The following is a 107,500-nucleotide window of genomic DNA, read 5'->3' as shown; positions in this document are numbered from 1 at the left end:
TGGAGACACCGTGGAGAACGTTCTGCTGCCTACAACATCCTCCAGCATGACCGGTTTGGCGGTGGGTCAGTCATGGTGTGGGGTGGCATTTCTTTGGGGGGCCGCACAGCCCTCCATGTGCTCGCCAGATGTAGCCTGACTGCCATTAGGTACCGAGATGAGATCCTCAGACCCCTTGTGAGACCATATGCTGGTGCGGTTGGCCCTGGGTTCCTCCTAATGCAAGACAATGCTAGACCTCATGTGGCTGGAGTGTGTCAGCAGTTCCTGCAAGAGGAAGGCATTGATGCTATGGACTGGCCCGCCCGTTCCCCAGACCTGAATCCAATTGAGCACATCTGGGACATCATGTCTCGCTCCATCCACCAACGCCACGTTGCACCACAGACTGTCCAGGAGTTGGCGGATGCTTTAGTCCAGGTCTGGGAGGAGATCCCTCAGGAGACCATCCGCCACCTCATCAGGAGCATGCCCAGGTGTTGTAGGGAGGTCATACAGGCACGTGGAGGCCACACACACTACTGAGCCTCATTTTGACTTGTTTTAAGGGCATTACATCAAAGTTGGATCAGCCTGTAGTGTGGTTTTCCACTTTAATTTTGAGTGTGACTCCAAATTCAGACCTCCATGGGTTGATAAATTGGATTTCCATTGATTCTTTTTGCGTGATTTTGTTGTCAGCACATTCAACTATGTAAAGAAAAAAGTATTTAATAAGATTATTTCTTTCATTCAGATCTAGGATGTGTTGTTTAAGTGTTCCCTTTATTTTTTTGAGCAGTATATATATATAATTAATAATAAAAAAAAAATTGGGGGGGGGGGGGGGTTATATATATATATATATACACACACATATACATACACACACATATATATACATATTGTCACGGCTCCTCCTCTGCAGTGCAGGGGCGGTTCCTCCTGCAGGCAGAGGAGGGTCGTTAGTGATTGGAGCTGGTGTGATTGGAGCCACCTGGGCTCAGGGTATTTAACCAACTGCTCCACTAACCTCTCTCTCTCCCTGCTCCTCCAGGTATGATCCTGTTTTGTTTGTTCCTTTGTTGGTTTATTTAGTTTCCACTCAGTCATGTTTACACACACATATTCACGCACCCTACATTAACATTTCCACACCTCATTCCTTTTTCTTTGTTTAGAATGAATAGTTTTGTTTTATAATAAAGAACTTTCTGAATTGGCCTATACCGGTTGTTGATGTCCTCTCATTTTTGCCACAGGCTATGAGCCGGCCTGTGACAATATATACATTATATATACACTGCTCAAAAAAATTAAGGGAACACTAAAATAACATATCCTAGATCTGAATGAAAGAAATAATCTTAAATACTTTTTTCTTTACATAGTTGAATGTAAAGAAATTAAAAAATTAAAGTGGAAAACCACACTACAGGCTGATCCAACTTTGATGTAATGTCCTTAAAACAAATCAAAATGAGGCTCAGTAGTGTGTGTGTGGCCTCCACGTGCCTGTATGACCTCCCTACAACGCCTGGGCATGCTCCTGATGAGGTGGTGGATGGTCTGAGGGATCTCCTCCCAGACCTGGACTAAAGCATCCGCCAACTCCTGGACAGTCTGTGGCGCAACGTGGCGTTGGTGGATGGAGCGAGACCTGATGTCCCAGATTGGATTCAGGTCTGGGGAACGGGCGGGCCAGTCCATAGCATCAATGCCTTCCTCTTGCAGGAACTGCTGACACACTCCAGCCACATGAGGTCTAGCATTGTCTTGCATCAGGAGGAACCCAGGGCCAACCGCACCAGCATATGGTCTCACAAGGGGTCTGAGGATCTCATCTCGGTACCTAATGGCAGTCAGGCTACCTCTGGCGAGCACATGGAGGGCTGTGCGGCCCCCCAAAGAAATGCCACCCCACACCATGACTGACCCACCGCCAAACCGGTCACGCTGGAGGATGTTGCAGGCAGCAGAACGTTCCCCACGGCGTCTCCAGACTCTGTCACGTCTGTCACATGTGCTCAGTGTGAACCTGCTTTCATCTGTGAAGAGCACAGGGCGCCAGTGGCAAATTTGCCAATCTTGGTGTTCTCTGGTAAATGCCAAACGTCCTGCACGGTGTTGGGGGTTGCGCTTACAGCCCACCTGTGGACGTCGGGCCCTCATACCACCCTCATGGAGTCTGTTTGAGCAGACATGCACATTTGTGGCCTGCTGGAGGTCATTTTGCAGGGCTCTGGCAGTGCTTCTCCTGCTCCTCCTTGCACAAAGGCGGAGGTAGCGGTCCTGCTGCTGGGTTGTTGCCCTCCTACGGCCTCCTCCACGTCTCCTGGTAGCGCCTCCATGCTCTGGACACTACGCTGACAGACACAGCAAACCTTCTTGCCACAGCTCGCATTGATGTGCCATCCTGGATGAGCTGCACTACCTGAGCCACTTGTGTGGGTTGTAGACTCCGTCTCATGCTACCACTAGAGTGAAAGCACCGCCAGCATTCAAAAGTGACCAAAACATCAGCCAGGAAGCATAGGAACTGAGAAGTGGTCTGTGGTCCTCACCTGCAGAACCACTCCTTTATTGGGGGTGTCTTGGTAATTGCCTATAATTTCCACCTGTTGTCTATTCCATTTGCACAATAGCATGTGACATTGTCAATCAGTGTTGCTTCCTAAGTGGACAGTTTGATTTCACAGAAGTGTGATTGACTTGGAGTTACATTGTGTTGTTTAAGTGTTCCCTTTATTTTTTTGAGCAGTGTATATACACACACACACATACATATACATACATACAGTGGGATCCAAAATTACTGGCACCCGACAAACAATACAATTATAGAGAAACTCAAAATACCAACATGTGAAAAATACTGTACTTTATTAATGTTTCAATGGAACTCACCAAAATAATTTATTGATTTAATTAAAAATCAATGTCCTCCAAATTAATGTTTCACAATTATTGGCACCCTTAAATGTTATTGTAAATAACATCTACCAAAATTAAACTCCACTTATTTAAGTTTATCTAAGTGTTAAGGAATTATACTGAGCCATTACATCACTTCCTTTTTCACTAGGGTATAAAAAAAAGAGGTAACACGCATGCAATATCCTTTTGTCATCCAACACCATGAAGAAAAGAAAAGAACTGGCAGTTCAAAAGGGACAGATGGTTGTAGGCCCTTAATGACCCCAAGACACAGACGCAAGCACTTGGAGTTTGCCAAACGTCATTTAAATTATGATTGGAAGAAGGTGCTCTGGTCAGATGAGACCAAATACAGCATCGGCATGTTTGGCGTTGAAACAGAGACGCATACAAGGAGAGGCACCTCATACCCACGGTGAAATATGGTGGTGGGTCAGTGATGTTTTGGGGCTGTTTTAATTCCAGAGGTCCAGAGGCACTGGTTAAGATTGATGGCATAATGAATTCCGACAATCTGGTTGCCTCTGCCAGAAGGCTGGGACTTGGCTGTATGTGGACTTTCCAACAAGACAATGACCCCAAAACATACCTCAAGATCCACACAGAAATGGTTCTGTGACAACAAAATCAAATGTTCTGCCATGGCCATCTCAGTCTCCGGACCTCAATCCAATCGAAAACCTGTGGGCTGAGTTGAAGAGTGCAGTTGATAAGCGCAAACCCAAGAATGTTAAGGATCTTGAAAGGATCTGCATAGAGGAATGGTCCAAAATCCCTCCAAATGTGTTCCTTAACCTTGTCAAACATTACAAGAAAATACCATGCTGTTGTCCCTGCCAGAGATGGTGGCACTAAGTACTAAATCAGTGCCAATATTTATGAAACCTTGATTTTGGTGAAATGTATTTTGTATTAAATAATTGTATGATTTTGGTGGGTTCCATTGAAACATTAATAAAGTACAGTGTTGGAATTTTGAGTTCATCTCCATAATGAAATTGTTTATATATTTTAAAGTATTGTTTGTGCATTGCCAGTCAGGGGTGCCAGTAATTTTGGAGCCCACTGTATACACACACACACACATATATATATATAAATGCACACATATATATACACATACATACAGTTGAAGTCAAGTTTACATACACCTTAGCCAAATACATTTAAAACTCAGTTTTTCACAATTTCTGACATTTAATCCTAGTAAAAAGTCCATTTTAGGTCAGTTAGGATCAGCACTTTATTTTAAGAATGTGAAATGTCAGAATAATAGTAGAGAGAACAATTTAATTTCAGCTTTTATTTCTTTCAATACATTCCCAGTGGGTCAGAAGTTTACATACACTCAATTAGTACTTGGTAGCATGGCCTTTAAATTGTTTAACTTGGATCAAACGTTTTGGGTAGCCTTTCACAAACTTCCCACAATAACTTGGGTGAATTTTAGCCCATTCCTCCTGAGCTGGGGTAACTGACTCAGGTTTGTAGGCCTCCTTGCTCGGACACGCTTTTTCAGTTCTGCCCACAAGTTTTCTATAGGATTGAGGTCAGGGCTTTGTGATGGACACTCCAATACCTTGACTTTGTTGTCCTTAAGCCATTTTGCCACAACTTTGGAAGTATGCTTGGGGTCATTGTCCATTTGGAAGACCCATTTGCGACCAAGCTTACACTTCCTGAGTGATGTCTTGAGATGTTGCTTAAATATATCTAGATAATGTTCCTGCCTCATGATGCCATCTATTTTGTGAAGTGCACCAGTCCCTCCTGCAGCAATGCACCCCCGCAACATGATGCTGCCACCCCCGTGCTTGACGTTGGGATGGTGTTCTTCGGCGTGCAAGCCTCCCCCTTTTTCCTCCAAACACAACGATAGTCATTATGGCCAAACAGTTGTATTTTTGTTTCATCAGACCAGAGGACATTTCTCCAAAAGTACGATCTTCGTCCCCATGTGCAGTTGAAAACCGTAGTCTGGCTTATTTATGGCGGTTTTGGAGCAGTGGCTTCTTCCTTGCTGAGCGGCCTTTCAGGTTATGTCAATTTAGGACTCGTTTTACTTTGGATATAGATACTTTTGTACCCGTTTCCTCCAGCATCTTCACAAGGTCCTTTGCTGTTGTTCTGGGATTTATTTGCACTTTTCGCAACAAAGTACGTTCATCTCTAGGAGATCGAACGCGTCTCCTTCCTGAGTGGTATGACGGCTGCGTGGTCCCATGGTGTTTATACTTGCGTACTAATGTTTTTACAGATGAACGTGGTACCTTCATGCATTTGGAAATTGCTCCCAAGGATGAACCAGACTTGTGGAGGTCTACAATGTTTTTTCTGAGGTCTTGGCTGACTTCTTTTGATTTTCCCATGATGTCAATCAAAGAGGCACTGAGTTTCAAGGTAGGCTTTGAAATACATCCACAGGTACACCTCCAATTGACTCCAATTATGTCAATTAGCCTTTCAGAAGCTTCTAAAGCCATGACATCATTTTCTGGAATGTTCCAAGCTGTTCAAAGGCACAGTCAACTTCGTGTATGTAAACTTCTGACCCACTGGAATTGTGATACAGTGACTTAAGTGAAATAATCTCTGTAAACGATTGTTGGAAAAATGACTTGTGTCATGCACAAAGTAGATGTCCTAACCGACTTGCCAAAACTATAGTATGTTAACAAGAAATTTGTGGAGTGATTGAAAAACGGGTTTTAATGACTCCAACCTAAGTGTATGTAAACTTCAGACTTCAACCGTATGTACATACACTTAGGTTGGAGTCATTAAAACTCATTTTTCAACCACTCCACAAATTTCTTGTTAACAAACTATAGTGTTGGCAAGTCGGTTAGGACATCTACTTTGTGCATGACGCAAGTCATTTTTCCAACAATTGTTAACAGAGATTATTTCACTTATCAAATGTATTTGGCTAAGGTGTATGTAAACTTCCGACTTCAACTGTACATACAGTTGAAGTCGGAAGTTTAAATACACTTAGGTTGGAGTCATTGAAACTCGTTTTTCAACCACTCCACAAAACTTCTGACCACAACTGTACATACACACCTGTTCTGAAAGGCCCCAGAGTCTGCAACAGCACTAAGCAAGGGGCACCACCAAGCAAGCGGCACCATGAAGATCAATGAGCTCTCCAAACAGGTCAGGGACAAAGTTGTGGAGAAGTACATATCAGGGTTGGGATATAAAAAAATATCCTAAACTTTGAACAAACATCCCACGGAGCACCATTAAATCCATTATAAAACAAAATTAAAGAATATGGCGCCACAATAAACCTGCCAAGATAGGGCCGCCCACCAAAACTGACGGACCTGGCAAGGAGGGCATTAATCAGAGAGGCAACAAAGAGACCAAAGATAACCCTGAAGGAGCTGCAAAGCTCCACAGCGGAGATTGGAGTATCTGTCCATATGACCACTTTAAGCCGTACACTCCATAGAGCTGGGCTTTACGGAAGAGTGGCCAGAAAAAAAATAAGCAAACACGTTTGGTGTTCTCCAAAAGGCATGTTGGAGACTCCCCAAACAAATGGAATAAGGTACTCTGGTCAGATGAGACTAAAATTCTGCTTTTTGGCCATCAAAAGGAAAAGGTTATGTATGGTGCAAACCCAACACCTCTCATCACCCTGAGACACCATGTTTTTCCCATCGGCAGGGAAACTGGTCAGAATTGAAGAAATGGATGGCGCTAAATACAGGGAAATTCTTGAGGGAAACCTGTTTTAGTCTTCCAGAGATTTGAGACTGGGACGGAGGTTCACCTTCCAGCAGGACAATGACCCTAAGCATACTGCTAAAGCAACACTTGAGGGATTTAAGGGGAAACATTTAAATGTCTTGGAATGGCCTAGTCAAAGCCCAGACCTCAATCCAATTGAGAATGTGGTATGATTTAAAGATTTCTGTACACCAGCAGAACCCATCCAACTTGAAGGAGCTGGAGCAGTTTTGCCTTAAGAATGGGGTGAATACTTTCGCAAGCCACTGTACTCTATAGCTTCTTGTATGTCGCAGTTATTATAGCCTCCATACATTCAACTCTGTATGCATTTAACCCAAAAGCTATACAATACCTTGAGACCAAAACATTGCGAATAGTACCATACAAACATACTTAATTGATATGAATGGTACAGCTTTTATTTATGAGCTGGTATCAGAAACTTAAGGTTGCCTATTCTGATTATAGGTACACTTTGCTTATTCTGAGAACCTGTCACAGTGCAAAGCCAAGAACTGGCAGAGAGGGGGTCAGCAGCAACACTATGAATAGATTTGATTGAATGTCTCAATGCATATGTGTATTATTTTATGTATCTCCTAGAAGGAACATTAGATCCATACAATAAGTAATGGAAAAGCCAAGGTTTACTGGATAGGTCTCCCTTCAAATAAGACCAACACACTGAGGGAGGTTGTTAAATTCATTTGCACATCTCTTTTCAGTGATATTTAACATGACCCAAGCACTGACTGGAATGAAAATATCCTATTAAGTGTTTGACGAAGACATAAATGTACCATCCATCTTTCAACACCAGAGGGCGCACGTACACCAGTCATGTTCCTGGGACCGATGAGGACTAGTGAGAACTTCCCTATGAGCAAAAATATGACTTTTAGGTTGAAAAGTTAAAAATACCGCTTTCAACGTTGTGCTCAACGTATTCCCTTATTCACATCATACGGCCAAACCAAGTCAAGTTGTACTGGGCTGGTCTGCTTACACATCCCCCATAGTTGCTGAAAAGGACCAGCGCAGTACGATTCTGGATGACCATACTGTGAATTAGACAATGTCAATATGCTTGATGCATTTATGTCCAGAGGAGACGCGAATCACAAAAAACAACCACATTTATTCCATGTCACAGTGTTAGTGAAACAGTAGATACATGGGAGAAGTACAATGTTGGTTTATCGAAGGATATCCACACATGTCAATTTAAAAGGTTACATCTTTTGAAAAGATGAAAATAGTTGAAAGTAATTAAACGTATGATTAACTGCATCAAAGCCAACAGAACAAGTATAACAAAGGCAACCTACGTACAGTATCTTAAGTGTGAAAGGCAAACTTCAAAGCCAGGATAAAGACTACCGGTATGTCATGACTGAAAACTTCTGAAATTTAAGGACTTGTTTCAGTCCCTAAAATGAAGAGGCATAGTATGGGTTCTTAAAACGCATAGTAATGGTAGAGAACAACATGCATTTTAAAAACAAGAGCAACAGATTTTTTTGACAACCTACATTTATCTCAGTAGAAATGTGGACAAAGCAATAGAAGTATCAAATCTTAGAAAATAATTGTGCAACATGCATGGCCTCACCTCAAGGTGAATGGCGTTTAAATGTATGTTTTTTGGCCCTTTGCTGCATAATGCTGAATGAAACCAGATGACACCAATGACTGTACGAGTCCTTGGAGTTTGATTGGTAGATACTGTGTAACCATATGAAAAGCCAGCAACCTAAATCAGTTGAGTCAGAAAACAAATATTCAAGATTTCTTCTCAGCTCAACCAAACGGATGATAAGAGAAGTGGAAACAAGTTGAGTGTTACATTTCCTATAGTCCTGCAATGCCGTCCTTCCAAGTCTCCGAGTTGAGGAAACCTGGAAATAGCAGCTACATTTCTGATCTCCGAACCCATTCAAAAACTCAACAATTCCATAAAGAACTACAGAATTTAATGAACATACTACATCTTGAAAACCAAAACAATAGTACACGTCATACCATAGAGTATTCCAAGGCTCAATCTCCAACATTAACATCCACACCATATGGAAACAATATCGCACCTTTTATTTGACAAATTCTTGGACGCTTCAAACTATTCACTTACTCTACACCATTCAATTTCACCATTGCCAACCACAAGAGACTTTCTTGGCACGATTGTCATACAAAGACATGGTCAGCTCAGTGATCCACGTGTTCAGTTGAAACCTTTATATTCCTTACTGACAGAAAAGAAGGGTCAATAAGATCAACAGAATTTTGGGGGGAATTACAGGCTGAGACGCATTAAGGGTTAGAAGAAAACGAGGCTGCAGGCGAGGTATTCAAACATTTAGGCTAACATTCTCTTTGTTTTTAAAGGAATGGCTACCATGAGGTAAGGTGATAGCTGATGCTAGTTCCATTAACTGCCATAGCCCCTCTGATGCTAGCTCCATTAACTGCCATAGCCCCTCTGATGCTAGTTCCATTAACTGCCATAGCCCCTCTGATGCTAGTTCCATTAACTGCCATAGCCCCTATTTGAATTCTACAAGGAGAGCAACATTAAAAATCAGGGACTTCTCTGAAGAGTTTCTCAGTATTCTGTGTGTGTTCCAAAGTAGGTAAGTGATGGACGGAATGATAATGACTCATCTCTTGAGTTCAGGGTCAATCTTCAGTTCAAGCAATAAAATGAGTGGGAATTATTAGTGTTTACAAATGAGTAAAACAAGCTTATAGTTTGGTTTCTAATGGGGTTATACAGTTGACCTAAGCTCATGAGACCGTTATATTCTTCATGAATCAACGGCTATATATTATGAATTTAAAAGTCCAAAAATGGATGCAGCAGATTGCCCTTTTAAATGTGTTTCAGAGTGAGAAAGTGTGTAGCTACATGCATCCTCACCACAGTCTAATGGAACAACATGAGGACAAATGACGGTGATTAACTAATGTATGGCTTCCCAGATTGGTCAAATCAACCATGTTACATCTGACGCAAGTCAACCACCCTATTGTAAAACATTACCGTATGAAGAGATGGCACAGGGACTGTGGTATAACATACTGGACAGCTTGATATGACCACACTATTAGCAAGACCTAGTAAAATTGGAAACACACAAACTTGCATAGATACAGTGATGTGTAGAGCAGCTTTCGGATGTGTCCAAAACAGTCTAGTGAAGTTCTTGACATTTTGATAGCCCTGCAAAGGTTAGCTGCATGTAGAGAGAGTGAGCTCTCGACTTTCTCCCAATGAAAACATTGACAACCATACCACTAACATATGCAAGTTTTCCACTAGTTCACACAACAAAAATCATTGTATAGGATTATTGTTCATTACAGTAGTTGGATATATACGACCAACATCAATGTGATATGGATGATATGAAGAGACATCTTTGTATCAGAGAGAGACATGAATTCATCTCTTATGTTCTACCTGACAATAAACAGGTTTTAATGACTGATTGTGATGCATTAAACAAATTCATTATTTAAGTGTGCTTTCACAAGGACGGAACTGGACAAAAGCCATGTTTTTGCAAGACTATTTTTTCTTCTTCAGAATACTAAGGTGGCTTTTTGGCTACTTTTGTCATTTATTTAAAACCATTTGTTCTATTTGGCTAAGCAATATGCTTATCTGGGTTCAGAGGAACTCTGAATTAAAACGGCATGACATCTATATTCAGGTATTCCATTTGACAACAGAAGTCGCTTCTGTTGATTCCAAATAGTTTGTTTCCGTCTGTGTGGATGACGACACTAAGGTTCAGGGCCTGTATACACAAAGTGTTTCAGAGTAAGCGTGCTAACCTAGGATTAGTTTAGTCTTGCCTAGATCAGCAGTCCTACTCTGAGACTGTGTGAATACAGGCCCATGATTATCTTATTGGGACGTGAGAGTGAGTTTGGGACACCCTCACAAATACCTGTAGACACATAAGAGTTCAAATCCAGTTTGTAAAATTAATACTTTCTTGCTGATAGTTGGAACAGAGCGAAAGATTACAAAAACACTGACATCAACAAGAGAACGTGCTGTACAGGGGAGTGAGAGAGAAAACGTCCCAACTCCCGCCCCGGTCCTTAAAGTGACAAACGGGAGTCTCATGTGCAAACAGAGTGAACACAAAACGTGGGTCATCATGTAACTCCAGTGCTACTTCCTGTGTGTTGACAGCTACACAGAGAGAGTGGAGGGAGGGGGGAGGGAGCTTTGTGTTCGACAAACTAACAAAACTTGATTAAAGTGAGTTCAAGTGAAAGGTCCTCCGATTCAAGCTGTTCTGGCATGAAAACGTCCCAAGGAGAGGATCTGAACAGGGTTAGGGCTCAACTCAAATTGAAGGCAGTCAATTCATGGAAGTGATTTGAATTTTAAATTCTGAAATGTAAAAACTTTTGAAATAAAACGTTTATACAGTTAAGTTTATTGAGAAGTAATTTAAAATAAATGCAATTTTATCAATTATTGAATTTTTGTTTAATTCCTCAATGACCTGCCTTCAATTAGAATTAAGCCCAACCCTGATCAAGACATCCTAATGGGTTTATCCTTCATCTTGATAAAACACCCTCCTCTTGTCTTGTACTGCCTGAAGCACAGCCGAGGCCTCAGAGTGGCCCTGCTACAGTATACTTACACAAGCCTCCAAATCCACACAGAGAGGGGCATCATTGTCCTCCTCAAAGTCTGACCTGTGACCACTTCTACCAGCCCAGTGGGCATGGGGTCGACTCCTCCTCCTCCACTCCCACCATGACACTGTGGAGTGAGATGGACTGGGATGTGGCTAGGCCCAAGTCCCATTAAATGAAGCAGCACTCCAAGGTTGGAGGGAGGCAATAGGGGGGGAAAAAATTTAGAAAAAAAATGGCCCATGGCGGGGAGGGGGGGGGGGGGGGCGGACTCTTCACCCGCCTGTGTTGGTTGGGTGAGGTTTAGGTGGGAAAGGGGTCATCATCTCCTTTGCTGCACTTGCACTTGCAGCAGAGGATGAATGGTGTGGCCAGGAGGAGGAAGGGAGAGGCCACCAGCAGGAGCAGGCCAAAGCCAGCGAAGATCCCCACCACCTGGAGAGAGTGAGAGCAAGAGAGGAGAGCAAGAGAAAGAAGAGAAGGAGGGAGAGAGAGAGGGGGGGAGAGGGGAGGAGAGAAAGTAAGAGGGTGAGAGACTGCAACAAGACAGAAGCACCAGCAAAAAGACACTGTTTAGATACATAGCAAACATATCAAAAGGACAACACACTATAGAGAAACCACGTTGAAGAGGACTAACATCTGCAGAATCCCTTAACATGATAATTAGACTCCAAGCCATTTTCACTTTTCTTCTCAAACCATTTTCTCGTTTGGCCTTATTGAATATAACCCCCGAGTGCTGCGCATCCCTTTTCTTTTCAATCTTTGTTGTGCAAGTTCCCTATGTCACCACATGGTGGCATCTGATTCCAGCCCAACATCTCCTCAGCAACAAAATGGCATTCAAAACATGCATTTACAGGGAAGAACGCCTTAGAATAACATAATGCAATTCTGCCAGTTTCAGAGCAAGAGTCATTTTGGGGATCACCTCAGGGCAGGTCTGTGAAGGACAAGACAGCAGAGAGTGAGATATAGTAATCTAAAAATAACTGCAAATGGACCATTTTGACAGTCAGCTAGATGGTTTAAGATAATATCCTTTGACAAAGACATTTTAATTAAAGACCACCAAGCATGGATAAATATCATAGTTGAGATCCACTCTTGGGTGTTTCAGTTCTCTTCCTCTTGTGGAGGTATTAATATTTACATGAATTCCCCAGACGAGCACCACATTAACCTTTAGTTGTGCCGGTATACCTGTATTAACATGATATCCTGTTTGCCCATATGAACAAACCCTGACAATGCTATCGTATAGAATATTCCATGTCTGGTCTGAGAACAGTAAGCCTAGAGAGGTGACCTTCATTCCTCTTTTATGGCATCCCTAGTGGACACAATCCCAGAACTGATCTGAAGTCAGACACAAAGGCTGAGCTTTCATCAAGGCAGGATTTGCCCTATCAGATCAGGGCCTTTATTCATAAAAAGTGCTGATCTATGATCAGTGTTGCCTTTTAGATCCCAAGATCAGCACTCCTTTTGTGAATAAGGGCCATGTGTTAGGTATTCATGACGAGTTCGAGAGAGCGACAAGGTCCTTGGAAGCAGTGAGGTTGTACGGGCTGCGAAGGAAGCAGTGAGGTTGTACGGGCTGCGAAGGAAACAGTGAGGTTGTACGGGCTGCGAAGGAAGCAGTGAGGTTGTACGGGCTGCGAAGGAAGCAGTGAGGTTGTACGGGCTGCGAAGGAAACAGTGAGGTTGTACGAGCTGCAAAGGAAACAGTGAGGTTGTACGGGCTGCGAAGGAAACAGTGAGGTTGTACGGGCTGCGAAGGAAGCAGTGAGGTTGTACGGGCTGCGAAGGAAGCAGTGAGGTTGTACGGGCTGCGAAGGAAGCAGTGAGGTTGTACGGGCTGCGAAGGAAGCAGTGAGGTTGTACGGGCTGCGAAGGAAGCAGTGAGGTTGTACGGGCTGCGAAGGAAGCAGTGAGGTTGTACGGGCTGTGAAGGAAGCAGTGAGGTTGTACGGGCTGCGTAGGAAGCAGTGAGGTTGTACGGGCTGCGTAGGAAGCAGTGAGGTTGTACGGGCTGGGTACAGGAGGTGCAGTACACAAGCTGTAACCATGCTCAAATGACTCAGCCTGTCCCACTGGGCAACAGATGTCAGTGTGTAAGCTAGCAGTCACAACACTCTATTAAACACGGGAAACGTGCTCGTCTATGAATAGATATGTGCTCAAAGTTACTGTAGTTATAGCTGAAAAATGACGGTGATGTAAGATTAATTTTTTGTTGTTGCATTAAATTAATATTAAAATAACAATTCTAAATGACTTACGAACTTTCATTTGATTTCCCAATGTATGACAAGTGTTATGTTATTTTTTAACCTTTATTTAACTAGGCAGGTCAGTTAAGAACAAATTCTTATTTACAATGACGGCCTACACCGGTCAAACCCGGACAACCCTAGGCCAATTGTGCACCGCCCTATGGGACTCCCAATCACGGCGGGTTCTGATACAGACCGGATTCGAACCAGGGTGTCTGTAGTGATGCCTCAAGCACTGAGATGCAGTGCCTTAGACGCTGCGCAACTCGGGAGACAGTCGGTTACAACATGGTTATGCATGTTGTAACTTACTATCTTACCAGTAACGCAAGATATTGAGCAACCCGTCATATTTGTGCCAAACTAAAAGCTTTACTATGACCCATTGACTAGTAAATGTATACATACAAAGGAAATTACCTAGAAGATACCAATGTCAGACATGTTCTTACCAACAACAACAATGGGCCAACATCTAGAGCACATGAACCAACCTGTGCTTTCCTACCGACCAGTGTTTTTACAGAGCACCGTCCATGTGTATTCATGTTAAACACGTGAAGTCCAGTGTGTGAAATAGAGCAAGAGAAAGAAAGTTATGAAGGAGAACAGTGAGTGTGCTAACATACTGCAACTCACCTGTGTTCTGTGCCAGATGACAGATGACCTGGAGTGGCCTAGTTTGTTTTGACAGGGTCCTTTGTCAAAGTGGATCAGGAGGAAGTCATCCTGTCACACACACACAAAACACGCAGACAGAGAGAGAGAATAATGATCTATCATTAGTACTCAGAGGCAGCTGCTGGGAGAAAATTGCTTTTAAATGACCAGTGCAGTCTAAATTGCCTGTGGTCTGAAATGAGGATTTACTTAAGACACTGCCAGTAAAGCCTCCTAGCTTCCAACAAGCACAGATAACAAATAAAGAAAAAAAATGGTTGTTTCAGTTCCATTGCCTTGTATCAAACGTCATGGTTTTGGAAAGACATTGGCCTGCAGCCTTATCACACCTCCTGTAGTGCTATTACTCCCATGTAACACATTGAATCACTGTCAACACCAGAGAGTGAATTCTATGCAGATTTCAGACTGCTGTATTGCAGTCAGGTGCAACATTCTCTGTACAGCGAAATTAAAAATCCTCGGCAAAGATACGTGTGTATTATTCTATAGGAACAGCAGCATGTTGTAGCAGCATGCGCGCGGAGGTGTATCAGGCAAACATTGAAACAACGTTCTACTCAAGTCCAGGAACTCTAGAAAGTACCAGCAGAAAGGAGTGAGAGACCGGGTTCTCTACTCACGTGCAGTGACTCCAGGCAGTACCAGCAGAAAGGTGAGTGAGTGAGTGAGTGAGTGAGTGAGTGAGTGAGTGAGTGAGTGAGAGAGAGAGAGAGAGAGAGGGAGAGACCGGGTTCTCTACTCACGTCCAGTGACTCCAGGCAGTACCAGCAGAAAGGTGAGTGAGTGAGTGAGAGAGAGAGAGAGAGAGAGAGAGAGCAGGGTTCTCTACTCACGTCCAGTGACTCCAGGCAGTACCAGCAGAAAGGTGAGTGAGTGAGTGAGTGAGTGAGTGAGTGAGTGAGTGAGTGAGTGAGTGAGTGAGTGAGTGAGAGACCGGGTTCTCTACTCACGTCCAGTGACTCCAGGCAGTACCAGCAGAAAGGTGAGTGAGTGAGTGAGTGAGTGAGTGAGTGAGTGAGTGAGTGAGAGGGAGAGAGGGAGAGACCGGGTTCTCTACTCACGTCCAGTGACTCCAGGCAGTACCAGCAGAAAGGTGAGTGAGTGAGTGAGTGAGTGAGTGAGTGAGTGAGTGAGTGAGTGAGTGAGAGAGTGAGTGAGAGAGTGAGAGAGGGAGAGACCGGGTTCTCTACTCACGTCCAGTGACTCCAGGCAGTACCAGCAGAAGGCATGTTTGCAGTTCTTGCACATCATCTGGGCACAGCCCTCGTCTCTCTCGATGTACACCTTACACTTGGGACAGCGCTTGATGGGACCGTCGTCATCGTCACTCTTGTAGAAGGAGCTGAGGAGACATAGTGAGAGAGCAACGTTCAGTGTGTGTTACATTTCTTAAACAAATGCTGTTTGAAACAAGTGTTTATTCTGAATAATGCTAACAAAGACCACGATACATGAGACCCAGAGATTTCCACCCATACAGTTAATCATGCCACAGAGCTGTTATAGCCTTTGTAAGTGCACAATAGATCCAAGCTTGCAATAAACACTTTCCAATAAAACGTTTAATGAGTGTTTAAAATGAGAAACCCAAAGTGTGCTCATCTTAGCCTTTCTTTTCCCCACTAATTTCAGTCCTTTCTTTCCCCTTATTATCGTAAAGGCAGGTCTTGTGTCTCCATTCTTACTGCTGCTGACTCTTCAAGGCCAGAGAGAGAGAGAGGAGCAGGTGATGCAGTCGGATGTCCTCAAGAGTCTCAGAGAGCTGGACACAGAACAAGCACATTCATTTCTTGAGCCAATTCTCCAGCTATTGATCACATATGGTCAGAGTGAATTAAGGCACACCTCTTACTTCCTCCTTCATTTGATACCCTGACAGCCATTTGGTAACAGAAGAGGACTTTTGATTCTAGCATCTACTTTGGAAGGAAAGAGATGGAGGCCTGAATGTAATGGAATACAGGTTCAAGATCAGAAGGTAAACTACATGGATCGCTGGGAGGTTTGAGGAGAGTGTCTTTCTCCTGAATGCTGTCTGTTTCGTATGAGCAATGGCAACGGAGAGAAACTAAAACAAATATTATCAGTGAAAGACAGCAAGCTCCGTGCAAAATGGGATCGGTCCACCGAGGATAACATTTGCCCTTTGTGATAATTGCTTCATATGCCAGCTGGTTGCAGAACGGGGTAATAGTGTAAGAGGAGGCCATTCGAATAAGGAGACTAATTTCCCCTCCCACACTCTTCAAGGAGAGAAAGAAGGAAGAATGTACTCCAGAGCTCATTGTTGAGACAACTGAAGCATCACAGTAAGAGCCATAATTGAAGTCTTGACAGTGGGGAGAGAGGAGGCTGCAGAGTTTAAAGGGGCAATCTGCAGCTCCTACATCCATTTTGGGATGTATAAATGAATTATATGTACCCCTTGAGTAATAAATTATAAACGCCTCATGAAATTAGTACCCCATGAGAAACCAAAATATGCCTGTTTTACTCTGTTTGTAAACAATGTAAACACTGTAAAGCCTCAAAACATGGTTAAAACTTCCATTTTGATATCATGGATGGTCAGTCCTTGCCTCCATAGCTCTGTCTATGAATTTGAGAGTGGCTACATTTCTCCAGCCCCATTCCTCAGCTTTTTACCCAAACAGCGGCGGGGAGTAGGATTTGGCATTATTCAACAGCTGATTGCCACGTTAAAAGATGAACTGTTCAGAATTTTACAGCTGGACGTTAGTTGGTTCCTCATCCTGAAGTTAGTCTATGGGAAACTGTAATCCATGGTTTTCCTTAAACAGACAATACAAACATTAACTAACTAGCTAGCTAACATAAATGGTTAAAGAAAAGTGTAATAAATAAAACGTATACCAATTTCATTTAAGGACCAAAAAATGTACAGCTGTGCCATATAAATTGCAAAATAGTTGGGAAGAGATTTTCGATGTACCCATTCCATGGCGCATGGTTTATGAATTGACACAAAACACCAGATTAAAAAAAAACGTCATATTTTTCAATTCAAATTACAATCCAAAATTCTTGCAACCAATATATATATATATATATATATATCACTCACACACACACACACACACACACACACACAAACATTCTATTGGTTGCAAGATGCGTTGTTTTGCGTGTCAATTCATGGGTACATCGAAAATCTTCCCAGCTCTGCAGATTTTGCTGTGAGAAGGCAGAGTCATTAGATCACTTATTTTTGTACTGTCCATATGTAGCTTGTTTTTGGTCACAGGTCCAGGAATGGCTGAAGAATTGCAACATTTGCCTGGAACTAACACGGCAGATAGCACTACTGGGTGATTTGAAAAGCCATAGTCAATCAATAATATAATAATTATTTTAGCAAAAATGTTTATCTTTAATTTACAATCTGTAGAAGCTATGAGAATAGAAAGGTTCAGTACTTTTGTGAAACATCATAGCCCATTTGAAAAATATATGGCAAAGAGAAATCCAAAATGGATGGTGTTAAGAGATAGATGGGAGGGGTGGAATGGAGTTGAAGGATGGGACTAATAAGATAAACAATGTAAAACACACGGGGTGTGTAAAATGTACATAGGTTCAGAAACTTTGTGAAATAGCAGTTACAAATAGAAATCAAACTGGATCAGAAATAGAGGAAGGACTAAAAACAAACAAAATATAACTATTGTAAAATAGATTGTGTCTGTAAAATGTGTATAATATGTATAAACTGAAGGTAGAAACCTAAGTGTTATTGTTTATTAGTTTACTCCAATTGGGGGAAGGGTGGTAGGGTTTGCAGGGAGCAATAAAAGGTATATCTATATAGGTATGTGTATGTATATCTATATAGGTATATCTATATATGGTGTGTATCGCATGTATAAATGTATGAATGTTTATGTATGCATATGTATATGTATGCATATGTACGTGTATGTATAGGGATATAAATATTTACCCCAAAAATATATGGTGGATTGGAAATGATGCAGACAATTTCATTGATGGAAGCAACAATCTTTCCGCAATATTAAGCTGATCCACCCCTAAGAATAAAAATAAATAACAACATTAACTAACTTTAGCCACCACTAGCTTACAATCAATGGAAGTGATAGGGCATGTTTCTTATTTTTTTATTGTATGGCCAAACGACCTTTAAGTAGCAACTAAATGTTGAGCTGATGAGAGATGATCTGGCCATGGCGAAAGTTTGTTGTGGCTGTTAAGAGAAAACCAAACCATGGATCACAGTTTCTCCTGGCACATAGACTACTTAAAGTTGTAAAATCCTGAACATTCCCTTTAACACTGGGGCCTTTCATGACATCTGAGGACAACTCAACAACTCTCTCCCCTTCACTCTTCTTTCAGATGGCTTTAACACTGGGCCACCATATCCTATAATTTTAAGTAGACAACTCATCCAAATTGGCTATGAGTTACGATCATAAATTGATCTACTTGCTCCCGGTGACTTTAGTCAACCCCCGACTAGCCTTAACTGACCCCATGGGTCCCAGCACTAACGTCAGGCAATCTGCTCCAGCCAATACACTCGGTCATATTAAATATCCACTAAAATGTACTAGATGACTAGAGACTACTACATGATTCATGCCATAGCGTTACGCATGAGAGCAGCAGGCTTCCTGGAACCATCAACAGCAGTAGCTAGGCTGGTATCCAGAAACAGAGAGCTGGCTGGATTGTAAATACAGGTTCCCACAGGGACCAGAGGTTGTGTCCTCACAGTGTCTTCAGTAGAGAGGACAGAGGCTGTGTCCTAGGTAGAGGACAGATCATCAACATGAGAAGGAAACAATGACGGCTAAAAACAATGCATGTGTGTATGTGGATCATGGCACCAGGGTTTCCAAAATAAGAACATTAAGAACAAACTTATGTTTATGCTCTCAACAAAACAATGCTTACAGTGTAATTTATTGTGGAAAGCCAGTTAAGCAGGTTGCTGCTTTTTGGGATGAAATGTCATTCAGTGGTCACGAGTGTAACCCTACTCAATTAGTTTGAGGTGATGGGAAGGAGAGTGAGTTAAAGTGGCACTACAGTCTCTTTTTCACTTAATTTAAGATCCGATTTACTTAACAAAAAGGCACATCAAAAGGTGGTCCAGGTAAGTCATGACAGAGCACACGTGGGGGAGGGGGGGGGGGGGGGGTAAGCCTTCTCTCTTTTGTTCTCTATTGCTCCTCAAACAAGGGGGAGGCTGATGACATCACGACATGCCATGAGACCAACTTTGGCTTGAATGCCCTATACACCTTGAAGTCTGCAGTAAACTTTTTGCTCAAAACAGATTTTTTGTTTTACCCTTTAGTGTATGTACATGAATGTATTTATACTTGGGATATCGCTTTTCAACAGTAAAAAGTTCAAAGATGGCTGGAGGGCATCTTAAAGATGGTGAAGACAGGAGGAGGAAGAGGACAAAACTCCAGCTTTATACCTGGTCTCTTACGGGTAGGAAGGATGTGTCCGGGAGGATAGGAAGTGATTGAGATGAAGAAAAAGGAAAGAAGACTCTTGGGTGCTATCTAGATGGTCATACCTTTATACAGACTTTGTGCCATACTGGGATATTCAGTAATACCAGCAGTGAACACAAGGTTCAGTGATACTCTGTAATCCAAAAGGTTAGCAATGCTAACAAGTACATGTCAAATTCCATAGAGAATGCTAACGAGCACATTGCAAACACTTTGTGCAGTTTCTAACCTAAACAAGTAACAAAAAAAATTGTACTCAGTTTGCAGCACGCACAAAACAAATATTAGCCTGCAAGACTCTTGATCAAGGAGGTGATTCTCTGCTGTTACCAAGCGAATGCTTAATTTTCGAAGAAGCTAACCACTTAACGTTAGCTAGATAGCTAACTACCTACTAAATTAGCAAATCAAACGCACAACTGCAGAGCATTTATCACATTTTAGACAGTTAACTTAAAAATAGTTATAAGATTTCCAGCGGGCAAACATTTAGTTGTGAATTCCATACCTTAACTAGATCACCTGGCGCATGCCACACAACAGTTAGTGACTCAAAAGGCTCCGGTCTATCGTCGTTGTATGCTTGTAAACAAATGCCAGGTGACTGGGGTCTACCATAAGCTTCATAATAATGTGACAGGTGAAATGAAGAACGCAATGTTCTTTATCTCCGAACATATTGCACAAGTTGAAAGCATGTTTTACTTAAAAAGTAGCAACAAATACCCATTTATTTAAAAAAAACTTCAAAAATAAATTGTTTAAACGGTATTGACAATTGAAAAACCATCCCGTGGCTTCTTCCAAATACCCTGGTATACCGCCAAGGCTAGAGGAGACCGTCTAGTTCCATACCTGGTCTCTCCAGGTAGGAAGGCGGTGATGGGCAGGTTGTTCTCCGGTGGTGGGCAGGCCTGCCCGGGGTGCCAGTTAGCCTTGCAGGCGGAGCAGAACTCCAGGGTGCACACGGCACACTGCACCAGTTGGGGCAGCGCCACCTCAGTCTCCTTCAGCTGGCACACTGCCTGGCACGACGACGACGGGCACCACGTCAGACACGGGTCCAGAAGCACCTCTGCGGTGGCACAAAACCAGGTGTCACCAAAAGACTGTACTGTAACCCCCGCCCGCCTGTGTGGTAGTGGCATGGTGACCTGAGGTCATAAGTGATTGTAGTGCCTATGTCTCTACATGTGGTAACACACATTCAATGCAATGGCGTTTTGCAGAAATTACAGTGATATTAATGATAGCAAAAACAATCCAAATACAATAATTCTATGTATTATTTTACTACTTTATTGATTGTCGTCTTTCATGTCTGTGTGTATAGTGAGATTGTATGTGTACCAAACCAATCGCAATTGTGACTGACGTAAACAAACTCCCAATCATGTGTAATTTGACATACACAAAATCACCTTCAGTTGGTCCATAACAGGGCAGCTAAATGCACTTCTATTTTTCACCATTTAAATTAAATTAGCATCTACCGAACTTAACAAAACTGGCAGATGCTCAATGTTTGGTCTGTCGCTACAAAACAAACCATCCTGTCCCAATCAAAAAAACACACTGCTTGTGTCCAATGCAACAGCCCCTTGCTTGCACACAATTCCACATGCAGTCTTTGGCTCTGCCAAATACGGAACTATTTCAGACACTATTCTGACTCGCTGGCCTGGAACGCTGATGAGATGGCTGACTGCCTTTACCCACTCTTCTCCCTGGCTTTTCTTAAATATTTTTACCCATTTATGGGGATCTAATGTGGCCACGGTCACCATATTGTGTGTGTTTTTTTGTATGCATGCACACTATGGTTGAATATTTTCCTGACATTTTACAAAGTGTTCCATCCTGAGAAAAAATCCCTTTTCTCCCGAGTATTTCCAGACAAAACCGGAAGTGTCATTCCAAAGCAATCTAGGGCTTATGTAAATGTTTTAAAAAATGTTTACATAAGTATTCAGACTACTTTACTCAGTACTTTGTTGAAGCACCTTTGGCAGCAATTACAGCGCTGAGACTTCTTCGGTATGGCGCAAAAAGCAAATCTCTCATTCTGCTCTGCAGGTCCTCTCATGCTCTGTCAGGTTGGACGTGGAGCGTCGCTAGACAGCAATTTTCAGGTCTCTCCAGAGAAGTTCGATTGGGTTCAAGTCCGGGCTATGGCTGGGCCACTCAAGGACATTCCGAGACTTGTCCCAAAGGCACTCCCGCCTTGTCTTGGCTGTGTGCTTAGGGTCGTTGTTCTGGTGGAAGGTGAACCGTCACCCTAGTCGGAGGTCCTGAACACTCTGGAACAGGTTTTCATCAAGAATCTATGTACTTTGCTCTGTTCATCTTTCCCTCGATCCTGACTAATCTCCCAGTCCCTGCCGCTGAAAAACATCCCTACAGCTTGATGCTGCCACCTCCATGCTTCACCATAGGGATGGTGCCAGGTTTCCTCCAGACGTGATGCTTGGCATTCAGGCCAAAGAGTTCAATCTTGGTTTCATCAGACCAGAGAATCTTGTTTCTCATGGTCAGAGTCTTTAGGTGCCTTATGGTAAACTCAAAGCAGGCTGTCATGTGCCTTTATCTGAGGAGTGGCTTCTGTCTGGGCACTCTATCATAAAGGCCTGATTGGTGGAGTGCTGCAGAGATGGTTGTCCTTCTGGAAGGTTCTTCCATCTCCAACATGGAACTCAAGAGCTCTAGCAGAGTGACCACTGGGTTCTTGGTCACCTCCCTGACGAAGGCCCTTCTCCCGATTGCTCAGTTTGGCCGGGCGTCCAGCTCTAGGAAGAGTCTTGGATGGTTCCGAACTTCTATTTAAGAATTATGGAGGCCACTATGTTCTTGGGGACCTCCAATGCTGCAGAAATGTTTTGGTACCCTTCCCCAGATCTGTGCCTTGACATAATCCTGCCCCGGAGCTCTACGGACAATTCCTTCGACCTCATGACCTGGTTTTTGCTCTGACATGCACTGTCAACTGTGGGACCTTATTTAGACAGGTGTGTGCCTTTCCAAATCATGTCCAATCAATTGAATTTACCACAGGTGGACTCCAAGTTGTAGAAACATCTTTAGGATGATCAATGGAAACAGAATGGACCTGAGCTTAATTTCGAGTCTCGTAGTAAAGGGTCTGAAACTTATGTAAATAAGGTTTCGGTTTCTTATTTTTAATACATTTGTAAAAATGTCTAAAAACCTGTTTTCAATGTCATTATGGGGTATTGTGTGTAGATTGATGAGGATTTTTTTTTAATTTAATACATTTTAGAACAAGGCTGTAACGTAGGGCTGGGCGATATTGAAAATAAATGATATATATATTTTTTAATTCGATAACGATAATTATCACAATAATCAAATAATGTTTAAAAAGGTTAATATCTGCTTCAGACTCAAGAATGCCTGAACAAACCAAAGGCTTTAATGTTTCTTATTTATTGTCAGAAGTAGAACTCACAAATAACATTTTAAATCCACTTTTTTAAAAGCTGTAAACCCATAAGTAATGAGAAAAAAAAAGAAAAAAAAAGACTAAATAAAATAGTGCAAGTCAATATGCATTATAACTGTTAGACTAATGGCACATCAGAGTTGAAGTTGGGGTAGTAGTTGTCTTACAAGTTACAAGCAAGAAAGACAAGTCTGTCTACGGTCTCTGGCTTTAAAGCTGCCCTTCGGCAGGTCACTATGTTTCCACCGGTGCTAAAAAACCCGCTCTGAGGGGGAGCTGGTCGCAGGAATGCACAGGTAGCGCTTTGCCAGGTGGCTGACTTTGGGAAAGTTTTTTGGGTGGATCTTCCACCAGTCCAGGGGATTGGTTTCACTGTCAGCATTAGGAGACTGAAGTTAGCAGCTGAGTTCCTTTTCTACCAGCTGGATTTCATTAAGACCTGTGGTGGTGGAGCATGACTTTTTGAAAAAACTGCCGAGTGACTCTTTTTAGCTGTCAGTTGTGGTGAAGCAGCAGCGACATCTCGCTGTGCTGGGCTTGGGTTTTCATGTCCCTCATTGGCCATCTCTGAGACAGCTCTTGCTTCTCTTCTTTGATGTAATGTGTTTTAAACCGAGGGTTGGCTATGTCTAGGAGGCCATCTGTGGCTAGGTTCATCATATTTCTCATTCAGATAGTCCATGACTATTGTTTTGATGAGCTCTGTTTCACCATCATCAGGTTTCATGACCTCTATTGAACAGGTGTAGTACTGGCTTCAGGTAAGACACACTGACATAAGACTCACCAGACAGAGCATCTGTGATTTCTAGGAGTGGGGTCACTGCCTGGTTGATGGACTCAAGAACATCTGTATAGGTGGGAGCTAAGTGTCGGGTCTTCTTGTCACTGGACATGACCTGTGAAATGGCTTTCCCCTGCTCCAGTACTCTTTGCACCATGTTTTGACGTGATCCCCAGCTGGTAGGCGACTGTCACCAACTTGTGCTGGGGTAGGTTGTGTTCTTTTAGAGCGACTGTCAGGTCTCTCTTCTTTTTCCATGAATAGGAAAAGGCACCTACCACTTTCTTACACACTCCAATTGCTCAATCCACCCGTTAGTCTCTACCCACTAAGAGAAATCAAGAGATTTTAATAAAATGTTAAAATCACAATAATCCCTTTAGTTACGTACAAATGTAATATTTAACTTAATCAGTTGATGAAAAAAAAAAATGCACATTTAGTTTCATCTAACCAATCACTTCAATATACACAATTGACAAGGTTACTTACGAATGGCCAAGTGCAGACGATATCCAAAAACATTGCAGACGGGTCCATTTGTTGATTTGAGCGGCCTTCACCACATTCGCACCACTATCCATTGTAATGCAGACCTGTCTGTCTTGACTGAGTCCCAAGGAGGCGAGAGCGTCAATGAGCCCCTCTGCTATAGCTTCGTCGGGAAAGTATGATGTTTGAAGGCATTTATTTAGAAGACTCCAGTCTTTGTCAATACAGTGGATAGTGAAGCAAATATAGGACTCTGACGTGTGACTAGACCACAGATAGGTAGTAGTAGCAACATACATCAAATCTGTCTTGAGCTGTTCCTCAACTTTTTCTCTACACTCGGCGTAGAGTTTAGGCAGTGCGGTGTGAGAGAAATGTTTGCAGCCAGGGGGCACATACCTGGGGTCAATTAAATTGATAAGCCTCTTGAAACCTTCCTTTTCGACTGCACTAATTGGTAGCTCGTCCTTAGCAATGCAATGCATAAGAGCTTTTGCGGTGTCTTTGTGTCTTTTCGATGTTTGTTCGTAGGGCATAAACGCTGTCAGTGTTGACTGCGTCGGGCGAACATTCCTAGATTGGCTGGTGCTTGAGGGGCGTTTATCAATACCGTGGTGCAAACTCAAACTTTCTGCATGTGGCAAAGAGTGATTTTTCTTCAGATGGTGACTTGGTAGCCACATGTATAAGGCACAATTTGCACCGAACATTGCTCAGCTCTTTGTCGGACTTCAAAAAGCCAAACCACTTCCAAATAACTGAAACAGTTGAACCCTTTTTATCAATAATTTCTATGTTGGAAGCTGCTCCTTCTCCATGGCTCACTGCCACTGTTTTCACCTACATCACTACTCCATCACTCGAGGTGCTAAGTGGTTTTTAGTCGGCGTCTCCACGTGCATATTTTCACTTCTCCGCCGCACGTTCCTGCTGCGTCAGAGATGAAATGGACTGCTGTACCTAATTATTCTATATCGACATTATCGAAAATTAATCTAAACGTTTTTATATCGTTATTGAGGGAAGTAATTACCTCGATAATTATTGATATATCGCCCAGTCCTACTGTAACATAACAAAATGTGGAAAAAGGAAAGAGGTCTGAATACTTTCCGAAAGCCCTCTTTTCTCTCTTTGATAGCAGGTTGTGTTTAACTTTGATTGGGACAGAGACCGGCTTGAAGCCAGGACACGATAGGTCAGCCAACAGGACAAACATTCTGATCCGGGGTGACACTGCTGATAATCCTGTGTGTGTGTGTGTGTGTGTGTGTGTGTGTGTGTGTGTGTGTGTGTGTGTGTGTGTGTGTGTGTGTGTGTGTGTGTGTGTGTGTGTGTGTCTCGCGCCCGTCTGTGTGTAAAGCCGTGAGAGTCCAGGTAAAGAATGAGAGAGAGTGGACAAAGGCTGTACACACGACAACGTAGAGGGTTGTCATTGTCCTCCAGATCACTTTAAAATGGTGTGGGGAGACGAGGGAGACAGGTGGGGCTCCTGTGACCAGAGTAGACACCTACGGACGGGCACGAGACACACACACACACACACACACGGACGAGCGACACATGCATAAGGACGAGCGACACACACACACGCATACGGACAAGCGACACACACACACACACAGACGGACGAGCGACACACACACACACGGGCGCGAAACACACACACACGGGCGCGAGACACACACACACACACAGACGGTCGCGAGACACACACACACACACACACAGACGGTCGCGAGACACACACACAGACGGTCGCGAGACACACACACAGACGGTCGCGAGACACACACACAGACGGTCGCGAGACACACCCACAGACGGTCGCGAGACACACCCACACAGACGGTCGCGAGACACACCCACACAGACGGTCGCGAGACACACCCACACAGACGGTCGCGAGACACACCCACACAGACGGTCGCGAGACACACCCACACAGACGGTCGCGAGACACACACACACACACACACCCACCCACACAGACGGTCGCGAGACACACACACACACCCAGACGGGCGCGAGACACACACACACACACACACACACACACACACACACACACACACACACACACACACACCCACACAGACGGGCGAGAGAGACACACACACACCCACACAGACGGGCGAGAGACACACACACACCCACACAGACGGGCGAGAGACACACACACACCCACACAGACGGGCGAGAGACACACACACACCCACACAGACGGGCGAGAGACACACACACACCCACACAGACGGGCGAGAGACACACACACACCCACACAGACGGGCGAGAGACACACACACACAGACGGGCGAGAGACACACACACACCCACACAGACGGGCGAGAGACACACACACACACCCACACAGACGGGCGAGACACACACACACCCCCACACAAAGGGCGCGAGACACACACACCCACACAGACGGGCGAGAGACACACAGACACACACACACAGACTGGAGCGAGACACACGCGGCGCGGCGAGACACACACGACACGGGCGCGAGACACACACACACACGCGAGACACACACACCCACACAGAGGGCGCGAGACACACACACCCAGGCGAGAGACACACACACACAAACAGGCAGGCTGGAGCGAGACACACACACGGGCGCGAGACACACACACACGGGCGCGAGACACACAGACACACACACACACAGGCGTGAGACACACACACCCACACAGACGGGCGAGAGACACACAGACACACACACACACACACTGGAGCGAGACACACACACGCGCGCGAGACAGACGGGCGCGACACACACACAAACAGACGGGCGCGAGACACACACACACGGGCGCGAGACACACACACACGCACAGAGGGCGCGAGACACACACACGCACACAAACAGACAGGCTGGAGCGAGACACACACACGCACACAAACAGACAGGCTGGAGCGAGACACACACACGCACACAAACAGACAGGCTGGAGCGAGACGCGCGCGAGACAGACAGACAGACAGACAGACAGACAGACAGACAGACAGACAGACAGACAGACAGACAGACAGACAGACAGACAGACAGACAGACAGACAGACAGACAGACAGACAGACAGACAGACAGACAGACAGACAGACAGACAGACACAGACAGACAGACAGACAGACAGACAGACAGACAGACACAGACAGACAGACAGACAGACAGACAGACAGACAGACACAGACAGACACAGACAGACAGACACAGACAGACAGACACAGACAGACAGACACAGACAGACACAGACAGACAGACACAGACACAGACAGACACAGACAGACAGACGACACAGACAGACACAGACAGACACAGACACACACAGACAGACAGACAGACAGACAGACAGACAGACAGACAGACAGACAGACAGACAGACAGACAGACACACACACGGGCACGAGACACACACAGGCACGAGACACACACACACACGGGCACGAGACACACGGGCACGAGACACACACACACACGGACACGAGACACACACGGACGGACACACGGGCGCGAGACACACACACACAGACACACACACGGACGGGCGCGAGACACACACACGGACGGACACACGGGCGCGAGACGCGCGCACACACACACAGACGGGCGCAAGACGCACACACACACACAGACGGGCGCGAGACGCACACACACGGGCGCGAGACACACACACACACAGACGGGCGCGAGACACACAGACGGGCGAGAGACACACACACAGACAGACGGGCGCGAGACACACACACACGACGGGCGCGAGACACACACACACACACACGACGGGCGCGAGACACACACACACACACAGACGGGCGCGAGACACACACACACACAGACGGGCGCGAGACACACACACACACAGACGGGCGCGAGACACACACACACACAGACGGGCGCGAGACACACACACAGACGGGCGCGAGACACGGGCGCGAGACACACACACAGACGGGCGCGAGACACGGGCGCGAGACACACACACAGACGGGCGCGAGACACGGGCGCGAGACACACACAGACGGGCGCGAGACACGGGCGCGAGACACACACACCCGACGGGCGCGAGACACGGGCGCGAGACACACACACACCGCCGGGCTCGACACACGCGCACGGCACACACCCCGCCGGGCTCGACACGCCGGGCTCGACACGCCGGGCTCGACACGCCGGGCTCGACACGCCGGGCTCGACACGCCGGGCTCGACACGCCAGGCTCACACGCCAGGCTCACACGCCAGGCTCACACGCCAGGCTCACACGCCAGGCTATGAGTGGTGAGGCTATCACAGATCGGTTCCTCTCCCACTCACCCCTTTCAAACTGTAGCTTCTTGTGTCTCTGCATAACCTCTGAAGCCACCATGCACTCGATCTGCAGGAGGAAGAGAAGAGGAACAGTTAGGAACATGCTTTTGATAGCTTACCAAGCGAATATCGGACAGGATGCTTTCAGTTACACCACAAAATTATCAATTACAAAACCCCACTCAATTCCAGCATCATTAGAACTAGCGCACCTGTTTTAAAGAGAGGAATATATGCATACTGGCTAGCTATACGGAGGGTTAAATGTGGTCATTACGGGACGATGAAAAGAACATTCGGTGGTGGGGGGGTTTATCAAAGACGTAGCTGTCATAGCAGCTGGCTGAGTACACCGTCTGACTTGAGTTACAAGCCGGGTTCTATTAAAGGGCCAGTGACTTTGATTGATTGGAAACATACGGCTGTGCCACCAGCCTCCGAGACAGAGAGAGAGAGAGTCCATCAAGCAAACTACCTGGAGAGGCGAGGCGCGGTGCCCTTGGATTGACCTCAAATCGGTGAAGGATGCAGGCGAGCAGAGCCCATCCACTCTGTATAAGCACGATGACACGTTTAGAGCGGGAGCCGGAGCTAGGCCAGATGCTTGCTGCGGTGCGAGGGAGCTAGGCCAGATGCTTGCTGCGGTGCGAGGGAGCTAGGCCAGATGCTTGCTGCGGTGCGAGGGAGCTAGGCCAGATGCTTGCTGCGGTGCGAGGGAGCTAGGCCAGATGCTTGCTGCGGTGCGAGGGAGCTAGGCCAGATGCTTGCTGCGGTGCGAGGGAGCCGAAGCTAGGGCAGATTACTGTGTGGAGGCAGCTTGGGGGAAGGCTAATGTCTGCTCAGCAGGAAACCCCAATTAAAACAGTCCTTCTGCAGCTTCAGGTCTCAGGAATGGATGTGGAGCTCTTTGAAGGACATGTGAACAAATGTAATTAATCCAAACAACTCACATACTTATCTATATGTTCATAGTAAGTGTTGTTCAAAAAGGACTAAATATCAATAAAAGTTGGGCCAGGAAAGACAATTTCAGTGACATTATAAAACCTGTCCTCTTCACATCCAAGACACCACCTTCACTTCCATTGTTTTTGATCAATACTAATATTAGCAGTTGTTAGCCTCTTGGGGCTAGGTGGGACGCTAGCGTGCCACCCGTGGTGCACTCCATCAACAGCAGGTGCATTTCAAGAGCGGCAAATTTGAATCCAAATAAATGTCAAAATTCAAATTTTTCAAAAATACAACTATGTTACACCATTTGAAAGATAAACATCTCCTTAATCTAACCACGTTTTACGATTTCAAAAAGGTTTTACGGCGAAAGCATAAATTTAGAGTATGTTAGGACAGTACATTTACAAGAGTTGTGTGTAATGTTTTGTCAAGTCAAAGACAGGGTCACCAAAACCATAAAACCAGCTAAAATGATACACTAACCTTTTACAATCTCCATCAGATGACACTCCTAGGACATTATGTTAGACAATGCATGCATTTTTAGTTCTATCAAGTTGATATTTATATCCAAAAACAGCGTTTTACTATGGCATTGATGTTGAGGAAATCGTTTCCCTCCAATAACCGGCAGTCAAGTCAGCGTCACAAATTAAATAATTAAAATTAGAAAACATTGGTAAAATATTATATTGTCATTTAAAGAATTATAGATTTACATCTTTTGAACGCAATCAACTTGCCAGATTTAAAAATAACCTTACTGGGAAATCACACTTTGCAATAATCTGAGCACTGTGCCCAGAAAAATACGCGTTGCGATACAGACTAGACGTCATGTTGGGGAGATCTAAAATCGAAAATACTATGTAAATAATCCATTACCTTTGATTCTCTTCATCAGATGTCACTTCCAGGTATCACAGGTCCATAACGAATGTAGTTTTGTTCAAAAAAGCTCATCATTTATGTCCAAAAATCTCCGTCTCGTTAGCACATGATGTAAGCCAGCCGGACTTCTCGTCATGAACGAGGGGAAAAAATATATTTCCGTTCGTTCAAACATGTCAAACGTTGTATAGCATAAATCATTAGGGCCTTTTTTAACCAGAACATGAATAATATTCAAGGTGGACGAATGCATAGTCTTTTATAACGTATTGGAACGAGGGTACCCAACATGAAGTAGCGCGCCAGGTGTCTAATGGGACATCACCGTTCCATGGCTCTTGTTCGGTCAGATCTCCCTCCAGAAGACTCAAAACACTTTGTAAAGGCTGGTGACATCTAGTGGAAGCAATAGGAAGTGCCAAAATATTCCTAAACCCCTGTGTTTTTCAATGGGATAGGTTTAAAGTCAATACAACACATCAGGTATCCACTTCCTGTCAGAAAATGTCTCAGGGTTTTGCCTGCCAAATGAGTTCTGTTATACTCACAGACACCATTCAAACAGTTTTGGAAACTTTAGAGTGTTTTCTATCCATATATAATAAGTATATGCATATTCTAGTTACTGGGTAGGATTAGTAACCAGATTAAATCGGGTACATTTTTTTTATCCAGACGTGCAAATGCTGCCCCCTAGACCCAACAGGTTAACAAGAGCTAAGTACTGAAAAACCTGAAGCGTGAATTAAAGTTGCTTGCACACAGGCTAAGTGTCAAGGTACAGAGACATTAACTATGTGAGAGTGAAATCTAAGAAAAATTATCTATAAAATGCATATATTTTTCTTTAATGTACCTGCATGCTTATATTGCGCTTTGTTACTTTCTTTTTATTGAATACTTTTCATCTGTGCCACATACTCTGTGCATGTGGCAGTCATCTTTTCTTGAACTCCCCTCCCACTTCCTGCTTTATAAATCGAACTGCAGTTCCCCATTAGGCCATAATCATTCCTGCCTCAAGAGTAAGGATGTCATCGCTGTCTGTGGCAAAAAGCTTTTCCTTGGATCTCTTCAAAGTTGAGGGTGACATCCATCACGGGTTCAGAAAACTCTTGCCTGTGCTGAACAAAGGAGGGAGCCCCATATGCACTGAGCCTGGCTTAACGCCTGTAAGGAGACCAGTCTTACAAGTTTGCTGAAGCATTTCTCAATGAAACCAAGTAGTACTACGGTGCAGAGTTGGAGTCTGTCACCTTCAAGTCCAGTGGAGAGGCTGCTAGGGTGAACTTAAACAGCTAGGTGGAGAAACAGAGAGGAAAATCAAGAACATGGTGGGAGGGGACTGGAAACTAACAAAGTGTTGGTGAATGCCATCTACTTCAAGGACCAGCGGAAAGAGGCATTTGAGTACGTCAAAACCAGAGAAGCTCAGTTCAAAGTGAGCAAGATTGTACATTGAGTGTGCCGTGGAAATAATAACAATTTCCAATTGGCAGTCATCCCTGAAACCAACTGCCAGACTCTGAAGATTCTCAGATCATTCCCATCATAGGGCATGCTCATCATGCTCCCTGATGAGGGTTGAAAAGCTGGAGTTTCACCACTGGGGTTGAGAAGCTGAAGAAGAATCTCACAAGAACTCTGCGACGTGGACGGGGCCAAAAATAATGCAGTACATGAAGGTGTCGTGTCTTTGGCTATGCCGGATTAAGTGATATGACATGCTATTCTATAAAATCCTTTCTCTGTAATTAATATTACTTGATTGAGCTAATCATGTAAATGTAATTAACTAGAAAGTCGGGACACCACAAAAAAAAATTTATAGAGCTGTTATCTTCCGAATAAAGTTAGCAATATTTTACATCAATAGCAGTCAATATTAATCGTCACCTTATTTCAGTCTCATCTGAAAGTTGTAAATTCTTGGTTATCTTCACGAACCCTGGCTAACAAGTTGAATCAGCAATACAAATGGAACCTGTATGCTGGCTTGTTACACAAAGAGGTGGTTGGGCTTGAATGAAAGAGCGGGAAGACTGAGGAACAAATGGAGAAGCTAAGCTTTCGTAACTACAGTATCTTATGCATTCTAAATTACCGCCCATTTGGAAAAGGAAAATGCAATAAATATTTACTCTGTGGCTTCCGTAGGTTGGTCGTAGATGCTGGCCGTGTTGGCCAACAGAGATCTTCCTGTCCTCGGAAGAATGTCTCTGCTGGTAAATTGGATACGTTGTAGTATCTTCGTTGTGTGTTATACTGGATACGTCGTCCGTCCTTTCCCAGCCCACGTTTACAGCTGCTGTTGCTAACTCAAGGCTAGGAGGTCTCACTTCTTTAGTGAATAAGAGTTCAAAGTTCATACAATTCACAACCAAAGCTCACGCTGAGGTTGGCTTATTTCTGTAGTTGACATGTTAGTCCTTTTTAACGTATGGACCGTCGTCCTATCGTCCTCGGAACAGAAGGTTACATTTTCGTCAAGGGCTTATATAGTGGAGGGAGAGAAGGGTGTGTTTCATAGTTTATAACCCATGTCTCTTCACAGGGGCGGGCCACTGATTGAGCAGGGCTCTAACCTTATGAAAACCCAATTCTCTCATTTGGAAGCTAAAATTACATTTAATCTTTTCAGAAATAGTTTCATTTAAATTGCATTTAAACTGAACAACAATTCCATGTGAATCCGATAACTAGAATGTGTAGACTTTCCCAGATACAGTTTGTCGTCCTGTCATCAGTCATAATGTCTCAGATGACAACCGAACTGACATCCTATTCATTAAGTACCAACGCATATTTTCAACTGGTCCTATTATCGAAATATGGTTCCTTTCCCCCCACTGGTTGATGTTCCCAGACTCTCTATGTTTAACAAAGGCTATTCAAGAGTCCTTCAGTAGAGTCAGAGAGAGAGGGAAGGGAGAAAGGTATTTATGGGGGGGGTCATAAACCTTACCCACAGGCCAACGTCATGACAAAGGTAAGGGGTAAATCTACCAAAATGTACCTACGACCTGAAAGTAGTTAAGTCCAACATGGGCATAATTAACAACTTCAACTCATCCAGGAGCAATTTCTCAGGCATGTCGCCCAATGACGACTTGGATGTGTCTGATGTAGTGCCCAAGGCCTTTATAGAGGTGAACGAGATGGGCACCGAGGCAGCTACCGCCACCGCCAGCATGCTTGTAGAATACGACTTTATCTGCTCCTTTTTGCAAACCTAAAAACACACCTTCAAAGCGGACTAGCCCTTTCTGTTCTTAACGCAACACGAACAACACCCAGAACATCCTCTTCTGTGGCCGTTACTCCGCCTTAATACCTAGGATAGGATAAAGTAATCCTTCTAACCCCCCCCCCCCAAAAAAGATTTAGATGCACTATTGTAAAGTGGTTGTTCCACTGGATATCATAAGGTGAATGCACCAATTTGTAAGTCGCTGAGGATAAGAGCGTCTGCTAAATGACTTAAATGTAAATGTAAATAATACACCCCCAGAAATAACAATAATTTAACTTGTCAATTTGGTAAAAGCCTATGTTCCAAACATGGGTAAAATAAAACATTTCGCCATGATTTAACTTGTAAGTGGTCCACCTGTGAAAATCTGGAAATCGCGTAGGAATGTGTCAAAGTGCATTTGGAAATTATTCAGACAGCTTGACGTTTTCCACATTTTGTTACGTTACAGCCGTATTCTAAAATTGATTTTTTTTTTTATATATAATCCCTTTCTCAATCTACACACAATACCCCACAATGACAAAGTGAAAACCGGTTTAGAATTTTGGCAAATGTATTAAAAATAAAAAATACCTTATGTACCTAAGTATTCACACTCTTTGTACTGAGACTCGAAATTGAGCTCAGGTGCATCCTGTTTCCATTGATCATACTTGACATGTTTCTACAACTTGACAAGAGTCCACCTGTGGTAAATTCAATTGATTGGACATGATTTGGAAAGGCACACGTGTATATAAGGTCGCACAGTTGACAGTGCATGTCAAAGCAAAAACAAGGCCACGAAGTCGAAGGAATTGTCCGTAGAGCTCCGAGACAGGATTGTGTCGAGGCACAGATCTGGGGAAGGGGACCAAAACATTTCTGCAACAGTGAAGGTCCCCAAGAGCACTGCGGCCTCCATCACTCTTAAATGGAAGAAGTTGGAACCACCAAGACTCTTCCTAGTGCTGGCTGCCGGCCAAACTGAGCAATCGGGGGAGATGGGCCTTGGTCAGGGAGGTGACCAAGAACCCGATGGTCACTGACAGAGCTCCAGAGTTCCTCTGTGGAGATGGGAGAACCTTCCAGAAGGACAACCATCTCTGCAGCACTCCACCAAAGCAGGCCTTTATGGTAAAGTGGCCAGATGAATGCCACTCCTCAGTAAAAGGAACATGACAGCCCACTTGGAGTTTGCCAAAAAGCACCTAAAGGACTCTCAAACCATGAGAAACAAGATTCTCTGGTCTGATGAAACCAAGATTGAACTCTTTGGCCTGAATGCCAGGTGTCACGTCTGGAGGAAACGTAGCACCATCCCTACGGTGAAGCATTGTGGTGGCAGCATCATGCTGTGGGGATGCTTTTGAGCAACAGGGACTGGGAGATTAGTCAGGAAAGCTGAACGGAGCAGAGATCCTTGACAAAAACCTGCTCCAGAGCACTCAGGACCTCAAACTGGGGCGAAGGTTCACCTTCCAACAGGACAATGAACATAAGCACACAGCCAAGACAATGCAGGAGTGGCTTCGGGACAAGACCTTGAGTGGCCCAGCCAGAGCCCGGACTTGAACCTGATCGAACTTCTCTGGAGAGACCTGAAAATAGCTGTACAGCAACACTCCCCATTCAACCTGACAGAGCTTGAGAGGATCTGCAGAGAAGAATGGGAGAAACATCCCAAATACAGGTGTGCCAAGCTTGTATCGTCATACCCAAGAAGACTCGAGGCTGTAATTGCTGCCAAATGTGCTTCAACAAAGTACTGAGTAAAGATCCTGAATACTTATGTAAATGAGATAGATAGATAGATAGATGTACCAGTTTATTTTTATTTTTTTATACAGTACCAGTCAAAAGTTGACACCTACTCATTCCAGGTTTTTTATCTATTTGGACTATTTTCTACATTGTAGAATTATATTGAAGACATCAAAACTATGAAATGGAATAACGTAGTAACCATAAAAGTTAGGCAAATCAAAATATATTTTATAATTGAGATTCTTCAAAGTAGCCACCCTTTGCCTTGATGACAGCTTTGCACACTCTTGGCATTCTATCAACCAGCTTCATGAGGTAGTCACCCAGAATGCATATCAATTAACAGGTGTGCCTTCATAAAAGTTCATTTGTGGAATTTCTTTCCTCCTTAATGCATTTGAGACAAATCGGTTGTGTTGTGACAAGATAGGGGGGTATACAGAAGATAACCCTGTTTGGTAAAAGACCAAGTCCATATTATGGCAAGTACAACTCAAATAAGCAAAGAGAAACGGCAATCCATCATTACTTTAAGACATGAAGGTGTTTTCGTTTCCATCTCCTCCATCTCCCCTAACTGAAAATAATTATATGGATTTTTTTCCTAATAATAACATCTGTACAGAAAGACTCATGTGAAGGCCAAATTACAGAGGAGGAACTTCTTGATGCAATTAAAGCCTTTAAGGCTGGGAAAACTCCAGGGCTGGATGGCATACCAGTGGAAGTATACAAAACTTTTTTTAATATACTCAGAGGACCATTATTAGCATGTTTTAACCACTCCTATATAAATGGTAGCTTATCGGACACACAAGGTCTGATATCATTATTATTGAAACAGGATCCAAGTGGTATATATAAAGACCAGTCCATTTAAAAAAATTAGAGACCTTTTACACTTCAGTGTTGTGATGCAAAAATCCTAGCCAAATGCTTGCGCATAGAATTAAAAAAGTATTGTCAGATATTATTCATCCTAATCAGGGTTTTTACGTGGACGATACATTGGAGATAATATAAGACAAGTACTGGAAACAATGGAATACTATGAAATATCGGGGACACCAGGCCTGGTTTCATAGCTGATTTTGAAAAGGCTTTTGATAAAGTACGACTAGAGTTTATATATAAATGCCTAGAATATTTAAATTTTGGGGAATCTCTTATAAAATGGGTTAAAGTTATGTATAGTAACCCAAGGTGTAAAATAGTAAATAATGGCTGCATCTCAGAAAGTTTTAAACTATCTAGAGGAGTAAAACAAGGTGGTCCACTATCGGCATATTTATTTATTATTGCCATCGAAATGTTAGCCGTTAATATTATTGTTTGATCTAATCTTAAGGGATTAGAAATCCGTGGCTTAAAAACTAAGGTGTCATTCTACGCTGATGATTCAAGCTTTCTTTAAAAAAAAAATTGAATCTCTCCACGGGCTCATAGAGGATCTAGATACTTTTTCTATCCTCTCTGGATTAAAACCAAATTAAAATTAAGTGTACTATATTACGTATTGGATCACCAAAAAAAATGCACATTTTACATTACCGTGTAGTTTACCAATTAAATGGTCTGATGGAGATGTGGACATACTCGGTATACAAATCCCAAAAGAAAGAAATCTCACTCCAATCATTTTTTATAGAAAGTTAGCAAAAATAGATAAGATCTTGCTACCATGGAAAGGAAAATACCTTTCTATTTGTGGAAAAATCACCCTGATTAACTCTTTAGTCATATCACAGTTTACCTATTTGCTTATGGTTTTGCCTACACCTAGTGACCTGCTTTTACATTTTATGAACAAAAAAAATATTCAATTTTATTTGCAATGGCAAGCCAGACAAAATTTTAAAAAAGGCCTATTTATAACAAATATGAATTCGGAGGGCAGAAATTATTCAATATTACAGCATTAGACCTCTCACTAAAGGCATCAGTCATAAAAAAGTTACACTTAAATCCAAACTGGTTTTCTAGTAAATTGGTAGGAATGTCTCATCCTAGGTTCAAGAATGGCCTTTTTACCTTTATTCAGATTACACCTGCTCACTTTCGGTTGTTTGAAAAGGAAATGATCTCCAAAATATCGTTATTTTTTAAACAAGCCTTAGAAAGTTGGTTGTAATTTCAGTTTAATCCACCTGGAAAGACAGAACACATAATACAACAAATATTGTGGTTAAACTCAAATATACTAATTGATAAAATAAAAAATATTTTTTCAAAGAAATGTTTAAAAAAAAGGGATAATTTTAGAGAATGATATCATAAATAGGACTGGTGGAGTTGTGTCACACATGCAGCTCACACGGACATATGGAAATGTCTGCTCTACCCAAAATTACAACCAACTAATTGCAGCATTACCACAAAAATGGAAGAGGCAAATAGAAGGGGGGGAAAAAGTAAGGAACTTGTATGTTGGCCCTGTATTAAAAGAACAGAAATGGTTAAAGAAAAAAAAGTGTGATATATAAAACATATCAACATGTATCAATTTCAAGGACCAAAAAACTGACAGCTGTGCCATATAAAATTGCTAAATAGTTGGGAAGGCATTTGATGTACCTATTCCATGGCACATTGTTTATGAATTGATACGCAAAACACCGGATTCAAAACTTCAAATTTTTCAATTTAAATTACTATACAAAATTCTTGCAACCAAAAGAATGTTCTATATCTTCCCAGCTCTGCAGATTTTGCTGTGAGGAGGCAGAGTCATTAGATCATTTATTTTTGTACTGTCCATATGTAGCTCGTTTTTGGTCACAGGTCCAGGAATGGATAAAGAGTTGCAACATCTGCCTAGAACTAGCGCTGCAGATAGCAATATACTGGGTGATTTGAAAAGCCATAGTCAATCAATCAATAATATAATAATTATTTTAGCAAAAATGTTTCTTTAATTTACAATCTGTAAAGCTATGAGAATAGAAAGGTTCAGTACTTTTGTCAAGCATCACAGCAAAGTTGAAAAATATATGGCAAATAGAAATCCAAAATGGATGGTGTTGAGAAATAGATGGGAGGGGTTGAATGGAGCTGAAGGATGGGACTAATAACATGATAAACAATGTAAAACATATGGGGTCTGTAAAATGTATATTGATTCAGAGATGTTGTGAAATAACAGTTACAAATAGAAATAGGAGGAAGGACTAAAAACAAAATATAACTATTGTAAAATAGATTGTGTCTGTAAAATGTGCATAAGATGTATAAACTGAAGGTAGAAACCTCAGTGTTATTGTTCATTAGTTTTCTCCAATTGGGGGAAGGGGAATAATAAAGGTATATTCCCAAAAATTCTAAAAGAATTGCAAAAAAAAAAAAAAAGTATGTATGTCTACATAGGTATGCATGTATATTTACCACAAAAAAAATATATGGGGGATTGGAAATGATGCAGACAATTACACTGATGGAAGCAACTATCTTTCCGCAATACTAAGCTGATCCACCCCCTTTTTTTTAAGACATGAAGGTCAGTCAATTCAGAACATTTCAAGAACTTTGAAAGTTTCTTCAAGTACAGTCACAAAAAACATCAAGCGCTATGAAATTGGCTCTCATGAGAACCACCACAGGAAAGGAAGACCCAGAGTTACCTCTGCTGCAGAGGATAAGTTCATTGTAGTTAACTGCACCTCAGATTGCAGCCCAAATAAATGCTTCAAAGAGTTCAAGTAACAGACACATCAAGATCAACTGTTCAAAGACTCAATGAAAATCAGGCCTTCATTGTCGAATTGCTGCAAAGAAACCACTACTAAAGGACACCGATAATAAGAAGAGACTTGCTTAGGCCAAGAAACATGAGCACAGAACATTAAAATCAGCAGAAATCTGTCCTTTGGTCTGATGAGTGCAAATTTGAGATTTTTGGTTCCAACTGCCAGATCTTTGTGAAATGCAGAGTAGGTGAACGGATGATCTCCACACGTGTGGTTCCCACCGTGAAGCATGAAGGTCTGATGGTGTGGGGGTGCTTTGCTGGTGACACTGTCAGTGATTTATTTACAATTCAAGGCACACCTAACCAGCATGGCTACCACAGAATTCTGCAGCGATACGCCATTCCATCTGGTTTGCGCTTTGTGGGACTCAAATTAGTTTTTCAACAGGACAATGAACCAACACCTCCAGGCTGTGTATGGGCTATTTGACCAAGAAGGAAAGTAATGGAGTTCTGCATCAGTTGACCTGGCCTCCACAATCACCCGACCACAACCCAATAGAGATGGTTTGGGATGAGTTGGACCGCAGAGTGAATGAAAAGCAGCCAACAAGTGCTCTGCATGTGTGGGAACTCCTTCAAGACTGTTGGAAAATAATTCCAGGTGAAGCTGGTTGAGAGAATGCCAAGAGTGTGCAAAGCTGTCATCAAGGCAAAGGGTAGCTACTTTGAAGAATCTCAAATATTAAACATGTTTTGATTTGTTTTAACACTTTTTTGGTTAGTACATGATTCCATATGTGTTATTTCATAGTTTTGATGTCTTCACTATTATTCTACAATCTTGAAAATAGTTTAAAAAAAAATGTTTAATGAGTAAGTGTGTCCAAACTTTTAACTGGTACTGTACATTTGAAAAATGTCAACAAAAAAAAAACATTGGTTTGGTCATTATGGGGTATTGTGTATAGATTGAGGGGAAAAAAACGAATTTAATACATTTTAGAATAAGGCTGTAACGTAACAAAATGTGGCAAAAGTCAAGGGATCTGAATACTTTCCGATTGCACTCTATATAACTCTTGTCACAGACAATCACAATTCATAAAGCTTTTAAAACAATTACCTGCACTCCAGATCACTTTGGTATTATTGTATGTTGCTATGTTTCTAGCTAGCTAGCTACCTAGCCCAGAGAGGGAGAGAGAGAACATTGTATTGTGGGTTTTGTATTAGACTTGAGCTGCAACAGATTTCCCAAAATTATTTTCACATTTCTACCAATCTCTTTTCATTTTGTCCTTATAACATTTGTTCACAAAAAAAATAAAAATAAAAAAATAAAAAATAAAAATAAATAATTAATCGGTTTCACATAGTGTTTCACATAGTGTTATTTAACACTGTTAATAATAGGAATTTGTGTTTTGGACTTCCTTGATGATCTGATCGTATGCATGCAATGCATTTTGTCTCACTATGAAATAGTCAGTTTCCCTACTTTGTAGTGTCACCATAGCCAGGTCCCAGATCAGTTTGTTCTTGCCAACTTTATTGTTCACTGTCATAACAATGAGTGATACAGAGTTGGAATGATAGCACAAACAGACTGCCATTCCGTCTAGTTTCCCCATCATCCATCACGACTGAGTTCTGTTATGTCCGTGTCACCTACCTTTTGTCTTCTCGATATGAACACATTTTACTTAAGATACTTCTGTCAATTCTGCATTCATTCTGTTTTGCTGAAAACCGCAAGCAACAAGTTCAGTAAAATCAAATGGCATTATCAGCTTACCACAACTTTGTGATCATGAATTCACTCACATTAATTCTGGTGTGTGTGTAGATGTAATATCATATTCTTAAAAGTAAGCAACTGTACACTGAAAAGTACAATCTGAAAGATGATGGTACAATACATTTGGCTCTGGCCCCTTCAATACCTGAATTGCATATGTCCCTTAAACAAATTATACAATTAAAAAACATTTCTGTAAATAATACCTCGTTTTCCAGTAAGTGTCCTCGTTTTGGACAGGCAGAGTCTGGACAGCTAATAGCAGTTTCGAGCCCCTCTTTGATCAGGAGTTCCACGTACTGCTTCAGGCACTGAAATAAAAACAAAGAGTATGAAATTGACCTCACTCTTTTGCCATGCAGTCAATCAGAAAATGTGCAGGGATACTGCAGAGATGGGCAACTCCAGTCCTCGGGGCAAAAGTGCGACACCAATCAGGACCCCAGAGGACTGGAGTTACCCATCCCTGGCATACTGTATTGTGCGACAACCAATGTGCCTCTCCCTCTTTGAACCCCATAGTAGAAGTTCTCTGCTTTTGGCATTAACTATTCATTCTGCCATCCATTACTGGTTTCTTGACAGTGTCTGGTTAGCTGAATAGAAGCATGCTAACCACAAAATCCCAATGAAAGTACTTTCAATTAATGAGATAGTGAGGGACTTCTAAACTAAGGCTCTTCACAGCTACAAGATGTAATATTGCACAGTGCTACAAATCCAGTCAATTCCCTATTAGCAACTGCAGTAAACAAGAGTTCATTACCAAACTAAAAGCCACTGCTCTTTCATAGCTCTGAATGAGCTCCACCGACGACCGACTTGTAATACATAGATGCATACATGCATACATGCATACATGCATACATCTTTTGGCCCATACTGATATCCATTATTTTCCTTTCCAAAATAAAACGATACCGATAACCGATATCTAACATGTATTGCGGCCTTTTAAGCATTCTAGTACAGTTAAATAGTTAACACACACACACACACACACACACCCAGTCTAAGGCACTGCATCTCAGTGCAAGAGGCATCACTATAGTCCCTGGTTCGAATCCAGAATATCAAATAAAGTACATGCACACCAAAAAGTTATTTTGTTGGCATTTATGCATGTCCCATTACCAGTAAAACAATCAAAACCTATTTCTTTCACTTACTTGCTGTGCTGTTTTGTTGTTCATTTGTTCAGTCGTTTCATTCTCAACCAGGATTTCTATTGAACGCAGTTTGGGTCTTTGCGTGTCAAAAAAAGTTACGTCAAATAACGACAATCTGTTTCAGTAGCTATAGTTAGCTAGCTAACTATATAGCTAGGTGTCATCTAAAATAACCCTAAATTATAAAACAGTTCTTATTTGATTAATGGTGGTCGGACCCAATAGTGGACTTTGCGGTTAGCCTTCAAAATAAAAGTATGCATAATTTGACTATTTGTATTCATTTGCATCACTGTCAATGGCATAGTTTTATTTTGAAGGTAAACTGCAAATTCCACTATTGTGCCTAACCCTTATTGTGGTTAACTTCACAACACATAACCCGGTCCAGTCGAGCCTCACTAGCCAGATGAAGCTAGCTGGCTGCTTATAACATTTGCTTTGGGCAACAGGGTTAAGTAGCTGGCTAGCTATTTATTTTCATGAACTGATGTTCAATTTCAATCGGCGAACAACAAGTGGCAACCTAGCTAATACTTACTCACAAGGATTCCTAAATCAGTGCTAAGAAAAACATGAAAATGACTGCAGTTTCTATTGGTCATTGTTTTCAGGCTGGTTGTATTGGTGCTAGGATAGGCACCAAGCTAAAGCTAGTTACCCCAGAGGTTTCGGTCGAACAAATTATGATTTACTACCAAAGCAGCATTGTAAACACATAGTTCGTGGCCGGTGTTTGCAGACTTTTTTGTACAGCATTGACAATGCGACTGTATCTTTTGTGACACGCAAAGACTCAAACGGCGTTCCGTAGTATGCATGTTGTGAAGCTAATAGCAGTGACGCTATTACTGTGTAACTCTGGCAGGGAAACATCTGAAAAATAGCGCACTTGGTAGTGTGTACCGGTGCTCGACCAGTCGGTGAAAGCCAACATCACCCAAGACAGAGAACGGAAGATTGTCAAGGGCAAAGAATTTCATTATCTTGGCTTTAATGGATTTCACCTTTGAGATGTCTCGCTGAAATGTTCTTAAGCTTTCAAATGACTACTTGACTTATTGACTGCTCGATCCACACAGCAGAAAATGTGTGGGCTAGGTTAGGAATGATGTGTTGCACACAATTTTAGGTGGCGTTATTCTGTCATATACCTATGTTTTATACAGTTGAAGTCGGAAGTTTACATACACCTTAGCCAAATACATTTCAACTCAGTTTTTCACAATTCCTGACATTTAATCCTAGTAAAAATCCCCTGTCTTAGGTCAGTTAGGATCACCACTTTATTTTAAGAATGTGAAATGTTAGAATAGAGAGAATTATTTCAGCTTTTATTTCTTCAAATCACATTCCCAGTGCGTCAGAAGTTTACATACACTCAATTAGTATTTGGTAGCATAGCCTTTAAATTGTGTCAAACGTTTTGGGTAGCCTTCCACAAGCTTCCCACAATAAATTGGGTGAATTTTGGCCCATTCCTCCTAACAGAGCTGGTGTAACTGAGTCAGGTTTGTAGGCCTCCTTGCTCACACACGCTTTTTCAGTTCTGCCCACAGACGTTCTATAGGATTGAGGTCAGGGCTTTGTGATGGCCGCTCCAATACCTTGACTTTGTTGTCCTTAAGCCATTTTGCCACAACTTTGGAAGTATGCTTGGGGTCATTGTCCATTTGGAAGACACATTTGTGACCAAGCTTTAACTTCCTGACTGATGTCTTGAGATGTTGCTTAAATATATATCCACATAATTTTCCTCCCTCATGATGCCATCTATTTTGTGAAGTGCACCAGTCCCTCCTGCAGCAAAGCACCCCCACAACATGATGCAGCCACCCCCATGCTTCACGGCTGGGATGGTGTTCTTCGGCTTGCAAGCGTCCCCCTTTTTCCTCCAAACATAATGATGGCCATTATGGCCAAACAGTTCTATTTTTGTTCCATCAGACCAGAGAACATTTCTCCAAAAAGTATGATCTTTGTCCCCATGTGCAGTTGCAAACTGTAGTCTGGCTTTTTTTTTAATGGTGGTTTTGGAGCAGTGGCTTCTTCCTTGCTGAGCGGCCTTTCAGGTTGTCGATTTAGGACTCGTTTTACTTTGGATATAGATACTTTTGTACCTGTTTCCTCCAGCATCTTCACAAGGTCCTTGTGAATCCTGCTGTTGTTCTGGGATTGATTTGCACTTTTCGCACCAAAGTATGTTCATCGCTAGGAGACAGAATGCGTCTCCTTCCAGAGCGGTATGACGGCTGCGTGTTTCCATGGTGTTTATCCTTGCGTACTATTGTTTGTACAAATGAACCTGGTACCTTCAGGCGTTTGGAAAGTGCTCCCAAGGATGAACCAGACTTGTGGAGGTCTACAAATTTTTTCTGAGGTCTTGGCTGATTTCTTTTGATTTCCCCATGATGTCAAGCAAAGAGGCACTGAGTTTGACGGTAGGCCTTGAAATACATCCACAGGTACACCTCCAATTGACTCAAATTTTGTCCATTTTTTGGTCAAATTTTCCAAGCTGTTTAACCTCTTACATCTAGACGTTCCGCTAGCGGAACACCTGCTCCAATATCCAATGATAGGCGTGGCGCGAATTACAAATTCCTCAAAAATACAAAAACTTCCATTTTTCAAACATATGACTATTTCACAGCATTTTAAAGACAAGACTCTCCTTTATCTAACCACACTGTCCGATTTCAAAAAGGCTTTACAGCGAAAGCAAAACATTAGATTATGTCAGCAGAGTACCCAGCCAGAAATAATCAGACACCCATTTTTCAAGCTAGCATATAATGTCACAAAAACCCAGAAGACAGCTAAATGCAGCACTAACCTTTGATGATCTTCATCAGATGACACACCTAGGACATTATGTTATACAATACATGCATGTTTTGTTCAATCAAGTTCATATTTATATTAAAAAAACAGCTTTTTACATTAGCATGTGACGTTCAGAACTAGCATACCCCCCGCAAACTTCCGGGGAATTTACTAACAATTTACTAAATTACTCACGATAAACGTTCACAAAAAGCATAACAATTATTTTAAGAATTATAGATACAGAACTCCTCTATGCACTCGATATGTCCGATTTTAAAATAGCTTTTTGGTGAAAGCACATTTTGCAATATTCTAAGTACATAGCCCAGCCATCACGGGCTAGCTATTTAGACACCCGGCAAGTTTAGCCTTCACCAAAATCAGATTTACTATAACAAAAATGTTATTACCTTTGTTGTCTTCGTCAGAATGCACTCCCAGGACTGCTACTTCAATAACAAATGTTGGTTTGGTCCCAAATAATCCATCGTTATATCCAAATAGCGGCGTTTTGTTCGTGCGTTCCAGAAACTATCCGAAATGGTAAATCAGCGTCGCGCGCATGGCGCAATTCGTGACAAAAAAATTCTAAATATCCCATTACCGTACTTCGAAGCATGTCAACCGCTGTTTAAAATCAATTTTTATGCAATTTATCTCGTAAAAAAGCGATAATATTCCGACCGGGAATCTCCTTTTCGGCAAACAGAGGAAAAATCACGACAATGTGTTTCAGCCTGGGGCTGGGATGACGACATTCAGGTTTTTCCCGGGCTCTGAGCGCCCATGGAAGACGTAGGAAGTGTCACGTTAGAGCAGAGATCCTTTGTAAAAGATAGAGATGGCAAAGAAGTTCAAGAAATGGTCAGACAGGCCACTTCCTATAAAGGAATCTCTCAGGTTTTGACCTGCCATTTGAGTTCTGTTATACTCACAGACACCATTCAAACAGTTTTAGAAACTTTGGAGTGTTTTCTATCCAAAGCCAATAATTATATGCATATTCTAGTTACTGGGCAGGAGTAGTAACCAGATTAAATCGGGTACGTTTTTTATCCAGCCGTGAAGATACTGCCCCCTAGCCATAACAGGTTAAAGGCAGTCAACTTAGGTGTATGTAAACTTCTGACCCACTGGAATTGTGACAGTGAATTATAAGTGAAATAATCTGTCTGTAAATTTTTTTTTTAAATGACTTGTCATGCACAAAGTAGATGTCCTAACCGACTTACCAAAACTATAGTTTGTTAAAAAGAAATTTGTGGAGTGGTTGAAAAACAAGTTTTAATGACTCCAACCAAAGTGTATGTAAACTTCCGACTTCAACTGTAGGTATGCACGGTAGCTTTGACATCGGTTTTTAACATCGCCGTTAAACTAGACATCGATATGTTCACCGATATATCGTGCATCCCTAAGACAGTCAGACAGTTATTGTTCCCACTGTTCAAAAGTATATTACAGTACATTCAGTCTCTTGCTACTGAGTTTATATTCAATATGTCAATTATAGACAAAACCCAATACATTTGATGTAGGCCCACTGACTGGAAGACACCTTAAGTCCTAATTGAGATATTTGTCACAGTTATTTACTTTTTATGCCTAATTTCTTATGGTTCGGCAAACAAGTCGTTTGGCATGTTTTGACTTTCTCTCACTCTCCAAAAATACTGAGGGGCGAGTCAAATGGCGGGATTAAAATGAAAGAAGGGGATAACAGGGTTGGATGATGCTGAATTTTTAAGCATCTTCAGGCTTTCACATGCTGGGAAAGTCGTGGCCGTGGTCCCAGCTTGAGGAGAGGTCAAAAAGTCAATGTGCCTCTCCTCTGTGAATTCAAGCAACTGGACAGCAGTCCATAATGACTGTAGGATACATATAGTTAAGTTACGACCAGTATTGTATTTCTGTAGATCCATTACAAACAAAATTGCAAGATCAAGAAGGGAGTTGAGGTCTCATTGAGGTTTCAGTGTTTGACCCAGGTAGAGGAATCACCATGGACTGACGCGTATAGGAGTTGCTCACTCCTAGATCTAGGTATGCGATGCATGTTCTCACAACCTCCAGCCATGTAAGAATTCCTTTCACTTAGTTGACAGTTATATTGTTACATTACCACTGCCTTTGAATGCACAGAACAAACACTGGATCTGTATGGAAGAAAGAACTGCATAGTATTCACTGCTAGTACTTCACTATCCACATATTGAGGTGGAAAGCACATGACTTCTTAGACATAACGTCGGTGGGTGAACAAACACTATTCTTCAGGATGTTAACTTCATCGGGGTAGGGGGCAGTATTTTGACGTCCGGATGAAAAGCATGCCCATAGTAAACTGCCTGCTACTCAGGCCCAGAAGGTAGGATATGCATATTATTAGTAGATTTGGATAGAAAACACTCTGCAGTTTCTAAAACTGTTTGAATGATGTCTGAGTATAAACAGAACTCATATGGCAGGCAAAAACCTGAGAAAAAAATCCAACCAGGAGGTGTGGAAATCTGAGGTTTGTAGTTTTTCAAGTGATTGACTATCTAATACACAGTGTCTGTGGGGTCATTTTGCACTTCCTAAGGCTTCCACTAGATGTCAACAGTCTTTAGAATGTTGTTTCATGCTTCTACTGTGAATGGGGAGAGAATAAGAGCATATGGAGTCAGATGACTGGGAAAATGACATGAGCTCAATCTCGCGCACTCCCGTGAAAGTTAGGCGTGTTCCTTTTCATTTCTGAAGACAGGAATTGTCCGGTTGGAATATTATGGTAGATTTATGATAAAAACATCCTAAAGATTGATTCTATACATCGTTTGACATGTTTCTACAAACTGTAATATAACTTTTGACTTTGTCTGAACTTACGGCGCAAGCACAGTGCATTTGGATTACTCCACTGAACGCGCAAACAAAATGGTATTTGGACATAAAGATGAACTTGAACTTTATCGAACAAAACAAACATTTATTCTGGAACTGGGATTCCTGGGAGTGCATTCCGATGAAGATCAAAGGTAAGTGAATATTTATAATGTTATTTGTGACTTCTGTTGACTCCAAAATGGCGGGTATCTGTATGGCTTCTTTTGATATCTGAGCGCTGTACTCAGATTATTGCAAAGTTTGCTTTCGCCGTAAAGCTTTTTTGAAATCTGACACAGCGTTTGCATTAAGGAGAAGTGTATCTATAATTCTTTGAATAACAGTTGTATATTTTATCAACGTTTATGATGAGTATTTCTGTAAATTGATGTGCTCATTCACCGGAAGTTCTGGGAGGCAAAACATTACTGAACATTACACGCCAATGTAAAAAAAATTGGGTTTTTGGATATAAATATGAACTTTATCGAGCAAAACATACATGTATTGTGTAACATGAAGTCCTATGAGTGCCATCTGATGAAGATCAAAGGTTAGTGATTAATTTTAGCTGTATTTCTGGTTTTTGTGACGCCTCTCCTTGCTTGGAAAATGGCTGTGTGGTTTCTTGTCTAGGCGCTGTCCTAACATAATCTAATGTTATGCTTTCGCCGTAAAGCCTTTTTGAAAATCGGACAGTGTGGTTGGATTAACGAGAAGTGTATCTTTAAAATGGGATATAATAGTTGTATGTTTGAGAAATTTGAATTATGAGATTTTTGTTGTATTGAATTTGGTGCCCTGCTATTTCACTGGCTGTTGGCGAGTGTGTCCCGCAGAGAGGTTAACATGTGCAACACGGATACGGCTCTTTCACAGAGGACATATTGACAAGGACGGTGTAAAACAACACACACACACACACACTATGGTGCACACAGGGGACATATTGACAAGATGGGGAACAGACAATTTAAGTGCACTCACCAGTGTACAGAAGACACATTGACACTGAGTGATGGTGGTCATCTGCTCCAGGGGAAACTCTCCAAGGCACAGTTTGCAGGAGACCAGCGGGTCCAGGGCCAGGTCCCAGGTGGGCCGATACCTGGCTGTGGTCATCTTGCCTGGCACAGAGCTGAGAGCAAGAGAGAGGAGCCCTGGTTAAAAACATTTCCTGAGATGAATCTGAGAATTTGATGCTCTTCCAGCTCTGCAACTGGTGTTTTTAAATGATAGGTTTACGACGCAGAATGGCTAATGTTTGTCATTTCACAGACAACAAAGGAAAACTGATATGAGATTCACAATGTGTGAATGAAGATAGCTCAGTAATGAGCATCTACATGATCTGTCTCCATGTCCAAGACATGCAGTTATTTGCTGTGTCATTCTGCATTGGTCAGAAAGGCAGTGTGACACCAGCTCGTTGCCTAAACACACCTTGTCAGTAACAATCACTTCCCTTCTGGATGCTCTCAGACAAAATAAATACATCTCTAAACAGCTACTCCTGCAGCGAGCGTCTTGTTGCTTTTTGCCCCGAGAAAAAAGCAGTCGTATTAAAAGAACACTTTCCCTTCGCCATCATCTCCTCTCTTCAATTTCTGAGAAAAGGGTTTATTTTGGGCCTTCTCAATTCTGATTTTGACTGCCCTTCGTCCACCCTGGCTGAGAACAGAGAGGAAGAGACAGCAGTCACTTAATGTCTCTGAGTGTTTACAGGAATTGCCCCCGTGCAGGCAATGTCAACACTGTCAAACTCTCCCATCGCTGCTAGGCAACTGGGGAGAGAAGGAGGGGCTGGGCAGATACATAGCTTTCACTTGTCTGAGCAGTGAGCACTAACACAATAGCTTCCCTCTCAGAGACCAAAAAGTGGAAGGAGGCAGAAAGGATGAGTGGCTGGATAACTAATGTAAAATGTACTGTGTCTGTAAAATGTATATAGTATGTATAAACTGGAAGTAGAAGCCTAAGCGTTGTTGTCCATTAGTTTACGTCAATTAGAGGGGTGGTAGGGTTAGAGGAAAATAATAAACAAGGAAAATAATAAAAACATATGGGGGATTGGAAATGATGCAGACAATTACATTGATAGAACCCACAATCTGCCATATTAAAGCTGATCTACCCCCTAACAAAATAGAAAAGGAGGGGCTGCTGTAGGGACTGAGAATGAGTCAACATTGGCCCAATGCTGTCTACACATGCTGCAGGGAGAGAACATGTCCTGACCTGTGGTAAGGCTGCCAAGCTGACAACACATTGGCCAGTGTGAGTCGTTTATAGGAACAGTGTTGTTTGTCTGGTTGTGTCAAGGTCAACGTGCTGCATTGGGAGTCACCAAAACCACCCTGTGTCAACCAGACAACAGACAGGGAGAAGAGTCCTGGGAATCAGATGTGGTAAATTATTAATCTAGTGACAAAGCAACTGAAATGGGCACCTCCTGACTATTAAGTGATTCCCCTTGATTTGTGGACTCTGGTCTTCCCTTCAGCTCTTCAGTGGAGGCAGGCAGGTTGAGGGGACGCAAGAGAGGCAGAACGAGCGAGAGGGGGGAGAGGGAGCGAGAGGAGAGCCTCCTATCCATTAGTGTAGTACACTGGGCCTGCTTTCATCAGGCCAAACAGTGGGAGGCTAGCCAAGAGTGCTAAAAGCCCATCTACTCTACACCAACCAAACGTGCCAAGACTCGACTCACTGGCTGCCGAGTGAAAACCTGCCAGGGCCAGCCATCACAGCAGCAAGTGGAATCACATTAGCACTATAGATCGCCATATGATTGTTGAAATGGTATGTGCATTATACGGCTGTCTTTACAGCGAGAGCCTCGTTGAAGATGTGATTTTTCTCCAACAGTAGTACAAGGTGGATAGACTGCCATAATACAGACCGTGTACTCATTCACAGTACTATAAAGCTTCCTCTATGTATTGGTTAGGCTGGGGTAAATAAGAATCAACAAAGACAAATGAGAGATTCTCTAAGGCGAGCCGGAGGAGAGGAGAGTAGAGTTTTCATGACAAAAGGTGGTGCAATTCAAAAGGGAGCTCTCCCATCGCTGCATTATTTACCAGGAGGTCCATTATCACTCAGTGACACAGACCAAATACATGATCTCGGCTCCCTGCTTTTAAAAATAGACCTACTGCATGTCTGGCACGACACATTACGGCAGTAATCAATATGCAGGAGGCTGTAAGTCAACGTGGTTAACCACGGCTACAGACAAGGAAGTTTGCATTCTTATCTTATAGATTAACTAACAAATAAGTGGAAGTGCCAGAGTCTGGTCTTCCGGAGTTGCAGTCTAAAGCTCCCGACAACATACAGGGTTAGAGCCTGTCAATAATAACACAAATATGTCAATTCTGTCAGAAAAAACACTGTGTGTGTGTGTGTGTGTGTGTGTGTGTGTGTGTGTGTGTGTGTGGTGGGGGGGGGGATCCTGGGGGATTTGAGAGCAGTTCTAGCATTATATTGCTATAACTGCACAGAATGTATACATCCGTCTACGAATGTACAACGTTGAACTATTCCATAACACATTACGTGCGCAACCTAGATAGTGAAAGTGTACAGTAGAGAGTAGGGCTGTATAGAAAGTGGGGCAGTGGTACTTTGAGGAGCTAGCCAAGTAACTATAAATGGACATATCCTGTATACTACAGTATCTCTACTGTCTACATAATTCATCTTCCATCAGAGGAAATGGGTCATCTTCACATGTATAGTCCATGACCCGGACTATGATACGCAGAAATATATAGCGCATTCAGAAAGTATTCACACCTTTACTTTTTCCACATTTTGTTTTGTTACAGCCAGAATATAAAAAAAGATTACATTGATATTTTGTGTCACTGGCCTACACACTCCCTCATAATGTCAAAGTGGAATTAAGTTTAGAACATTTTACTAATTAAAAATGAAAAGCTGAAATGTCTTGAGTCAAGAAGTATTCAACCCCTTTATGGCAAGCCCAAGTAAAAATTTGCTGAACAAATCACATAATAAGTTGCATAGACTCACTGTGTGCAATAGTGTTTAACATGATTTTTGAATGATTACCTTGTATGTACCCCACACATACAGATATTTGTAAGGTCCCTCAGTCGAGCAGTGAATTTCAAACAATGATTCAATCACAAAGACCAGGGAGGTTTTCCAATGCCTCACAAAGAAGGGCACCTATTGGTAGATGGGTAAACATTCTTAATAAAACATTGAATATTCCCTTGAGCATGGTGAATTTATGAATTACACTTTGGATGTTGTATCAATACACCCAGTCACTACAAAGATCCTTCCTAACTCCGTTGACGGAGAGAAAGGACACCGCTCAGGGATTTCACCATGAAGCCAATGGTGACTTCAAAACAGTTAAGAGTTTAATGGCTGTGATAAGAGAAAACTGAGGAATGAGCAAACACAATGTAGTTACTCCACAATATTAACCTAAATGTGAAAAGGAAGCCTTAACAGAATTCCAAAACATGCATCCTGTTTGCAATAAGGCACTGAAGTAAAAAAAAAAAAGCAAATATTTGGCAAAGAAATGAACTTTATGTCTTGAGTAGAAAGCGTTATGCTTGGGGCAAATCCAACACAACACGTCACTGAGAACCACTTTTCAAGCATGGTGGTGGTGGCTGCATCATGTTATGGGCATACTGGTCATCGGCAAGGACTAGGGACTTTTTTGGGGGGGGATAAAAATAAGTGGAATAGAGCTAAGCAGACACTGAGACAAATTCACCTTTCAGCAGGACAATAACCTAAAACAGAAGGCCAAATATACATGAGTTGCTTCCCAAGATAACATTGGATGTTCCTGAGTGGCCTTGTTACAGTATTGACTTAAAATCAGCTTGAAAATCTAATGCAAGACTTGAAAATGTCTAGCATTGATCAACAACCAACTTGACAGAGCTTGAATAATGTACAAATATTGTACAATACAGGTGTGCAGATTTCTTAGAGACTAACCCATAAAGACTTGCAGCTGCCAAAAGGTAATTCTACATGGACAAAAGGGTGTGAATACTATTGTAAATTAGCCATTTCTGTATTTAATACTTTCTGAAGGTATTGTACAACACTTATATAGGCCTAGACCTAATCATAAGTGATGGGGGAAATCGATACAATTACATGTCAGGATATTATTTTGCATGATATAGTCGTATAGTTATGACAATATTTTTTGCGCTAGTTGGCTGTACCTGCACAAAAACTCCTGTTTTTTCATTCATAACCTTTTTCAGCCAATTTGTTTTCAGCACTTTTATTTCGATGACTGATCAAAACTCATTTTCTCTTGTCCCTCTGCAGCACACATATAATGAGCACTATGTCTGGAACGTCGAATCGCAATACAAATCACAGTATCGAAACGCATAACATCGTATCGGCACCTACAATGCATTCGGAAAGTATTCAGACCCCCTTCACTTTGTTAGGCTTTTCCTAAAAAGGATTTCAAAAAAACATCCTCAATGTATACACAATATCTGACAATGACAAAGCAAATTACAGGTATATACATTTTTGCTAATTTATACCAAAAATCATTAACAGAAATATCACATTTACATAAGTACTCAGACCCATGTTGAAGAACCTTTGGCAGCGATTAAAGCCTCAAGTCTAATTGGGTATGACGATTCAAGCCTGGCACACCTGTATTTGGGGAGTTTCTCCCATTCTTCTTTGCAGATTCTCTTAAGCTCTGTCAGGATGGATAGGGAGCGTTCCTGCACAGCTATTTTCAGATCTCTCCAGAGATGTTCAATGGGGTTCAAGTCCGGGCCACTCAAGGGAATTCAGAGACTTGTCCCAAAGCCACTCCTGTGTTGTCTTGGCTGTGTGCTTAGGGTCCTGTTGGAAGGTGAACCTTCGCTTCAGTCTGAGGTCCTGAGCAGGTTTTCATCAAGGATCTGTGCTACGTTCAACTGTCCTGACTAGTCTCCAAGTCCCTGCTGCTGAAAAACATCCCCACAGCACAACGCTGCCACCACAATGCTTCACCGTAGGGATGGTGCCAGGTTTCCTCCAGACGAGACGCTTGGAATTCAGGCCAAAGAGTTCAATCTTGGTTTCATCAGACCAGAGAATCTTGTTTCTCATGGTCTGAGAGTCCTTTAAGTGCCTTTTGGTAAACGCCAAGTGGGCTGTCATGTGCCTTTTACTGAGGAGTGGCCTTCATCTGGCCACTACCATGAAGTTGTAATTGGTGACATGCTGCAGAGATGGTTGTCCTTCTGTAAGGTTCTTGAACTCTGGAGCTCTGTCAGAGTGACCATTGGGTTCTTGGTCACCACACTGACGAAGGCCCTTCTCCCCCGATTGCTCAGTTTGGCCAGGCGGCCAACTCCAGGAAGAGTCTCGGTGGTTCCAAACTTCTTTCATTTAAGAATGTAGGCCACTGTGTTCTTGGGGACCTTCAATGCTGCAGACATTTGGTACCCTTCCCCCAGATCTGTGCCTCATCACAATCCTGTCGCACAGTGCTAGGGTCAATTCCTTCGACCTCATGGTATGGTTTTTTGCTCTGACATGGACTGTCAACTGTGGGACCTTATTTAGACAGGTGTGCCTTTCCAAATCATGTCCAATCAATTTACCACAGGTGGACTCCAAGTTGTAGAAACATCAAGGATGATGAATGGAAACAGGATGCACCGAAGCGCAATTTCAAGAATCATAGCAAAGGGTCTGAATACTTATGTAAATAAGGTATCGGTTTATTTTTAACACATTTGTAAACATTTCGCTTTGTCATTATGGGGTATTGTGTGTAGATTAAATAAAAACAAGTCCTTATCAATCCATTTTAGAATAAGGCTGTAACGTAACAAAATGTGGAAAAGGGGAAGGGGTCTGAATACTTTCCAAAAGCACTGTAAGTATCTTGACAATATCATAGAGGTCCCTGGCAATTCCCATTCCCACTCGTCATCATAAAGGCCTAGACAAGCCTCCCTTCCCTCTCTCCGTCTGTCACTGCACCCTACCGCTCAAATGACACCATAGCCGAGCCCTGCATTAAATTGCTGTGATAAGCACTGCCATCACTCGTTAATATCAATATTCAACGCCTCCTCGGCTGCGATGGAGACAGAGACTGGTCAAGAACAGCTCTCATTTGAACCTGGGTCTAGCAGCTCTCTCTGTAATTACATAATGTCATATCAAACTGGATTAGGTAAGATGTATTTATAGTCTACGTAGGCTCCTCTCGGAGCAGATGCACTCTACTAGGGATGGACAAGGTTAAACGAATATTCAGATAGCCCAACAGACATTAGTGGTCCATTTTTTTAGGCCGATTTTAAACAATGAAAAATACTTTCAATTAAATGATCCTTGTGACATTTGAAATTCTTAATTTAATAAAAAACAACTTTCTAATGTAGTTTTTATAACGTTGAGTTAAGCTACTGCTGCACATTTAGCCCTCTAGGCTGCCTTGACATCGGTATGCTATTTTCCCCCACTTTAAATAGCAATTACAGATGCTCATCTAACAGAGTTCCACAATACCTGACACATATCAATGCAAAAGGTCACCAGAATATCTTTTTTTCTAACAGAATCAGTCCTCTCATGGCAGAAATCGGACTTCTTTTGCCGTTGCTACCAGAGAAAAAGCAGAATGTCCGCTGTTAACCTCTACCATGTGTATTTACATCATTCTGATTGCTATTGACTATCAACCAATTCATTTTATCTGACAAAATGTCATTATTTGAATAGTAAATAAATGTAAAATGCCCATCCCTACACTCTGTGTTCCACACTCCAAAACACAGGTTCCCTTTTGTAAAGCGGCCAAACCACGAGTCGTCCTCGTGTGTTAGTGCAAAATGCAGGGGCTGTGATGGTGGACAGGGTTTACCTTTCTCAAAGAGACAAAAGCGCTGTCAAACAACTGATGACTTGTCCCTGGTCAATTCAACCTTTGAAAGCTTGAAAGCTTTTTTGAAGAAACAAAAATAGAAGGGGGGAAGAAAAATGGGTCAGAGATGTGATACAATTGCTGCTGGAAGTGCTTCCTGCTAAAGTGAACACTGGAGCAATGCATGTAAGATGCATCTAATCCTGTGAGGAAAGCTGTCATTCTGAGGGGAGTTATTCATTGTCTTCCACTGCGGAGGGGATGGTGAAGAGGCAACTCAAGGTTGGTGTGCATTCAGTTAGAAGAGAAATGAATGGCAGTTGAAATGGTTGGAACCATGGTGATGACCTAACCTTCAGGGAAATGGTTTCACACAAATATTCCTACAGTGAAATCATAAGATGTTTTTTTTTTTAGCTCTATGCAAATGCAAAGCTCAAGGACCGTATCAATGAAGCACTAAGAAGACCAGAGAGGCTGACTGCTGAGTCAATCATCCCACATGCTGGTCAACCAAAAGCTCCCACACTAATCTCATTGAACGTTTAGCCTCCTTAAGCTTTCACTTAGTGTAAGTTCCTCAAAATGACACACACACACACACACACACATTAACCTAATAGAAGTTCAAAAGTCCAAACCACAAAACAAAAGTTACAATGCTAATAGGCAAAGCTAGGTTAACCGACTAGGCTAACAGGGTAATTGAGGCTAAAAGGCTAGGCTAACAATCACAACACTATTTTGTCCACGGGGTGATTAGTCTGATCAAGGCCTCTAATGGATGTGCTTCGTGGGCCTGCCATCGTCGTGTTCCTCCCTCGCTGCACTCCTTCCTCTAGACAGGGAATTAAGAAAGGCTTCGGCGCTCATTTGTGTCATGTTTCCACACACCGTGGCCATCTGCCAATATCCTCAGTCTCCTGAGTCACCTGGTTTTTGGCAGCGCTGCCATTTGTCACCTTACGGTGTAGCTCCCACTGGAAATACGCTGTACGACAGACAGAGCACACGTATACCCCTGTTAGCAGTCAAGCCCTTCAAACAACAAGTCAGACACTATTATATTTCTAACAGTTGATTTGAAGCCTCAAATGACAAGTGTTTTTCCATTGTTTACAAAACTGACATTGCCATAAAAAGGAGCGTGCCCAACTGCAATGTCTTGGAATCATAAAAGAACAAGATGACAGCAGCGTTGACAGATTGAAGTAGAACGACGACTTCTCTGAGAGGCAGTCAGAGTATGACATCCTTGATGTGGCAAGCTAGACAGAGGACAAGTCAATTCTATTTCATTGTCTTTGCCAAGGAATGTTTTGTATGCAAGGATTTAAAAGCATCCTAATCCCAAATGGAAACATCCCAGCTACAACATGAAGACCGGAGAAACGTCACTTCATTTCTAGCCTGGGCGTACTACAAAAAAAAAGGATGTAATCTTCTGTCTTCCCTCAACTACAATTAACCATAATACATTTTGACAGGAACCACCTACTGTAGGCTGCAAGCCTATTCACAAAGGAAATGAATTAACACAATATATTCACATGTTTACTAACCGTGCTAAATGCTGTCCACGCTGCATTAGTTACTCAATACGAGCAGATGAAGAAGGAATATTATCTTGATTAGGTTATGGTGCATTTGATGAACTCAGAGGCCTCATTCTCATGCAGCCTGCATGTTTGGCTGTGTGCGTGATAGTGTCCGTGTGCCAGGCTGGTCTGAGGGCCAAGGGCCACCGGCCTGGTGGACAAACGACTCCTAATCTGTCTCTCTCCATCAAGGTCACCCCTGGCCCTGTGCCAAGAACACAATGCTTCATTGACGTCTGGTTGCCATGGAAGTCATGCATTTACCGTTTCAGAATAAGTGGAAAGCGTGGCTAGGAACAGGTGAAAAGCACGTTGCAATGTGTGACAGTAACACTGACAGTATTGTTCGAAATATTTTCAGGTAAATCAAGAGTGATTACTCTACCCATCTCCCCCCCCCCCAACATGCACACACCAAAATGTTAGCTCAAGGTTCACAATGGCACAAATAAGTCAACACAACATTATGAAAGCAATAAAATAATCCAAAGAATGTAACACTGTTGCTGCTAGTGACCTATGCATATAATACGTCGGTGCCAGGTCTGGCCGTTATCGAAACAAAATGCTGTGACTGAAAATCTGCGTATTACGAACGTCTGCCTCTCCGGTCACAAATTTAGAATGTAGGACATTGGTTTCCATTCCACCGTCACCAACGTTTCTGTAATATAGAGCCAGTGATCTCAGGAGGCCACACTTCTTCACCGCTCTCCAGTTCCCTTCTGTCCCAGCCAACTGACCTAAATTCATAACCCAGAGGGATCCAGAGGTCCTTTATTTGGGGCACTCTTTCTTTCCCCTCAATGAGGATCTGAAGTGACATGCCGAGTGTAGTGTAGTATAGTGAAGGGCGGGCCCGGACATCAAACAATTGTTTTTCAGTCCTTACAAGGAAAGGTTCACCCACTTTTGAATGTTATGTTTTTGTGCATCTCTGAGTGATGTTCTATCGATCCCCTGGGTCATTTCATGTTTATCTGAGTTATCGGCGTTCAAGCAGGCAGAAAACCAGGCTGGTATGATGTAGCACCGTGATAAAGTCTCTCACTACACTGGAAGATAATAGGAATACGACTTTTAGATCATGAAAACCATCATAAACTGATTTCAATACTGGCCGAACTCATAACTCAGGAGGCTGTATTCTCTCTAATGAGAAAACGGATCATATTTTGCAGATATTCCTACCTCGAGAAACTTGTAATTTAACCGAAGGTCTAGCACATTTTTCCTATTGATCTGCTCTTTAGTCCAGGGTACATTGCATGATGCCGTTGCCAGAGATATTATAGAAAGGAGAAGGGAATCTAATGAATGAAGGAACGTATAACACCACACCCAGCAGACTGTTGACCAATTGCGTTCATGTGTCATGCTGCGTTTCGCGGTTGCTAAACTAATCACGCAATCCCTTTTCAAAATCAGTGTGTATGACGAGAAAAGTGCCCATTTTCCTCAAAAGTACGTAATGTCACAATTCCAAAGCTATACGATACTACAGAGAGCACTCCTTGTCCCATAATCACCCAGAATGCACCGCACACCACATTGACATAGCATGGGCAACTTTTCCCATCTCCACAAAAGTATATCTGCCGTTGTGAATGTTAGATTCCACTCTGAGGCACATCAATCTGCAGGTTGAACAAGGTGAGATTGTTAAGGCGATTTTATAGCTAACTAGCTATGTTACATGCTGATATTGCCTTTGTAGCTACATTTACTAGCCAGCCAGCCAACCCATAGAGAGCGCATTGCATTTTGGATTTTGTAGTCGACTTCAGCTGCAGATTTTCCATGTTTCTCAGTGTTATTTTAAACTATATAATTAAAAGGAATGACTGGTTTTGGGTGGATTTTTTCCTTTAATGCTGTGGAGGGACTGAACTGGATGATTAGTTAAGTGTGACAGTGAAGGTATATTTATTCCATAGCTGGACAGACAGACCACCCTCTAGATGTAGTTGTAGCTTTGATGGAAGTGTAGACTAAGTGTTGTGCTGTTTGGGATGGAGGCAGTCAGATAGGCGTCATGCCCGGGTAACTAGGACACAACCAGTCTCATGTCTACTGGGCACGTCGCCATCCCTCTGAAGAGCAGTCATGGTGCCGTTTTTCTCTATTCTCGAGACAAGGGGGAGGAGAGGTGGTAATGAATGTTGCCGTAGGCCCTGGTCCAGTTTCAACACCTTGCTAAACCTCCTAAAATGTGCCATTAGCCAAACGAGCCGAGGTTTAGGCAGCGCTCAATGACACAGCGTAAATATTCATGAGATTGTGGTGCTTTAAATAGGGCTCTGTTAATTCCTTTCAAATCCCCAAAAAGTGGAGGCAGGGACACGATGCATCTTCCATCAGCTGTGTCTGATTGAAATCCCTCTTGGTTTTGGTTGGCGGTGTGTGACTATGGCCCAAAATTAATTTTTTTCCCCATACCATGTTGCTTACAAAGTGCGCACACCCTCAACTAGACGGATGTGTTACCGTCAGTAATATATCTTTTTTTACTCATCCATACTGCTACATCAACAACAGTCAGATTGGCAACAACACTGTTGTCATAGAGACATTTTGGATGCTGTATACCTACTAGTGCTGGTTTGAGAATTCCAAACAACTTCACACAGCCTTAGAGAGAATGACAACCACAGACCAAACAAAGGCTTGGGTTGTTTTGATTTTGAGAAGGAATAAAAAAAATAAAGAAATAAAAAACACTTTCCATAATCTTAAAACCGAGCAGTAGACGTCCTCTCCCCAGTCTCTTTGCACATATTGGTGTCTGAAGAAACGAGACGGCGTGTGCACTCCAATGTGCATATGCTTATTGACAGCTGCAGAGAGCAAGGGCCCAGGGTTGACTGTGCTGACAGTCTGTTGTCTCTACTTCTCAAAACAGCTCAAGCCGCATCACAATCACATCTATTTGCTCTGACAGAGAAGTCCTTTTTATTTTTTTTATTTTTTTTAAAATGGGGTTTCCGTTCTTTTTATAGTAGAAATGACTTTACAATCCACTGTAATGTCAGGAGACTTGTATGCATTGAAAAAGCTTTTCTAAAAACACTCCACAATGATACATTATTACACATATACAGTACCAATCAAAAGTTGACACCTACTCATTCCAGGGTTGTTCTTTATTTGTTCTATTTGCTACATTGTAGAATAATAGTGAAGACATCAAACCACGTAGCAACCAAAAATGTGATAAATTAAAATATATTTTATATTCTTCAAAGTGCCTTGATGACAGCTTCGCACTCTTGGCATTCTCTCAACCAGCTTCACCTAGAATGCTTTTCCAACAGTCTTGAAGAAGTTGCCACATACGCTGAGCACTTGTTGGCTGCTTTACCTTCACATTCCGGTGTAACTCCTCCCAAACCATCTCTAGTGGGTTGAGGTCAGGTGATCGTGGAGGCAAGGTCATCTGATGCAGCACTACATTGCTCTCCTCCTTGGTCAAATAGCCCTTACACAGCCTGAAGGGTCATTGTCCTGTTAAAAAATGTTTTTTTAAAATGATAGTCCCACTCTGTGCAAAGCAGATGGGATGGCGTATCGCTGCAGCATGCTGTAGTAGCCATGCTGGTTAGGTGTGCCTTGAATTGTAAATAAATCACTGACAATGTCACCAGCAAAGCACCCTCACAACCTCATACCTCCTCCTCCACGCTTCACGATGGGAACCACATATGCAGAGATCATCCGTTCACCTACTCTGCGTTTCACAAAGACACGGTGGTTGGAACCAAAAATCTCACATTTGGACAGATTTCCACCGGTGTAATGTCCATTGCTCGTGTTGCTTGGCCCAAGCAAGTCTCTTCTTATTGGTGTCCTTTAGAAGTGTTTTCTTTGCAGCAATTCGACCATGAAGGCCTGATTCATGAGTCTCCTCTGAACAGTTGATGTTGAGATGTGTCTGTTACTTGAACTCTGAAGCATTTATTTGGGCTGCAATCTGAGGTGCAGTTAACTATTTTATCCTCTGCAGCAGAGGCAACTCTGGGTCTTCCTTTCCTATGGTGGTCCTCATGAGAGCCAGTTTCATCATAGCGCTTGATGGTTTTTGCGACTGCACTTGAAGAAACTTTCAAAGTTCTTAAAATGTTCCAGATTGACTGACCATCATGTCTTAAAGTAATGATGGACTGTCATTTCTCTTTGCTTATTTGAGCTGTTCTTGCCATATTATGGACTTGGTCTTTTAGCAAAAATGGCCATCTTCTGTATACCCACCCCTACCTTGTCACAACACAACTGATTGGCTCAGACACATTGAGGAAAGAAATTCCACAAATTAACAAGGCACACCTGTTAATGTAAATGTATTCCAGGTGACTACCTCATGAAGCTGATTGGGAGAATGCCAAGAGTGTGCAAAGCTGTCAAGGCAAAGGGTGGCTACTTTGAAAAATCTCAATTACAAAATATATTTTGATTTGTTTAACACTTTTTTGGTTACTACATGATTCCATGTGTTATTTTATAGTTTTGATGTCTTCATTATTATTCTACAATGTTGAAAATCGTACAAATAAAGAAAGTAGGTGTGTCAACTCGACTGGTACTGTATATACAGTGCATTCAAAAAGTATTCAGACCCCTTCCTTCTACATTTCGTTACAGCCTTAATCTCAAATTTATGAAATTATTTTTTTCTACACACAATACCCCATAATGACAAAGCAAAAACAGGTTTAGAAATGGTTGCAAATTTATTTACATAAGTATTCAGAAACTTTGCTATGAGACTCGAAATTGAGCTCAGGTGCATCCTGTTTCCATTGATCATTTTGAGAAATTTCTACAACTTGGAGTCCATCTGTGGTAAATTAAATTGATTGCAAATGATTTGGAAAAGGCACACACCCGTTTATAAAAAGGTCCCACAGTTGACAGTGCATGTCAGAGCAAAAACCAAGCCATGAGGTCCAAGGAATTGTGTGAGACAGGATTGTGTCGAGGCACAGATCTGGGGAAGGGTACCAAAACATTTCTGCAGCACTGAAGCGCCAAGAACACAGTGGCCTCCATCGTTCTTAAATGGAAGAAGTTTGGAACCACCAAGACTCTTCCTAGAGCTGGCCAACTGGCCAAACTGAGCAACCGGGGGAAAAGGGCCTTGGTAAGTGAGGTGAACAGGAACCCGATGGTCACTGACAGAGCTTCTGTGGAGATGGGAGAACCTTCCAGAAGGACAACCATCTCTGTAGCCCTCCACCAATCAGGCCTTTATGGTAGAGTGGCCAGATGGAGGCCACTCCTCAGTAAAAGACATGTGACAGCCCGCTTGAAGTTTGCCAAAAGGCACCTCAAGGACTCTCAGACCATGAGAAACAAGATTTTCTGGTCTGATGAAACCAAGATTGAACTCTTTGGCCTGAATCCCAAGCATCACGTCTGGAACAAATCTGGCACCATCCCTACTGTGAAGCATGTGGGGATGTTTTCAGCAGCAGGGACTGGGAGACTAGTCAGGATCGAAGGAAAGATGAACGGAGCAAAGTACAGAAAGATCCTTGATGAAAACCTGCTCCAGAGCCTTCAGACAATGACCCTAAGGACAAAGACAAGACAATGCAGGAGTGGCTTCAGGACAAGTCTCGGAATGTCCTTTAGTGGCCTGGACGAACATCTCTGGAGACATCTGAAAATAGCTGTGTGGCGATGCTCCCAATGTAACCTGACAGAGTATCCTGCAGAGAATGGGAAAAACTCAAAATACAGCAGGTGTGCCAAGATTGTAGCGTCATACCCAAGAAGGCAATAATCGCTGACAAAGGTGCTTCAACAAAGTAGTGAGTAAAGAGTCTGAAAACGTATGTAAATGTGATATTTTTTGTTGTAATAAAATAAATAAAATAAACTCTCCCAGAGCCCTGAGACACACACACACACACACACCCACACTGGAAAAGCCAATATGCTACGCTAGGCCACATGCTGATGCTAGAGAAAAGTGCTGGATGAGACTGGATCTACAAGAGCAAAACACAGAACATTGGATCAAGATACAAAGTGCAGAAATAGCCATACTAGGTCCAGCGATCAGAACCTCTGTATTTGAGATGCATAGTGTAGGTCAAATCAAACTTATTTTTTCTTACACCAATTTGTCATGTGGTGCTGCAGATTACTTAGCATTTTGCCAGCTAGCAATCTGCCTATATACAACCAAATCTCTCTGGCCTAACTTCTTAACGGGGTCCTGAGAGAGAGGCTCTCATCATGCCTAGGCTCAGAGACCAAGACAGGGACAGAACTGGTTACATCATCAACACCTGGATTCCACGGGTGCCTGTCTGCCTGGAACACTGAGCTAGCTGTTCTGTTGCAGGGCTGAAGGAAGTACCTTCAGGCAGGCAGGCACCATGCGACTTTACCAACACCAGAGCGATAGAGTGGGTGAGAGATCACTTACTCAAATCAGAGCACTGATTAACCTAGAGGACTACCCTGGCTGCATGTAAAGCACTGGACAATGGTGACTTCATGGCCACTTTGAGGGAGGGAGGGTTACTGACAGACACTGATAGAGACTAATCTGAAGGGCATGGCACAGAGCTATTTCCTCGAGTGTAATGCAGTTTAGTAAATTGACAGGAATTTGAAGATTTCTAACTGCTAGAACTGCAGTGACAGTGAACGCCCTCTTAAACAAAGGACACAGTCCCTCCATATAGACGTCTATTGTGTCATCCCGGCACAAGGGCCCGCCACTTAAGGCATTTTCTAAATCCCTGCCGCAGCACTTGAGGGATAATCAGTGTGCAGACAGACTATGGGCAGAGTGTGACTGAGCTGTCCCTTCTGCTAAACACATCATAAGATCCAGCAAGGCCACCAAGTCAAGAACTACTTAGCAGTTCTGGTCAGCAACACAATTCAACACACAATAAACAACGGGAGAGTAAAAGGTCTTTCAGATAGTATGCAACAGAGGTGCGGACTCCGAGTCATGTGACTGACTCGAGTCTGACTCGATTCACCAATGTGAGGACTCGAGACTCCACTTAGTAGAAAATAAAAACTTGAGTTGATTTGGACTTGGAGCCTCAAGACATTTTATCACTCATTCTGTGGCAGATTCTCCATAGATTACTCACCAAGCAGACAGAGAAGCCGCAAGCAGCAGCACACATGCAAAGAAAAAAACTTGCAACAGATTGCCTAGTGAAACGCACACTCTGCCCTCTGATTGGACCAGCAAACTGTCAATCACAGGTCCGGTAAGCTGGCGCAGTATCTCCCAAAGTGTTAGTGCTATCCGGAATCCTAAACCCTTACCGTAACAATTTGAAATATCACCTTCAATGGGGTAACGTCAGAGTTGGGCCATTTTTAAAGTGGAGAATAAAATGAGTATTAAACTGAATAGGAAAAATATACTTTAATACATTTAATTGGCTACATATGCATACCATTTGTATTTTATATATTTCTACCTTTGTCTATTTGATCTGGTTTCTAACATAGGTCTACGGTATTTCAAATTGTCTAAAAAACCTAATCTGTGCTTCAGAACCAAAAACTTGCATGTCTTGTTGGTGACCAATGACCAGTTGTCAGTACGCAAAGGCAAGCGAGCATATCCAGAAAGCACTCATTTAATTTTCTGTTTTTTCCTGATAAGAGTAGGCCTACTTTTATATTATCCATACATACATTTACGTCATTTAGCAGACGCGCTTATCCAGAGCGACTTACAAATTGGTGCATTCACCTTATGATATCCAGTGGAACAACCACTTTACAATAGTACATCTATATCTTTTTTTGGGGGGGAGGGGGGGGTTAGAAGGATTACTTTATCCTATCCCAGGTATTCCTTGAAGAGGTGGGGTTTCAGGTGTCTACGGAAGGTGTTGATTGACTCCGCTGTCCTGGCGTCGTGAGGGAGCTTGTTCCACCATTGGGGTGCCAGAGCAGCGAACAGTTTTGACTGGGCTGAGCGGGAACTGTGCTTCCGCAGCGGTAGGGGGGCCAGCAGGCCAGAGGTGGATGAACGCAGTGCCCTTGTTTGGGTGTAGGGCCTGATCAGAGCCTGAAGGTATGGAGGTGCCGTTCCCCTCACAGCTCCGTAGGCAAGCACCATGGTCTTGTAGCAGATGCGAGCTTCAACTGGAAGCCATACAGTTTAGCAGTCTACTACAGACTAATCTTTGCCAAAACAATAAGGTTAGGCTACCTGGCAAGTTCATTGATCATTTTCATATATTTCAGATAACCAGTAGTCCTACTTTGGGTGGCTATATGTGACCGACCGGCTCAAAAAAACAAAATAAATACAAATTCGGTCTTATGTAGCAAACTTTTTTTTACATTGGATAAAAGTAGAGACTCAGAGCTACAAAATGGTATAACATACACTGCATTTGAGGAACAATGGGAAAGTCATTTTTGCTTTGAAAGTTGATTAACTTGTAAACTCACTTTTGAGAAAATGGCCTTTGAATGTTTTGGTACTACTACTGGTGAGCCCTTCTACACCCATTCAGCATCGTTCACACCCGCTTAAGCTTTAGCCCCAACCATCTCTTTAAGGGTTGATCCGAGCATTCTGTACTAACAGCAGCAGTCAAGCACTCCTGTAAAGACCTTTATCATACACAGATTCAAAACAAATGTGTATTTGTGGTTGTGACCCAGAGACTCTTGCCCATTGATTTTGCGACTGTTCTTATGTCAGATTGGAGTGAGTTAGACTTATTTTCTTTTTTTAACTACTATTAATGTTAATTTGAAAGACTATTTTCTTTTGATCAGAATTATATGGACCCTGATTTAACTTTTGTTAAATGTTTTATTTTTCATTGCAGGTTCTTAATCCATAAAATGAAGTAGGCAGAGAACAAACCCTTCTTCACATTGTTTAAGACAGAATTGAAACATTATTTTGAAATGATCAGCAAATGCAAAAACAAAGCAGCAATACGTACCATAAGACTTTGCCAAATTGAAAATGTATCTCGGTATGTAATACCCCGTCTGTTAGGTTTATGTACTCTTGTTTGTATATAATAATAAAAAAATTAAATAACAGTCAAGCACCCAAGCTAACTTGCTAGCTACTTCCAGACACAAATGAGAGAACAGATCACGGAACATTACTCACCCTAGCTGGTTAGGCTGTTATGTTATCCGGAGCATTGGTGACTAACTGTACTGCTGGCAACAATTTAATTGCGTTTTTTGCCGACGTTTACTGACAACGGCCATATTCAACTGATGTTGAGCGTTCGTAAATCAGTTATGCTGCGCTCTGGGACACTCAGACGAGAGTGCTCTGAAATCGGAGCGGATGGTCAGACTGACTTTACGAACGCACACGAAATGGTTACTTACATAGTGGAGTCTTCTGTTAAGACAAGTAGCTAGGTAGCTAGCTAAACAATGAACAACAACTCATGATGTTACTACCCTGCATGAATCTGCAGGTATCTAACCAACGTATATCAACAGTTGTCACAGTGACATTCTATTGAAATGGATACTTGCATAGTGGAGTCTTTTGTTCAGACATGTAGATAGCTAGCTAAACAATGAACCATAATTCCAACTCATTACGTAACGACCACTCATGAATCTGCAGGTAGCTAACCAACCAGATTTAATGTTAGCTACCCTAGCAAATGGCTCTGAGATACAAATAATAAGATCAAACACGTAATTTGAAACTAAACCACTTTCTTACCCGTATACATCATAGATGGATGCGTCTTCTGTCACGGATGCCACGGTTGCCCTTAGTTTGCCCTTAGTCCTGCAACAACCTCTGCATACAGGTAGGGTAGGTATGATCCTGCTCGCTCTCAACTCCAGAGAAGTGACGATGTGACATGACATTGCCTGCTAACATGAATGACTTTCATCTCAAAATGCAGGTGTAAAACTGTTTATTTCTGTGTCGTGTGTTTTGAAAATGCTTCACTGTTTATGGCTGTAATGACAGGCTACATTTACGCAGCAATTTTGCGTGCACGCATGTGCGGGGATCGCGGGTCAAAACATTTGAGAACCACTGAACTACAGTGCCTTGCAAAAGTATTCATCACCCTTGGCGTTTTTCCTATTTTGTTGCATTACAACCTGTAATTTGAATTTCATGCAATGGACACACAAAATAGTCAAAATTGGTGAAGTCAAAAAAATAACTAAGATCTGGTGCAACCAATTACCTTCAGAAGTCACATTATTTAACCTCTCTAGGGTCGGCGGGACGAAATCGTCCCACCTACTCAACAGCCAGTTGAATCCCGTGGCGCGTTATTCAAATACCTTAGAAATGCTATTACTTCAATTTCTCAAACATATGACTATTTTACACCATTTTAAAGACAAGACTCGTTAATCTAACCACACTGTCCGATTTCAAAAAGGCTTTACAACGAAAGCAAAACATTAGATTATGTCAGCAGAGTACCCAGCCAGAAATAATCAGACACCCATTTTTCAAGCTAGCATATAATGTCACATAAACCCAAACCACAGCTAAATGCAGCACTAACCTTTGATGATCTTCATCAGATGAGAACCCTAGGACATTATGTTATACAATACATGCATGTTTTGTTCAATCAAGTTCATATTTATATCAAAAAACAGCTTTTTACATTAGCATGTGACGTTCAGAACTAGCATACCCCCGCAAACTTCCGGTGAATTTACTAAATTACTCACGATAAACATTCACAAAAAACAATTATCTTAAGAATTATAGATACAGAACTCCTCTATGCACTCGCTATGTCCGATTTTAAAATAGCTTTTCGGTGAAAGCACATTTTGCAATATTCTCAGTAGATAGCCCGGCATCACAGGGCTAGCTATTTAGACACCCAGCAAGTTTAGCACTCACCAAACTCAGATTTACTATAAGAAAAATGTTATTACCTTTGCTGTTCTTCGTCAGAATGCACTCCCAGGACTTCTACTTCAATAACAAATGTTGGTTTGGTTAAAAATAATCCATAGTTATATCCAAATAGCGGCGTTTTGTTTGTGCGTTCAAGACACTATCCGAAGTGTAAATAAGGGTCACGCGCACGACGCATTTCGTGACAAAAAAATGCTAAATATTCCATTACCGTACTTCGAAGCATGTCAACCGCTGTTTAAAATCAATTTTTATGCAATTTTTCTCGTAAAAAAGCGATAATATTCCGACCGGGAAAGCGTGTTTACGTTCAAAGACGGAAAGAAAATAAAACTGTGGGTCGACTCGTGCACGCGCCTCAGCCCATTGTCCTCTGATAGAGCACTTGCCAAAAGCGCTAATGTGTTTCAGCCAGTGGCTGGAATTACATCATTCAGCTTTTTCCCGGGTTCTGAGAGCCTATGGGAGCCGTAGGAAGTGTCACGTTACAGCAAAGATCCTCAGTCTTCAATAAACAGAGTCAAGAAGCTCAAGGAATGGTCAGACAGGCCACTTCCTGTACAGAATCTTCAGGTTTTTGCCTGCCATATGAGTTCTGTTATACTCACAGACACCATTCAAACAGTTTTAGAAACGTTAGGGTGTTTTCTATCCAAAGCCAATAATTATATGCATATTCTAGTTTCTGGGCAGTAGTAATAACCAGATTAAATCGGTACGTTTTTTATCCGGCCGTGTAAATACTGCCCCCTACCCCCAACAGGTTAAAATGCCGTATAATACTTTAATTTTAAGATTTTTTTTTTTTTTTTGGCGCCACGCAAAATTGGGATTGGTTGTTGTCCAACCAATCCCGTTAACGGGATTTTATCTTGAAGGGGTCCTCAAGAGGTTAATTAAGCATGTCCCAGTTTAGGTCACCTAACAGTATGAGCTCTGAAGATAGATGGGGGGGAAATCGATTCACATATGGTGTCCAAGGCACAGCTGGGGGCTGACGGTGGTCTATAACAAGTGGCAACGGTGAGAGACTTGTTTCTGGAAAGGTGGATTTTTAGAAGTAGAAGCTTGAATTGTTTGGGCACAGACCTAGATAGTATGACAGAACACTGCAGGCTAACTCCACCCCCTTTGGCAGTTCTATCTTGTTGGAAAATGTTATAGTTAGGGATGGAAAGTTCAGGATTTTTGGTGGCCTTCCTAAGCCAGGATTCAGACAAGGCTAGGACATCCAGGTTGGCAGAGTGTGCTAAAGCAGTGAATAAAACAAACTTATGGAGAAGGATTCTAATGTTAAAAGCCTTGGTTTCATGCATATTAAGGTTACATGTCCCTGATTGAGTCTGTAATACCAACATGTTTCATGCAGACCACCATAGTCCCTGTGCCCAAGAACACAAAGGCAACCTGCCTAAATGACTACAGACCCGTAGCACTCACGTCCGTAGCCATGAAGTGCTTTGAAAGGTTGGTAATGGCTCACGTCAACACCATTATCCCAGAAACCCTAGACCCACTCCAATTGTCATACCGCCCAAATAGATCCACAGATGATGCAATCTCTATTGCACTCCACACTGCCCTTTCCCACCTGGACAAAAGGAACACTTATGTGAGAATGCTATTCATTGACTACAGCTCAGCGTTCAATACCATAGTACCCTCAAAGCTCATCACTAAGCTTAGGATCCTGGGACTAAACACCTCCCTCTGCAACTGGTTCCTGGACACCCTGACGGGCCGCACCCAGGTGGTGAGGGTAGGTAGCAACTCACATCTGCCACGCTGATCCTCAAAACTGGAGCTCCCCAGGGGTGCGTGCTCAGTCCCCTCCTGTACTCCCTGTTCACCCACGACTGCATGGCCAGGCACGACTCCAACACCATCATTAAGTTTGCAGACGACACAACAGTGGTAGGCCTGATCACCGACAACAACGAGACAGCCTATAGGGAGGAGGTCAGAGACCTGGCCGTGTGGTGCCAGAATAACAACCTATCCCTCAACGTAACCAAGACTAAGGAGATGATTGTGGACTACAGGAAAAGGAGGACCGAGCACGCCCTCATTCTCATTGACAGGACTGTAATGGAGCAGGTTGAGAGCTTCAAGTTCCTTAGTGTCCACATCAACAACAAACTATCATGATCCAAACACACCAAGACAGTCGTGAAGTGGGCATGACAAAGCCTATTCCCCCTCAGGAAACTAAAAAGATTTGGCATGGGCCCTGAGATCCTCAAAAAGGTTCTACAGCTGCAACAGAGAGCATCCTGACTGGTTGCATCACTGCCTGGTACGGCAATTGCTCGGCCTCTGACCGCAAGGCACTACAGAGGGTAGTGCGTACAGCCCAGTACATCACTGGTCTAAGCTGCCTGCCATCCAGGACCTCTACACCAGGCGGTGTCAGAGGAAGGCCCTAAAAATTGTCAAAGACCCCAGCCACCCCAGTCATAGACTATTCTCTACTACCGCAGGGCAAGCGGTACCGGAGTGCCAAGTCTAGGACTGATCATTTCTTTGTCAGTGGGCAAACCTACAAAATCAGCAGGGGATCAAATACTTTTTTCCCCTCACTGTAATCAAATGGCTACCCGGACTATTTGCATTGTGTGCAGTGGAGGTAAACCTAGGTACGGAGTGACGATGAGAGGTTTTGTCTCTAGAGACACCATTTAAACCCGGTGAGGTCACTGCATGTGTGGGAGGTGGAACAAAAGGGCTAGCTAAGGCATATTGAGCAGGGCTGGAGTCTCTACGGTGAAATAAGACAATCGCTAACCAAAACGGACAAGGCATATTGACATTAGGGAGAGGCATGCATAGCCGAGTGATCATAGGGACCAGTGAGGTGCTAGGCGAGCTGGAGACACAGCGTTTCAGACAGCTAGCTAGCAGAAGGGCCTTAGGGGGACGTCGCGACGGAAGAGTCTGTTGTAGCCCCCCTCGGACGGTTACTTTGGTAGACCAGTCGTGATGGATCGGCAGGGCTCCGTGTAGGCAGTAAAAGGGTCCAGGCCAATTGGCAAAAATAGGTATTGTAGCCCAAGAAATTGGCTGATGGACCTATTCAGCTAACAGTCCGCTACGCTCTAGACAACTAGCGGGCCACGGCTAGCAGATGGGCCTTCAGGGGACGTCGCGACGGAGGAGCCTGTTGAAACCCCCTCGGACAGATTACGTCGTAGACCAGTCATGATGGATCGGCGGGGCTCCATGTCGGCAGTAAAAGGGATCCAGGACAATTTGCAAAATAGGTATTGTAGCCAAAGGAGTGGTTGATGGACCTCTTCAGCTAGCCGGGAGATGGGCCTAGCACAAGGCTAGTTCCAGGCTAACTGGTGCTTGCTTCGGAACAGAGACGTTAGCCAGGAGTAGCCACTCGGATAGTAGCTAGCTAACTGCGATGATTCAGGTGAATAGGTTCAGAGCTTGCGGTAGGAATCCAGAGATGTGGAGATGTGGTGAAGAAAAAGTAGTCTGGTATGCTCTGGGTTGAATCGCGCTGGGAAGACTGGCAGTTGACAGGCTAAGGTTAGCTGATGACCGCTAGCAGTGGCTAACTGACTACTAGCTAGTTAGCTGGCTAGCTTCTGTTGGGGGTTCCGGTTCTAAAGTATAGAAAATAGCAGATCCATACCACATTGGGTGAGGCGGGTTGCAGGAGAGTATGTTGAAATTGAGGTTAAAAATATATACACGAAGAAAAAAGATCTATACACGGGACACGACAAGACAAAGATGTCTGAACTACTACGCCATCTTGGGGAAAAAAAAACAGCATAAAGGGGGGAGGGGGACCAACTCCATATTAATGCCTATGATTTTGGAATGAGATGTTTGACGAGAAGGTGTCCACATACGTTTGGTCATGTAGTGTACCTAGGAAAACACTCACGTCCCGTTTTGTTTGATGCACTGAAAAGTGAGGTCCTAAACTAGATAGAACCCACTTAAGGTAAGGAACACTCAAACGAGTAAGGGATGTGACTTAACATGTCAAAAAGGAGAGACAAAACACCATGGGGACTGGCTTAATAGGAAGCGAGTATGGGCTTTAAGGCCAGTTAATGACTAATGCATGCACTTAAAGTATTTTCACCATTTTCTTCAGTGAAATTACATAAGTGTATAGTATGCTGCTCACTACTGGTTTGCTGAACCCCTTAATGGGTCTATCATTACCCAGCCTACAGAGCTGCAGGCCTATGACCTTTTGCCTCAAATCACAAGAATCAAAGCCTATATGGCTATCATGTTCTAAAGGTCTGAGTTTATAGTTCTACTGAGCATACGTGTAAAGCGTGTATCCATTTTAAAAGAGGTACTATTACTTTACACTATACTGCTGCAGTGGAGTTTTTGTCAGGCCAGCCCGAGGCTTATTGACAGAGATTAATGTATATACCTTTGCAGTGCACAATTTTATCAGGGATTAAACATACTGTCGATGTGCTATAGAGTTAGGCCTGGAGGGTGTTCATGGCACTGCACAATATGTTCTCTATTCAAAACACAAACCTAGAGATGCTAATCTTTTATGGATCATGGTGCATTGACTGCATGAGAGTCTTGCTTGACTTCACAAAGGCTAACCTGTCTGACGAGCAAGCTACAGCTGAGGAAGCCATGCACTCAAATGCAGAGTGAGCACTGTGAGCGAAGAGCGAGCTCTGTCGAAAAAAGTAATTACAGTACAATACCATTAGGGATGCCTCCAAATACTGTTATGATTGTTGGGCTGGATGCTGGCCATTAGGCAAAGCACCCCTCGGAGCAATAAACATTTCAGGAACCATTCAAACACTCAATCATTTGTTTCCCGACTCGCACCACGTTCCCCACCACTTGGGCCCGGCAGTCTGCTGAATGCGAATGACACTGAAAATGATTAGGTAACCTAACCTCATACAACTTGAATGAACAATTTTAACCCCACCACAGAGTCATATAACGGCAAATTATTATATAACACCTAGCCAGGAGTGACAATAACTTTTCTCCACATTTCCAATGCAGCAAAACGCAGACTTTGAGAGTGACACACGCGTCCCTGAGAAGCCAGCCTAACTGGATTTAAAAGGTAATGAGTAGGCATTCATTAACGGGCTAAGTGCTTCTGTTTAAACTGAATGGGTGTTACATTTCTGGCATGGCCGGGCAGTCACAAGCAGCCTGAGCTACTTACATGAGTAACTTGTCATGTTTAACAAGTTCAATGGCAGTAAACAGATTCATCGCATTCTAAAGCCTTGTTCACACTGCAGACCTTAATGGTCAAATCAGTTTTGGAATACTGACTGTCCAAACAGCAAGTTAGAAGTGAAGAAGTCGTTCAGACAGCAGTCATTTTGCTGACCTGGCTATGCTATTTGTCATAGTAACGATAGGTGTGCGTACAGTGGTGTAGGCTGATTGGTGGTGGTGCTCATGCTTCCTTTCACTCAGAAGTTATGTAGCAAGCTAAGGAGACAATGCCAGCTATGGACGTTTACCAGTTGCTTTGAACATTCAAAACCACAATTCCTTTTTGGCTAGCCACAACAATCAACTAGCTAGCTAGCTGTTTGGCTTTATAGCACATTCACTCATTTGTAAAATAATAATAATAAAAAAAGCTAGTTAGCTACACATGTTCTTGTCAAAACTGTCAGAGTAACAAGAAACATGATATGCCAAATAACAGTCTAAAACCACTTGAGGGCAAATAAATCAGATTTGACCGCTCAGACAAGTCACATGGCCAGGAATCTAATTTGTATCCAATTTCAAACCATCTACGATGGTAAAATGTTGCTTGAAATATCTGATTCTGTGCTTTTTGGCTGTTTAGACTGTAGGAAAAAGAACAGATTCGAATCAGATATATCTATATCTATATCTATATCTATATCTATATATATATATATATATATATATATATATATATATAGATATTGATTCACTTCAAACTGCCAAAGTGAGCAAGGCTTAACGTTGTCAAGGCGTGAGCAGTGTTTTTAAGTTACTCCCACATCCATACTTGTGCGATTACATTGTGTTCGAATGTGGCAACCTTAAAAACGACTTGGGGTAGGGCAGTGCATGGCGTAAGCTTACCCACAATTTCAACATGCTGGAATTGCCCAGTCATGTTAATATGGAATATCTTTATAGAACTACCCTACCAGAGGAGATGGCAAAGTTGGCCCTAATGTTTATTTAGTGACAATGATCAACACATTATGATTGTGTAGCCTAAATGTACAGCAGCCAAGAATCCCTTCATTCAATAAAATACCATTAGGAGGTTCCTTTCTCAAAACCAAGCAACATTTCATTCAATAGCAGTATTAAAAACCAAGGTGATGTGCCTACCTTGAAAATGCCTAGCAACTACACGGGGAAAATCAGCTGCTCGGCGCGACGCACTGGGGCTTTCTGATGGTACAGGTAGCCTAAATGTACAGCAGCCAAGAATCCCTTCATTCAATAAAATACCATTAGGAGGTTCCTTTCTCAAAACCAAGCAACATTTCATTTAATAGCAGTATTAAAAACCACAGCAGTTCATGTTACACGCCAAGCCACGCCCAACAACCATAAAATGCTTAGAGGCAGATTGTGAAATGCCCAAGTATTTATTACTGAAAAGGGGGCTTGTGTTGTTTGACGCCACCACAATACACACTCCTACACCCAGGTACATTCAATGCCTGTTTAAATTAAAAGGAATACTCAAGGCTGCAGTCAGTATTATTCACTGGGGCTTTCTGATGGTACAGGTGGATGTTTGAGCAGGACTCACAGTTCTGAGGGATTGGGGAGTATAATGTTGATTGTGTTCCCAAGAGACTGGCAGGTACACTGTGTTCTCAGCCTGCCTCTCATTACCAGCATATCACATCCATTGAAAAACATTCTTCCCCTCATGCAAATCCAGGTCCATTTCCCCTGAGTGTGGCTTGTCACTCAGTGAATTAATTTCAATGCAACCCATTTTCACAGAACAATCTTTTGGCCAAATATAGCTAGAGTTGGATGTGTTTTGTTCCCTGATGGGAATAATGCCTGCATCATCCCTTAAGGATGGAAACTCCATCCCCTTGCATGCCTGTCTGACTGCCTGCCAGGCTCTATTCACCTTTCCAAGTGTGAGATCTTCCCAGCACGCTATTACAGCTCACATGTAGTTCAGCGAAACAGAATCAAATTGTACAGTATGGGCAAGATGAGGAAGTGGTGGTGCGACAGAGAATGGGTATGTATGCATCACTGCATGGGTCCTCAGCTTTGACGGTGACTGTGCAGACATGCTCTTTGTTCATGTCTAGGCCTAAACTTTACCCCCCGGGGGGGGCTAGCTGCTTCAAATGGAAACGCCATGGCAAGGTACCATATGACATTTAAGAGCTCAGAGAGAGCAGTCAACCAGTCCAAACAGGTTTAAATTAATATTGAGATGTACTCATGTATTATATGGTGTGTCATCTTTTGTTTTGTTGCAATATGTTTTCCTTGATTAATGTCATGGATTCACATTACCTGGAATCTTTGATATTCATTTGTATAGTATCACTACATAGCGCTTACATTTCCCTTATTCTGGTTGATGACACTCACTAGAACAGTAGCCTAGGGGAATAATCAACTCTCAATAATGTTTTAGGGTGTCACCTTGCTGTGCATCATATATCCAACATTAACACTAGCAGCCTATCTGACACTGCATCAGTCCCATGGTTGCTGAAGAGCCACTGTTCTTGAATAATGCTAATGTGGTTGCAGTGTCAGCAACAGAAAGAGCAGCAGTTCATGAAATCAACACTGTTGTACTCCTGAGTTGATGAACATAGTCTTGGCAAAACAAGTTGGAGAGCTCAGAGTATCAACAAGACATGAAAATTACAAAATACAAAACAGCTTGCTACTGACAACAGGTAATTCCAGAACTACAGCCAATCATGTTGGCACCCTCCTATAATGCCTCATGTAATTTTCAGTAGGCCTAATATTGTAACAAAAAGCCTAAAGTAGGCTGCAACACTATTTTCCTGCACCAAAAAGTGTCACAGCAGCCTACCTGTACAATGTAAACGGTGGGGTTCAGTTCATCTGAAATTGTGACATCTTGCACGCCCTGACTGGAGGGCAGCTGACAATATCAGCCTGTGTTTCGCAAAGCAAATCCTTTGTAAATTGTCCTTCTCAGCTTATAACAAGATACAACAACGTTATAGCAACAGTGTAGCCTCGACTGTATGGGAAACGCAGTTACTGTTAAACTGTTAAGGTTCTCAGACAGAACTGTCATGTGAACGACTCGGTGGTGCACATATTGCAAATAAACCAAATTACCTGGCTTTTTGTGAGAGCGCCGTGTTCTTGGTTATGAAATAACCCCAGCCAGGAGCGATGAAAGCAGAACTTCAGAAGGTTATCTACTGGATTAAATGTAGGTGGCTGATTGCTGTTACTCGAGCGGCATTGTGACAGACAGAGTATCGTTATAGGTGTATATTCATTACGCCTATTATGTTGCAAAACGTTTCTTAAAAGGAAGCAACTGAACGAAACGGGGAGGGACCTACCTGAATTTGTCAACTAAAAACTCATGTTTCAGTCCGTTTTGCAACTGTTTGGTCTAATGATTACACCCGTTGTTACAGAGTATTGTTTTTGGTGGTGACTTCTAAACGTATCCGTCCAAAACGGAGAGGCTAAAACATGCGACCATGTATCACCTGGAAATAAACGAAGAGGATATTCAATGCAATATAAATAAATAAGACTACGTGGATAACGAAAGCAGGCGAATCAAAACCACAACTGACAGCAGTATCGAATGACAGTTACAGTAGCTGCATGAGGAAATCATGAAAATAATGTCTGAGGACTCCCTCGCATCTGAGCAACGTCCCTTTCACCCGCCTCGAAACCGGTGATTCACAAGAAACAAACCGAGCACAAACCTGCATAACATTGTAAATATCCCAAGGTGATGTGCCTACCTTGAAAATGCCTAGCAACTACACGGGGAAAATCAGCTGCTCGGCGCGACGCACTGGAAGGACGCCATTTGTCAGCGAACGTTTTTGTTGCGTTATGCGCCGCGTTCTTCTTCTTTAAGGTTTATTGGGAGTTTACACCCATAATGTGTATTACCGCCTCCTACTGTACGGGGTACTTTGAGTGAACATTCGCTATCAAATGTGCACTTATCAATGGCCTGGTCGGAAATGAACTATTTATATTATGCAAGTTCAGCAAGGACAAAAGCTAAATTACATTTCATATTAATGCCATTACAAACAGAAAGCTTTAACCAAGGCAATAGGCCTATTACATGTCTATACAAATGTATCCAGGCATTAACTGTGTTCAATTCCTTTGTAGTTAAGGAGATGCATTTCACAATTGTACATTTGTTTATCAACATTACGGCCCAATATCAATAAATGGAAAATGCTTGTTTACTGTAGAAAAGCACTAAGATTGACAGCTTTGCCCCACAGGCAAATAAACGGATCAGAATAATACTACCAAGAATGGCTTATGTGTTAGAAAACAAAGAAGAAAATGAAAGCTATGTTGGCTTTACTTGATGCATATTCAGCTTCAGTAGCAACATATGTAGGCATATATGTCTGCTTTATATAAGATGTTTTTATCAGGGGACTGACTATTGGCCTATTGACGATCTCCAGATCTAATGAAACAAAGATCGAGATGATGACAATATACTGTAGGAAACCTAGAAATGATGTCAGCTCCAAGGGAACCCCTCTTCATAGGACTCCAGGGAACAATCCTTTTTGGAGTGGGAATTAGAGTTAGCCCATTACATATTTACTGCACATTTACAGCTACCAACAGGCTCAGAGACCGTTTCTATCTACAATAGAATCTACAATCTCAGACTGCTAAACATTTTAACTGTACTGACCACCTGCACTGACTCTGCACCTTAGCACACATGTACTCACTCATGCACACACCCACACACACGCATATACAGTGCATTCGGAAAGTATTCAGACCCCTTGACATTTTCCACATTTTGTTACGTTACAGTCTTATTCTAAAATTGATTACTAACATGGTGGTGGCAGCATTATGCTGTGGGGATGTTGTGTAATCCATTTTAGTTGACAGAGCATGTCAGAGCAAAAACCAAGCCTCTAGGTTGAAGGAATTGTCCGTAGAGATCCGAGACAGGATTGTGTCGAAGCACAGATCTGGGTAACGGTACCAAAAAAATGTCTGCAGTATTGACGGTCACCAAGAACACAGTGGCCTCCATCATTCTTAAATGGAAGAAGTTTGGAACCACCAAGACTCTTCCTAGAGCTGGCCAAACTGAGCAATCCAGGGAAAAGGGCCTTGGTCAGGGAGGTGACCAAGAACCAGATGGTCACTCTAACAGAGTTCCAGAGTTTCTCTGTGGATATGGGAGAAACTTCCAGAAAGACAACCATCTCTGCAGCACTCAACCAATCAGGCCTTTATGGTAGAATGGCCAGACGGAAGCCACTCCCCCGTAAAAGGCACATGACTGCCTGCTTGGAGTTTGCCAAAAGGCACCTAAACAACATTCTCTGGTCTGATGAAACCAAGATTGAACTCTTTGGCCTGAATGCCAAGCTTCACGTCTGGAGGAAACCTGGCACCATCACTACGGTGAAGCATGGTGGTGGCAGCATCATGCTGTGGGGATGTTTTTCAGCGGCAGGGACTGGGAAACTAGTCAGGATTGAGGGAAAGATGAACGGAAAAAAATACAGACAGTTCCTTGATAAAAACCTGCTCAGGACCTCAGACTGGGGTCGGTGCTGTTTAAGATGAGGGAGGACGATAATTCATTTCATGAGCGTGGCCTTATTTCTATTACAGCAACTTAGATATCATTCATATTCCATTCACCCAGCTCAATGTAACATCGATAGGTTCAAGCTACTACATGATACTCAAATCTTCCCTATACCCATCATGAGGTTACTACAACCTAGCTTATGAATGAAAGTTTACAACGTAGGTGCACAGGTCGGTAGAAATTTGAGTAATCAAGGTGACAGACATTAACACATTCAATACCGCCTTGCACAATCTTGCCTGCATCTAGCTGATCTAGGGTGTAATCATTAGTCCAACAGTTGCAAACAAGAGTTTCTATTGGATAAATTGTTTATCCCCATTTCGTTCCGTTTGCTCCCGTTTAAGAAAGGTTTTAAACAGAATCGGCAGAATGAATACACCCCAGGCATTAATATGTGTCACATACCAGTTTGCAAACAATGAAGAAACAAATTATCATTAAGCTAATAAAGCTGCATATCAACATGGTCTCTTTTTTTGCTTTTTTGAGTAAGACAGCTCCAAAATGCAGGTGTTTCAGCCTACCTCAGTACTTTCTGTGGTGGTGGGGGCAGCAAGTGGAAAATACAGAGCATAGGGTTTGGTAATCTTCTATAGTTGCGCCATAATTGGCTCAGTGTTCTCTCACTCATGGGGACACTACGTCGCCTCAAAATCGACAGGGAGAGCTAGAACGATCAAGCCCCCTTGGGTGCTGCCATAGAGTTACATTAGAGTTGCCCATCCAAGAAGGCTCAAGGTCATTGACCACAGATAAAAAGACGTCAAATCACGTTATATCTACAGTAGCTTTGATTGGACTGATCATACTTTCAAAATCTTAAGCTAGCAAGCTAGACAAGCAGTCATCATCATGAATCAAGTCGACAATCTACTGGCAAATCATTTTCAATCCTTGTCATATGAAGATAAATCGGATCAGCGGCCATTGGACATAAACTTTACACAACAAGTTTGAAATCTCAAATTCAACAATGAGGGGTTTGGAGGGAATCAGTGTCCAACTGCAATCATTGCAAAGCAATCGTTAGCCTGCTATTCAGTGGAGAGGGTGTGTGGTCCAAGTCTGAGTTTAAGGGTCTCTTTTCCAAGCTTAAAAGCGTAAACATTCACATGCAACACCGTGGGCCAGAAAAGGTTGAATACATTGGCCATGCTGTCAATCCAGCATGATTTCTGCACCGTTCAAAACAACTGTAAACTCTGAACTGGGAAATCTCAGACTTCAGCGAATTCAGAAAAACGGGGATTTCGGGAAAAAATGAGCTCCGACTGGGAAAATAACGTTTCGAACAGTCATCCAACTCAGAATTCCAAGTTGGGAAATCAGGCCTATTTCTAGACCTCCGACCTGAAGATCCCTGACGTCATGATTCAACCTTATTTTTTTTCTGAGTTCCCAGTTGTCTTGAAAATACTATAAATCCAGAGAATACCAGACTTTGATGACAAAATTTGACCACAAGAAGGATCGCCGCGCTACCTTCCTGTTCAAATGAGCACAGCACAACAAGGTGAGTCCAAAAATTTCTTGTATGCTGCTGTAGAAAGGATGTAATATGCCAGGGAGATATGTATTCTGTAGCTAAGAAAGTAATACTAAGTGTATGTTGTGTAATAAGTTGTTAGTAGCCCATGTGCCTCACCCTAATAATTTGGTCCCTTTCACCCTCATAACTTAGCCTATTGTTCTGACTTGGTGGTGCACATGTAGCCTATAGCCTGTTTTAGAGAAATGTTATCATCAAATATTGTAAGAGCTTTAAATTGTCTGCTTATATGCCCCCTTTATTTATCCTATGGTTCTGACTTGGTGTACAGGGAGAATACTGTAAGAACGGCCCATGTTCTGAATTCTGTTGCTGTTCATTTAAAAAGTGCTGAACAAATAGTTATATTGACTACGTCCATCCTAGCTCGCTCATTAATGTCTTAATCGAAATTACAGATTGCCTCTTATATGCTTGTCGTCCCCTTATGCCATGGTTTGTACATCTCAATTGTCAGTAGAAACCACATTTGTTTAAGCAAGTCAGCCATATCAGCTATGTTTTTTTTACCCTTGTATGGTGTTCATGTTTTTGTTATTCACCCAATGTTCACAGGTCTGATGGACCCACAACATTATTGGGTTTTTAAAACAATACAGCCATAACAATTTACGTAAAAATTCTTAATACTTAGATGTTGACGTATATCAATTACAAGCAATATAGACAGTGTACATGGTTAATATTTACCATTTACCTCTGCTACATCACATTTATCAATAAAAGCACTATTCATTTTTTTCTTTATAATCAAGACATGGGTGGAACATACCATGTTTATCTTGAACAAATATAAATGAAACATGGTGTGATGATCGTCGTAAGGAGGAGACCAAGGTGCAGCGTGGTAAGTGCTCATCTTATTATTTATTATAACTCAGAACACAAAATCAAAACAACAAAACAAGGAAACCGAACGTCACGTTCTGCAGGCTTTACTGAGCTGTACAAAAACAAGATCCCACACAGAATGAGGGAAAAAGGGCTGCCTAAGTATGATTCCCAATCAGAGACAACGATAGACAGCTGCCTCTGATTGGAAACCATACTCAGCCAAAACAAAGAAATACAACACATAGAATGCCCACCCCACACCCTGACCTAACAAAATAGAGAAATAAAACGTCTCTCTCAGGTCAGGGCGTGACAGTACCCCCCCCAAAGGTGCGGACTCCCGGCCGCAAACCTGACCCTATAGGGGAGGGTCCGGGTGGGCATCTACCCATGGTGGCAGCTCCGGTTCGGGGCGTCTGCCCACTGATCCCTCCGCTTTTGTGCCACCGGACCGTGAATCGTCGTCGGAGGAACCGGACCTTAGATCATCGCCGGAGGCTCTGTACTGCAGGCTGCCGCTGGAGGCTCTGGGCTGCAGGCCACCGCTGGTGTCTCTGGGCTGCAGGCCGCCGCTGAAGTCTCTGGGCTGCAGGCCGCCGCTGGAGGCTCTGGGCTGCAGACCGCCGCTGGAAGTTCTGGACTGCAGACCGCCGCTGGAGGCTCTGGACTGCAGACCGTCTCTGAAGACTCTGGACTGCAGACCGTTGCTAAAAACTCTGGACTGCAGACCGTCGCTGAAGACTCCTGACTGGGGAATGTCGCTGGAGGTTCCAGACTGTGGACCGTCTCAGGAGGTTCCGGACTGTGGGCCGTCTCAGGAGGTTCCGGACTGTGGGCCGTCTCAGGAGGTTCCGGACTGTAGGCCGTCTCAGGAGGTTCCGGACTGGGGACCGTCGCTGCAGGCTCCATGCCATGGATCATCACTGCAGGATCCGCGCCATGGATCACCACTGGAGGCTTTGTGCCGTGGATCATCACTGGAGGCTCCGGGCCATGGATTATCACTGGAGGCTTCGTGCCATGGATCATCCCTACAGGCTTCTTGCCATGGATTATCACTGGAGGCTCCGGGACATGGATTATCACTGGAGGCTTCGTGCCATGGATCATCACTACAGGCTCCGGGCCATGGATCATCACTGGAGGCTTCGTGCCATGGATCATCACTGGAGGCTTCGGACCATGGATCATCACTGGAGGCTTCTTACGTGGAGCCGGAACAGGTCTCACCGGACTGGGGAACGTCGCTGGAGGCTCTGGACTGGGGGACGTCGCCGGAAGCTCTGGACTGGGAACTGTCACCGGAAGCTCTGGACTGGGAAGGCACACTGGAGGCCTGATGCGTGTTGCTGGCACAGGTGGCGCCAGACTGGTAACACGCACCTCAGGGCGAGTGCGCGGAGCAGGAACAGGACACACTGGACTGGGCAGGCGCACTAGAGACCTGATGCGTGGGGCTGGCACAGGTGGCAACAGACTGGTGACACGCACCTCAGGGCAAATGCGAGGAGCAGGCACAGGGCGTACCAGGCTGGATAGACTCACTGGAGGCCTAGTACGTGGGGCAGGCACAGAGCGCACCGGGCTGTTTATGCACACTGGCGACACAGTGTGCATCACCGCATAACATGGTGCTTGCTCAGTCACTCGCTCCCCACAGTAAGCACAAAGAGTTGGCTCAGGTCTCCAACCTGACTCTGCCAATCTCCCCGAGTGCCCCCAATTTTTGGGGGGCTGCCTCTCGTGCTTCCCTCGTTGCCGTGCTCTCGCTGCCTCCACCTGTTACCATGGGAGGCGCTTTTCTCCTGCCCCTAATTCCTCCAATGCCCTGGATATACTCCTCCTCATCTCCTCAATAGACCAGGATGCCATTACCTCCTGGGTGTCTTCCCAGGTCCATTGCTCCAGACCACGCTGCTTGGTCTCTTGGTGGTGGGATCTTCTGTGACAAGATCCCACAGTCAGTTGTGGGATCTTGTCTTTGTGTTGCATGTGTTTGCACGCCTAGCTTTTCCTTCGTTGTATTGTTTTTTTTTCTGGTTCACATTTAAAATAAAGTATGATGAACACAACTCACGCTGCGCCTTGGTCTACCTTTAACGACGAACGTTACACAAGGTTTTCATCACTATTGATGTTTATTGCTTTGAACTGAACAAATTGTAAGGACAAATTTAAATACAGTATTTTATGGAAATTATAAATGAGCCGCATTGAACACAAATCAAGGCCGGTCTACACACCACATGAGGGACAGAGTTTTACTGTGTGTGTGTTGCAAATGTATTTCTTGCATGTGATGCATGTGTATTGTGTCTTCCTGTCCTTCTTGGGTCCACACACATGGCAGCGCTTCTTCTTGTTTCTACCGGCTGCAATCAGAAATTTTACTAACATCTCACTCACTCACTCACTCACTCACTCACTCACTCACTCACTCACTCACTCACTCACTCACTCACTCACTCACTCACTCACTCACTCACTCACTCACTCACTCACTCACTCACTCACTCACTCACTCACTCACTCACATATATAGTTACAGCGGGCCAAGGTAGGAGAGTCAGACACACACACATGCAACAAAATCCCTCACACTTACTTCCAGTATTGGAGTTGTTGGTTCTGTGGGTCAGGCGGATGGGGCACCGGCATCCTCCTCCTAAATCCTCCTCACCATGGCTGCTGAAGCTGGGGTCCTATGGATATGTTGCCTCCTCTGGATTTGAGGTCTTACCAACGCTTTGCCCAGCTCCTCGAGGAAAAGCAGTCTCCTAACAAGCTTACCTCTTTTCCAATCTGGGTTCAATGCCATCCAAATGACAAACGCGTTGTTCGACGAGATGTCCAAGATGTTGAAGAATATCACAAGTGGCCAGCGTAGGGTTCTTCTTTTGCAGCTGTAGCAAGTCACTAGCTTGTCTAAATTGTCCACCCCCTCCTTTTGTGGCATTGTAATCCATTTAGATTTCTGGTTTTTGATGTTCCTGGCCACAGATTATCCCATCTCTATGCAGCGTATTCATGAGTACCACAGTTTTGCCTTTCTTTGGCACATAGGACACTAGGGACGTGTCGGCCGTGAACACAAATTTAGAAGAATATGGAATTCAACAGCTGAGGTGGGAGCTCTGGCTTGTTTTTTCGTACTGTTCCTACCATCGTCAGCTTCCTTTTGAGGAGCTCCTGTCCCAGCTTGTGCGAAGTAAAAAAGTTATCGCATGTGATGTTGTGGCCACAGAGTCCATGTGTCACGCCCAGGACAACCCGCATCCCTTGGTTCTTCTCAGGGGCTCCTCCATCTGGCTTCCCTGTATACACTTGCAAGTTCCTCGCATATGATGAAGCAGCATCACAGGAAGCCCAGATCTTCATTCCATATTTTGCGGTATGTACTGCCTGAAGGGGCAGCGGCCCCTAAATGGCCTAAGCTGCTCATCAACAGTAACGTTGCACCCAGGGTTGTAAAAAACAGGGGAAGGCGGTCCATCCACTTGTCCCACACTTACCTGATTGCAGCTAGCTTGTCTCTCTGCCGCCGAGCTGGTCTGGTGTCTCGGTTATCGAAGCGGATAATCCTGGAAATAATGTGGAAGTTTTCCAGAGACATTGTTGCATGGAAAAGTTCTCTGGCAGTTTCCTGGGGCTGGCTGCTGATGGGATGGTCCTGGGGCTGGCTGAGGGTCAATCTCATCCTCCTTTTCCAACTCACTGTCAGACTCAGAATTGACATAGAAGACGTTCCTTCCACACTAGCTCTCTCTGCAAAAAAATGTCTAAGGCCCTCTGAGCAGAGATTATTTTTGCCATACTGATTGATTGTGGTAAGGAGCCACACATGCAAAGCTATTTATTTGTTGTGTCCCCCCCAATTTGCACCTGGCTGGGGTAGTGTGGGAAAACACAGCATTTTTTACAATGTATCGAAATAATGTATTGTAATAACATTGTGCAGGTTCCCGTAAGACATTGTGTAGTTTCACACACTACAAAGGGTAAAGAGTGTGAGAAAAGCGGGAGACAGGCAGGTACTATGTTGAAATGACAGGCCCAGGGAGGAGGAAGACAGAATGAAGGCATACAGCAAACCTTTATGTTTCAATTTTACTTGTTTTCACCTACACACACACACACTTTTCCACACTTTCATTACCCTCGGGTTCAGTGGACCAGAACACCACATATGTAATACAAATTGTTTTGGAGGGTGCACAGTGTGCACTCAATGAAAATGTGTATTTTACGTTCTTCAAAGAAAATGAGCCAATGAGTCTCAGGTTGAAAAAATAATTCATTGTATCACTTTTCTTTTAGTAAACATTGAAAATGGGTCCCACAGACACGAACACCACACAAGGGTTAAAGGCAGTAAATGAGGCTGAATGAACTGTTTCGCTACCAGACAAGGCTCTGCTGATAGCTTCAGTAACAAAATAACACCATGGTTGTAATAACACTTTAAACAGGTCATTTGTAAATGTGTAGAATGTGTTTGTTTTGGGTCCAAATTGGTAAGCTAACATATGTGAATTAGACAGTCACAGAGGATTTTCTTCTGAATAACTGGTTAGGGCATTGCACTTTCCATTCAGCTTCAGGCAACTTTGATGTAAGGCTTGATCACACCTGTAGTGACTACTTCTATCCATCACACCCATTGTTGCTTATCCATTGTTCACTAGATATATCAATGTAATTACACCCAACACAATGTTGAAAAACACAATGCTTTCAAAAGATTGTTCCCGAAGTTTGCCTGCCAAAAATGTATTTTCCTATGAATTAAGTCACACAAAAATGTGTGTATTTTCACAAGAATTAAGCCACATAAAAACGCATGAAATCTGATGAAATTACTTTTCGGACATATTTGCGTGTGAGATTGTGTTGTCCAGACACATGCCAGAGTCGGCATGGGTTCGAATCTGGCCCTCTGCCCTTTGTCTCCGCCTCCCGCTATCTTCCCCGTCTTTCCAACACTGTTCTATCTCTTCAATGAAAGCAAAAACTATTACAAAAGGAGTGGGACTGTCAATTTAATAAAGAATAATAATAGGCTTGTGTAATATAATGATCATATGTACTGTATGATTCAGTATGATGACGATATAGGCCTAATAATATGCCATTTAGCAGTGGGAGGAAGATTTGAACTTTAACACATGGTTGCGGCAAAGTGCCAGATTCTTGAATGATAATGACCAAATAATTATCACATGATTAACGAGACAGAGTTGGCGCGAGTTGCAGGAGTGGGGATGGGGAAATCAGCTGTTCAACAAGCTGTTCAATTAGCTGTCAATCAACCGATGGCCCAAATGATCTCATTCGCTCAGCCAGGGAAACTGTTATCGGTTTTCACATCTTTCATTATGTGAGAATGGATTGGCTAATGGATAGCCTAAAAAATGTATTGGAATATAATCAAATAACAAGGGGTCGATTGCAACCATCGACGTCACTAGATTATCACCAGCTATCAATATGTTCTGAATTCGCCCACACAGCTGATCTCAACTGCAACCATTATTGGTCACCTTATTACCGCTCCCTAAACGATGTTGGGGTTACCTTAGTCCTGCTTGCAAACAAAGATATGTTCACCCTCTGGTTGGCATTATCATCAGAACAACGTAGTCCCTTTTTGAACTAAGGACAATTTATCTATTTGACAAGCATTCCATACAATTGAATACAAGTATTTTCTGGCTTAGCACAGCAAATCTACTGTGGCAATTTACCCAACACTTTGTATGAATAGAAACTAATGTTGGTGTAGCCTACTGTTATTATTTTATTTGTTTTATTTATGTTATCCATTAAATACAACTGTCTATACAAATAAAAAAACACACACAAGTACAAACAAAAACTGGAATTGATTACAATGTGTGGATCACCACTCTAGCCGCATGTCAGCTTTGCTCCACACATATTTCCCTCCTCTCTTTAGGAACATCTTCTCGTCAAAGCCACTGAACTGAATGGCCTCCTCCACGCCAACATCAAGGATGGACTTGGATGGATCCTTCCTCCCCTCTCTGCAATCCAGGAAACGCATCTAAAAAAAAGCGTTTAGAAAATGTATAATCATTTATAAAGAATGTATAAGCATATTTAAAGGCTTATTAATGAAACTTATTATGAAGTGTTACCAACGGGTCAGAAAAGAGAATCTTAACACGGTGGTTCATTATCAAAGTAATTCACTACTATGAAACCTCATGTCTAATACTAAGATAAATATCTGCAAATCCACATCTCCTTTCACCCATCTCAAAGCCTGTAAATCCACTGATTAAAGATTGAAGCCATAGACTACTCTGGGACTTAATATGGGAAGGTGCATGTCTTTAGATCTCAATCGATGAGAGCATTTAGATGGCTGTTCAATAGTTCTGATGGATGAGGACTGATGGATGAGGACTGTCTACTTTAAAGGGCTTGCTAAGACTTGTAGAGTATCACGTAAAATAACAGATTAATGAAAAGGACTTACATATTCATCCAGGATGAGGTAGGAATCTCTCATCTGACAAGATAAGACAACAAGGAAACATGTTAATTCTGTATTATGTACAATATTATCACAGACTATCATTTTTTTTGTTGTGGACAATATTGCGTCTGATAGGTCTGATATACAGTGCATTCGGAAAGTATTCAGACCCCTTGACTTTTTCCACATTTTGTTACGTTACAGCCTTATTCTAAAATGGATTAAATCAATCCTCATCAATCTACACACAATACCCCGTAAGGACGAAGCAAAAAAAGGTTTTTGGATTATTTTGCAAATTTATAAAATAAAATAACACATTTATATAAGTGTTCAGACCCTTTACTCAGGACTTTGTTGAAGCATCTTTGGCAGCGATTATTGCCTCGAGTCTTCTTGTGTCTTACGCTACAAGCTTGGCACACCTGTATTTGGGGAGTTTCTCCCATTCCTCTCAGCAGATCCTTTCAAGCTCTGTCAGGTTGGATGGGGAGGGTCACAGCTATTTTCAGGTCTCTCCAGAGATGTTTGATTGGGTTTAAGTCATGGCTCAGAGACTTGTCTCGAAGCCACTCCTGCATTGTCTTGGCTGTGTGCTTAGGGTCGTTGTCCTGTTGGAAGATGACCCTTCACCCCAGTCTGAGGTCCTGAGCGCTCTGGAGCATGTTTTCATCTCTCTGTACTTTACTCCGTTCATCTTTCCCTCAACCCTGACTAGTCCCCCAGTCCTTGACGCTAAAAATATCCCCACAGCATGATGCTGCCACCACCATGCTTCATCGTTGGGATGGTGCCAGGTTTCCTCCAGACGTGACACTTGGCATTCCGGCCAAAGAGTTCAATCTTGGTTTAATCAGACCAGAGAATCTTGTTTCTCATGGTCTGAGAGTCTTTAGGTGCCTTTTGGCAAACTCCAAGTAGGCTGTCATGTACCTTTTACTGAGGAGTATCTTCTGTCCGGCCACTCTACCATAAAGGCCTGATTGGTGGAGTGCTGCAGAGATGATTGTCCTTCTGGAAGGTTCTCCCATCTCTACAGAGGAACTCTGGAGCTCTGTCAGAGAGACCATTGAGTTCTTGGTCACCTCTCTGACCAAGGCCCTTCTACCCCAATTGCTCAGTTTGGCCGGGCGGCCAGCTCTAGGAAGAGTCTTGGTGGTTCCAACTTCTTCCATTCAAGAATGATGGAGGCCACTGAATTTTTAGGGACCTTAAATGCTGCAGACATTTTTTGGTACCCTTCCCCAGATCTATACCTCCACACAATCCAGTCTCTGAGCTCTAGGACAGTTCCTTTGACCTCATGGCTTGGTTTTTGCTCTGACATGCACTGTCAACCGTGGGACATTATATAGACAGGTGTGTACCTTTCCAAATCATGTTCAATCAATTAAATGTACAACAGATGGACTCCAATCAAGTTGAAGAAACATCTCAAGGATGATCAATGGACACAGGATGCACCTGAACTAAATTTCGAGTCTCATAGCAAAGGGTCGGAATACTTATGTAAATAAGGTATTTATTTTCTAAAAACCTTTTTTCGTTTTGTCATTATGGGTTATTGTGTGTAGGTGAGGGGAAAAAAATATTGAATCAATTTTAGAATGAGGCTGTAACCTAACAAAATGTGGAAAAAGGGAAGGGGTCTGAATACTTTCCGAATGCTCTGTATGTGATTAATTGAGTTAATCGATTACATTAGGCCTACTCCACACATTAATAGCATTCTGAAACTACAAGGAGTAGTAGTTGTTGAATCATCATAATATCAATAACTGACACATTTTTTTGTGTGTTGTCTTTTGTCCAGTCCCATACCTTTTGATTGGATTCAGGTACCAGGCAGCTGATGGTGCTGTGTCTATCCAGGAAGTCCTGAAACTGCTGATCGCTGATGACAAACCTCTCTGCCTCCCTCAGACTGTTCTCCCCAGCATTCTCCCCATCGATCAGTAGACACTGGAACACCTACACACAGTAAACACACACACACACACACACACACACACACACACACACACACACACACACACACACACACACACACACACACACACACACACACACACACACACACACACACACACACCCCCGCACAAAGTCAAGGCCATACAACTAATTTCTTACATCTATGGTAGGGGAAGAAACCACTATTCACAACACAGATACAGCATTACTGGTGAGTAATGTAAATGCATTGGAACACCCTTACCTTCCAGCGTACAGGGTTGAGTTCAGAAATGTTTTCTCTCATGTCTTCATTCACATTAAATGTGTTGATCACAGAGTTGATTTTGAATGCCACTTTGTAGTCCCGGCACCACTCCCGGACTTTGAAGAGGTTGTCAAGGTGGCTCTTCCTGCCCTGGGCTCTGCCTATAGTCTGGTTGGTGTCCTCATCAAAGCTGTCACAGGAAATGGCCAGAATGTCCAGGTATTGGCCTGTGAGGACAAGGAGAGTTCTGATTTTAAAATTGACATAATCTCAAAGAATTGTATTTTGAAACACCCATGTATTCAAAATGTATTAACATCCAGACATACAATTTATGACATAGCCTAGAACATGTGATAGTTAAGATTTATTGAGATAAAAATCAACAAGTAGTTTTTAATGACACTGTGATGATCAAATCATGCATTTGAAAATGTGTCCTACATTTTATAACTCAACTGGGAAAAATGTCAAAGAGTGAAATGTTTCTCTGAGTTTGTGACCTCATATCAAAACTAGCCCAGTGCTGACATCTAGTGTGAATAAAAATAACTTATTTACCAGACTTCGCATGAGAATAATGAAGATTCAAGCAAAGACAGTGAAGTCTGAAGATTGGCTAAAACTGCTTCTCAAATAGAAATCCACGATCACACTTGTAGGTGACGTCATGGCAATGTTGGCTAGCAGCAAGGCTCTTAGTGAAACACGTCATCGGGTCTAACGATCGTCACGCGCCAAACTGCGCATGTGCGTTTTGGCAATCCTTCGATATAAAGTTGTTTTTGAAGAAAATGAAAACGTTTCAGTTTGAAACTTTCACAAGGCTGGAGTAATAACATGTTCAACTACTTAAGAACACATTGGCTCGAATCTAGGTTGTGCCTTTAGAATTGTTAATTAATCTCATTGACTTATGAGATAAGTCAATGAGATAAAACCCGGCCTGGTCTGTTTGGTCTGTTTCGCAAGCGTTCCCGGAAGTCTTGCGGTGTTGCGCCTCTGAGTTTAGAAACTCTGTGACTCAAGACTGCGTGTTTATTTATGGCAGCTGTTCGATATAATAACATTTACATTTACGTCATTTAGCAGACGCTCTTATCCAGAGCGACTTACAAACTTACGAGCAGTAGCGTAATGTTGGTACTATTATTTTATTTCAAATGAAAACCATCTTACCATATTTCTGGAACCACTTCTCTCTGATCAGGCTGCCATTGCTGACAATACTGACACTTGGGAGATGGAGGTCTTGTTTGCAGTACTGGACTAATTTACCCAAGAAATCACCTCTGTCCTGTAAGAAAGGCTCTCCACCAGAGAAGTTAATCTTTTCCAGTCCTGCAAAAGAAATATGAAATTCAGAATTCTAAACACTGAATAAAAAAAGTATTATATAGAAATAGGCTGTAATAATAATGTAATAACATGTCATGTGAATATATATAGGGATTTTGCAATATCATAAATACATAGGCTAATTTTGGCAAATTTACCTGATTGCTTCAAAAGCTGTAAACCTCTCTTTGCTTCCTCAATGGGCAGGACAAAAGACGTTTTTGCCGTGTGGAAACAAAAACCGCACTTATAATTGCACTGTCGAGTAAAATGATAATTGACACTGCTTGGAGTTGTCGCTGGTTTAGATATATTCTTTTGCAACGCCTTGATTGGATTGACTTTTCCTGTAGACGTCAACCGCACCTGCGGACCGCGCACACCTATCCATGCCAGGAAAGTTGCAAAGATGTGCTGGATGTTACTTATGCAAAGCTGCAGGGACATCTTCGCAAACACGACTTGAGTAGAGTACGACATTGCTAGTCTTCACCTATCTGTCCTGTTGAAACTTCTGATGTAGGATTAGCTTGAATCCTTTTTACCGCAATAGCCTAAATGACGCGTCTCAGGACGTTTGGTCAAAACAGTTTCTATTTGGAAATAAGGAAAACGAAAGTTACAATGTTGAATATACGATCATAACCTTATTCATATGCAGTCCTACATGCCTACATGAGAAAAGGCTGTCATATCCTAAAGTTCCATGCAAATGAGTTGATCCTTTGTATTTGCTTAATGTATGTGACGGCATCGAACAGAACGTGACAGCTGCAGGCGCAACATGTCGTACTTATGCCGCGTTAATGTCCTGTCGGAAACCCGGTGATGTCCGACCTAACATTGGCGGAAAGTCGGGTCCCAAGATTTCCATTTGGGAAGTATCCGAATCAAACAATAGGAAGCTCAACATAAATCGTTAATTTTAATGCCACGTTCAAATGCTAGTCGGATCTAGTAAACTCTGAAATGTTCGACTTGCTAATTCGTTGAACGTTGCATGTGTATAAGTACAACTAGTTAGCAAGTTGGAGATTTACGAGTTTCCTAGTTCCGACTAGGTCTGAACGCGGCATAATTTGTAGGTCCCAGTTTCCGATATGACGAGAACGTAACATTATCTGCGTACGACATTGCATCAAGTTTCACATTGGCTAAAGTTTCGGTTTAATTGTCCAGCACTTCAAGTTTCGTTTCCCCCTCAGTTTCCAAAATCATTAGCCGTGCGAGTGAGTTGTGATTCAGCTGAAATGCACTTTGCTCGGCGTTTGATTAGTGATTGCAAGACGCATAATGTCCCGGTTTGGTTAGTGTTTGGTCTTTTTATGCGTTTGCAGTTTGGGTCAGATTTCGTATCGAACTAATCTATTTCGCACTACAAGCCAAGCATTGCAACGAGGTACCACAAATGTTCAGAAATGTCGCTTCTGATGAAAGATGCTACTCGCTCCATGTCCACAGCGATAACACAATTCAAAGAGCAAAGGCTTATGGAGGACTTATAAATAAACTATCATAAGGGTTACCAAATGTACGGTTGTGAAATGTCAGCATTTCAGCCTAATGTGAAAGATACTGTCATCAAATTATAATTTCCAAAATATTTTCTTAAACATTGTTTAATTTCTGACACAAAAAAGCAAGGTTTGAAAAAAATGGTATCTGGATGAAGGTATTGCTTAGGCTAATACACTATAAAGGCAAATCATGGCTACACTTTTTTAGTTCTTTCATGAAATGCTGTTTTTAGAAAAGGGACGTTTTTTTTTTTTTTTAAGAACTGGGGTAACTGCCCCCCCATGGGATAATTGGCCCCCAGTGGTGCCAGTTACCTGAATATTATAGCATAGGGTTTCACAAAAGTGTAACATCAGCTGTAAAGCTATCAGTCACTAGTGGAAACATTTCTAACTGCATTAAGTTATGTTATCTTTTTTTACGTATTTTACCTCAGACGATCAATCTGGTAGTAAGGTTGCTAGCTAGCACTCCTAGCAGCTTATGCTAACTAATGCTAACAAACTAGTGCTAATTTGGGGGGGAATATAACTGGAATATATCAACAACTTTATTTTATTTTTATATTTCCAAAAGTTGTGATGACAAAGAGGACATTTTTTGTTGAGCAAGAGCAGTGGCAGCCAAGGAAAGTGTTGGGAAAATAATTTGGTGACATCTTATGGTCTTAATGTGAATTACAGGGGGGAGGGCAGTTACCTCATGGGGCTAGTTACCCCCTGGTACCCTACGCATCTAAGTCCTCAGTGACTGAAGGATTATTGGGCAAGCTGTTTCATAATGACCCAGTCTATTGCCGTGTTCAAAACAACTTGGAACCCATAAATCTCCGACTTCCGACTTCAGTGTGTTCAAGACAACTGGGAACTCATCAAAAAAAATATGAGCTCCGACTGGGAAAAAATGTTTTTGACGGTCATCTGAATACCAAGTCGGAAACTCTGACATCTTTCTAGAGCTCCAACATTCCGACCTGATCACCAACTTCATAATTCGACCTCGGTTATTTCAGAGTTCCCAGTTGTCTTGAAAGCAGTATATGTATGCTTCTATTTGTGCTGGGAGAGGACAGGCTAACCTGCTGAAAAGCAGGAGTGTCATCCTTCAACTCTCAACATCATCAACTCTGATATGTTCCACAGTTTTGAGGATGCCTACAAAGTTCTACAACAGGTTTGAACAGTGAAACGTTCATGTTTCAAATCAGTTGGCATATGGTGCCATGTATTTCAGTAGTTGTCATTATATAATAAACAATAAATATATATAGTATAGGCCTAGATACTGTGTGACAGAGGAATAACATGAACAGAGTAGCATGAACAAAAGCCCAGCAATGTCACACTCCAGTGGTAGACAGAGGAATAACATGATATTCAAACTGGGCTTCCTGAAACTGAATCTCTGTATCTCTATCTCCTTTACTTCTCATCTGCAGTGTGGTGACATCCTCCCAGAGTCCAAGGCAGTGCTGGATCTTTCCTTTTACTGTATTAGAGGGATTAGATGCTACAGATTAACATCATCACTACTTCACTATTGTCCTAGCAATTCTATTTAGGAGGCCAAAAAGCACCTGTCATTGTAGACAGGTAAGGAGAGCATCAAATAGTTTTTGTGTTGGAGAAAGTTTGATGAGTTGGGATATGTTATTCTTTCTGAAAGATATGTAATTGTTTCTGTATGGTAGGGATTCTGTGCATAACTTCATCTCATGTGCATTGTTCACGTTGTTCAATGACATTAATGGATCATTTATTAAAACATTTTGAAGTGCTCCCTGTATGTAAGAATTTGTCCTTACACTGGCTCATATTATGTCACTATTTTATTAAAATGTATTTAATCAGGGAATCCTATTGAGACCAAGGCCTCTTGGAAGGGAGCCCTGCACACAATCATATTCACAATTCTAATGCAATAAAAACATTCAATATGACACAAGCATTTTAAGGAAATAACTTACAAAACACATCATGAAAAACAAACACATTCCTCAGTAAAAGTCATCAATCAGCTGTCTGAACTGTCCTAGTGGCACGTAGCTATCCAACCTTCGAGAGCTCTGGAGATCATTCAACAAGTAAGGTGAAAAGAAAACCTATATACAGATCTACTTAACTGAGTGGAGACTGAAGGGTTATCTGGTGTTGGCCATCCCTGTGATCAGGTCTGGTGTAATTTAACAAAGAAGTAAGGTACGGCAGAAGTTTGCACAAGAGGGCTTTAGTAACAAAACGAGAGCAGCGCCTTGATATACGAGACTTAAGAGAGGGCCAGCCTACATTCTGATATAGAATGTGGTGATGTGTACTAAACCTATCACCCGGATTTAAGCGTATTGCAAAGGCTTCAATACCGTGGCAGCTGCATTCTTATAGACCATATCACCATAGTCTAAAGCCGGAATGAATGTCGGGTGAATTATTTGTTTTCTGCTATTTAACTGGAACGAACTGAAACCTGAAGTTGGTAAACATAGCGGTCAATAACCACCAAACACCACAAGTAGTCACCAGGCATAGTCACTGGTCTTTGAGGCTCACTATAACCCACTACTTCCCTATACTCTCCATTCTCCCAGGTACTGGCACTGTGGCACAACAGAGCAGCCTATGACATAGCCATGGCGGTCATGGCAGTAACTACATTTGAGCACGAAGCACTTGCACGTGTCCCCCGATTTAGCCTCCCGGATTTGCCTTTTTAGCAGCAAATGCACCTCTCTTGCCGTCTCGTGGTAGTGGCCAAGGGCCTGAGAAAGGAACTACCTCAACTCACAGTCAGCTCAGTAGTCAACTTGAGATGCTGCTGACAGTGTGTTTGCGAGATGCCAGACAAAAGGCAATTTTAAAACCATCTGGCGGCTCTTGCCGTGTCTACAGACATCTCCCAAACAAACAAAAAACGACTCTCGGAGAATGAGTGGTAAATAGTTGCTTATAGATAAAAAACTGTAAAGTACTTTTTTAGGAGAGATTGGTCTCCGCCCAGACAGCAGGGAGACATACTGCGATCAGCAGCTCAAAATTATTTGATTGGCAGTGCTGGTCGTCTAGTGATGATTGTTTGTCCCGCTTCAGCAACCTCATTCCTTTACAGACATGTAAAATGCTCATTCATATCTCCAGAGAAGTTTTCATGTCGGCATTTAAAAATCAGTAGTGTAGCCTACCCTAACAGACAGACAATCAGATATGCCGTAGCCAAATCGTTTTCAAGGGGCCACATTCCAATATGTCTGAAAAGGGTAATCAATTTTTTAAAATATTTTTTTTATTTCATCTTTATTTAACCAGGTAAGCTAGTTGAGAACAAGTTCTCATTTACAACTGCGACCTGGCCAAGATAAAGCAACGCAGTGCGACACAAACAACAACACAGAGTTACACATGGAATAAACAAGCGTACAGTCAAAAACACAATAGAAAAAAAGAAAGTCTATATACAGTGTGTGCAAATGGCGTGAGGAGGAAGGCAATAAATAGGCCATAGTAGCGAAATAATTACAATTTAGAAGATTAACACTGGAGTGATAAATGAGCAGATGATGATGTGCAAGTAGAGATACTGGTGTTCAAAAGAGCAGAAAAGTAAATAAAAACAATATGGGGATGAGGTAGGTAGATTGGGTGGGCTATTTACAGATGGACTATGTACAGCTGCAGCGATTGGTTAGCTGCTCAGATAGCTGATGTTTAAAGTTAGCGAGGGAAATACAAGTCTCCAGCTTCAGCGATTTTTGCAATTCGTTCCAGTCACTGGCAGCAGAGAACTGGAAGGAAAGGCGTCCAAAGGAGGTGTTGGCCAGTGAGATATACCTGCTGGAGCGCGTTCAACGGGTGGGTGTTGTTATCATGACCAGTGAGCTGAGATAAGGCGGAGCTTTACCTAGCATAGACTTATAGATGACCTGGAGCCAGTGGGTCTGGCGACGAATATGTAGCGAGGGCCAGCCGACTAGAGCATACAGGTTGCAGTGGTGGGTGATATAAGGGGCTTTGGTAACAAAACGAATGGCACTGTGATAGACTGCATCCAGTTTGCTGAGTAGAGTATTGGAAGCTATTTTGTAGATGACATCGCCGAAGTCGAGGATCGGTAGGATAGTCAGTTTGACTAGGGTAAGTTTGGCGGCGTGAGTGAAGGAGGCTTTGTTGTGAAATAGAAAGCCGATTCTAGATTTGATTTTGGATTGGATATGTTTATATGAGTCTGGAAGGAGAGTTTACAGTCCAGCCAGACACCTAGGTATTTGTAGTTGTCCACATATTCTAGGTCAGAACCGTCCAGGGTAGTAATGCTAGTTGGGCGGGCGGGTGCGGGCAGCGAAAGGTTGAAAAGCATGCATTTTGTTTTACTAGCGTTTAAGAGCAATTGGAGGCCACGAAAGGAGTGTTGTATGGCATTGAAGCTCGTTTGGAGGTTAGTTAACACAGTGTCCAAAGAATGGCCATATTTATATAGAATGGTGTCGTCTGCGTAGAGGTGGATCAGGGAATCACCCGCAGCAAGAGCGACATCATTGATATATACAGACAAAAGAGTCGACCCGAGAATTGAACCCTGTGGTACCCCCATAGAGACTGCCAGAGGTCTGGACAACAGGCCCTCCGATTTGACACACTGAACTCTGTCTGCGAAGTAGTTGGTGAACCAGGCGAGGCAGTCATTTGAGAAACCAAGGCTATTGAGTCTGCCGATAAGAATACGGTGATTGACAGAGACGAAGGCCTTGGCCAGGTCGATGAAGAGGGCAGCACAGTACTGTCTTTTATCGATGGCGGTTATGATATCGTTTAGTACCTTGAGCGTGGCTGAGGTGCACCCGTGACCAGCTCAGAAACCGGATTGCACTGCGGAGAAGGTACGGTGAGATTCGAAATGGTCAGTGATCTGTTTATTAACTTGGCTTTCGAAGACTTTAGAGAGGCAGGGCAGGATGGATATAGGTCTATAACAGTTTGGGTCTAGAGTGTCACCCCCTTTGTAGTGGGGGATGACCATGGCAGCTTTCCAATCTTGGGGTAGCCAGGAGGAAAGCATGGCCAGCCGTAGAGAAATGCTTATTGAAATTTTCGATCATCATGGATTTATCGGTGGTGACCGTGTAACCTAGCCTCAGAGCAGTGGGCAGCTGGGAGGAGGTGCTCTTGTTTTCCATGGACTTTATAATGTCCCAAAACGTTTTGGAGTTAGAGCTACAGGATGCAAATTTCTGTTTGAAAAAGCTAGCCTTTGCTTTCCTGACTGACTGCGTGTATTGGTTCCTGACTTCCCTGAACAGTTGCATATCACGGGGACTATTCGATGCTATTGCAGTCCGCCACAGGACGTTTTTGTGCTGGTCAAGGGCATTCAGGTCTGGAGTGAACCAAGGGCTATATCTGTTCTTAGTTCTACATTTTTTGAAAGGGGCATGCTTATATAAGATAGTGAGGAAATAACTTTTAAAGAACGACCAGGTATCCTCGACTGACGGGATGAGTTCAATATCCTTCCAGGACACCTGGGCCAGGTCGATTAGAAAGGCCTGCTCGCAGAAGTGTTTTAGGGAGCGTTTGACAGTGATGAGGGGTGGTCGTTTGACCGTGGACCCATAGCGGATGCAGGCAATGAGGCAGTGATCGCTGAGATCCTGATTGAAAACAGCAGAGGTGTATTTGGAGGGCAATAAAGACTACCGGTAGTGTAGTGTAATTTCATATTATGAGGTAAAAATGAAGAGTAGGCTACCCCGTGCTCGTTAGACTGGCCCAAAGATCCTCTCTATTCTGGCGACATCGGTGCCATGAATAGGCTAGGACATTCTACGTGCAACAGACCGAAGACTGAACACACACTTGCATCATTAGCAAAAAGACAGAGCAGGCCAGCGGGAGGGAACGTGCTCATATATGTTGGTAATCTGCATCTCGCAATTCTTGTCTTGTATGCCTTGCAAAATCACCAAGTAGCCTAAAGCCCGCCTCTTCCTCTCTGGTTTTATTTGAATTACATAACTTTCCAAGGCCTTTATAGCCTATTGGCTATAAAACAGAAAGTAATAGGTTTTGTGACAATTTTATTTAATTGGTTAGGGATTATTTAGAATTGTTTTGTATGTCCTGATTTTTCTTAATTTAAATGATCCCCACACTCTTAGTGGTAACACATGTTGACCCCCAGAAGCCAGGGTTTGATCCCTGTGTCCAACCTTCCTACAATGTCTCCTCATCATCTATCCCTCCTCTACTTCAACCATAAGAGTAAGATTACTGAAATTAAGACCAAACTGTACTTCAGTTGACAACTGTAACAGAGTATGATACAGCAAAGCTGACACTACTGCACTGACGTGAGTAGACATACAGTTGAAGTCGGAAGTTTACATACACTTAGGTCATTAAAACTCATTTTTCAACCACTCCACAAATGTCTTGTTAACAAACTATAGTTTTGGCAAGTCGGTTAGGACATCTACTTTGTGCATGACACAAGTAATTTTTCCAACAATTGTTTACAGGCAGATTTTTTTCACTTATTATTCACTGTATCACAATTCCAGTGGGTCAGAAGTTTACATACACTAATTTGACTGTGCCTTTAATAAACAGCTTGGAAAATTCCAGAAAATGATGTCATGGCTTTAGAAGCTTCTGTTAGGCTAATTGACATCAATTGAGTCAATTGGAGTAATAGGTTTTGATTTATGGCATCAGTAATTGTCTTTAAATAAATCACCTTTTTCTACAATGGGTTGATGCGACAAACCTTGATCCAAATAGTGATTGGATCAAATCATGAAACTCACATGGTGGTGCAAGTTGTAAACAATGCTATTGTACCATTGAAGAGATTATGTTCACAGATCACTCTGTAATCTGGTTGATCTTCTTTGAGAAACTTTCTGATTTTGATTTAATTTTGTTCAGTTCATTTGTACTTAAGTTACTATGTATTTCAAGGACTACCTTAAAACTCAGTGCCTCTTTGCTTGACAGCATAGGAAAATCAAAAGAAATCAGCCAAGACCTCAGAAAAACAATTGTAGACTTCCACAAGTCTGGTTCATCCTTGGGAGCAATTTACAAACGCCTGAAGGTCCCACGCTCATCTGTAAAAACAATAGTACGCAAACTTAAACACCATGGGACCACGGAGCCATCATACCACTCAGGAAGGATATCACATAACCTGAAAGGCCGCTCAGCAAGGAAGAAGCCAGTGCTCCAAAACCGCCATAAAATAGCCAGACTACAGTTTGCAACTGCACATGGGGACAAAGATTGTACTTTTTGGAGAAATGTCCTCTGGTCTGATGAAAAAAAAATAGAACCGTTTGGCCATAATGACCATCGTTATGTTTGGAGGAAAAGGGGGGAGCCTTGCAAGCCGAAGAACACCATCCCAACCTTGACAGGGGTGGCAGCATCATGTTGTGGGGGTGGTTTGCTGCAGGAGGGCCTAGTGCACTTCACAAAATAGATGGCATCATGAGGGAGGAAAATGATGTGGATATATTGAAGCAACATCTCAAGACATCAGTCAGGAAGTTAACGCTTGGTGTCAAATAGGTCTTTCAAATGGACAGTGACTCCAAGCATATTTCCAAAGTTGTGGCAAAATGGCTTAAGGACAACAAAGTCAAGGTATTGGAGTGGCCATCACAAAGCCCTGACTTCAATCCTATAGAAGATTTGTGGGCAGAACTGAAAAAGCTTGTGCGAGCAAGGAGCCTACAAACCTGACTCAGTTACACCAGCTCTGTCAGGAGGAATGGGCCAAAATTCATTATTGTGGAAAGCTTGTGGAAGGCTACCCGAAACGTTTGACCCAAGTTAAACAATTTTAAGTTAATGCTACCAAATACTAATTGAGTGTATGTAAACTTCTGACCCACTGGGAATGTGATGAAAGAAATAAAAGCTGAAATAAATCATTCTCTCTACTATTATTCTGACATTTCACATTCTTAACATAAAGTGGCGATCCTAACTGACCTAAGACAGGGAATTTTTACTAGGATTAAATGTCAGGAATTGTGAAAAACTGAGTTTAAATGTATTTGGCTAAGGTGTATGTAAACTACCAACTTCAACTGTACAGCAGTACATATTATTTCATTACAGTAAATAGCCTTAGCACATTCCACTCCAATATATTGACACAGCACGCACTGCTTCAATGTACTGTGTGTATAGATACTGGGAACAGAGACTTTACAGCCGTTTATTGACATACAGTACCTTACACACTGCTGTAATGAAATGCTGAGATGAGCAGAACTAACCTTGGACTGTATATGTGCACACACACACACACACACACACACACACACACACACACACACACACACACACACACACACACACACACACACACACACACACACACACACACACACATTACTGTACCTCATTGAGTGAGTATGTCAGGTCCGCTCGGTCTTATGACTGACCCATCAAACATTTTACAATCATTTACCATCCCTAGAGCAACCAGCTGATGAGGAAAGAACAAGTGATTAGTTGCTGAGCTGGTCTGCTCCATTAAGCTGGTCTAAACGCACTGCTACTAGTCAGACTGGTCGATGACAACTTTCATTCATCCTCCCCACTGACATCATGGGCTTCATCACAGATGGCACCCGATTCCCTACATAGTGCACTACTTATGAGCAGGGCTCTGGTCAACAGTAGTGGACTGTATAGGGAATAGGGTGCCATTTGGGATGAATGATTTCCACATGGGCTCACCAGATGTTCAACCAGCAGTCATTATCCTCAAGGAAGACCACTGTTGATCACTGTTGACAGTCTGAAATCTGGGACTCAGTCCATCACCTGTCCATACCCCTGGCATAATGATTGTGTGCTATAATCTTGTAGACTATCGTTCTTACTGTTGCTCAATGTCCACTTGGGCTGCCATATGTTTTGGTACTAATGGTGTGAAATATATTGTATTATATGGATGGACTAGGCAAAGGCATTTACATTTGCAGTCTAAATTGGACATACAAGTATAGAAAACCATTGTGACCATCATTTTACAGCATTACTCATCCTAAGGGCCCTGAGTTTTTCATTTTTCCAGGTAGGGTCATGTGATCAGGAAAAACAATTAATGTGGTGTACTATCTGAAAAGTACTGCTGATCCAGTTTGTAAGTGCTGTGGTGATTTGTGGGACATACTGTAATTGCTTATTCACTTTGTCTGCAGAGTGGAGGAGGCTTGCCACCAGATTGCGGGCTTTGCCTGTGTCACTGTGGATGCCAGTCCTTTTGCAGACCAAGTGCTCCAACAAGTTCTGTTTTAATTAGGGACAAATGCCACTTGTGAACAGCTCCTTTCCTCCTCTCCCAGTCTTGCCCCCGGGTGGCTGCTGTTCCATTGTGTTTCACTAGGTGGTAGTAGAGTGCCATTGATTTGACACAGACATGCAAGGCTAGTGAGAAAATAGCAGGGTGTAGACCAGGGGTCTCCAACCCCGTTCCTGGAGGAGTACCTAGTAGGTTTTCGCTCCAATCCAAGTTGTAACTAACCTGATTCAGCTTAACAACCAGCTAATTAGTAGAATCAGGTGCGCTAGATTAGGGTTGGAGTGAAAACCTACAGGACGGTAGCTCTCCAGGAACAGCGTTGGAGAACCCTGGTGTAGAGTGTATGGACTGGGGATAAGCCTGATATGGCAAAGGGTCAGTACTACACACTCTCTCACACACACACACAAGCATGCATGCACATGCACACACGCACAGAGCCAAGACCCCGACCAGAGTGTCACGACATGTCCCATTCTGTCCGACTGCCATCAGTGAGCTGAGGAGGAACGTTATTATGAATGCCCTTGTGATCCATCAGTAGCGATACTTAGGTATATGCAGCCAGATTGCCCGCAGTGACAACCATTTTTATTAGACCTGAAATTCAGGAAATGAAAGGGAGGGTTTGTATTTTCATCAATCACTTCTATTTCATTTAAACAGGCCGCTACAGCTAGTTCTGTGTTTTCCTTTTGAAGTATCGATATGGACCCAGGAATTAAAACACAAGACAACCATCTCTCTCCCTATCACCCATGCACACACGCACCCACACTTAAACACATACAGGTACATTAACTCATTTACATAGTAGGAAGCTGTATTTGGCCGGTGATGGGAAGATTAATTAGAGGTTTTAGTAATTATGAGCTTGGCAAGGCTATGGGCTGGAGAAGACAGAGTGACCCATCTCTTCTACAGTGATGCATCAGCAGAGAGGCAACGGCTGTGGACCTTATTCATATGGCAATTAATGGAGCACTCTATATCAATGTCATTCCTTGCTCCAGCACAGCACAAGCCACATGCATGGGCCTCTTCTTCCAATTACTGTAACTCACTGTTTCCAGTGGCCCGAGAGGCTATATCATTAGGGATATATCATATATCCATGGAATTATGTTGTTTGTTGAAATGATTCAAATAAGCCAAGGGTGTCTGGTATAGGCCAAATCAATTGGTTTTCCAAGGAGTGAAAACTGAATTTCCTTGGCTAAAATCCTGAGGAAGTGACAAATGTATCAGCATCCGTGCATTTTATATACAGTATCACTAGGGCGTAGACATGATACGGTTTCCACTTATTTACTGTAAGTCTGACTAAAAGTTTCTTGAATTTAAGCAGTTACTCAGAGAAAAAGCTCTTTATAGACATTCCTTTTAAATCTAAAATGTAAAAATTTGCAACACAGTGTCTCAAGAGTACACTAAAATGATGTTGTAGGAAAGCAGAGTGACTTGTGCCAGTAATGCCATGGGCCAGTCTCTACTTTGGCATCATGTACCATAGGCTCGAGGCAGAACGCTCAAATTATGTGGTACCAGCAAGATGTCTAACATGTTTCTTAGACAAATGTGATAATGTCTTTTCATTCTTCACAGCAGAACATTTCAGAGTGACGTAACTAAATGTTCTACCCTAAGGCTTAATGAAGTCCCACAGTTGTAGGATCTAAATTTGAGGCAGTTTGCTACAACAGGAGAATAATCCTGCAGAAACAGGAAATGTGAATTATTATGTGGATTATAATTAATTGACATTTTTGTAAGGGTTGATACATGTTTCATAAGGAAATTCAAGTCTGAAATTTCAAAGTGGAAATTACAAACTTCAGAAGCCTTTTTAAGCCTAAAATGCAGGTTTTAAAAATCCTCAAATGCAGTAAAATAATGTCCTGTATTGCATGACAGTTCTCCTGCAACTGGGTGATCAAATTAAGATCCTACTTCTGCACACAAACACAAACATCGTACATACATTAAAAACACAATACAGTAGTCGTTACGGCAGGTGTAGTTTACAACTGTTTAGCTAATGAAGATTTTAAACAGTAAACAAATAATGATCCACTTCAACTCGGTATACCAAAGCAACCATACAGCTCAATGTCCAATTAAGAACTGTTATTTTTATTAGTTGAAGGCCTGGTACTTTGTCAAGGTGAACATAGTCCTTTGCCAAATGGGCCAAACCAATTGCCCATTCTTTCCTCTGAAATGTTGACAGACCGGACCGGTAAATGTTGACAGACCGGACCGGTAAATGTTGACAGACCGGACCGGTAAATGCACGTAAATGAGCGCTGACACATGTCAGCATTAAGTGCAAACAATCCAAACAAGATGACACTATAACTAAAAAAGTCTAACTTTTGTTTGAGGTAAGAAGTTAAGAAGTAAATTCAAGGGGACATTATCAATCCATGAAGGTAGCACACTGAAGGGTTAAGATCAAGGTGAAGCTCAGTGCCTACCTTCTGGATAAAGGAAGGAGAGGTCTGTCTGAGAAGAACAGCTATAGCCCAGCAGTGGCCCTTACCTCACCCTGCATGGAGGCCCTTTCCACTACACTACTCCCTTCAATTTTTCATCTGCACAACAGAGACACAGCCGGAGAAAACCCTCCCTGAAATAATGAAAGATCCAGGCGGGACGCGGCAGCACAGCAGCCCTGGTCCCATTCTAAGTAATAGATCAAATGAAAGCTGTCCCTCAGAACATGAATAATGAGCGTGGTGTGGAGAGGAGGGATGGGGGCAGCAGGGCTTGGAGGGGAGTGGGAGGACATGGGGGTGGTAGTAGGGGAGGGAGAGGGGGGAGTCTGTTGCCCTGGCATGGACCCTTCCACTGGGTGTGACTTGGCTGCCAGATGAAGTGATATGGAGACTGAGTCGTGGGGTGGTGAAAGGGGTGGGGCTGAGTTGGCCCATGCAGACAGGCAGGGATGGGCTCTGTCTGTCTGGGTAAGGTGGAAGTGAGGCTGGAACGGGGAGGGGGGACTTCTTCGGTGGCTCCACAATCCTCCAGCTCTCCTCAGACTCCTCCAGCTGGCAGGTAGGCCCTGCCTCCCCCTTCTCTCTCCCCCTCCTCCCCCACTCTGCCCTCTGAACACAGTGGGAGAGTGGCAGCAAGCAGCTACTCCCCCAGCACCAACAGGATCAGTGGGGGACAGTTCCTCCAAACTTCACACTTCAATATGGAGAGAAAAATAGTGAAGCAGTAGATCAAGGGACAGTGTTTTGACATTGATTGAAGGATAGAAACAAGTGTAAATTACAAAATTTTCTTTGTGTTTCTAGATTTTGGTCCTACTTTATGACTCTTTATGCCATTGCATTTACACTGTACATATAGTCCATTCAGGCCAATTCTCAGTTAAGCTCTTTTCCTTTCTCAACACATTTGAATATCTTTCACATGAAAAAGCTAATTTGACATTTCTGAATGCATAATTCATCACTTTACCTACAGCTCTGTGTACATATCATTTCTCAGGTAAAGGATTGGTGCATATGATAAATACCAATCTCATTTCTAGACCTAGTCTAGTTTTCCTATTTTGTGGGGATGGATGGTGGGGGGTAATGGAATGAAACCTCGCCGGTTGACTTCCCTGTCGGCTGTTGGAGGGGCTACACCAGGCATTGTTAAATATTTAAACACGCTGTGAGATCTCATTAAAAGCTTCACGTCGGCTCACTTTAGGCCCCACACACAGACGGTGTTCCCTCACACACATGCGCACAGACATTTACACACAGTGCTCACACAAACGCTTGCACACAGACGGACAGGCATACACATATCCTCTTTTACTGTCAAATAAGAAGTCTTCGCTACAGCGGAGCTCTGACATCAGCAGACAAGTAGAAAAACACTAAACAAAAACAAGACAGACCGACTGCACTAATATTTCCATAACACAGACACAAAAACAAGACAGACCGACTGCACTAATATTTCCATAACACAGACACAAAAACAAGACAGACCGACTGCACTAATATTTCCATAACACAGACACAAAAACAAGACAGAGAATAAACTTTGCCTCTCTAGAGGCTTCTCCGTGTTCTTGCGCTCTCTCTCTATAAAATCTGGGCAATTAATTCTGCGTATTGTTAGGGGCTCCCTATTTTTAGTTCAGGCTGCCCTCTCAAATAAATTGATTTCCTGTGGTGAGCTGCGAATGTTCCCTGTGCACTGTGGAGTTTTTTCTTCTCCTTTCCACACATAACGTCCTGCCTCTCCCAGGGGGATAAATCAAAGACAACGCTGCCGTCTTCTCTCCTCCGCAGCTGTGTGTGTCTCATTTTATACTTGGAGATGGTTTATTTTTGTTTCAGTGCCATTAATGCTTAGGCATGTCTCCAAATTCATCCGTGTCAACCGTCACCAGAAAGCAGAGGAGCTCGCTACTTGTTTGGATACTGTTGATCTCTTTCCCTCTCTGTCTTTCTCGCTCTTTTTCCTTCTCTGTCTTTCTTTCTCTTTTTCTCTCTCTGTCTTTCTCTCTTTTTCCCTCTCTGTCTTTCCATCTCTCTTTCCCTCTCTCTCTTTTCTCTCTCTCTCTCTCTCTCTCTCTCTCTCTCTCTCTCTCTCTCTCTCTCTCTCTCTTTTGAGTGTCTGTGAGACAAGCCACCCTGATGGCGAGGTCAAAACAAACTAAGCTCTCAGATAGCGAAAATATTTAAACATCCACCACTACACCTAAATAAAAGTAGAGCAACCTGATCCCAGATTCTTGTAACAGTGTCAGAGGAGAGACTCCTCTCTGATTAATCCTCTGTAAGACGCTGCTACTACCACAGTGGTTGGGGGGGCAGACTGCTTTCAGAGAGAGAGGAGAAGAAATTACAGTGCACAGAGTAACAGAGATCTCCAAAGAATACTGCACAATATGAATCAATGACTAG

The 107,500-nt window shown here is 42.7% G+C and overlaps 2 protein-coding genes across 4 annotated transcripts; both read right to left on the bottom strand.

Annotated features, from left to right (window-relative positions):
- Positions 1–7,778: 7,778 nt before the first annotated feature.
- Positions 7,779–77,569, bottom strand: LOC106566164 (putative E3 ubiquitin-protein ligase RNF144A-A). Of its 3 annotated transcripts, none has more exons than XM_014134191.3 (8): positions 77,452–77,569; positions 49,054–49,204; positions 41,407–41,511; positions 28,871–28,931; positions 20,660–20,879; positions 15,486–15,633; positions 14,247–14,336; positions 7,779–11,760 (listed from the first exon to the last, which is right to left on the bottom strand). In XM_014134191.3, exons 2-8 carry the CDS (start codon positions 49,186–49,188, stop codon positions 11,629–11,631), a joined length of 891 nt encoding a protein of 296 aa, XP_013989666.1. In that variant the 5' UTR covers positions 49,189–49,204; positions 77,452–77,569; the 3' UTR covers positions 7,779–11,628. The 3 variants fall into 3 exon arrangements, with proteins under 3 accessions (XP_013989666.1, XP_013989610.1, XP_013989538.1); XM_014134135.3 differs by lacking the exon at positions 77,452–77,569 and adding an exon at positions 76,799–77,381; XM_014134063.3 differs by lacking the exon at positions 77,452–77,569 and adding an exon at positions 74,819–74,943.
- A 9,901-nt stretch (positions 77,570–87,470) lies between these two features.
- LOC106566099 (S-adenosylmethionine-dependent nucleotide dehydratase RSAD2) lies at positions 87,471–92,496 on the bottom strand. The gene is made up of 6 exons (XM_014133954.3): positions 91,916–92,496; positions 91,599–91,760; positions 90,417–90,646; positions 90,023–90,172; positions 88,202–88,234; positions 87,471–87,763 (listed from the first exon to the last, which is right to left on the bottom strand). The coding sequence occupies exons 1-6, from the start codon at positions 92,235–92,237 to the stop codon at positions 87,599–87,601; spliced, it is 1,062 nt and encodes a 353-aa protein (XP_013989429.1). The 5' UTR covers positions 92,238–92,496; the 3' UTR covers positions 87,471–87,598.
- Between the last annotated feature and the right edge of the window lie 15,004 nt (positions 92,497–107,500).

Source organism: Salmo salar, chromosome 01 (genome assembly GCF_965601325.2).
Source record: "Salmo salar chromosome 01, fSalSal1, whole genome shotgun sequence".
NCBI lineage: Eukaryota > Metazoa > Chordata > Actinopteri > Salmoniformes > Salmonidae > Salmo > Salmo salar.
The sequence above is the reverse complement of the archived record's forward strand: the minus strand, read 5'-3'. Positions and strand labels throughout refer to the sequence as shown.

Coding starts and splice junctions, on each gene's coding strand:
- LOC106566164 (XM_014134191.3), bottom strand. CDS start 49,188: ATGACCACAGCCAGGTATCGGCCCACCTGGGACCTGGCCCTGGACCCG. Junction 28,932..41,406: donor GACACTTACTGGAAAACGAG/GTATTATTTACA, acceptor TTCCTCCTGCAG/ATCGAGTGCATGGTGGCTTC. Junction 20,880..28,870: donor GAAGCTACAGTTTGAAAGGG/GTGAGTGGGAGA, acceptor GTGCCACCGCAG/AGGTGCTTCTGGACCCGTGT.
- LOC106566099 (XM_014133954.3), bottom strand. CDS start 92,237: ATGTCGTACTCTACTCAAGTCGTGTTTGCGAAGATGTCCCTGCAGCTT. Junction 90,647..91,598: donor GAAGTGGTTCCAGAAATATG/GTAAGATGGTTT, acceptor TTGTCCTCACAG/GCCAATACCTGGACATTCTG. Junction 90,173..90,416: donor TCAACCCTGTACGCTGGAAG/GTAAGGGTGTTC, acceptor TACTGTGTGTAG/GTGTTCCAGTGTCTACTGAT.